We start from the raw sequence: 126,605 nt of genomic DNA on the forward strand, positions 1-126,605 counted from the left end.
CTGCCTCCTGCACACCCCCTACTGGGGATGTGCCGCAACCAAGGTACATGCCCTTGACCAGAATCAAACCTGGGACCCTTCAGTCCGCAGGCCGACGCTCTATCCACTGAGCCAAACCTATTAGGGCTCTGCGGCCTTTCTTAGACCCAGGACTGGCCAGGCTCCCAAGGTCTCCCAGTCCACTTACAGATGGCCTCACTATATCCCCACAGGGTGGGAGGGGGAGTTGGGGCATGGGAAGAGCTGCATTCCCATTTACCATATACATCCTGGCTCCACTTTAAATGGGGTTTCTTTAAAAATATATATATATATTATTGATTGATTTCAGAGAGGAAGGAAGAGGAAGGGAGAGAGAGATAGAAACATCAATGAGGAGAGAGAATCATTGATCTGCTGCCTCCTGCACACCCCACACTGGGGATGGAGCCCACAACCTGGGTATGTGCCCTGACTGGGAATCGAACCATGACCTCCAGGTTCATAGGTCAACGCTCAACCACGGAGCCACGCCGGCAGGACTTAAATGGGATTTCTTTGTTCAGTTTCACACTTATGTTACTAAACTTTGCTTCTTTGAATATAACTCTTTGTTGAGTCTAGGCCACAGAGGCCCTGGGCACGTGGGTTAGGATAAGGGTGGCGGGGGAAGGGGCATCTCACTGAGCATGGTGGGTCAGGTATGGATTTCTCTAGGAGAAGCCTCAGTCGAGTCTTAGAGAGTCAGGAGGAGGAGGCAAAGGTTGCAAGAGAGAGTCTTCAGGGTGAGCTGTGTAAGTAGCCACAGCTTTGAATCTCAGGCAACTGGGTCCCAGATGTAAGTGTCCAGGCGATAGGGATAATCCACAACCAGACAACGGTGGTGGAGTCAGTATTGACGTTTTCTCTGCGGTCCATGAGGCCTTGTGGGAGAGGGAAGTCCCCAGAGAACCCTGGTTCTCATCAAGCGAACTCTTGGGTCCTCCGTGTGTCTTGAACCAGGGTTTCCAGCAGGGGGCGCGCGGACGCTGGAGGCGCTGAGACCCGCGAGCCGCCACTCTAGCCCGACCCGGGTCATAGAGTCTCGCCGCTTCCGGCCCCCGGGCTGGAAGGAGCCGGAAGTCTGGCGGGCTGTGGGCATCGAGATGGAGGAGGGCGAGTACGAGTCGGTTCTGTGTGTCAAGCCGGAGGTCCATGTCTACCGCATCCCGCCGAGGGCCACCAACCGTGGCTACAGGTGACCGCCGCCGCCGGGCCAGGCTAACCCCGACTTACCCCCTTCCCTCCGCCCGACACGCCCACTGTGGGAGCGGAGGATGGCCCCGGCCGGTTGAGGGGCGAGGGGGGATGTTTAGGTGATGCTGCGGCGGCCCCCGGTCGGTGGGCACAGCAGGGATGCACCGGCTCCCCGTGGGGGGGAGGGCGTTAAAGCCTCGGCTCGCGCTTGGGGACCCGATGGCTTCCAGGTATCTTAAAAGTGGTCGGCGGTGGTGGTGTCACCGACCTTCCTCTTCCAAAGCTGACAGATGGCCTTGAAGGGATCCTTGACCAGCCTTCAGGGGGGAGGGGCCCTCTCACCGGCGGAAATCCCGGAGGGGAAGGAAGGGAGCCCGGAACCGGCCTCAAGGACCGCTCCGGGGAGCTAAGCTGATGGCGGAAGCCAGGGACCCCCTCCCTGCCCAGCTCCCTTCGCCTGAACTTCTTGCCTTCCCACAGCCTCGGCAGTTGGGAGGAATCCATCTGCACTTCTCTGACGAAATGTTCCCGAGACGAGTAAACACACATGTACTAGTACATGTAGGGTGTCTGGAAGGAACTGCCCCACGGGAGCGGGACGGAGGGGGGGGGGGTGGCAGGTTGAAGGGACTGCCTTGCACTGTGTACCTTTTTGTCCTCTTGGCGTCGTGTTACCATGTGTGTGTATTAGCTATCAAAAGAAGACGAACCCTATTAAAAGAAAAAAGGAGGTACCTGGTACGGACAGCCTAGCCTATGGCTATTTTGTGCCACTGGGCGGGTGGGGTGGTGGGGTGGGTGGCTCTTGAAAGGCAGTGTTTGTTCAAGTTATTTGGAAATACAGAAATCGGGATTGGCTCGCACCACAAGAATGATGGGGTGTCGACAGATCTGGCTGTTTGTTCATTTCCGATTGTGTTAACACAGGCTCATAGCCCATGATTTTATAGTGAACAGATGTTTTATTGAACACCGACTACATCCATGATGTAATTTTAAAATAGTATGAAAGCAACAGTAGTAGCACCAAAAACCCATTTGCTTTCTATAATCAAGCTGGACCTGGGCCGCCAAACCAGGGATGGTCGTCGACCCCTGTCCCCTTCAGTAAAATGGGTTTGGCCCTTCTTGACCCCGGAAAGCGAGGAGACCAACTGTCAGGGCTGGCTGGTTTGACAGAGGAAACTGTCGGGCCTTGCACTTCAACTTCAGAGCTCTGCTTAGCCTGAATCTAAGGCCTTTTGCCCCACTAAGAGGAACTGAAACGGAGGCCGCTGACTTGTGCATTGAGAGTCTGCATTTGTGTGGCCTTCCAGACAACCCGTGGCCACAGCTATGGTGTCTCTGGCATTACACTTAGGGACTTCCGCGGAAAGCGTCGTGAAAACACCCAAGGCTCTTGCTATTTGGGGGTGTTACGGAGTGGTTTCTTACTGCTTTAAAAGAGCCAAAAGAGGCCATTGCGATAGGTCCTGGGTTTCTTTCTTTTTTAATTATTTTATTTATTTCAGAGATAGGAAGGGAAAGGGAGAGATGGAAACATCAATGGTGAGAGAGAATCATTAATCAGCTGCCTCCTGCACGCCCCCTACTGGGGTAGGAGCTGGCAACCCTGGCATGTGCCCTGAGCGGGGATGGAACCGAGACCTCCTGGCTCATGGTTCGATACTCAACCACTGAGCCGCACCCTGGGTTTCTTTCTGTCTAGGATGCCTTTGAGAATGTTTCTTCAACATCCATTCACTTTTCTCATGTGTATATTCTCTTGCTCTCCTTTTCTCTGCTAATGATTGCTCCCCTCTCTACTTTTCTTCCAAGTTGGTCTCAGTGATCCCAAATGGTCACTCTGACCACCACTGCCTAGCAATGTCCTAAACCCGTGGTCGGCAAACTGCGGCTCGCGAGCCACATGCAGCTCTTTGGCCCCTTGAGTGTGGCTCTTTCACAAAATACCACGGCCTGGGCGAGTCTATTTTGAAGAAGTGGCATTAGAAGAAGTTTAAGTTTAAAAAATTTGGCTCTCAAAAGATTTCAGTCGTTGTACTGTTGATATCTGGCTCTGTTGACTAATGAGTTTGCCGACCCCTGTCCTAAACAAACAGGTCCCAGGAGCTACTTCCTCTACAGAAAGAAAACTGGAAGTCCTGCCTCAGAGAAGGTCTTTCTAATCTAGAACCAGGGTCAGCGAGCTGAGACCCACTGTTTTTGTATGGCTCACAAGCTAAGAATGGTTTTTCCACTTTTAAATGGTGGGGGGAGTTTTTAAAGAAGACTATTTCATGATGTGAACATTATAAATTATATGAACTTCAGATTTCAATGTTAACAAAATTTCCCTGAAATACAGCCACACTCGGGCCATTTGGTTACTACCCTTAGAGCACCAATACGCTCATCATGTACTGGGTACAACTGCTGTCCTTGTTAAATGGCAGAGTAGTTGTGACAGAGATTGTGTGGCGCTTTTTAGAGCAAGTTCGCCAACCCCTGGTCTAGAGCAAGCAGCCCACATGCCCTTCCCATCCCCACCCCTGGCATTGGAGTGATGGAGCGGGAGCCTCTGGCAGAGGCTCAATGGTTTTTGTCCCCTTAGGGCTGCGGAGTGGCAGCTGGACCAGCCGTCATGGAGTGGCCGGCTGCGGATCACTGCAAAAGGGCAGGTGGCCTTCATCAAGCTGGAGGACAGGACCTCAGGTAAAGGCAAGGGAGGCCTGCTCGGGGCTGAGGTGCCATGCCTCCCACTCTGCAAAGGGAGAGGCAGCCCGGGCCTGAGGAGGCCTCTCGGGGGTCATGGGAACCTGTCCTGGAAATCGAAGACCTGAGTGCACCGTTAAGCCTCCTCCATCCCCCCACCTTTAGTTGTAGCAGCCACTGTCCCCAAGTATTAAAGGGAGTATTTCTTGCCAAGCACCTGTTCTTTTGGCGGGGGGCAGGGGGGGGGGGTCCTTAAAAAAATACTAATTTTGGAGCCCAAGGAGAGGAGACCTACAGGTTGGTCCCAAGTGGGAGTGCGCAGAGGTTGCCTTGAGACACGCTGGGTGAAGACACAGCCCTCTGCCGCTGAGCTCTGCTGCTCAGGAATTCCGTTTATTGACTAAATGGTGACTCCCTAGACCAACCACGCCCATTAACTGAAAGCTGGAACTGCCTCCTTAGCTCTTTCTGTGGTGAGAGGCCGAGCCAGGGTGGCCGGTGTTGGGGTCAGCTGGTGTCACTTTGGGGAAATCTCTCTGGAAGCTCTGTGCCACCAGTGCCCCTGGGTGGGCTGTGGAGGGCAGTATGGCCTGGAATGGCCCAGCCCCCAGAGCAGGGATCGGGCACAGTGCCTGCTCAGTCAGGTGCCTCGACATTCTGTCGCCTGTTTTTCTAATATGTAGAAATTTTCCTGTGGTGGTATAAAGTGCAAAAATTCATAGGCAAATGAATTCTCCGAACTGTGTCATTTGTGTCTGAGCTGTGGGACCTTGGGCGAGTCACATGACCTCTGGTGCCTTGGCCTCCTTTTTATTGAACTAGGGATCACATTAGTTCCTACTTCACCAGGTTGTTGGAAACCCATCCAATTGCTTTGTGAACTGCAAGGTGACCCAAAGCATTGATTTGTTCTGGAGCATGGGGTTGGCTGGGTGAGTATTGTCTGCAGAAGAGTTAGAAGAGACAGCTGCCATGGCTAGGCCAGAGAACTTTGGCTGTGAGGTTTGCTGGGATGTGCCAAGTGGTGTCACAGGGAATGGCAACACCTGTTCCCTTGGAAACTCGCATTAAGGTAACCCTAATGTAATAGCCAGTCACTGCTCAGGACTGAGCCTCACCCAGGCTGCTCTTAGCTTGGAGTCGTGCCCACTGGGTCATGTTTGACTCTCGCTTTCCAATCACTCTATACCAAGGATTCTCAGCCTCAGCACTAGTGGCATTTGGGGCCAGACGAGTGTTGTGGGCTGTCAAGTCAAATGCTATCTAATAAAAGAGTAATATGCAAATTGACCATCACACCAAGACACAAGATGGCCGCCCCCATGTGGACACAAGATGGCCTGTAGGGGAGGGCAGTTGTGGGGGGACCAGGCCTGCAGGGGAGGGCAGTTGTGGGGGGACCAGGCCTGCAGTGGAGGACAGTTGGGGGGGACCCAGGCTTGCAGGGGAGGGCAGTTGGGGGGAACCAGGCCTGCAGGGGAGGGCAGTTGTGGGCGATCAGGCAAGCAGGGAGGGCAGTTAGGGGTGACCGGGCAGGCAGAGGAGGGCAGTTGGGGGAGACCAGGTCATCAGGGGAGGGCAGTTGGGGAAGGACCAGGACTGCAGGGGAGGGCAGTTAGGAGGGGGCCAGGCCTGCAGGCGAGGGCAGTTGGGGGGGTCCCAGGCCTGCAGGGGAGGGCAGTTGGGAGACAGCAGTCCAGGATTGTGAGAGAGATGTCCAACCACCCATTGGTCGGAAATTCCTCAAGGGGTCCCAGATTGGAGAGGGTGCAGGCTGGCCTGAGGGACAGCCCCCTGTGCATGAATTTCGTGCACCGGGCCTCTAGTTTAAGATATTTAGCAACATCCCTGGCCTCTACCAACTAATTGCCAGTAGTTCCCCTACCCCCCAAGTTGTGACAACCAAAAATGTCTCCAGACATTGTCAGGTGTCCCTTGGGAGAAGGGGGAGTAAAACCATCCCTGATTGAGAACCACTTCTCCAGGTTGAAGACATCTAAGTGAGTCCCGGATGCCCAGGTACCAAACGGGTGGGGCAGAGAAATTAACAAGAAGCCGCGGACTCTAGGCCCACAGATTCTGATTCAGCTCACCCTTGATTGCAGTCACCTCTAAACCACAGGTTTCAGTAGAAAATATTTGGCTAAATATTTAAAGCACCAACAAAGATCAGCACACGGGGAAATGATGCCAGTCATAAATGCTCACAGAAGTGTGTGTTGCACTGCACCCTGGAGAGCTGTAGTTGACACGGGGCTGCACTTCACAACCAGACCCTCTTGCTCTGCCTCTGAGACTAAATCGGCCTGCTTCAGCTTCTTCTATGGGTGCAAGAACTTTCTCCCTCCTTTCCACTGGGTTCTCCGGCTCCTCTACAGTCCTGCCTCAGGTAACAGGTCTTTTCCGAAGGCGTGCTATACCTGTACCAGGGCCCTCAGGGTGCAGGCAGGTAATGTAAATGTGTAAGACAGGTGGAATGGGTGGCCAGATGGAATGGTTAAATGAAAAATATTAAAACTAAGCCACATCCAACTTAAACCTTTCGTTAGTTATATTTCTGTGTCTTCCTTTCAGCCAGAATGGATTTGATTTGAATCCCAGAGTAAGGTTTGCCCATCTGCCTCACAGGAGAAAGGCCCCAGGAGGATGATGGGAACATCAGGTTGAAGTGGGCTCAGGGCTCACCCTAACTTGTGCTTGCAGGGGAGCTCTTTGCTCAGGCCCCAGTGGATCAGTTTCCTGGCACAGCCGTGGAGAGCGTGACGGATTCCAGCAGGTACTTCGTTATCCGCATCGAAGATGAAAATGGTACGTGAGGGTCGGTGCTTCCTCCTCGTGAGAAAGGTTTCTCTGCCTCCACGTGGGACTGATCATGTGTTGTCCTCTAGGACGACGGGCGTTCATTGGACTTGGCTTTGGGGACCGAGGTGATGCCTTTGACTTCAACGTTGCATTGCAGGACCATTTCAAGTGAGTGGTTCGGGACTCAGGTGCTCATGCCTCCTCCCTTCTCTCCCTGGACAGAAGGATTTCCCAGGTTAGGATACCCAGGTTAGGATTCCCAGGTGGGGCGTGTGATTAGTCTTCCAGCAGAGCCTCAGGACAACTCACTTCTCTTCCGGTCAGGCTGGCTTCTCTGCATCCTTCCAGGCCTCCTCTCCGCTTTAAAGTCATGTCCTTTTCCTCAGGCCCATCTCTGCCACCTCATTCCACTGCCCAGACTTTGAGGGGTCACCTTTCTTCCCTTATAAGCCCCTGAGCAGCCAGAGTCCTTGTCAGGTTCCTGTGGCTTTTCTGGGCCTGTTGCTCTGATATAAGAAGTGATGCTTGGATTCCCAGGCCACCCAACAGGTGCCTGGTGGTCCTTTCTGAAGCTCAAAGGCAGGGCAGGGAAGACTGCTTCCTGCCATCCGCAGGCCTCCGCCTCTGGCTTCCAGCCAGTGCGGAATGTGTGGCTGCTCACAAGGAGGCCTCTCTGGCTCTTCCCTGTGCTGGGGCCCTTGCCCCAGGTGGCTGTGGATGGCTGTTTTATGGAAGACCTTTGTGTTGCTCTCCTTCCCAGCATCTGTCGTGTCTCACCATCTGCTTTATGAGCCCTGGGGTGGAGGGTAGGGGTGGAGTCCTTCTCTAGTTCTCATGCCAAGTGCTGGGGGTAGAGGGCCAAGTTCTCAGGTTGACTGAAGACCAGCATTAGGATGCTGTGCATAAGTGATCTCATTGAATTCTTGTAACGGGCTTTAAGACATAGACTGTTCAACCCATTTTGCTGATGTGGAAACTGATATCATGCAGCTACTTAACGTGTCACAGGCGGGATTTGAATTCAGGCCTCACTCCCCAGCCTGCGTTCCTCTACCTGCTGCAATAACAGCCTCGTCCTGGACAGCTGGCAGGTGGCAGTGAAGTGAGTGTGGATGCAGGGCAGCTGGTCCTTTCCTCACCTGTGTCTTCTCCCCCAGGTGGGTGAAGCAGCAATTTGAATTTGCAAAACAAGCCCAGAACCCAGACCAAGGCCCCAAATTGGACCTAGGCTTCAAGGAAGGCCAGACCATCAAGCTCAACATTGCGGTGAGTCCCACCCTTGCTTGGCTGTATTGGCCACGATCAGATGATACGTGTGGCTACCACACTGCGCCCAGTCCAGAGCCCATCACTCTTTCTCACAATTCAGCTCTATCAGTCCAGCAGATGCTCATTGAGCAGCTACCTTGTGCCAGTTACTACATGGGGGTGAATGAGAGGGCTCTGCTGTCCTCTCGAGTTGAGTTGAGATGGGCAAGTCAAGATGTGATTACAACATGGCTGGAGGGGTTCTGTGACCTAGGGATGTCCTCAGTGCCATGAGTTCCTAGAGGAAAGGTGTATGTAGCCCAGAGTTATGTGAGTCATGGAAGGCTTCCTGGAAGAAGTGACCTGTAAAGAAGGGAGGAAGGGTCAAAGGGTGCCTCCAGAGGAGGGAACAGCATGTGCAAAGCCTTTGAGTTGAGAAGGAACATCCGTCACTCGTTGCCAGGGCTGGGGATTTTGTCCTGGCTGTTACACTGGGGGTCACTGTGCCCATTTCAAGCTGCGTCTTGGCCTTACACCTTGAGTAAGGAAGCTTTGGGGGTGCTGTGGGCAGGAAGACATCAAGATGGGCACAGGGAGTCGTGGGCACCTTCTGCTGGTGGTGTGGTCCTGGCTCCCTGTGTCTTTGCCCTGAGCTGCCCTGCTTCTGGCTTTTCCCTGTTAGTTGCTAATGGACTGGCTAGGTTGCCCAGACCTGGCCTTGATCGACTACGGGGGTGGAGTTGAAATAATTTGGGGGAACCAAGGACCAAATGGATTTGATTTTGAAGAAACTTTGTAACCCTAAAATAATGCTCTTCCTCTTGACTTACTATCTCTTTCTCCTCTCTTCTGCTTCATGCTAGTGATGATTTGGGACCCTGGAGTTATCTGGCCCTTAAGAGAAAATGCAGTGGACTGGTTGGGATGTGATTCTTTCTCTTGCTGGGAGGAAACTAACATTTACTGAGCAGCTGTGTGCCAGGTAGTGTTTTCAGGCACTTTCTCATATGAATTAAATATTCTCTCCTTTTACAGGCGAGGAAATGGAGGCTTGGAGAGGTTACAGGACTTGCCCAGGTTGCTAGAGCTAGAAACGCCAGCCTAGCTGGACTCACACTGAGCTCTGAGGGCTTTTGACTTGGGGCTGTGGTCGTAGCATTTGATTAAACTGCTGCTTTCCTTACAAGTCGGGATCCAGGTCGTCTTCATCTTTGTAACCTCTCCAGATTTTTGGCTCACTCTTGGTGCTCAGGTTTTTGCTTTTTGTTTTTTTTTTAATGTTTTATTGAAGTATGATACTCATACAGAAAAGTGCAGAGCTCAGTGAATTTTTAAAAACAGAATTTACCCATACAGACCCGCCTCCAGATCAAGAAGCAGGTTATCAGCGCCCTGTAAACCCCTCTCCTGCTCTTCCTAGTAACTACCTACCTCGAGTAACCACTACCTGACCGAATACCCTGAATTTTGTTTTCAACTTTTATTAATTGAATCATACACTCTGTACTCTATTGTGTACAACTTCTTTCTTTTACTGATGTGGTATTTGCGAGGCCTCCACACTGTTGCAGGAATCATTCTCATTGTGGTGGCATAGCCCATTGTGAGAATGTATCCATTGACTTACCCATTTAACTGATGGCGGACATTTGGGTAGCTTCCAGTTTGGGGCTATTACAAGTAGGGCTGCTAAGAATGTTCCAGTGCATGTCTTTCGGTGCACAGATGTGGGCATTTCTGTTGGGTCTTTGCAGGGACATCACTTCAGATGCCCAGCTTTCTACAGTTTTTCAAAGGCATTTACCCACCTGACACTCGCACCAGCAGTGTATGAGTGCTCTTTTTTTATTTTTTAATACTTTTATTGATTTTTAGAAAGAGAGGGAAAGAGAGAGAAACATCGATCAGCTGCCTCCTGCATGCCCCCTACCTGAGATCAAGCCTGCAATGCGGGCATGTGCCCTGACCGGGAATCGAACCAGCAATCAACTGAGCCACACCAGCCAGGGCAGTGTACTAGTATGAGTCTTCTGGTTGCTCCATACCCTTGTCAGCAGTTATGTTCTATGTTTTAGCCATTCTGGTGGGTACATAACGGTGTATCATGGTAGGTTTGATTTTGCCTTTCCCGATGATTAATAATTTCAGGTGTTAAAATTAAATGTGTTTGTGATAACTTTAGAATTTGAGGCATTGAGTAGGTCTTGTAACAATGGAAGTGCTGGACGGGTCTTGACCATCTGTCTGTTGGTTTTACACGTTAGGGGACTGGGGTCACCTTGGCCCTCCTTGTGGGGTTTTCTGATAGCAGTGGGGCTCCGGCAGAACTGACTGGTTCACATTCCTCTCCTCTCTTTAGAACATGAAGAAGAAGGAAGGAGCAGCTGGGACTCCCCGAGCACGGCCTGCCAGCACAGGAGGACTGAGCCTGCTGCCCCCTCCCCCAGGGGCGAAGCCCTCCCCCCTCATTCCTCCCCCTGGGGAGCAGTTGTCTGGAGAGGGGTCCCTCGCCCAGCCAGCAGTTACTCCCGGTTCAGGTCAGTGCTTGGGGGTGATTGTACTTGCTGCTAAGTCTGTGCCTGTGGGTTCCTCTCCCTGCTGGCAGCTGATTTTCCTTCCTTCACTCATTGATCTGTCATTTAGCTGTATGTGACCAACAGGAAGGTGAGCACAGCACAGTGATCCTGCCCACACTGGGTATAGGGTTCCTCTGTTCCCCTGATTCCCACCACTTACTCTTAGGGCCTCTTGTCTGTCCTTCCCTGATTGGCAGGGACTTCAACTCATTTGTGAAGGCATCACATGGTCCCTGGTTCTCAGAGGCTGGTCAGTGGGTATTGAGTGAGTGGGTGATGGAGACACAGTCTGTGCTCATAGGGCACTGAGAGCTAGTAGGAGACACGAGTCACAGGCCAGAGACTGGAGACCAGACTCACTGCCAGCCATCAAGATGGGGGGCGGCTTCACGAAAGAGGTCACATTGAGCCGGGCCCTGCAGGAAGGAGATTGGGGCAGGGGACTCCATTCAGAGAGAAGAGCTGAAAAGGCTCAGACTTTTAAACACCTGGTGTATTGAGGGAGGTGGATGCAGCACAGGAAGGCCAAGGTGAGTGGTGAGAAATAAAATTGGACATTTCGTTTGGAGCAAGGCCATCAGGGTGCTGAGAAGCTGAGAGGCAGTTCCCCCAGCAAGCTGTGTGGTGCTTGTTCCAGGATGTAAGGAATGCCTTCTAGAGACCCCGGAATTCCAGAAGTTCGTACCTAGTGCTGGCCTCCCCACCCTGCCTCCCAGCCCAGCCTGATGCCCTGGCCGGCCCCAGGCTGGGTGACTGTTACCAGCCCACTTTCTGCACACACTGCTCACCAGCTGGGGGCAAGGTGCAGGCAGGAAGCCTGCTTTCTTTCCATCTCAGGCTCGTGGACATTGGCTCCCCTATCTGGGGGTCAGGCTTCAGACTTCAGCCCTGTGGGGACACCCCAGCCCAGGGAAGTGGTGGGAGCAGCAGGCAGCGAGCCCCTGCCCCGCCCCAGGAATTACTCTTTCAGCATTGGGTCTCAGTGAGGTCACAGGACCACCTGCCTGGGCATCGCTGGGGGCAGGGCCAGGAATCGGTGTTCCTAATGTTATTTGTATGAGCACTAAGGTCTGAGAGCCACTGTCTTAGGCTTTCCCTCGGTTGCTGGTACACTTGTAGCAGATAATATGAAGAACCTGCGATGTGCCAGGTAGCATGTTAGGCCCTGGGGATACTGTGAGTATAACACCAAGTCCCTTCTCTCCAGGGTTTATGTGCTGATGTGAACGAAAGGCAATTAGTGTCTACAAACTAAATGGTGTTGGAGGGTAAGAGTCATGACTAGCTGATATTTATTGAGCATTTACTGTATGCTCCAAAACCAGACTGGCTGAGTTCAAATTCTAGCTTATCAGTAGTGTGATATTCAGAAAACTGCCACTTCTCTGTGCCTCAGCCTTCTCATCTGTAGGATGGGGTAGTAATGATACCTACAATATAGGTCTCTTGTAGGGATCAAATGTGAAGTCCACAGATAGCTCTTATGAACATGGTAAGTGCTCACATTTGTTAGCCCCATTTTACTAATGTTATTATTGTCACTGTGCTGGGCCTTTCCTCAGCATTCCATATAAATTATTTAATCTTTGACAGTCCTGTTCTGTCTCCATTTCAGACATAAGGAACTGAGAGTTAGTGGTCTGCGTAAAGTCACACAGCTGGTCCTGGCGTGACTTCCCCAGGCACTGTGGTGAGGTTCCCAGGAGATAAGGGATGTTAAGCACGTGGTGAACTATAAAACTAAACCGTTGAGGGCCTGAGTTTTATCTGGTCTCGGCCCAGAGCAGATTAGAAATAACAAATCGGTGGGAAGGCAGAGGATGGCAGGCGCAGGGACAGTTGGCAGCACTGTCCGGGGAAGTGCCTGAAACGCACAAAAGCAGGCACTGAGGCCCCATTGTGCCCCCCACCTCGGCAAAGAGGTGCACAGACAGCAGCTTCTGTGGTGCCTTTTCTGGATGCTCTCCCGACCCCTAATCAGTTTAGCTCTCAGGACTTGGCACATGTCTGACACACAGTTGTCTCAGCTGGATGATCCCGACACTGGACTGAGGGCTTTATGTGAAGATGATCTTGCAGTTTGAGTGGGCATTTTCCATTTAAGAAGCCGGGGCAGAAGATGGTACTTTTTTTTTTTTTTATTTTTTAATACTCACCTGAGGAGTGAGGATATTTTTTCCATTGATTTCTAAAGAGTGGAAGGGGAGGGGGAGAGAGAAACATCGATGTGAGAGACACACATCAATTGATTCACTCTCACATGCACCCATGGGGATCGAACCTGCAACCAGGTACGTGCTAACTGGGAATTGAACCCATGACCCTCCAGTACACAGGCCGATACTTCAACCACTGAACCATGCCTGCCAGGGTGAAAGGGTAAATTTTAAACAGATTTTCAATATGAACTGTTAAAAAATAGGGTCAACTTCAGGTATGTGTGACAGATGGTGTGTGACCCGTCCTCACTGGCACCCTCCCTGCCACCTTGTATGTGGCTTTCTGCTTTTTCTCCAGGAGCCCTCAAGGGCTCATGAGAAGATGGTAGAAATGTGGCAACTTGATGTTTAGTTGCCCAAAAGCCTGTCTCTGTGTGTGTCTTTCTCAGCCACTTGGAATTATGAGACTGATTTCAGGATCACTGAGACAACCAAAAAGATCTCTGACTCCTGTCTCCTTCTCTTCTCTTCCTACCCATCGGACTTGGGGACATCAATAGGAGGTGCCACTGTGTCCTGGCCGCAGCCCACGCCTGCCACTACTGCCACTGCCGACATCTGGGGAGACTTCGCAAAATCCACAGGGTGAGGACAGTCACATTCTCTGGGGTGGGGCAGAGCCCCAGAGCACCCGCGTGGGTGGCACATTTCTCTCCAGGAAGGCTTTTTGTTGCTCTCCTCTGCTAGGTGGCCTGGAGCCGCCTCGTGCAGTTCTTTCTGGTCTTTACGCTCCCTCATCAAGTGCTCCCTCATCAAGTCCCAGCACCTCCTTCCTCCCTCCTGGCCCAGCCCACCCAGAGCTCTGCACTGAGAATTTGCCTGGCTTCTAGCCGAGGCCTCTCCTTCTGGGACCCCTGAGGCCCATCCTTATGCCTCTCTGACCCTGTAACATTTCAAGCCTTTACCTGGGGTCGGGGTGAAAAGATGCTAAAACCCTACTGCACCAGGCTCTAGGACAGGAGTCAGCACACATTTTCTATGAAGGACCAGATAGCAAATAGTTTAGACTTTGAAGGCCATATTGTCTTTGTTCCTACTACTCAGTTCTGCTTTTCTGGCTCAAAGGCAGCCACAGACAATATGTACTAGTAAATGAATGGCTATGTACCAATAAAACTTTATTTATAAAGTAAGGGGGTTAGATTTGGTCCCTGAGCTACAGTTTACTGACCTCTGCTCTAGAATATTCAGAGCTGACTTCTTGAGAAGATGGCAGAAATGTGGCAACTTATAGATGGAGCTTTCTTGGTCCAGAGAGAAGCCACCTTTTATCTGCTTTGTAGTTTCAAACAGCTAAACCCTCTCACCCCTCCTTGTCTTCCCTTCACAGGGCAACTTCCAGCCAGACTCAGCCAGGCACAGACTGGGTCCAGTTCTGATCTGAGTACAACTCTTCCTAATCCTCACACAACTTGTGGGACGGAGCTGCCTCATCTGGGCCAACGGAAGGAAGACGAAGCACTCCCTGGCAGCCTCTGTTTGGAGCACGACTCGCTCCTCTTCCTTGCCTGCCTCTCTTGACAGACTGGGCATGTTAGGCAGTAAATTGTCTCCATGTCACACTGTTTCCTGGGACTTAATTGTGCAGCCAGAACACGAGAAGACAAGCTCCAGGATCCCTATCCCTGTCTGCCCTCTGACATGAGAGAGACTCTGAGACTACTGCTTCCACCACAGTGACCTGTAATAAACACAAGCCCCCAAAAGCAAAAGAAGGGGTTCAGTGTGCTGCCTGGATGCAGATGAGCCCTTCCCGAGGATGACCGGTGCCTCGGGATCCCTGTGCGCAGGGGAGCTTTCTGCACTCCCGCTGGCTGCAGCCACTTCCGGCCAGGCTCCTTCCGGGGCGGGCTTCCTCTGGCTTCCGGCAGGTTACAGGCTGCAGCTTGAACAGACAATCAGAAGGAAAATTGGGAGTATTAACCAGCTTTCTAAAATTTTTAATATTTGCTTTGCTCATGGCCTGATCTGCACTAACTTGTTACCTTTGCAAAAGGAACTGTGTCTGCAATGTGCCCCGGAAGGGCCTCTGAACGCATTCCTCACTGTGGGCCGCAGGTGCCGCTCTGAGCTGCAGGCAGTGGCATTCATCTCAGCCGTGTGGCCTGGTTTCCAGTCTGCCAGGCCAGGTAGGCGGTGCAGGGCCGAGGTGGGCACTGGAAGCCAGGTGGAACAGTGTTTGGGCAGGAAAGTGGAAGCTGCTCTCTTGGAGGTGGGGGTTCGCAGGCTCACGGTGCCGTTCCTGGTGGACTGGAGTTTTCTTGGTTTCTTAAGGGCCTTGTTTGCCGACAGCCTCTTATTTTCTTTTCTCCTTCATGGACTGTACATGACAGCTCAGACTGAACTTTAGGGTTGCCTGTATTGCTGGTTTATACAAAATAATTTTATCTGAGCACACCTCTAAAATTGCTTTTATCAACATACTTTACCTCTTAATGAAAAGATTTCTCTTTTGAAGGGTCAAGGTGAACTGAAAAAAGTATTGGCCATTTTCTGGGGCCAGTTTTCTAAGATAAAAAAATAAATATTTTTACTTCTGTCAATGTATGTCAAAGACAAACCTGTTTTGGGGGGCATGGCCCCTAACCGGTCCAGGATGCTACGACTAGCTCACAACCACCGCTCCCCATTGATCACGTGTACAGATTTAAAGTCTGGGCCAGGGTCTCAGGTGGGCCAAAGTGAGAGAATTGGACTCTGTTGCCCTAAGGCCGTGGTCGGCAAACTCATTAGTCAGCAGAGCCAAATATCAACAGTACAACGATTGAAATTTCTTTTGAGAGCCAAATTTTTTAAACTTAAACTTCTTCTAACACCACTTCTTCAAAATAGACTCGCCCAGGCTGTGGTATTTTGTGGAAGAGCCACACTCAAGGGGCCAAAGAGCTGCATGTGGCTCGCGAGCCACAGTTTGCCGACCACGGCCCTAAGGCAACCAGTCACTTCTTTCCCATGCATCTATAAGAGTATAACCTTTTTGCCGTTCTGGGACATTCTGGTCTCCTTGCCTTCCAACAGGGGAGGGGGCCCTGCCCACCATGATCTCCCTATGGAAGCATCTCCCTAAATACTAAGGGCGTACAGGCATATGGAGGTCAAAAAATAAAATTCAAAAAGGCCAAGGCACTCTTCCCTGGGGGTTCTGTAAAAACGATGTAGTTCTTATTATGGAAATAATCACTCAGTATAGGGAGAACAAAGAAAAGTAGAATTGAGGATCCTCGTGCCCAATGAACAAGGATAAGGAAATTGCATCAGTGGGTTCTCGGGAGGAGAAAGCTTTGTCTATTTCCCATCACTTCCCATCTTTCTAAATGCTTGGAAGCTGAGAATGAGGAAGTTTAGACCTTGGGGGATCCCTTCTTCATTAGCAGTACAGACCATCACAGGTAAGCACTTGGGTTCTGGAGACAGATCTGGGCTTTGGGTCTAGGCTGCCTCCTGGTTAGATGTGTGGCCACAGACTCCTTCCTTAACCAAAGTGTCACTTAGATGAGGCATATAAAGTGCCAGCAGGTGCCCATCCTATAGTTTGACCTTAATCACCTTTATGTTTATATAATGTTTACTTTGTGCTAGACCCTGTTCTGTGCACTCAACATAAAACTCATTTCATCATCCCAGTTTTACAAATGATGAGACTGAGGGAGGGTTAGATTATGGAATTGGCCCAGTCACATAGTTGCTAGGTGGCAGAGGCGGGATTGGAACCCAGGCAGTCTGGCTCCAGCATCCGTGCTTCTAATCAAGTTGATATACTTGAGTGGTGCTGCCCACAGGGCTGGCACCTAAGTCCTGCTTAATACGTGGAAGTTTCCATTCCCTCCACATGGATTAAGAAAGCAATAATATGGCAGGTATTAAATGACAGGCCAAGGGGGGGGGGGGGCGGCGGTATCTGTTCCATGGGTCCGTGATTTTCAACCTTTTTCATCTCATGGCACACAAACGAATTACTAAAATTCTCTGGTACACTGCCCAGCTGGTAGCTCAGTGGGTTAGAGCATCATGCCTATATGCCAGGATTGTGGGTTTGATCTCCAGTCAGGGCACATACAAGAATCAACCAATGAATGCAAAAATAAGTGGAGCAACAAATCAATGTCTCTCTCTCTCTTTCTCTCACTCTCACTCTCTTCCCTCTTCCTCTATCTCTAAAATAAAAGAAGATATCCATCAAATCCAGTTAACCGGAACACCTGAACTCTAAGCCTCCTGGTTAATGTGGTTTTGCTGATGGTGGGCAGAGTCCAACCCAGCTTAGCACCTGGATTAGGCAGGCTCTTGGCCCTAGCAACCTGGGGGAGTAACTCACTTGTTTCCCAGTTACCTGAATTGCAGATTTAGAATCCTCTGCGGTGAGCAGGTGAGCACCTATCACACCTCTCTTCTGGTAGTTGGTCCGGGGGGTCGCTGGACTGGGCACCACCTGGTTATGGGGCTGGGTGAGGCGGGCAGCGGCCCTGGGGATTCAAATGACCATAAGGCAGGCTGAGCTGAAGCACTGAGTCAGCACAACAGGGACCCAGCCGCCAGCATCGCCATTGAAAAGGGAGCCAGAGGCCTCCCGAGGAGGAGGCTGGTGAAAGTACCTGCCTCCCAGCAGGAGCCTCCTTGGGCTCTGGAGGTAGGAGGGTCAAGGGGAAAGGAGCTGTGTCTGCTGCCCTCCAAAAATCTCATGTGATTATAGGAAAGATATGGCTTGGAAGCCCCTGAAACTCCTGCTGTGTGTCCCTGGGCAAGTGACTGCACCTCTCTGAGTCTCGGTCTCCTCACCTGTAAAATGGAAATAATCCTAGAACCCGCTTTGCCTGGCTATGTAGTTTCAGTAGTGTAGTTCCCGATTTGCAGAAATGTTCAGAGAGACTGAGGACAGAGGGAGAAAATATAAGAGGAAGCAGCACGGTGTGGTACCAGCCAGTATAGGCTGCCTGTGAGGTGCAGGGACTATTCACCAAGGGAGGCCTGACAGAGGGCCCCGTAGGCCCAGGCATCAGGCAGGTATTCTGGAGGGAGGGGCAAGGATGGGTTCCTGGTGCGATGAGGAACACTCTGGAATGAGGGCCCTGCAGGGACAGGCAGGATCAGAAGTGGACTGGTGAGGTCATGAGCCCGTTAGGGCCTGGGTAGGGACGCAGCAGGTCAGGGGAACCAGACAGGGTGACACAGACCTGGGCTAGGCTGGAGCACCTGGGGGCTGGTGGGGCTTACTGGCAGAGGCCAGTCAGCCCTCCCTAGGCTGAGACACAGACACCTCAGGGAAATTGTGCCCTTCTCCTCCTAACCTCGCCCCACTCCATACTCCAAGTCCCAGGGGTTGAACCACATCTCCCTGACGAATAGCTCTCTCTGCCCTGGCCCACGCCACAGCCTTACCTGCGCCATCCCTAGGTCACAGAGCCCCAAGGGCACATTGGCAGCTCCTAGCGCCGTTTCTCAGATGTAAAAAGCAGGCTCCTCTTTGACAAAGATAAACTTCTGGTCGCCCCCCAACGGGGAAAAACAGAACCATCAGCCACAGGTCTGCTGCTGTTCTTTCTGGGTATTTACTGTTTTCCAAATACAAAATCATAAAATTCAACTTCCGTTTTCAAACAAAGCACAGCCCTCCCTCAGCCCGGGAGTTGCAGACCAGCCTACACGTCTGAAATGGATGATTTGCCTTCAAGAACAGAGGTAGGCAGGTAGTGCCTAATGTATTGTTACAAATAGAAACGACATCACTGTTCAGTCCTCTAAAGCAAGGTTTCCGCTTGGTTTTATCCCATTCCAGTTGGCACATGAGTTTGTGAGAAGGAAGGGGCAGCAGAGGGGGTTCCACCATTTCACAGATAAACAAACTGAGGCCGGAGGACCTCATCCAAGGTTGCTGGACAATCAGGAAAGCAAAGCCATTCTCCCTGCAGGTCAAGTTATTGAAGCCTCAGTATTGCTACACTGGGATCCGAGGGGGGGCGGGCGGGAATGCTCCCTCAGGCTGCTTGGGCGGTTGGTTGAAGCCAGAGCTTAGTTTAAGGCCTTTGAGGCCCGGAAGCAGGAGCCGAGGCCAAGGCCGCAGCGGGACTATGCAGCTGGCCGTGGGTTCCGATTCTGCTCTGCCACCTTGCAGCTGCGGGACACTGCTCCACTTGCTTAATCTTCAGTTTCCCTTTTATGCAAAAGAGCTAATAATCCCAGTTTGCTGGGTTGTGGGAAGCAGTAAATGCGACCGATGAAGAGCCCTCAACAAGTGCCTGTCCCGAGTGAACGCTCCATAGACAGACCCCGGGGCCAGCCGGCCGCGCCCCCGCCCCCCGCCCCGTGGCGCGCCCTCGGTCCGGGGGACTCCAGGACGCGGGGAGGCGGGCGGGTCGGGATCAGGCTCCGCCCCCCGGCCCCGCCCGGCTGGACCCGCTTGGACTCAGCGGCGGCGGCGGCGCGCGAAGGTAGGATCGGGCTGCGCGCGCTCCCGCGGGCCAGAGTCGCGGGCACGCGGGGTGCGCTGCGCGAGTGGAGGCGGCGGCGCGTGGGCGGGGCCGCGGGGCTGAGGCTGCGGCGCGCGGAGGGCGGGAAGGCGGGCGCGCGCACCCCGGCTTCTCTGGAGCCGCGTCCCGGGCCTGGGGCGCTCAGGGCGCGCTCGCTGCACCCGCCGCCGCCAGCCCGGCGGCCCGAGCGCGCGCCGCGGGCCCTGCGGACATCCTGCCGCGTCCTGTTCCGATCCGGCCCGGGGTCTCGCGGACCGGGCTGGGCGGGAGGAGGCAGGGCCTGCTCGGGCGCAGCGGCCTGCGGGCGCCCAGCGAGCGCCCCTCCGCTCCGGGCTTCTCCTCGCTCCACGGGGCAGAGCTGCGGTAGGAGACCCTTCCCAACGGTCACCACAAACAGCAGATCCCTCCCTGCGCTTCCCGTGGGCCGGGCACGGAGTGGGATGTCATTTCACCGTCAGTGCAGCCTTACGAGTCGAACGTGGCTCCATTTTAGGGATGAGGAAACTGAGGCCTAGGGCGGTCAATTGAGTTGTCCAAGACGACACAGCCTGTGCAGGGATTTGGGCCCTCCACTCCTTGGGTTTCTCAGAATGGGGCCTGCGGGCTCCCCCCCCCCCCCCCCCCGCCAGTCTCTGTGGTTGGCATTTTGAACGGGCTCCCTCGTGATTTTTATGCAAACCCTCGAGGTCAGTGTTCTGGTGGCCCTGTGGTGGCCAGGCTCCCCAGCTCCCATGGAGCCAGTGCTTGTCTGGACGAATGGGACACTCGGGGAGGTCCCATGAGAGCACCTTCTGTCGGTTTTCATCTGAGATTTCCTCTTTCTTAGCGGAGCTCCAGCAGTTGCTTAATAAATAAACCAGGAGCAGACCAGAGGTTAAAGGTAGACTGGGCTCCTCAGTCAGGAGCCGGGTTCAGGAAGGACTTCGGGAGCCAGAACCCCTAGATCTTGGGGGTTTCTCTGACAGCTCCTCCTCTCTCAAGCCCTGGGGATGGGCACCCCTCCTGGAGACTAGGCACCCCTCCCACCCAGGATTCCTTGGGGAGGAGGGGGTTTTTGCCCTGAACTCCTGGGATGCAGCAGGTGTTAGATATGTGTTCACTGTAGGTCCTTGCCAGATCCCAGGCTGGGGGCAACATCACCTGTGACCAAGACTTGCCCAGTATGATCTTGCTAAAGCCCATGGGTATTGTTTCTTTAAAAAATATATATTTTTATTGATTTTAGAGAAAGAGATAGAAACATCAATGAGAGAGAATCATGGATAGGCTGCCTCCTGCATGTCCCCTACTGGGGATCGAGCCTGCAGCCTGGTCAGGGCACACAGAACAGTGACCTCCCGGTTCATAGGTGGATACTCAACCATTGAGCCACACCAGCCAGGCAGAGGTGACATGTTTGAGCCAAGATTTGGTTGACAAGCAGAAGTCAGCCATGAAAGGCAGGGAGAAGAGCATTCCAGGCAGTGAAGGTGGCAGTGCAAAGGCCCTGAGGTAGGAGACTGGTGTGTTTGAGCGTCCAGAAGGCCAGCAGGGCTGGGGTAGGTAGGACAAGCAGCGGGAGAGGGAAGGAGATGATATGGGAGCGGTGGGCCTGGGCCAGATGGGGCCGCCTTGTTTGCTGTGGCAGGACTCTGAGTTTTATTTTGAATGTGCTAGGAGGCAGTTGGATGGGGAGGCTGTAGGGTGGGGGTTGAATAGAAGAGGGAGTCGATCTTGATTGTGTAGGAACAGACTGAGGTAGGGGACGACACAGCAGGCAGGGAGACCTCTGAGGAGCCATCTTAGCAGTCCAAGCAAGAGGTGGGTGGTTGTTGGTTTTTAATCCTTACCCGAGGATATTTCCCATTGATTTTTAGAGAGAGGGGAAGACAGAAATATCTGTGTGAGAGGAACACATCGATTGGTTGCCTCCTGCAGGAGCCTAACCAGGGCCCGGGCCGGGGAGGAGCCTGCAACCGAGGTACATGCCCTTGACTGGAATTGAACCCAGGACTCTTCGGTCTGCAGGCTGACGCTCTATCCACTGAGCCAAACCAGCTAGGGCGAGATGGCTTTTTTAATACACACCAGAGACCTAGGGTGGTGCCCAGCACACAGTGAGCACTACACATGGTAGCCATGGTTGGCTTTTGTTTAAAACTTTGGAACCAGGCATACCTGGGTCTACCTCCCCCCGCAACCACCCCTCTGGTTAAGCTTTTTTAAAAATTTTATTTTCTTTATTGATTTATTGATTAAGGTATTACATGTGTCCTTATCCCTCCATTGCCCCCCACCTCCCCGCTCATGCCCTCACCCCCCTGTTGTCTGTGTCCATTGGTTATGCTTATATGCATGCATACAAGTCCTCTGGTTGATCTCTCCCCCTCCCCCGCCCTCCCGGCATATCTGGGTCTTACCTTGTCTGGTGGCTTTAGCCCTTCGTGGATGGGTGACTTTGAGCAAGTTACTTAACTTCCCTCACTGAGCCTTCGTGTTGTCAGCTGTAAAGTGGGTAGAACAGTGTCACATCACAGGGCTGCCAAGAATGTTAAAACAGATAAAGGACAGACGCAGAGTTTTGGGCACAGGGCCTGGCTCATGGTTGGTTCAGTATTTTTGTTATAATTTCTAGCCAGCAACCGGAGAATAAAAAAGGGATAAGTGGGCAAGAGCTACTGGTATGTCTGAAACTCAGGAGTCATCCTTGAGGGGTTTTGTGGCTAGCTCTGGCCTCTAGACCTGCAAAAAAATGGCTGAGGGTCTACCGTGTGCCAGGCACAGGGTTCTGGTTTGGGTACTGGGAAGACAGTAATACTAATGATAGTAACGATAACACAGACCATAGGTGACACTTACCCACTGTTTATTTATTTATTTATTTATTTAAAAAATATATATTTTATTGATTTTTTACAGAGAGGAAGGGAGAGGGATAGAGAGTTAGAAACATCGATGAGAGAAAACATCGATCAGCTGCCTCCTGTACACCCCCTACTGGGGATGTGCCCGCAACCAAGGTACATGCCCTTGACCAGAATCGAACCCGGGACCCTTCAGTCCGCAGGCCGACACTGTATCCACTGAGCCAAACCAGTCAGGGCCTTATCCACTATTTAACAGTGTGTAGTGATTAAGATATTACTAGCTGAGCCCAGCCAGGCCCCTGTATGAACCGAGAGGTCATGGTTTGATTCCCCATCAGGGCACATGTGGGCTCCATCCCCAGTGTGGGGCCTGCAGGAGGCAGCCCATCAATGATTCTTTCTCATCATTGATGTTTCTATTTCTCCCTCCCTCTCCCCCCTTCCTCTCGGAGAGCAATTAAAATATATATTTTTAAAAAGGTATTACTAGCTGATAGTAAAACCCAGAAATCTCTAAGGCTCAACACAACAGAAACTTATTTCTTGTCCATGAAAAGCCCTGTTGGGTATGTGGCAGGTGGCTTTCTACATGGTGACCCAGATCCCTCCCAGCTTGTGGCTCTGGCCTTGGGACCTCAACATTATTTCCTTCTAGCTGGTGGGCAAGCAAGGAGATACACAATTCCTCATGGGGGATTTAAAAAAAATATTTTTATTGATTTGAGAGAGAGAGAGAGAAATATATATTCATGTGAGAAAGAAACATCCTATCGGTTGCCTCCTGCATGCACCCGGACCGGAGATTGAACTGGCAACCTGGGTATGTGCCGTGACCAGGAATCAAACCCACTGCCTTTTGGTGAACAGGATGACACCAGACTAACTGAGGCACCCGGCCAGGGCACCTCTGTGCTTTTTGTCCTCAGAACTGAACCTAGTTTTGCCCACCCCTGTACATTCTTAAAAAACTGGGAAACGCTGGCCTTTTCTGTCTCCTGGATGCTGACTCCACTCCCTGAGCTTGGAGGGCTCTAGGACCCAGCAGTTGGGGAGTGTGTGTGTGTGTGTGTGTGTGTGTGTGTTGAGAGTCCTTTCCTCATGGTCCCTCCCCTCCCTTCCCCACCCTTCCCCCCTCTCCATTCTTTCCCTTTCCTTTCTCCCCCCACCTCTTCCCTTCTCTGCTCCCCTCCCCCTCTATATCCTAAGTCTTCCTTCTGTTCCCTCCTGCCTCCCTTCTCTCCCCTCCTCTGCTTTCCCCTCCCCTCCCCTCCCCCTCAGCCCCTCCCACCCCGTGGTCACATGGGGGCACGGATTAGAGCCTAATCTGCCCAGTGCTCAGCACTGCAGTCTGGCTGTGGGGTGGTCTGTGTGGACTGAGCTTGTCTGGGGCCTGGGAGCAGGGCCTGGAGAGGGGTGCCCGCAGCCTCCCCCCCATGAGCCTGGGGCTGGGGGGGTCCTTGGAGGCCCAGCTGGCACTGGAGACCGTTATCCAGGTGGGTCCTGAGGGCTGTGCTCACCCCATCCAGTTGCTCTGGAAGGAGCCGGTGAGGAGTGGATGCATCTTGGGGGTCCAGTGGTGGGAGAGGTGTGGTGGTGAGGTGCACAGGGGCTCCAGTTTGCAGCTCCCAGCCTGACTGGACTCAGGGTAGAGGGGTGTGCAGGGCTCAACTGCTGTGGCTCCCTTATCCCAGTGCCCTGCGGAGGATGGGGGTCCCTCCTCCCAGATTTTAGGGTCAGGGTGACTTGTGCTGGCGCGCACAGTGGGTCCTCACCTCTCTGGGTCGGAGCCGGCTGTGGGGTTTGGTTCTCTGGCCCTGGAGCCGCCTCCTTTCCTGGCAGGAGGCACACAGCGTGTCCCTCCATGGGGCGGTTTTTGCGATTCTAACTCCCAGGCTTCTATCCATTTGGGGGCTTTCCTGACGGTCTCCTGGGCACCCACATCTTGGGCGACAGGACTTTGCTCCTTCCCACTCAGGCCACAGAGCCCAGGGCCCCAGGTTCCCCTCAGACCCTCTCTTTCCCCGCAGACACTGGAGAGCAGCGTCCTGGGGCCGGGTCAGGAGGCCAGCCTGAGTGTGCAGGACCCGGCCCAGGACTGTCCGCCCGCCCACCTGCCTGCTCTCCTCAGGGAAATTGTCACCCGGAACTTCTCCAAGCCTGAGGGCCCAGGTACCTCCTGCCTCTCCCCTGCACAGCCACTGCCCACATCCTACCTCTTCTCACAGCCCTGCTCAAGTCATAACAACAGTGATTGCAGCTTCCAGGCCTCCCCGCTGGGAGGCAGGTACACCCGTTTCACAGACGAGGAAATGGAGGCTTAGAGGTGTAATTTGCCCCGATGTGTTCCCCCACGGATTGCTGCTAGAAGGCAGGGCTGAGCATTCCCTCCTTGCTGCAAAGACTTAAACCCCAAACGCCATATTCTCTCCCAGGGAGGTGTGAGCTGGCTGAACCCGAGATTATAAGCGGGGGTGGGGAGGGGAGGGGGGGTGGGGGGGTGTGTAATTCAGCTTAGCTCAGGGCTTTGCAGAAATCCAAGGGGTGGTACTGTCCCTCTCCCTTCTCCCCCTCTTCCCCCACCCAGGAAGGCTGATGGGCCCTGCTCCTTCTGGTGGGTGGAACTCACACCAAATACACGGTTTGAGCGTCTGGGAGGGGCACACTCAGTCCCAGCAGGAGGGTTGCAGCTCTCCTTGGGGGTGTTTCTGGTGTTCCTGCCATGGTCCTTGTCTAAGCTCAGCCTCCTTGGGGCCCCTGAGAGCCACAGACAGGGACTTAGAAAGCCCCCCCCCCCCGCCCCCGGGTGGAAGAGCCGAGAGGCCTATGGCACACGTCCAGGTCCATCAGGTGGAAGGGAGCCCACAGGATGGGGTTCCTTTTTCCCTCTGGCCTCTCCTTTTTTCCTCTACTTCCTCCTTCTCTTCCTTACAACCTGACCTACACTCTCGTGAGCCCTGGTCTCAGAAGTTACCTGCTCTCCTGGGTCTGGTTACTGTTCCACCCATTTTACAGATCTGAAAAACTGAGACCCAGACAATAGTAGTAGCTGCAGAAGGAAGGAGCTAGAACTTGGGGCCTAGTCTCCTGACTCCTAATGAGCCTCCTTCCTGCTCCTCCTGGGCCTGCTGGGGCCACACTTCAGCTGTACTTGTGTCCACTCCAAGTCTAGCCCGAGGCCCGTGGCTTTGCCCACCTTCCTGTTCTCTGTTTGTGTGACCTCGTGCTCCATCCACTCCTACCCAGGCTCCTCCTGGGTCCTGGCCCATCTTCCTGCCTCCACTGATGGGTAGGGCACCTGGAGGGGCAAGATGTCCTCCTGGACCCAGCTGGAAGCTAACCACGTGCCTGCTGTCCCTCTCCAGCCCTGCTGTCGGCCGCAGAGATGGCATCGATGCTGTCGCTGCAGGAGGAGAACCAGCTGCTGCAGCAGGAGTTGTCCCGCGTGGAGGACCTGCTGGCCCAGAGCCGTGCCGAGCGTGATGAGCTGGCCATCAAGTACAACGCGGTCAGCGAGAGGGTGGGTGCTGCCTGGGGGCTGAGAGCTGAGTCAGCTGCTCCCTTGCTGTGAGGTCAGGGCGATGTCCAGGGCAGGCCTGCACACTGGGCGAAAAGGTGGGCCTGTCCTCAGGCCGGCCTGGGTTCGAACTGTGGCTCAGCCAACTTGAATGGCCTTGAGCAAATCACTCTGCTCTTGGAGTCTGTTTTCTTTTCTTTTTTTAAAATTGATTTCAGAGAGGAAGGAAGAGGGAGAGAGAGATAGAAACATCGATGATGAGAGAGAATCATTGATGGGCTCCCTCCTGCATGCCCCACACTGGGGATTGAGCCCGCAACCCAGGCATGTGCCCTGACTGGGAATCGAACCTTGACCTCCTGGTTCATTGGTTGACGCTCAACCACTGAGCCCCGCCAGCCAGGCTCGGAGTCTGTTTTCTGTAGTGGGGATGGGCTTTGGGGTTCACCCAACAGAGGCTGGGCTCTGCAGCAAGACTGGGGTAGGTACAGGCAGCCACAGACCTGCCGCCACTCCCCGTGGGGGTGAGGCCCAGGCATGGGAGGAGAAGCCAGGCCTGCCTCCAAGTCCAGACGGGGTCACTTCCCCTGGGAACTGTGCCTCAGGCTTGGGGGGTCCCCGGGCCTGGGCCAGGAGGCCGGTGTGGCCAGGGCCAGAGGTGCAGGTTGTTCCCTGTACACTGTCTTCTTTGGACCTCCAGACTCCTAGGAGGTGACCCTGGTGGTGGCTGAAAGTGGAAGAGTTGCGTGAGGGAAGGAGAATGTGTGTGGATGGAAAATGCGTGCGTATTACTAACAGTCATAATAGCAGCCGCCATTTATCGAATGCCTACTTGCCAGACAGGTGCTGGGTGCTTTACATGTAATGCACCAAGGTTGGGACCATTGCGATGCTCATTTAACAGAGGAGATAATAGAGGCTCAGAGAGGGAAGGCACTGTGCTTGGGGTCACACAGCCGGTTAGTGCTAATCTCTCGACTCCCAGCCCAGGGCTCTGCATTACAGCTTTGTTTCTTGGGGGTGGGAAGAGACAGTTGGGCTGGGAGTCCCAGGGGGCAGCTGGCCCCTGGGAAGCTGGAAGGACCTCAGACATGACGTTCTGATGTTGCAAATGGGAGACTGAAGCTGCTCAGGGTCCCCTGTGTGGTACCAGGACCCCTGCGCCGACCTGCTCATGCGGGGGCTTGCATACCCCAGTGGGGAAGAGGGATAAGCAGTTCGGAGTGTGGTTGTAGGCTGTGCCTGTGTCCTGGTGTCTGCCCGCCCGGACAAGTCCCTGACTTGTTGGGACTTGCAGGGAGCAGGCCCCCAGCACTGGGGGTAGCTCAGAGCCAGTTTTCCCAAGGTTTGCAGGGGGTGTGGAGGGCCAGCTGGCTCGAGTTCCACATTGTCGGTGATGATGGGGTCCTGAGCCAACCCCCTCCCAGTTTAGGCCTCTCATCTCTTGGCCCCTGGCACACTGCCAGGCTCATGGGGGGCTGCCTCTTAAATGCCAGCTTCTGACTGACAATGAAGCCAGCACTGCCCCCCTGGCTGGCAGGAGAAGGGAAGAAGAGGGGGCAGGCGACAGGTTCCTTTTTCTGCTAGGACACAGCTGCTGGGGCTGGGGCCTCAGCACGGGAGTAGGGGGTCTGCGTTACGTCTAGAAAATTCCATCGTGTGGCCAGGGAGACCCCGAGTAACTTGTGGAATGAACCTGGTGCTTGACTGTCCTCGGGGAGATGGTGTCAGTGCCCCACCTGGAGGCAGGGGTTGCATGAGCATGACCTCCGGGCCTTTCCTGGGGCGGCGTGGGTCTGCAGAGAACATCAGATCCTGGCGATCACCTATTGCAGGTGGGAAACAGACCCAGAAATGAGTGTGAGAGGCCCAAGGTCAGTGGTGGAGCTGGGATGAGGCCCTGGTCTGGGCTCTGAGGGCCTGTGGCACTGCCTGTCCCTGCTGCCCCCTTGTCCCCATGCTGCAGGTGGCAGGCTTGCCCCTGTGGCCGTAACTGTTGCATGTGGGCCAGGTTGGCGGGCAGTCAGCGAGGTTTTCTGACTTTTTAAACCCCACAGCGTCCCTGGGGAAAGAGTGGAGGTGAGGTAGGGATTTGTGTCCTGTTGATTGCACGGAGGGAAACAGGCAAAGGGCTCCCAGCAGCCACCTCCAAGTTCAGAAGGAGGCCCTGACGCTCCCTGTGGAGCCCCTCCACCCCCACCCCATTCTTCCTGTCCCTGAGGAGCAGGTGTTGGGGGAGGCAGCTGGGATGGGAAGGAGGGGATGGCCACGCCCCCTGGATTCTACAGGATGGGCCCCCTGGGCTCCCTGTGTCCATGGCAACCTGGACAGAGTGACTCGAATAATAACGGTACTAGGGCAGGCAGTGGTTGCTAGGGGAGACTGTAAACTTCTTTCATCCCTGGCTTGGTGACACCCTTCTTTCCTTTTGAATTACGAGTAAAATTGAAAGGCTGTTTTGTGAGGGGTGAAGTTCGTGGAAAGGGGTGAGGTATGGTTGGGAGTGACCCGGGCCTGCCTCTGAGCACCGGGGAAGCAAGTGGAGTACCTGAGGACTGCCTGAACCCCTCTGAATCACAGAAGCAGATAGCACCTGGTCCAAACACTTGTGTAAAACACACACAGCACAGGCCACAGTCAGACCCACACAGACATACACAAATGCACAAAACACACCACAGCAGAATCTGTACCCACGGCCAGACACCACCCAGTCCCACCCAGGTGTGGAATGTCTCACACAGGTGCACAGTCCCAGCACCGTGATGTATCCATCCTGCGCACAACACAACACATTGTCTCACATGTTGTGGACACACGCAGCCAAAGGTAAGCACAAAGAACAGAGTCACCGACACACACCTCACAGACACTCAGAGCCCAGACACACGCTCCAACTCACCCACTTAGAGTTGTGCTCACAGACCTACAAACATGTGAACACACGGGTACACACAGACGTACCCACCTGCCCCACAATGTAGACCTGCGACCACAGACACCTCCTCTCTCAGGTCCCCCGAAGGCCTAGACACGGAGACGCTCAGGGTCCCAGGTGGAGACAAATGAAAAAATACTCCCCGCTCACCCCCGTGAGATACACCTGCATCGATGCACAACACACGGCCTTTCAGTGCCACTGCTGGCACGCTCCGATGTGGACACTGCCGGGCCCCTGACGGAGGTGGACTGCTTGCAGACACTGGTCACAGGCCTGCAGCCCAGCCTTCAGGCAGAGACCTGCATACCACCTCCTCCCACACCTTCAGACCGAGCTGTTCCCCCAACTTGAATTGAAGCCCCCACCAGCCCCTCCCTGTGGGTGGCTCCAGTGGCCACAGGCACCCTGCCCCAGTGCTGTCCTTGGGGGGAGGGGAGAGAGGGAAGGGGGGAGGCAGAGATGAAGTTGTTTCCAGCTTTCTCAGGGGCTCCTTCAGCATCTCCTGGGCGTACTGGGTCAGTGCAGGGAACAGCTGGAGGGAACCTGCACCTGCCACTAACCTGGCCTGGCCCCGTTATTAGTGAGGGGGAGAGCAGCTGTCTGCCGTTGGCGTCCCTGGGACTGGGCGTGGGTGGACGTGTGAATGCCCTGCCCAGGCTGCAGATGGTGAGTGTGGGCTGGTGCCAGAGTCCACTGGGCTGGGCTGTCTTCCTGTTGGCTCTCCCTGGGCACTCACTCCTGTTAGTCCCACTCATCCTCAGTTGCTTCCCCCACAGGTGGAGTCTGAGGGGCCCCTGGGACCCGCAGGTGCCTGAGGATAGAGGGTTCCCAGGCTGTTGGAGCAGCCAGAGCCGGCAGGCATCCTTCCTGTGCCTGCAGGGCCTGATGATGAAGCGGCTGCCAGCCGCCTGGGGGTGAAGGAAGGCCGCTGGCAGCAGCGGCTTCCCATGAGGTCAGGGAGAGGTGGGAGCCTGAGGCCCGGCCGGGCTCAGGCATTAATAGGCCACAAGGTATAGAACATTACAAATCTGAGTGCTGCGTGTGTGGGGAGTGGGGGCAGGCCGAGGAGTTCATCTGTGTCACCCTGGGGAGTTTGACACCGTCTGTGTGCCTTATGTGTGTGCATGTCGCTAAGCTCAGGATGCATGCATTGATGCCTCTGTTTGAATGTATTCACATGTGCTTACGCCATTAATTCATGATCCTAATGAACATGCCACTAACACTGCTGTAGGCCTAAGATCCAATGGGAACGACAGGCTTTCCTGGGTTTGGGGTGGGAAGACATGGGCGTGGATCTAATCATCAACCACAACGGGGTTAGTTGCTTTGGAAGAGAGGCTCACAGTGCACCCAGGGCCTCTAAGGTTTACCCCCAGGTGCGTCTTCTTTGTGTGTTACATGCACATGTTTGTGTGTCCGTGCATGCCCCATCTGTGTGTCTATGCATGGCTGCCTTAGGCCGTCATACGTGCATTGCATCCAGGCTTGCCCAAAGGTGCCTGCAAGGCATTGTGGGTCTGGGCCCAGCCTGGTGCTCCCTGCAGAGGCCTGTGTCTGCCTTCCCTGGAGACCGAGGACTCTCACCCAGGGCCCTTCCCTGCAGCTGGAGCAGGCTGTGCGGCTGGAGTCTGGGGAGCTGGAAACGCAGGAGCCCAGGGGGCTGGTACGGCAGAGCGTGGAGCTGCGGAGGCAGCTGCAGGAGGAGCAGGCCTCCTACCGGCGGAAGCTGCAGGCCTACCAGGAGGGCCAGCAGCGGCAAGCCCAGCTTGTGCAACGGCTGCAGGCCAAGGTCAGGGCCGCCCACTCCTGCTCCTGCCTACCCCTGTGCTTGCTCACTTCGCCCTGCCCCCACCCCCCGGGGCTAACCATTGCTCACCACCCATCCCCAGATTCTCCAGTACAAGAAGAAGGGCTCAGAGCTGGAGCAGCAGCTGTTGGAGAGATCCACAGAGCTGGAGCAGCAGCGGCTGCGGGTGGGTGCCAGGGCAGGGCAGGGCAGGCCCCTTCCTCCTCGTGCCCAACCTGATGCCCACTTCTCCCACCCAGGACACGGAGCACAGCAGAGACCTGGAGAGCGCCCTCATCCGCCTGGAGGAGGAGCAGCAGAGGTGGGGCACCAGCAGGAAGAGGAGATGGCGGCAGGGCGGTCCTCTCCCGCCACGAGCCCATTGGTCCCTCTTTGTCCCGCCCAGGAGCAGCAGCCTGGCCCAGGTGAACGCTATGCTCCGAGAGCAGCTGGACCAGGCGAGCTCGGCCAATCAGGCTCTGAGAGAGGACATACGCAAGGTGACCAGTGACTGGACACGCAGTCGCAAGGAGCTGGAGCAGCGGGAGGTGGCGTGGAGGCGTGAGGAGGAGGTGGGCACGGGTTCTGGGAGGCCAGTGGGGCCTGGTGGGTGCAGCCTGACCCAAGGGGAAGGGCCTTTGTATAGTGGAGAGGACTCCGGCTTCGGGAGAAGGAGCGGGAGGGTCCTGCTGGCCACGTGAGCCCTTTAGGAGAGGAAAATAGTGTCATAATCATAGTTGGCCTTGATTGCACGTTCCATGTGCTGAGTGTTCATTTCTTCCCTACGTCTCAGAATAGCTGAGCATGGTAGGTGCTATCGTCCTCACTTTAAAGAGAGGTTACGTAACCTGCCCAGCCATGCGGCTGGGGTGCAAACCTCGGTGCCAGCACTTTCTGCCCTTTCTCGCTGCCTCTTGGGACTATAGAGCCATTGAAACTCATTTTCCAGTGCCAGAGGGAGGCTTGGGAGTGAGAGGCTGACAGTTTCGACACACCCCTGTGTGCTGGCCCAGACCTGACCCACAGGAAGACCCCCCTCCCTGGGCAGCAGTGCCTCCCGGGATGGTCAGTGCTGGGGCAGAAGCGGGGGGCCCTCCCTGCAGCCCCTCACTCAACCTGTCTTCCCTCCAGTCCTTCAACGCCTACTTCAGCAACGAGCACAGCCGCCTGCTCCTCCTCTGGAGGCAGGTTGTGGGGGTCCGGCGGCTGGTCAACGAGGTGAAGATGTCTACCGAGAGGTGAGGCCCGGCTGGCGGAGGGGTGACGTGGGGAGATACTGCAGCAGCAGCTGGGGGGCACCCACTTTTTTTTAAAACATCATTTTTCTTTTCTTTTTTAAAAATATTTTTATTGCCGAAACCGGTTTGGCTCAGTGGATAGAGCGTCAGCCTGTGGACTGAAAGGTCCCAGGTTCGATTCCGGTCAAGGGCACGTACCTTGGTTGCGGGCACATCCCCAGTAGGAGGTGTGCAGGAGGCAGCTGATCGATGTTTCTCTCTCATCGATGTTTCTAACTCTCTATCCCTCTCCCTTCCTCTCTGTAAAAAATCAATAAAATATATTAAAAATATTTTTATTGATTTCAGAGAGAAAGGGAGAGGGAGAGAGAGATAGAAACATCAATGATAAGAGAGAATCATTGATCAGCTACTTTCTGCACGCCCCCCACTGGGGATCGAGCCCACAACCCGGGCATGTGCCTTTGACTGGAATCGAGCCTGGGACTCTTCAGTCCGCAGGCTGATGCTCTATCCACTGAGCCCAACCGGCTTGGGTGGGCACCCACTTTTTAAGTTGAATTCAGCTCAACTCAGTTGAACTTCAGTCCAACACAACACACCTACTGTGGGGCAGGCCCTTGGAGATGGAGAAGCAACTATAATAATGAACTCTTATCATGATCGTGGCAGTCAACATTTGCTATGTATTTCCTCTGACCTAAGCTCTTTGTACATTTCATTTCACCTCATTTCCACAGCATCTCTGTGAAGTAGGAATAGTAATAGTTCCCATTTTACAGATGAGGACATTGAGGCTCAGAGAGGTAGAATGACCTTTCCAAGGTCACACATTGGTAAGTGGCTGAGTCAGGATTGACAACTGCTTTTAATCCACTAGAATATTCAGCTTCTACTACCAAGAACCTTACCTCCTCTAGTGATAAAAAGAAATAGATCCCCCCAAATTCTAGACCAAGAAAATGAGTGGTCAGTGACATGAAAGTGGAACAGAGAGAATGTCCTCAATTCTCACAAGGATGGGAGGGTCAGAAAGACGCTTCATAGAGGAGGTAGAATTTGCCTGACCTCAGGGATGGGTGGATTTTAACTGGCAGAGCTGGGGCACTCCCGGCAGAGTGTACAGCCTGAGCAAAGGCTCGGAGGTGGGAGAAATGGCACTGGGGGGGGGGGGTGTTGGAGAGAGAGGAACGGAGGGCAGGTTGGAAAGGAGAGCCTCAAAGGCGTGTTCCCGCAGGGGGCTCGGTCCTGCTTGGGCTGAGCAGGTGACGCTGTGGGGAGAGCCCAGAGACAGGGAGACCACTTTGTTTCCTTTTTTACATTAAAATTTTATTTAATGATCGTTCGTTAAAATATCAAATATTCAATGTGTCCAGATTCCCAATGGACTCATCAATGTCACAGATGGTTTGCTTCACTTTTCGTCCTTATACTGTGTTGGAATCAGGACCCGTAGGTGTTCACAAAATGTGATGGGCTGATTTGTCCTTTAATCTCTTTTATTTGTTCAGGAAACTGGGACAGTTGTCCGAAGTTTCCCACAGTCTGGATTCTGTGGTGTCACTTAACACCTTTGTCCCCTGTAGTTCTTGTAAATTGGATGTTGGATTTAAGACTTGATCAGATTCAGGTTCAGGGTTTTTTTTTTGTTTCTTTGGGGTTTTTTACAAGACGCCTTCATAAGTGCTGTGTGCTCTTTCATCAGGAGGCCCAGAATGCCTGGTGTCTCTGTGTGCACCGGCAGCCTCAGATGCTCAATGCCAAGGCCCAGACATTCATCAGGGTTGCAAGATTGTGATCATCTCCCGTCACTCCTTCATGTCTCAATTGGGATTCTTCCTTAATGCGGCACCTCCTCGCCTTGCATTAGATACCCAGTGGTACAGTTCATTCAGGAAAGGAGAGGATTTAACATATTTGATGTATTTTTAATATGATCTATTTTTAATTAGCGTTTAAAATTTTACTTTTTAAAAATTTGATTTTAGAGAGAGGAAGGGAAAGAGGGAGAGAGGGAGAGAAACATCAGTTGGGGTGCCTCCTTCACATACCCTAATCGGGGATTGAACCCGCAACCTGGGCATGTGCCCTAACTGGGAATCAAACCTGCCAACTTTTGGTGTATGGGATGACGCTCCAACCAATATTTTACTTTTGAGTAATTCATATATTCACAAATTCCAATTTCAAAAGGGTGTATGGTGAAAAGGCCCCCTCCCCTCTGGCCTCAGGCACTCCCCTCCCCTCCCTCCTGGAGGCAAGCAATATGCCCCATCACTTTCCTAAATGACCTTCCAGGCTTATTTTATACAAATACAGCAGATCTCTCTCTCTCTCTCTCACACACACACACACTCTTTTATATATTCTTTTTTTTTTTTTAAATATATTTTATTGATTTTTTACAGAGAGGAAGAGAGAGGGATAGAGAGTTAGAAACATCGATGAGAGAGAAACATCTATCAGCTGCCTCTTGCACACCCCCTACTGGGGATGTGCCCGCAACCAAGGTACATGCCCTTGACTGGAATCGAACCTGGGACCCTTGAGTCCGCAGACCGGCGCTCTATCCACTGAGCCAAACTGGTTTCGGCTCTTTTATATATTCTTGGTAGCATTTCATCTTTGCGGTTTTTAAAGATTTTTTTTTAAATTTATTTTAGAGAGAGAGACATCGATTTGCTGTTCCACCCATTTATGTATTCATTGGTTGATTCTTGTATGTGCCCTGACGGGGGATTGAATCCGAAATCTTGGTGCATTGGGGAGACACTCCACTCAACCAGGATACCAGCCAGGGCGTGAAGATGCTTTCTTCACCGCATAGTTATAGCTGAGTTATAAGTGGGAGTGGTTCCATTTCCGGCTCTGAAGAGCCTCCCCATTCATTTCTCTCGGCTGCAGATATCCCACAGAGTGGATGTGTTATGATGTATTTAAGAGCAGTCCCCTTTGATGGCCATTTAGGTTGCCACCCGCATTTTTTACCTGAGCATGCTGCAGGGGATCACTTTATGTACAGGCCATTTTCCATGTGTTGGGCATCTCTGTAGGATAAATTCTTAGAAGTGGAGTTGGTGGGTCAAAGAGCCGATCAGTTAGTCGTTTTCAGAGCTCTTTCAGAGCTGTGGTTGCCCTCCCAGCAGTGTGGGGGAGGGTCTCTTTTCCCATAGCCTCACCTACACCGTGCATTATGTGACTTTCCCCCCCATTCTAATTGTGACAAATGGCATCCCAGTGTAGTTTTAATTGACACTTGGGACCCCACCCCCATTCCATCCCTGCTGTGTGTTCTCTCCACTAGAGATCTGCTGCAGCTGGGAGGGGAGCTGGCCCGGACCTCACGAGCCGTCCAGGAAGCGGGCCAGGGGCTGAGTGTGGGCCTGCAGCTGGCCGAGAGCCGGGCCGAGGCAGCCCTGGAGAAGCAGGCACTGCTGCAGGCCCAGCTGGAGGAGCAGCTGCGGGACAAGGTGCTGCAGGAGGAGGGCCTGGCCCAGCTGCAGATGCAAAGCAACCTGGACAAGGCCGACTTCAATGCCAGGTGGGTGCCCGGTAGGTACCACATGAGGCAGGGGACGGGCTTGAGCTCAGCCAGTCTTCCCAGACGCCCCGTTGGCAGAGTGGGAAACTGAGGTCCAGAGGGCTCTTGGCCAGGGCACATCACAAGCAGTTCAACCTCTGATACCAAATTTGCTCCCAGCTCCTGCAACCTAGACAAGCCCCAGAGTGCTTCCCCAGGAGACCAAGTGGGTGGCAACCTCATTCTCATTTACAGACAGAAGTGACTTGCTCAGGGTCATGCAACTAGGGAAGTGAATCCTCGGGTTCCTGCCTCCGGTTTGGGGAAGCGTGCAGGACACAGAGCTGGAGGGTTTAAGGACAAGCTGGGGTGGGTCTCCCATTCACCTCTGTTGCTCCCCCACCTCCAGAGTGACAGAGCTGGCCCTGACCGTGGAGCGCCTTCAGGACCAGAACCTGGAGAAGGACCGGGTCAACAAGGCCCTCACTGAGAAGCTTGAGGCCCTGGTGAGATGCAGCTGCCCTGGAGGTGTGGCAGGGCGGGATGGGGCACTGACCAGATCCATGGACACAGGCTGAGGGCCGGGCTGTTGGGCCACCCTGGAGCATCCCACCGGACTATCACCCCTCATTAATTGAGCATCTAGTGTGTGCTAGGCTTAGTGTGAGCACACTTACCTCTTTTATCCCATTTTATCCTCTCAGCAGCCCTATAACGGGATCTCCATTATACAGATGAGAAACCCAAGGCCCAAGGGGAAATACTTTTCCAGAGACTCAGACTGGGGAGTCCGGACTTGAGCTCATGCCTGTAATCTGCTAGTCCAGGGCTCTTTCTCTTGGAACTCAGCTGCCTCCTCACCCGAGGGACACCCCTCCAGGGTGCTGCCTGGGTTGGGCACCCTTCTGTGTGGGGCCAGGCCTGGTTCTAGGTCCAGCTCTTCCCCAGTAGGCTGTGCGACCTGAGGTGGGACACTGCACTTCTCTGGGCCTAGTCTGTTCAGGGCACTTAGGGCTGCTGTGAGGTTACCGAGCGGCCAGACCATGGTCATGGCCTTCGAGGCTACCTGATGGGTGGGGGCCCAGGGAGGGAAATGAGTAGGTTTCGGATTAGGGCACAGACCCTGACCACCCTCCCCGCGTCTCTTCACCACCACTCCAGGAATCCCTGCAGCTCCAGGAGCAGCCCGCCCTGGACACAGAGGAGGGCGAGGGGCTGCAGCAGACCCTGAGGGACCTGGCACAGGTGTGAGGTGGGAGGGAGCCCGGAGAGGCCAGAGGGTGGGAGCCCTGGGCAGGGCCAGGCCAGGCTGTCTAGGGCCGCCACCTCCTCTGGTGGCCTTGACCAGAACTGCAAGTGGTTGGGGAACCTGGGGGCCCTGCCTGCCAGAGGTTCAGGCCCATCTGTGAGAAAAGCTGTGATGTCTTCGCAATACTTGGGAGGCCTTACCTGGCGGGCTGAGGGCTGTGAGCTAGTGGAAGTGGAATCAGGAAGACTTGTTGGAAGGGAGCTTAGGCTGTGTTGCAGATTTTGGGATGAAGCTAGTCACGTGACCCCTGCGACCCCCTCTGCCCCTACCGGGCGTCTTTGCCCAATAACCTCCCTCCTGCCCCGCTCCTTCTGCCTCCCTACCCCACCCCTCAGGCCGTTCTGTCGGACATGGAGAGCGGTGTCCAGCTGAGTGGCTCGGAGCACACCGCTGATGCGTCCGACGGCAGTCTGCGGGGGCTCTCGGGTCCCCGGACCCCATCCCCGTCGCGGCGCTCCTCGCCCGGCCGCGGTCGCTCCCCGCGCCGAGGCCCATCCCCAGCCTGTTCGGACTCCTCTGTGCTCGCCCTTATCCACTCTGCCCTGCACAAACGCCAGCTACAGGTCCAGGTAGGAAGGGGCCCGAGCGTCCTGGGGGAGAGGTTTGGGCAGCCCAGGGGCGGAGCGTGAGCATCCCAGGGTGGAGCCAGAGCCCTGAGAAAGGAGTCAGGATTCCTGGAGGTGGCTGAGAGCTCAGGGGTAGACTGAGCCCAGAGTGGGAGGGGCTTGGGCAGCTGGGGGCGGAGCCTGTGGAGGGAGGAGCCTGGTATAAAAAAGCAGATGAGGTTCCCTAACAGGACAGAGCTAGGACCTGGGAAAAGGCCTGGGAGGAGGCACCACCCAGGATGAGAGGAACCTGGGGGTAAAGTCTGAACCAGGATGCAAAGGGCAGGAGCCCTGGAGAGGGAATGTGCTAGTGGTTTGGCATCCTGGGGGCTGAGGTTGGGTTTGCTGGGGACCTCGGGGAGATGGAGGCTCAGAGTCCAGGGGGAGGGCTCAGCATAGGGAATGGAGACCTAGCCACTCTCCTGCCTCAGGCCTAGGCCACAGGGTAGGCTGCTGTACATCCCTGGAACTAGCATAGAAGCGGGGGGGGGGGGGGGGGGCTCTGAGGGCTCAGTGGCTCCCCCAGACTCAGTGGTTCCCATGCCACAGGACATGCGTGGGCGCTACGAGGCCAGCCAGGACCTCCTGGGCACGCTGCGGAAGCAGCTTAGTGACAGCGAGGGTGAGCGCCGTGGCCTAGAGGAACAGCTGCAGCGTCTGCGGGACAAGAGCGATGGGGCCACCCAGGCCCAGGAGGATGCCCAGCGCGAGGCCCAGCGTCTGCGCAGTGCCATCGATCTCCTGAACAGGTGCCTGGGAGGTCGGAAGTGGGGGCCTTGGAGAATGAATCAGTGTCTGGGCCCAACACCAGCCCAGACCTGTAAGCGTGCAGATTTGCACCAATATGGTTGTAACTAGCCATGTGTGTATGTTTTCCGGCAGTGAGGTAGCAAACGTTTCCTGTACACCTACTGTGTGCCAGGCTCGTTGCCAGGCATTTTATGTGTACGGTATCATCTGCCATTAGTCTTCCTGCCAAAGCTTGAGAGGCTTGTCCAAGCTCACAGGATGTGGCCGGGATAGGAATTGGAACTGACGGCAAAACCAATGCTTCCCATGCCTTGGGAGGAGAAGGCTTTTGTACCTTGTGCACGATGAACACCTCACCTGGCATTCTGCTATTTTTACTTACTATCATGTTGTATGTTTTCCCACCTACTGCCAGCTTTCATGCCTTGTATGCTTAAGGGCTGCTACTTCAAGCAATGAGGTGGGACAGTGAGAGATATGACCACCCTCAGCCCTCAGCCTGAGCTGGAAACCCCAGCTGGCTCAGAAGGAGGCGCCCTCCCCATTGCTTGTGACTGCTGGAGTTGGGAGAATGGCCACACTCTGCAAATTGTCAGAGTTCCCAGTTGCTGCCTCCCCCTGTCCTGCTCTGGCTACCATGTGCTGCTGGCCTGTGCAGCAGGAAGCGCTGAGATCTGGACAGACCCAGCTCCACTGGGCCTCCCAGAATTGAGGGACGGGGGCTGGGGGGTTACAGAGGCGTTTACTGGTCATATGGACTAGCAAGCTGGCAGCACAATTGCCCACATATCCCAGGAGCCTAACCTCTTCAACCTGGTGGAGGTAGTGCCACTGCCTCCGTCTGTTCCACTGAGCCCCCAAGTGGGCAGTTTGGGGGAGAAGGAAAGCCGGGTTCCCTCTGCTAGGATGTCAGCTTCAGGGAGATGCCGATGAAATGGGTTGGCCGTGGGCGTGGTCAGGGAAGGCTCCCTGGAGGCACGTGCCTTAGAGGACGGAGGATGTGGCTCCCACGTAGGACAGCAGCACGGCTGTTCGCCCCGATGGGAGCAGCCCCAACATCCCCTTCGGCTCCTCTACCCCTGGTCCTGCAGGGAGAAGGACAGCCTGTCCCACAGCCTGCAGGCGGCCCAGCAGCAGGCTGAGGAGCTGCGGCAGGAGCGGGAAAAACTACAGGTGACACAGGAGGAGCTGCGGCGCCAGCGGGACCAGCTGGAGGAAGAGAAGGAGGACACGGTGCAGGACGGTGCGCGGGCACGCAGGGAGCTCGAGCGGAGGTGCGGAGCTTCTGGCTTCCTACCGAGGCCACTTGGATGGGCTTTGGGGCTCCTGACGGTGTCCCTGGGGTTAGAGAGCACCTGCTGTGTCCTGGCCTCCTACCGTCTTGAGAAGTCCTCCGATGTAGGGTCTTCTGATCAGTCCTGTTTCGGTAAACAGGCTCAGGGAGGTGTAGTCACTCCCTGGGATCCGAGAACTGGAGGGAGGAAGAGTGGGGATAGTAATAACAATAATTAAAATACCAGCAGTAATGTTAACATTATTTTTTAAAATTAAAGTTACAGTAATATTAGTACTAATATCATTTTAAGCAATTAGATCATCTTATTTAACCCTCAGGATAACTCTATGATATAGGAGCTATTCTTAGCCCCATTTTATGAATGGTGAAACTGAGGCACAGAGAAGTCATATAATTTCCTTAAGGTCACAGCTAGTTAGTAAAAGAGCCGGGATTTGAACCCAAGCATTCTGCCCATCACTCTGAAGAGTTAACCTCTTAACCACTGCACTGTTTACTTCTCTGAGACATAAGTCATAATGATATCCAGTACATTATTCTTGTTTCTGAAGGCCCTGGTAGAGCTATATCAGGCACTATCTTACATATTTCATGTATCCTTAAGTAAGTCATGCATCCTTATACCAACTTTGTGAGGCCCATCTTGCAGATGTGAAAACTGAGGCCCAGAGTCACAGAGCCAAAAGGCGGTGACCCTGGCTGTCCTTCTGGTAAGGTTCTTGCCACCAGGGCTCCTGCCTCAGCCCTGACCCCCAGCCTGTTCCAGATTGCCTGGCTGCGGGAGACGCAGGGCAGGGAAGTGACATGGGCACCCCCCGCCTTCTGTCCCACAGCATTAGACAACTAGAGCAGCTGGAAGTGAAGCGCTCAGGGCTGGCGAAGGAGCTGGTGGAGGTGAGGGAGGCGCTGAGCTGTGCCACGCTGCAGCGGGACATGTTGCAGGCTGAGAAGGCCGAGGTGGCCGAGGCGCTGGCCAAGGTGTGTCCCTGTTTGCCCCACAACCACAAACCTACCTCTGCCCTAGGCCCCAGACCTTCTCACTCTGGCCACAGACTGACCCCTATTTCAGGCTGACCTCTGACCCTGATCACAGACAGAACCCTTCCTTTTGGACTCAGGCTAACCTTTGACCCAGACCACATACTACCTCTGACCTCAGACATACGTGAACTCATCTCTGTTAGTGGCTGTATCCCCGCTTTTCCAGATGCTCCTGGGCAGTGCCTGTAATTGAGGTCATCCAGGCCCATCTCTGAACACGGGCCTAGGGTCTGTGAGAATTGGGGCACAGTCCTAAGCGAGTGCCTGCCCCACTCTCTGTAGTCTGGCGCCTGAGCAGTGCCACCCCGAGACCTCCTCTGGGGAACCCTCTGCCCTGCTCTGCGGGGTGCAGCTGCTTTTCAGTAGCTTCCTAGACAGCAGGCTGCTGCAGTGATTTTCTCATCTTGTGTCTCCCTTGTCCCTCTACCCCGTCTCTGTGTCTCGTGTTTCTCCCCACCCTCTTGCCTCTCCCCACCTCTCCGTATCTCTGCACATCTTTTCCCATCGCTCCCGTCTCTGTCCCTCTCTCGCCATCTCTCCCCACCTGATCGTCCCTGGCCGCCCCGTTCTGGTCCCTGCAGGCTGAGGCTGGCCGCATGGACCTCGAGCTCTCAATGACCAAGCTGAGGGCGGAGGAGGCCTCTCTGCGGGACTCCTTGTCCAAGCTGAGCGCCCTCAACGAGAGCCTCGCACAGGACAAGCTGGGTCTGAACCACCTCGTCGCCCAGGTATGCCGTGTGCCAGCGTGTCCACCTGCCTTGCCCACCTGTGCCCCCCACTCAGAGACCCCACTAGGCGTCTCAGGCCCAGCCTTGGCCCACATCCTCTGTCCCCATACCTCTCTGTCTCGCTCCCTGCCTTTCTGTCTCTGTCCTTCTGTCTCTGACTCTGTCTGTCTGTCTATCCTCTCTTTCACGGTCTGAGAGGAAAGTTCTGTGGGCCCTTCTCCCTTCCTCCCTCTCCTCAGTGTTCACTGCCCCTTCCCCCTTCCCACCTCTGTGTTAGGTGGGCGGGTGGCCCTTGGTCCTGGGTGGGACCCCTTCCCCCAGGTGGAGGGGCTGGGCTGATCTGCTCACTCACTTCCACCCGCACTGGCCACTCAGCTGGAGGAGGAAAAGGCAGCCCTGCTGGGCCAGCAGCGGCGAGTGGAGCAGGAGGCCACCCTGGCGAGGGAGGAACAGGAGCGGCTGGAACAGCTGCGGCTGGAGCAGGAGGTGGATCGGCAGGGCCTGGAGGGCTCCTTGCGGGTGGCAGAGCAGGCCCGGGAGGCCCTGGAGCACCAGGTCCCCACACTGCGCCAGGAGCGCTGCCGGCTGCAGGAGCAGCTGGCCCAGGTGGGTGACGTGGAGGCTGGGGAGCAGGCGGGGCAAGGGTTCTAGGCTCCCAGCCTCCGACACCTGTCCTGACACCTGTCCTGGGTAACTCGCAGGCTCAGGAGCCTGAATATGGTTTTAGGTTCAGCCCCACCTCTGCTAACTGGGCCCTTGGGCAAACTACTCAACCTCCCCATGCTTCAGTCACCCCATCTGTAACACGGGGCTAATCATTATTTTTTTAAATAATATTTTTATTGATTTCATAGAGGAAAAGAGAGACAGACACACCAATGATGAGAGAGAATCATTGATCGGCTGCCTCCTGCACATCCCCAGGGTACGAGCCCACAACCCGGGCATATGCCCTTGACCAGAATTGAACCTGGGACCCTTCAGTCCGCAGGCTGATGCTCTATCCACTGAGCCAAACCGGCCAGGGCTTAGTTGTTCTTATCACAAAGGGTGGTTCTGAAGAGGACACCTGTGGAAGCACTTGGCAGCCGATTCACTCTCAGTAACAATTCCCCGTGTGATAGTAGGTAGAGAATTTTAGAACTGGGATGAGAGACTTGTTGGGACAACATAGCCGGAAGGGACCTTAGGGTTTTAGGGATCCAGCGACCTTTATATGGCGTGCCGGGCTCCTGGGAGGGGCCTCTAGGGTATGGGCTGCGGCTGCGGGGAGCGGGGCTCCATGTTCCCATTCTGAGGCCTGCAAAGCAGCGCTCCTTTGGGCTGTTTCATATACTCAGCTTCTCTGGAAGGTCAGGGGTGTGGGAAGGGTTCTGTTATGACCCAGGCTGAGTGAGGACCCTCATGTGTGTGTGTATTGCGGGTTCAGAGAAGTCTGTGATTTGTCCAAGTACACACAGCACATCAGGGTGGAGACTGGGCTTGAACCCTGCTCTCCTGCCTGTTAGGCCAGGGCTGGGCCCGGCCCAGGGTCGGGGTCCTGCATGATGGGGAGGCTGGGAGATTCTGGGGGGCGGTGCTCACAGTGACTGGGTGGGTGCCAGCTCTCCCGGCAGCTGAGCGGGCGGGAGCATGAGCTGGAGCAGGCACGGCGGGAGACACAACGGCAGGTAGAGGCACTGGAGCGGGCGACCCGGGAGAAGGAGGCGCTGGCCAAGGAGCGGGCCGGTCTGGCTGTGCAGCTGGCGGCAGCTGAGCGTGAAGGCCGAACCCTGTTGGAAGAAGCCACACGCCTGCGGTAAGGCTTTGGGCTCTGCCGAGCCCTCTGGGGGGGTGGGGGGGGGGGGTCTGCCCGGGGCCACCAGCCACACCCTGGCATTGGCCCACAGGCAGTTGCTGAGGAGCAGGGCTTGCCAATGCGTCCTAGCGATGGCTCAGGCTTCCCCAGGGAGCGTGGGACCGGCTGGGCAGGTGGGCTGGCACCTGGCCCATGGCTGGCCACGCCCTGGGATCCACAGTTTCCTGGGGCCCAGGAGGCTGAGGCCCGAGGCTGAGGGGTTGTGTGCTGCAGCGTGGAGAAGGACGCCCTGGAGAGCAGCCTGTTTGAGGTGCAGCGGCAGCTGGCCCAGCTCGAGGCCCGTCGGGAGCAGCTGGAAGCGGACGGGCAGGCCCTGCTTCTGGCCAAGGAGGCCCTGACTGGTATGGGGGGATCGGGGTGGGGGGGTGGGGGGGTGAGGAATACCTGGCTCCAGCCCAGACTAACCTGTCAAGGTCTGGGGTCTCACAGAAGTTGGGAGCACTGGCTTTGGAGTCTGGCTGACCCGGGTTCCAGTCCTGCCACTGCCACTTAGATCTGAGCTTTCTCGAGCAAGCCCCTTCCCCCCGGGCCACAGGCTCCTCACCTGACAGAGGTGATGCTGCCGGCCTTCTAAGGCTGTTGCCAGGAAGGGGTGAGGCAAGCATTTGAGGCCTGTCACAGTGCCTGGCTCAGCCAGTGGTGCCTGCTGCTTATTGTCATCAGGGCGCTGAGCGAGTTCTGAGTTCTCTGTGGAGCCATCACTGCTTTTCTGAACGACTCTCTCGGCCCTACAGTCCCAGCCCCGCTTCTCTCCACAGGCCCCACCCGGTTTCCTGGACCATGAAAAGTAATGTTCCCGTCCTCGTCCACCCGAGCCAGGCAGAACTAGAAAGGGAAATGCTGAAAGATGGTGGGGGTGGCTTTTAGATTGTCCACAGTGGGTGTGCCCTCCCCGTGGTCCCTCCATTAGTGCTGACAGCCCACCAAGTTTGTCCGTGGCAGTTAGTCATTAAAGGAGACGCCTCACGGAAAGCTGTGCAGCTTTGGGAAGTTGCCTGCTCCTCTGAGCCTCCATAGCCTCATCCGTAAATGACCCGGAGTAAGCAAGCAATCACGGGGGTTGCTATCCTCCCCATCAGACATTTCCTCCCTTTGATGCCATTCCAGGGAGGGAGGGAGTGGGGCAGGGCCCGTGGGCTCAGGCAGCAGATGGGAAAACTGAAGCCAGAGGGTGAGGAGCTTCTCCAAGGGAACCCAGCCTGGGTACCTGGGGGCCCTCTCTCCTCTGGGATTTTGCCTACATGGCTCACCTGGCTTGAGTCTGCCGGTCCACAGGGAGGTTCCGACCCAAGTCTGTCCCCTCCCACCGTCCCTCCTGTGCAGGAGAACTGGCAGGCCTCCGGCAGCAGATGACAACGGCAGAGGAGAAGGCGGCTCTGGACAAGGAGCTGATGGCCCAGAAGCTGGTGCAGGCTGAACGGGAGGCCCAGGCCTCTCTGCGGGAGCAGCGGGCAGCCCACGAGGAGGACTTGCAGCGACTCCAGCGAGAGAAGGTTCGGGTAGCTGGGTCAGGGTGGGCGGGGCTCTGATCTATCTCCTCTGTGATCTCAGGCGAGTCATTCCTCTCCCTCTGCCTCGGTTTCCACCTCTGTGAAATAGAACTTTATTTCTGTTCCGGAGGCCCTGCGAGCAGCTGGGAGGAAACACTGGGGACTCCTTATCAAACATACAGGTTCCCAGGCCCCGAATTTGGTCTAGCCCTGGTGGTCCTGATTCAGGAAGGCACTTTCATTTGTAAGAAGTGCTGTTTGCATATGCAGGACCACTCTAGGACCTGAACACATAGTGCAGAAGGTGAGGGGCCAGGTCACTACAAGACAGAATAGAGCTGTCCAAGAACACTGGCTCTGGAGTCATATTGCCTGGGTTTGGATCTGATCTAGGCCACATATTGGTTATGTAACCTATGGTCTCTGTGCCTTCATTTTCCCATCTGTAACAATGGGGATAAGGATAATATAGGGCAGGGGTCCTCAAACTTTTTAAACAGGGGGCCAGTCCACTGCCCCTCAGACCGTTGGAGGGCCGGACTATAGTTTAAAAAAAACTATGAACAAATTCCTATGCACACTGCACATATCTTATTTTGAAGTAAAAAAACAAAACGGCAAAAACACCCGCATGTGGCCCGCGGGCCGTAGTTTGAGGACGCCTGCTATAGGGTATTGTGAGGATGAGGTGAGATAATCCATATAAAGGGCTTAATATAGTGACTGGCACTTTGTAAATGCTGCATAAATGCTGGTTGCTATTTTTACGGTGGGAGGAGAGGACTCGGGTGGACAGGGCTGCCTGTGTCAGAGGTTCAGGCTGTCCTGCAGGACTCCAGGGGGCGCCATTCACTGTGTAGTCTTGGCCTTGTAGTATCACACTCGTCCAGCAGGTGGCAGTGAAGCATTGGAAGTTTCACAAAGGTGCCAGCCACTGCCCTCACCCTAGGTGGGGTGTTCTTTTCCTGTGGGTTCCACCCACCCAGTCCCCAAGGAGCAAACTCCTGTGCAGTCTTTACTCTCCCTGCCCCGCCTGACTTGGCCTCTTCAAGTCACCAAATCTGTACTCTTTCCTGCTACTCTGCCACCCGCAACCCTAAACCCCTTTTATTCCTCACAGCCAACCCAACTCCCCTCAACCCCTACCTGCAATCCAGGTTCTTTTTTCTCAGTTCCTGAACAACCCTAGTCCAAAATTTAGATTGCTCCTCCTCACTCTTGCTTCAGCTTCTCTGTTGCCCCGACTGTCCTCAGAGTCAGGCCCACCTTCCCTGGTTGCTGCCCTTGGCTCTGGCCCCATTGCTCACCATGTTCCCCTCGTCGTCCAAACTCCAGTGACCCTTACACATTATGATGTCCCTGTATGCCGTGCTTTCTCCGCCCTCCAGGCCATCTCTGGGGCTGTACTCTGGGCCTGAGGGTCTTTTCTCCCCTCCTTTCCTGGCTGACTGCTACTCGTCTCTCCTCCGGGAAACATTCTCCGACCCCCAGACCAGGGCTGCTGCTCCTCGGGGCTCATGCAACCCTGGCACGTCCCAGCCACAGCCCTTACCATCCACCCCACCTTGTAGTTTCCTGATCCCATCTCTCAGGGTCTGGGGTACAGGTGGCCTTGCAGCCTCATGGGTCATATGTGCTTGGGCCTGGCCCCCAGGAGGCAGCATGGCGGGAGCTGGAGGCCGAACGGGCCCAACTGCAGAGTCAGCTGCAGCGGGAGCGGGAGGAGCTGCTGGCCCGGCTGGAGGCCGAGAAGGAGGAGCTGAGCGAGGAGATCGCCGCCCTGCAGCAGGAGCGTGACGAGGGCCTCCTCCTGGCGGAGAGTGAGAAGCAGCAGGTTCGTGAGCCCTGGTGCGGCCCCCGCTGCTGCCCGAGGGGCCCGGGCTCTGGGGCTGGTTCCCGCTGCTGCCCGAGGGGCCCGGGCTCTGGGGCTGGTTCCCGCTTGGCCACCCAGCAGCTAGGAGCTAGGAGCCCACAGCCAGGCCTGCTACACCGTCGGAGCCTACTGAGTGGCAGCCACGGTCGTGACACCGTGAGCACTGGTTCCAGAAAAGCTGCCCCACGTTCTCCCATCTCCCCTCCCACCCCAGGCTGGGCAGGGCGTCCCCATGGCTGCTTTCTGAGCAGTCTCCACGATGCCCACATGCATCAGCTGACCTGCCTCAAAAGGAACGAACTCCTGACTTTCCGTAATGTCATGAGGACAGGGCAGACTGCATCTTTCTCTTCTCTCCACCAGCTCTGTCACCCTGGGCGAGTCACTGTACCTCTTTGAGCCTCTGTTTCCCCATCTGTAAAGTGGGATAATGGAGGGCCCTGCTTCAGGGTTGTTGTAGCATGTTAGTGAGATAGAGTTGTGTCCATGTCCAGTTACTGTTACTCTTGTATCCTTTTCTGGGGCTTTAGGAGGGGTGAGCCTGTACCTCTGTCCTGGGTCCACCTGTGGTGGCCCAGTCATGCCCCCAAGTCCGCAGTGGGCACATTTCCCAGGGCAGGGTCAGGGAAAGGCCCGAGCATGCCCCCAAGACCAACTAACCCCCCAGGCCCTTCGCTCTCTGCCTCTGCCAGGCCCTGTCGCTAAAGGAGTCTGAGAAGACGGCGCTGTCGGAGAAATTGATGGGTACACAGCACAGCCTGACCGCCATCTCCCTGGAGATGGAGCGACAGAAGCGAGATGCTCAGAGCCGGCAGGAGCAGGACCGGGTAGGCGGGCCTCCGTCTGAGCCAGGAGACACAGCCCTGCCTGGAGGAGCCCCTGTCCGAGGGGGAGGCACGGCTCTGCCCTGGGGAAGCCTCCAGACTGTGTGGGAAGTGTCAGCCCTTCCCGGGGAGTCCCCATCTGAGGGAGGCAGCACGGCTCTGCCCTGGGGAACACCTAGTCTGAAAGAGACGAGTTATGTAGACAGCACTCTCTAGGCATCAAGGGATCGCAGAGGGTCTGGCAAGCCAGCGGGAGGGGCCATGCTTGGAGCTGAAAGTGGGGTGCTGGGGAAGGGGGCACAGCACCCTCTGAGGAGCCCCTCTGTCCCAGAGCACCATGAACACCCTGACCTCCGAGCTGCGGGACCTGCGGGCCCAGCTTGAAGAGGCCGCCGCGGCCCACGCTCAGGAGGCGAAGAGGCTGCAGGAGCAGGCCCGGGACCTGGGCAGGCAGCGGGAATCCTGCGTGCGCGAGGTGAGCCCTCCGCCCACTCCCTTCCAGGCAGCACCCCCTAAATGCTGCTGGGGGCCTGGTTCGGTGGGGGTCCAGGAAAATGTAAGGCTCTTTCCTGCATTCAAGGGCAAATGAACAGCCAACTGAGAGAGGAGGCAGCAAGCGAGTATTAAGTCCTTGTTGTGTACGTGTGGGACTGGGGCACTCAGGTGGTCCCTGCCCTTTTGGCCTCGTCCATAGGATGACCCCGATTATTTCAGACCCAAACACTGTGACTCCAGCTTGCTTCGCCCGAATCATAACTCTCGCCTGTGGGCTGAGTCTGTGCAGAGCGATGGGGCAGGTGCCCCATGGCCAGGGGCCTGGGGATGGGCTGGTTTCCACCAAGGCCCAGCTTGAGTGGGGCCCGGCCCCGGTCCAGTGACCACCAGGGTCCTCACAGGCAGAGGAGCTTCGGACTCAGCTGCGCCTGCTGGAGGATGCCCGTGACGGGCTGCGGCGGGAGCTGCTGGAGGCCCAGCGCAAGGTACGGGAGAGCCAGGACGGCCGCGAGGCGCAGCGGCAGGAGGCGGCCGAGCTGCGGCGCAGCCTGAGTGAGGGTGCCAAGGAGCGCGAGGCCCTGCGGCGGTCCAACGAGGAGCTGCGGGCTGCCGTGAAGAAGGCTGAGAGCGAGCGGATCAGGTGGGGAGACAGGAGGGACCAGCCCGGAGTCCTTCACTGAGCCCTGACCTTCACACTGAATTGTGTCCCTGGAAGCTAACTTCACCCCCAGGGATCAGGGGACACGGCCCAGGTGGGGAGTTTTTGCCCTTGAACCAAGCCAGGCACTGATGGGAGGGGAAAGGTGGCAGCAGGCAGGGTTGGGTCCAGAGTCTGACCCCACCTGGTGGCTTCTCCCTGGAGACTTAGTGCGCGCCCCCTACCCCAGTCACTGGTCCGTCTCTCCCAGCTGAGGGTCTGGGCCCAGCCCTGGAGGGGTCAGCTCCGGACAGGGCCACATGGACAGGCCAAGAGCCAGTCGGACCCGTCCCAGGAATAACGGGGAGGGGCTTTTGTGTAGACTAGGCTGCCTCTGACCCCTGCCCCTTTCAGCCTGAAGCTTGCCAATGAGGACAAGGAGCAGAAACTGGCGCTCCTCGAAGAGGCCCGGGTGGCCATGGGCAAGGAGGCCGGGGACCTGCGGGCCGGGCTGCAGGAGGTGGAGCGCTCTCGGCTGGAGGCCCGGCGGGAGCTGCAGGAGCTCCGGCGGCAGGTACCCTCCGCAGCGCGGCACCCTCCCTGGGCACTTGCTGTATGCCCCTGGGCCAGGAGCGCCCCCGTTCTGGAGCCGAGGGCCCTCCATATGTAGAACCAGGGGCTTAAACTAGAATATTGGGAGCTTCGAGCTCTCACCATCACCCAGGGCCAGGTGGGGCTGTGGTGCTGAGACTGGGCCTCGGTCCGACCTGCGTCCACTCTCTCACAGATGAAGATGCTGGACAGTGAGAACGCCAGGCTGGGCAGGGAGCTGGTGGAGCTGCAGGGCCGCCTGGCACTCGGCGAGCGGGCAGAGAAGGAGGGCCGAAGGGAAGCCCTGGGCCTCCGACAGAAGCTGCTGAAGGGCGAGGCCAGCCTGGAGGCCTTGCGACAGGAGGTAACTAAGGGGGTGGCAGGCTGCCTGGGGGGAGAGGGTCCTAGAGGCAGTCAGGCTGCTCGGTGCCTCTCTCCTCCCTCCCTCTGGGAGGAGCAGGCGGGGACTCTAGCGCTGGAGTCATTCTGAGACCACTACCCGGCCTTGCCCTGACCCGATTCCTTGAGAATCTTCCCCAGATGTAATAGTAACAACAACTGCAGGAACTGTGTAGCAGGAGTGGGGTGGGAGGCGGGGGGGATTCTGTAGATATAACCTGGTTGGATTCTCCCAGCAGCCTCACGAGATAGGTACAGTGATCCCCATTTTACAGAGAGAACTGAACACGGAGGCTCAGAGAGATAAGGGATCTACCCAAGTCACACACATGTGGGTCTGTCTGAATCCAGTCTCTGTCTTTCCTGGCTGTTTCACTGCATTGAATCTACTGGGTGACCTTGACTAAGTCACTTAACCTCTCTGTGCTTCAGAGCACTCAGCAGACAGGGGCTCGCACAGCAGGGGAGCTATACACAGAGATCCTGGCATCCAGGTGGTGCTCAGAGCAGTGAAACTGATGACGGGGAGGAGTTGACTCATTCTCTGTACCAGAGAGCTGAGAGAGAGAGAGAGAGAGAGAGAGAGAGAGAGAGAGAGAGAGAGAGAGGGATCACGAACTCCATCAGTGAACCGTTTTCAGTACATGCCCCCACTGTGTGGCCTGTTGATAGACGATGTGCACTGAAAGGCAGTGTGGTCTCGTGGTGCAGAGAACAGCCCTTGGAGCCAGAGTGCCTGGCCTTGAATCCTAGCTCTCAGCTTACTAGCTGTTGGCCTTGGCCAAGTTCCCTAACTGCTCTGAGCCTCGGTTTCCTCATTTGTAGAATAGAGATGATTCATACTGGCAGAGCTGATAGTTTTTGGAAAGTGCTTAGTGCCTGCCATGGATAAGTCCTATCTATGCAAGTGTTAGCTGTTAGTTTACTAGTAATAAACTAGTGGGTATGTACACAGAAGGAAGAGATAAATTCTCATAGTTCCCTCCCACACCTGGATGGACCTCACGTGCTTGGATGGAGACCACTAAAGGAATAGGTGTTGTGCTCCCCACTTTTGGGCCGGGGGACGGGGGCGGCATAAAAGGGGCGCGCTCTAGGCTAGGCCTGGAGCCTCAGGGCCTAGGGTTGGGAGACGGCCTTGCTGGCTCTCACCCTCTCACCTCCGGCTTCGCCCCTGCCCCAGCTCCAGGGAGCCCAGCGGAAGCTGCAGGAGCAAGAAGGCGAGTTCCGAGCCCGCGAGCGAGGCCTGGTAGGCAACCTGGAGGAGGCGCGCAGCGCGGAGAAGCAGCAGCTGGACCACACACGCAGCCTGGAGCTGAAGCTGGAGGCGGCTCGGGCCGAGGCTGCAGAGCTGGGGCTGCGGCTGAGCGCGGCCGAGGGCCGGGGGCAAGGCCTGGAGGCCGAGCTGGCCCGCGTGGAGGCCCAGCGTCGCGCGGCGGAGGCCCAGCTGGGTGGCCTGCGATCTGCCCTGCGCCGGGGTCTGGGTCTGGGCCGCGCGCCCAGTCCCGCCCCCAGTCCGGCCACGCGGCAGGCGCTCGGCTCCCCAGCCCGCAGCCCACCCACCCGAGGTGAGCTGAGCGCCGCAGCCGGGTGGGAGGGGAGAGCGGGAGGCGGGCCTCGAGGAGTCCCCGCCCCCCACGATTAGGTCTGTTCTGCCGAAGACCCTGCCCTAGGCTGGGCCCAATCCGCCTTTGATTACCAGTCTCAAAACCTGCCCCTCGGCTAGTCCCGGGCTCCTGTCGGAGAACCACCCATCTGCTCCACCCCCCTTCCACCCACAGTGGGTAAATGTGGGTCCTTTGGGTGCTGACAGAGTTGTGGGGCAATTTGGGTGTCACATGGCAGAGGCCGGAGGATGCTAACAGGCTGAAGCCCATCCTGCAGTTCCGATGTTGACCTCTAGGTGCCGTCCTGTCCCTGTTCATTCTGCCCCTCCCGGTTCTGCTGCCCATCCTCTTCCCTGTTTTGAGACCAAGCAAATCAGTTAACAGCTTTGAGCCCACCCAGCCTGTGAAGGGGGGACTTGGTCCTTACCTCTCAGGGGATTACTGAGGATGAAAGGAGGGGCCGCAGGGAAAGCATCGGCCCAGTGCCCGCACTCAGTACAGGGAGATGTCGAGGTGATGGAGTGTCCACACTTGGGCTGGGCCCTGGGGACACAGCCATCAGGGCGTCGTGGTCTGGGTGGGAGCAGGCACTGGAGCCCCACGAGGGTGGGATGAATTCACCCCAACACAGTCGTGGGGAGAGAAGGGAACAGCATGTACGAAGGCCCTAGTGCTGGAAAAGGGAATATTCTGGAACATGGAGCTGAGGGTGATGGAGAGTGGCCAGCTTGTAAAGGGTGAGGGGCTCATACTGGGGGTGAGCAGCAGGGCCCCGAAGTGATGGCATGGAAGTTGGGCTTAACTGAGGGCTGGTGAAGGGTGACACAGGAGGGCGAGGGGACCCGGTTTGTGCTGCGGGCTCATGTGGGCTGCTGGGCGTAGCAGGGTTGGGGGAGATGTGTCGAGAGCCTGCAGGCACCATCCCAGCAGGAGAGGCCATGGCTCCTGCATCCCTGAGCAGGTCTCCTCCTCCAGGAAGTGGGGAAGGGCCCAGCAGCCCCAGCCCCTTGGAACGTAGCTCTGGATCTGAGCCACCGTCCCCAGGACCTGCTAACTCCCCGACGTCTCCAGACCTGGACCCAGAGGCCGTGCGGGGGGCCCTCCGGGATTTCCTGCAGGAGCTTCGGAGCACCCAGAGAGAACGGGTGAGGCTGGTGTGGGGGCCTGGGTAGGGAATCGGGCGGCTGAGGCCCTGTGAGGGGCTGCAGGTTGTCAGAGCAGGGGTCTTCCCCTTCCCCTGACCGTGGGACTGCAGGATGAGTTTCGGGCCCAGACCAGTGCCCTGAGTCGCCAGCTGGTGGAGATGGAGGCCGAGAGGGACAGCGCAACCTCGAGGGCAAGGCAGCTGCAGAAGGCTGTGGCCCAGAGTGAGGAAGGTGGGTCTGACCCAGGCCCTGGCTTTGCTCTCGTGTGCTCTTAGCAGCGGAGGTGGAAGGCTGTGGGATTGCCCTGAGCGGCTCCTGCATCCCTGCTCTGGCCACTGTGACCAGGAGCATCATACCCTAAAGGACAGTGGGGGCTGTCATTTCTGGGGGACCCTCCTTGATCAGGCCCACCCCATGTCCAGACTTACAGACCTTCAAGCACTCGGAGAGGCAGGTCCCATGGTGGGTGGAGGGCAGGCCGGGTATTTTGGGGCCTGGTTCAGGCATCTGGCTGTGCCTGGCCAGGCCTCACCGCTGGGGTGGGGGCCACAGCTCGGCGCAGCGTGGATGGGCGGCTGAGCGGGGCCCAGGCGGAGCTGGCGCTGCAGGAGGACAGTGTGCGACGCAGCGAGCGGGAGCGCCGGGCTGCCCTCGACCAGGTGGCCGCCCTGGAGAGGAGCCTGCAGGCCACCGAGAGTGAGCTCCGGGCCAGCCAGGTAGGCAGGGCTGAGGGCCAGGGGGATGAGGGGAGGATCTGCTGTCTGAATAGGTGTTTGTAAGTCCTACTGTGTGCATGCATCTCTGTTTCTGCCTGGTCTCAGCACCCGTTGAAGTGACAGTACTCGGGACCTCTGTTCCCTTCGTCTCTGTAGAGCCACACGAGTGGAGTTCTGAGGGTTTTATGTGTTTGGTGGGCATCTGTGTGTGGGGGGGTGGGGGGGGCAGGGGGGCAGGGTGCACAGGCCCTGGTGGTGACAGTCCAAGCTGCCCAAGAACTGAGACCTTCACACAGCTGTGGATCCGGATCCCCTCTTTTTCTCCCTCCGCCCTTTCCTCCCCGGCCCTCCGTTACTGCCCCCGCAGCCCACCCTCTGCCTCTGGCTCTAGGCCCAGCTTGAGCTGGGTTGTTGTGTCTGCGGCTCCAGCGCTGGCCTTGGGCCCAGCCACAGGGGCCGCGGGAGGAGGCCAGGAACAAAGCTGGGCAGGAGCCAGCGTGGGGCTGCCGGGTGCAGACCTGGCAGGGTTGGGGCTCTGAGCAGGGCGGGAGAGGGGCCAGGCCTGGGGGGTGGTTGTAAGAACACCCCCTTGACCTGCCCCTGTCTCCAGGATGGAAGGACTCAGTCTGTCTTCCTGGCCTGTCCCCGCTCCCCAAGTCTCCTTCACGGTCTGAACTCTTTTGGGGGGAGGAGCATCATACCCTAAAACCTGCGGGGGCCCAGGGCTCCTGCCCAACTCAGGTCACACGTGCAGCTTCTGGGCTGCTCCCCACTCTCTCCAGAGGGTCCTGAGGGATGTGGCAGGGGTGGGGTGGGCTGGACAGCTGGGGCCTGAGCCCTCCCCCACCCACAGGAGAAGATCAGCAAGATGAAGGCCAATGAGGTGAAGCTGGAGAGTGACAAGCGGCGCCTGAAGGAGGTGCTGGACGCCTCTGAGAGCCGCACCATCAAGCTTGAGCTGCAGCGGCGCTCGCTCGAGGGGGAACTGCAGCGCAGCCGCCTGGGCCTGAGCGACCGGGAGGCCCAGGCCCAGGTCCTCCAGGAGCGGGTGGACTCCCTGCAGAGACAGGTGGGTCCCCCGCCCCCCCACTTGCAGGCCCAGTGCCAAGTGCTTCACAGGGACTATGTAATCCTCCCGTGACTGTGAGATATTATCATCCCTATTTCATGGATGGACGAATGGAGGCTCAGGAGGTGATGTCATCGCCCAAGAGCATGTAGCTAGTAAGAGGCAGAGCCAACGTTAGAAGTTAGGGCTGGTTGATGACAGAACCTGCACTCATAGGAAGCATGCTGGAGAAGTTGGAGAAGTAGATTTCACACATTTCCTATTTTGCCCTGGCTGCCAGGAAGCTCATCTCTAACCGGACTGTTCAGTAATTCTGCTAGCCCTGCACCATCACCCACCAAAGTCAAGAACACAGAAATTCCAGGGTTGTGGTAGATCCTCTTCCTCCTCGGTGGCAGGGAGGAGAGGGGAGTGAGAACAGGGAGGAGACCATGGGGTCTGAGACAATCAGGCTGATGGTGCTGTGGGCGGGGGTAGTTGACCAGCAGTGGGACGGGCCTAGGTGGGAGGAGGCTGAGCCAGTAGGAGCGCATGGGAACAATGAGCATCAGTGAGGAAGGCCTAGAGAGAGGGGAAGGGTTTGGCTTGGGTTGGACCTTTCTTGTGGAGGCCACAGTGAGAACAGCCATTTCACCACCCTGTCGCTCCTGCCAGGTGGCAGACAGTGAGGTGAAGGCAGGGACTCTGCAGCTGACAGTGGAGCGGCTGAACGGGGCCCTGGCCAAGGTGGAGGAGAGCGAGGGGGCCCTGCGTGACAAGGTGAAGGGCCTGACGGAGGTCCTGGCCCAGAACAGCGCCAGCCTCACCAGCACCCAGGACAAGAACCTGCAACTGCAGAAGGCCCTGACGGCCTGTGAACATGACCGCCAAGTGCTCCAGGTACTGACGGATTCCAGGGTCTGGCCGGATGGGCCCGGTAAGAGAGTTAGTTAGCCAATAGACAGGCTTGCAGGGGTCTGGTAGAGAGCCAGCCAATGAGGCAGGCAGTTGGGAACCTTAAGGAGCCAATCAATGAGAGGGAGGGGTGGGCTTAATAAGAGCTTCAGTCAGTAAGAGGAGGCTCTGCTTGGGGGGTGGGGGAGCAATAAGAGAACAGCCTACTAGTACCAGCTTTGAGGGACCGCAGTGCAGGGTTAGTGGGGGAGAGAGAGGGTTTCTGAGGGGGCCTGGTCTTCTATAGCTCAGTATTGGCTGTGGGCCAGTCCTGCTGTCCGGCTCACCCTCCAGTGAGATGACACCTCTGTTATGGGCTGTGAAACTGGCCTGAGATACAGTGTAGAGGGTGTGCCCAGCCTGGCATCATCGGCCCCTGTCCCCCAGGAACGGCTGGAGGCTGCTCGGCAGGCGCTCTCCGAGGCCCGGAAGCAGAGCAGCGCCCTGGCCGAGCAGGTGCAGACGATGCGGGGCGAGATGGCGGACCTGGAGCTGCAGCGGGCCGAGGCTGAGGGCCAGCTGCAGCAGCTGCAGGAGGTAAGGGCCCGGGGGGCGGGGGGCACCCCTCCTGTCGCCAGGATGCTGAGGCCTCAGGATGAGGTGGGGACCTCCCCACCTACCTTACCCTCCTCCCAAACCCAGGCCCAGTCTCCTGGGACGAGGAACCCCCACAACCCACAAGCCCAGGGATGAAGCATGGTGCCCCCATGATAGAGATGGGAAACTGAGGCCCAGGGAGGAGAGCTGTCTGGCCTCAGGAGACAGTTTCCTGGTGCGGGCCTCACAGCTGCCCTGCCGAGTTAGTGGGCACGGCAGGCTGGCATTGCCCTCCCCGAGCTTCAGACGCACACACACACTGAGGCCCAGAGGAGTGAGGGGCCCGCTGCTCCTGGTGCAGGTGCTGCGGCAGCGGCAGGAGGCTGAGGCTGCGGCCCTGCACACGGTCCAGAAGCTGCAGGACGAGCGGCGGCGGCTGCAGGAGCGCCTGGGCGGCCTGCAGCGCGCTCTGGCTCAGCTGGAGGCTGAGAAGCGGGAGGTGGAGCGGTCAGCCCTGCGGCTGGAGAAGGACCGGGTGGCCCTCAAGAAGACACTGGACAAGGTGGGCTGCTCCCCAGGACCCTCCCCTCACTCCCTTTAGGGCATAGTTATGGTTGGTCCAGCTGCATGGCACTAGGGTCCCTGGTCCTTCTGCCTCTAACCCAGTGGTTCTCAACCTTTCTCATGTCGCGACCCACAGGTTGAGAACCGCTGCTGTAGAGCCTAAGACAATCGGAAAACACAGATATTTACATTACGGTTCATAACAGTAGCAAAATTACAGTTATGAAGTAGCAACGAAAATAATTTTATGGTTGGGGGTCACCACCACATGAGGAACTGTATTAAAGGGCCGCGGCATTAGGAAGGTTGAGAACCACTGCTCTAACCTAACACTCCCGGAGCCCCCCACTTCCCAGGCCTCCCTCCTCTCCGGCACCCTGCTCCCCTCCTGCTCTCCCCACCTAGGTAGAGCGGGAGAAGCTGCGCAGCCACGAGGACACAGTGCGGCTTAGTGCCGAGAAGGGCCGCCTGGACCGCACACTCACGGGGGCCGAGCTGGAGCTGGCCGAGGCCCAGAGGCAGATCCAGCTGCTGGAGGTCCCGCCCCTGCCCACCCAGTCCTGGAACCCCATCTCCCTAACCCCTGACCCCGCCCCACCCCAGCCTGAGAGTCAGGAGTTGCTGATAGCTCAGCCAGTTCAGAGCCCACACCCCTGAACCCGGACCCTAGGGCTCAGAGTGAGGTCCCAGAGGGAGGGTTCCCCCAAAGCAGAGAGAAAGAGATGCTGACGGCCGGTTAGCACCTGAGTCTGTGTGTTGATGTGTGTTGTGGACATGTAGAGGCATGAGTGTTCATGGGTATATTCTGGTGCTTAAATGTTGCACAGATGTGGCAAGTCTGAGTATTAATAATATGTTATGTCTGTGTGTGTCTGTACAGATGTCTTCATGTATGTAGGAGTATTAGACTTTTGCACATATGTATGCGCCCAAGTGAACATGCTTTCTTTTGTGCCTGAATATATATATGGGCCTGTGTTTGAATATGTCTGTGTGTGTGTATGTGTATGTATCTGAGTGGGAGTCACTAGGGACCCTAATCGCAGACCAGGAGGGCCGGGGGTCGGGAACAAACAAGGATCTCTCCTGCATCCCCCGCCTGCACTGGCTTTGCCCCAAGGGCTTCAGGCTCCTGCCCTGGGGGGGTGCCTGATACCTCCTTGTGCATACACCATACACACACACACACACACAAACACACACACACACACACACACACACACACCCCACACACATACCACACACACACCACACACACCCCACACACACCACACACACACACACCACACACACCACACACACCACGCACACACACACACCACACACACACACACACACACACACACACACACACCATGCACAGGCACATACACCACGCGCACACACACACCACACACACACCCACACACACACACCACACACACGCATACCACACGCACACCACACGCACACCACACACCACACACACACCACACACACGCACACCACACGCACACCACACACACACCACACACACACCACACACACGCACACACACGCACACACACACACACCCACACACACACACACACACGCACACACACACACACACACACACACACACACACACACACACACACACACACACACACACCACACACACGGGGTCAGACTCTTGACTGGCGGCCTCTCCTGCAGGCCCAGGTGGTGGTGCTGGAGCAGGACCGGAGCCCAGTCGGGCTGGAGGCTCTGGAGGCAGAGGAGCAGCAACAGCTGGAGCTGCAGCAGGAGGTCGAGCGCCTGCACAGTGCCCAGGTGCAGACGGAACGCACCCTGGAGGCGCGGGAGCGGGCCCACCGGCAGCGGGTGCGTGGGCTGGAGGAGCAGGTACTCAGGCCTGGCTGGGCCCCAGCCCTCCCTGGGGGCTGCAGAGCCAGCAGGACTCCCTGCTTGGGAAGTGGGACCAGCATGGCGTGTGATGCTGGAGAAGGAAGAGAAGGTGGAGAGGGGGAGGGCTGGGTGTGACCTCTCGGGTATACGCCACCTGTGGCATCCAAAGCGGAAGTGGTCCGGTGGTTGTCCGCCGTGGCTGGACACGAGCTTAAGTGCTGTCGTTGGAACTCAGTCCCCTGCCACGGCTCTGGCTCCATGCCGGCCCTCTCCCTGAGCGCAGGTGGCCTCTGGAGCTCCGGCTCAGGTTATTCCAAACACCCGTATCCCGGGGGTGGGGGGGGGGGCGGGGAGTGGAGCAACAGCAAAGGTCCCAGGGCTGCTTCTCATTGACCAGCTTCAATCCCAGCCCCTTACTGACCATGCCACCTGGGCACGTGTCTACCGGGCCAGGCTGGTTCGCTGAGCCAGGCCTGGGTCTCCGGCTAGTGCCAGGCCCACCTGAGTGATGAGGGGATGGGGTGGCCCCAAACAGATGCTGAGCAGTCAGAGGACCCCTGACTATACCGGGGAATCGAATGAGAAGGGAAGGAAACACCCTGGCTCCAAATGAGAGCATTTTCCCGGGGTCCCAGCTGCAATCACCCCCTTTCTCTGCCATCAGGCTGAGGACCTGGGCCGGCCGGTCAGGCTCTACCTTCTCTCTCTTCTCCAGGTGTCCACACTGAAGGGGCATTTGCAGCAGGAGCTTCGGAGGAGCTCAGCGTCCTTCTCCCCGGCCTCTGGGCCCCCAGAGAAATGAGCCCTTTCCTGCCCGGTACCTGGGGCAGAAGAGGGCCTCCTCTCCAGCACAATCCACTCAAGAGCCTGGGCCTGTCGGGGCCACCAGAGCTCAGATGGGGTGAGGATGAGCCGGGTGGCAGTTCTGGGAGGTGGGGGGCTCCAGTGCAGGCCCCACCCAGCAGTGGCTTCTCCGCATCATCAGAGCCATGTGCTGTCTATGGGCCCCCTCAGTCCAGCCCCTCCCCGGTGAGCCAATCCAAACTCTATGAGGTCCTCGCTGAGTGGCTGAGCCGAAGCCAGGGTCAGGGTGGCCGGCCCTGAAGCAGGCCCCTGGAGCGTGGGCTCATGGGAAGGAGGAGGGGTGCCCAGGCCTAGGGCAGGGGCCAGAGACCCAGGCCCTGCCCTGGCTTCCCAGGGGTCTCTCTGCCTTAGTTCAGAGTGTTTGCCAGGAAATTCCTTAGAGTTCAGAGCCCCTGTATTTTTGTACCTTTTATAATGTTAACTGTTCAGAACTGTTGGTGTTTTTTACAAGACCCTATTTTCTAAAATGGTTTTGTACCGAGTGTTTTTTTACTGTCAGTGTGCCTCGACCGCCTGGTAGATGGGAGGGGACACAGGTAGGGCCTTGGGCAAGAGGGATGGGGCTCAGGGAGGGGCTCAGGGAGGAGGGAAGCTTCAGAAAGGCCTGTGGCGCTTCCTACCCTCAGCAGGTCGGGGTGGGAGGCCTCCTGGGTGCAGTGTCGCCCGCCCCATTTAACAGGGGGATGTTGAGGCTTGGAGCAGTGGCCCAACCTGTGCGGCCCGACTCCAGGCCCAGCTTTCTCGTCCCTTCCTCGGCCCCTCCCGGGTGAGGCCCACCCTCTGGATACTGATGGGCCTTGCAGGCCGAGTGGTGAACAAATGCAGGCCTGGGGGTGGATGTGGGGTCCTGGCTCAGCTGTGTGAGCTTGGGCAAAGGTGCTTAACCTGTCAGAGCTCAGCTCACTCACCTGTGAGTGGGAACCTGCCCCACAGGCTGTTGGAGGGGGGCATACTGGCTTGCCCTGTTTCTACCCTGAACCGCTCCTCCCACAGCCCTTGATCTCAGCGCCCACCTACCTTGACCTCCTGCCTTACACCCTATCCACACCCTGATGCTTCCGTCCTGGCGCCTCCGGCCTGGGCTTGCACCCTCTGATGACGGGGACTCGGGCCCTGACAACAAGAAAGCTGTGTCCTGAACCTTCTCTCTACGCTGTCACCCGGGGGGCAGCTGCCATGCCATCTTTCTGGCCGGTCAGAGCTGACGTCGGTGGGTGGGAGGCAGGACTGGGACAGCAGAGGCAAAGCTGAGGTCGCCTGGACGGTCCCTTCTCAAGAGGCCAGGTAGCCTCTTAGCGTTTTTTTGTTTTGTTTTGTTTTTGATATACTTTTATTGATTTCAGAGAGGAAAGGAGAGGGAGAGAGAGATAGACACATCAGTGATGAGAAAGAATCATTGATTGGCTGCCTCCCGCATGCCCCCTACTGGGGATCGAGCCCACAACCATGGCTTGTGCCCTTGACCGGAATCGAACTCGGGACCCTTCAGTCTGCAGGCCGACGCTCTATTCACTGAGCCAAACCGGCGAGGGCCTCTTAGCGTTTTTTATAACAAGACCAGGGAGGCACCTGGCCACCACCCACCTTGTGTTCTCTGAAAAATGACCGAATCTTTTGTAAAAACTTGTTTTTAATTTTATATAAAACAGGTGGTCTATGCCCAGGGGCTGTAGGAAATCCAAGCAGACCAGCTGGGGGGAGGGGCACAGCCTACCTCAGGGGCTGAGAAGGCACTTCAGAGGCCCAGTCCCACTGAGGCCTGGGATGCCCCCCACCTGGGGGTAAAGACTGGGCAGTGGGGAGCCCCCATTGTGCCTCTGGGGTGGCCGCAGCCTGGGGAGGGGCCTGAGACAACCCCCTGGGCCGCAGTCCACTAACTTTTTACAGAATAAAAGGAATGTCAGGCGGGAAGGAAAGCACCAGGTCAGGCGGGGTCCGAGGGCCCCGGGTCTGAGGAGGGGCTAGGGCTTGGGGTGCCAGCTGCACCTAGCAGCCCCCGCAGCTCCTAGCACAGGCAGCTGCCACGGACTGGCACAGGCCACTGCTGGCCATCACACCACATTTGGAGAACTTGTCCCGACATAGGTCAGCTGTTGGGGGGCAGAAAGGAATTGGGGTCACGGTGGGGCTGGGTGATGGGAACTGCTCCCCACTCTGATTTCAGGATCCCCTGGAAGTGGCCCCCCGCACAAAGCACGTGTTTAATAAACATCAGGTGGTGGACAGGGGGATGGATAACAAGTGAGCGGGAGCGGGGAGAGGTCTGGGGGCGGCGGCTGCCTACCTCGGAGCAGCTCCTCGTGGGCGCAGACTGTGCGGACACAGATCTCCCTGTTGATGACGTACATTCGGCGGAGGCTGGGGGAGGAGGCCAGGGAGGTGTCAGCCCACCCAGGCCCAGTCCCCTTGGGAGAGTCTGGGCAGGGCCTGGTATAGGAACCCGGGGGTCCCGGCCCCCAGGCCAGGGCTCAATCCTCAATCAACTCCAGGATTGATTATCTTTCCCCAAATTTCCCCTGGGCTGGCTGGGACCGCCCCTTTGCCCCCTCCCCCACGCCCGGCCTGTGCTCACCTGTAGAAGCAGACCTCGTTGAGACACTGTTTGCAGGGCTTGTGTATGGAGTAGAGGCGGGTGCACGGGTACTGCTCCTCACGGCAGTCTGGGTGACAGGTGGGATCAGATTGGGGGCTGCAGCTGAGGGCCCAGAACTGGGGGGAGCCCCCAATTTTGCCCACCAGAGACTGGCTCTCATCTCAGAGTCTAGGTATGCCCTGCACCCTCTGGCCCAGACACACACACACACACACACACACACACACACACACACACACCCAACACATGCATACACAGTGGTGTTGGACCTGAGGCCGCCCAGCGTTGTATAGTGTATTTATACATATACAAATTCGCACCCACACTTAGAAGCACATATTCACACATAAATTCAAACACAAATCCACACCCACCTCACAGGAGCCACACTGAGCTCATGCGGGTCAGACGGGCTCCCTCAGTCTGCTCTCGGGCCCTTGGCTGGGCAGCACGGGGCCTGCTGAGCCAGCCTTGGCTTCCTGCCCCTCGTCACCTGGCTGCCAGAGCACTACCGCCGGCAGGCAGGGGACCGCTCCCCGCCCCGCCCCAGCGCCTGGGAGCGAGGTCCCCTCCGAGGCTGCTGCCCATTCAGCCTCCAGCCAGGCCCAGGGAGCTGGGGATTTCCCAGAGCTGCCTAGGGGGGCCCCCTAAAGCAGGCCTCCTACCCGGGCAAGAGCACAAGGCCTGGCCGTCTCTGTTCTACCAGCGCCCCACCCCACTTCACCCCGAGTCCAGGGGACAAGAGAGCTCTTACCCAGAGGCCCTGGCTCTGTGGGCTCCGTCTCCCCGTTTCCGGGCTCTGGTGTTGGGAGAGGGGCAGGCAGAGATCATTGAGAGAGGTCTATTCCGGCCCAGTGAGGTCACCGCTCCCCCCCTACACACACACACACAGACCCCCAGTCCCAGGGGTGCCGCCTACCGAAGGTGGGGGCCGGGATGACTTCCTGCTGGACTTGCTGCTGAGACTGGAACTGGAACTGCTCCTCAGAGGGCCGGGGAGTGGCCTCTGCAACAGGACACGATGAGGGGGCCTGCTCCCCCCCCAGGTGCCCACCGTCCTACCAGCCCCTCCCCTTTACCTTGATAATCATAGTAGTCTGGGTTGTCTGAAAACAGAAATGAATGGGAATTGGTGGGGGTCAGGCTATCTCCCAGCCCCAGGGCAAAGGCGGTCACCACTGAGCCAGGGACCACCCCCTCCACCCCCAACCAGATTCCCATCACTTAACCCACCAGGTCCCTGGCTGAGCCTGATGACATGGCAGGGCTGGGGAACCCCGGCGGGGAGGGCAAGGCCTTACCGATCTGGTCACCGTAATGGGTGTACTGGACGTGGTCTGGGAATGGCGGCAGTGGGTCCAGGTCATATTGCCCCTGAGCCAGCAGGCCTGCCGTGAGGAGGGGAAAGCATGAGGGGGCGCCCCATGGGGACAGCAAGGGGCCCTGAGACACTTCTGGGGAGGTCAGACAGGCATGTAAAAGAGACCCTAACATCCTACAACCAGACTCTTAGATCTACAGGATCCAAACTCCTTCCTCAATCACTATGGCCCTTACACTCCCCGGTCCTGTGTCACCTCATTGGCCTCATCCTGCTCATCTCCCCCATGCTGGCCTCATGGCTGCTCCTGGCACTCAGCACTCTCCTGCCTGCCCCAGGGCCTTTGCACCTGACTCTCCCAGGTCTGTGATCCTGGTCACCTTCTCCTTTAGGTCTTAAATAAAATTTCAGCTCTGCTGAGAGGCTCTCGCTGGCCCACCCATCCTCTCTATCTCATCCTCTTGCTTATTTCTATCAGAGCACTCAGTACAATCTGGCATTTATCTACTTGGTAATATAGCCCTCCCTTCCCTAGACTGTCAGCACCATGTGGGCAGGCACTTGTCTGCCTGGCTCATCGCTGCATCCTCAGGGCCTAGCCCAGTGCCTGGCACATAGTAGGAGCTCAACAAATACCTGTTAAATGAATGCGTGATAGATGAGGCTGGGCCTTTTCATTCCCCTTGATAACCTCTCACTTGACTAATAGGGACCCCTCTAAGGTCGAGATTGTATAGGGAGTTGAGCCCCAAACGGGTCTAGACTCCCTGCCTTGGGTACCCCCAACTCCTACACATCAGATTCTGGGAGGGTCAGTATGTAAGAGGAAAGGCATGGACTCGGGGTGCCAGGGTGTGTGCCCACTTTCTAGAATCCCCCTTGCCTGCCACTTGGACGGTTGGGGTAAGGGCCCAGGAAATGCCTCAGACTTTGGGAGAGGCTGGCCAGTCCAGTCTGAAGTCCAGGAGGCAGGAGGCCCTGGGACCCAGGGAGCTGAGTTCTGGCGACAGGGCACAGCAAAGGCTCACTGCCATCCTCCTCCCCTGCAAACCTCAAGCTCACCCACAGAAGGGGAGCCCCATCTCCAGGAGCCACTCACCAGGCAGGAACAGCAGGAAGAGGTAGGCAGCTCTCATGGCTACTCTGTGAGGCGGCGGGGCTGGTGTGAGAGGACAGCTGGAAGAGGAGGGGCAAACTGTACCCCAGGGCACTAACCCGGGGCTGCCGAACCCACCTCCGCTCCCCGCCACCCCCCCACCCCCCACCCGCATGCAGCCTGGAGAAGGCGGCACCCCGAATAGAAGCCAGGCATATGGAGGGCCGAGTCTAGAGGAGGAACTAGTTTGGAGGGATATCGAATGTTCGAGTCCCAAGGGACAAGACCTCCAACTCGGCTCCAGGGCTGATCTTGGCAAATGGACAGAACCTCCCCTGCCCTGCCCAGCAAGGGGACATCCCTAATCGCCCACCAGCCCTGATCCTGCGCTCCTCGCCACTCCCACGCCCACGCTCTGGTTCGGCACCGCCCCAGGTGTCTAAGGCACTGATCTTGCGCATCCTGACCCCGGGCCCCCTGCTGGGGATCCCAGCCCTGTCCGGCCAACATCACAGCTCACCACATGCGTGCACGGGCCCCAGGGGCCCCTACGGCAGCCAGGCCTGGGCAGGGCTCCCACCCCTAGAAGATTCCTCTCCTGCCAGGCCTCCCAAGACCTGGCTGTGCATCAGACTCATGAGACTGTGGTCTGTTTGTCTGCAGCAGCAGGAAGCACTTAGGGTGGAGCCCGAGGAGGGCTTCTCTGGCTCCTAGAAGGCAGCGCTGGAGGGGACCATGATGTCACCCAGTCCAGGGGTGCTGTACCCCGACACTGTATGACAAGTGCTGTGTGTGTGATTTTGTAGGGACAGAGCAGTAAGTCATGGCTTCCCCCAAGCTCTTGAAGTTAAGAATTCCTGGTTGAGCGCAGCCTCCAGTCCTTGGCCCCAGCGTGGACTTGGCTGAGTCTACAGGTCCCCGCGTCCGGTCCCAGCTCAGTGGAGGGCAGCCTCAGTCTGTCAGCTTCAGCTGTGAGGGCTGGGAGGGAGCCCGCAGCTCATTTATCCAGGAGTGCCCCCCCCCCCCACTCCCGCCACAACAAAGGGAGTTCGTCCAGACAGCTAACCAGAAACCTAACCTCGCCACCTTTGCCCCGGGGGTGTTACCAGGGAGAGGGGAAGAAAAGGGGCAGAAACGGGCATGGTGCCCTCCCTCTTCCCAATCCTGAGACTTCTGGGACTCCCTGTCCATCTCCTGCGTTCATCCTCTCTCCCTTCCTTAACCCTCACTTCAGTGGGATGAGGTGGGTGAGGAAACTGATGAGGGGGGTGGTGGAGGGAAAGAGATGAGACTCATGGCTCAAGTTGCCGCAGAGGCAGGGATCTGGCTCCCCACACGCCCATTCTGAAAACCCTGGCCTCCTCCTGGTAAGGGGGCTGAACAACATGTACCCCTTCCTTGCAACTCCCAACAGGGCTATACTATCCCACCCTCCCCCCAGGCTGGAGGCAGCTGTCACCACGCGGGAGGAGGCCCTGAGTTGGGGCCTAAGGGGCTCTAAGAGATGTGTGTGTGGGGGGGGGCGGGGGGGGCCAGCCTCTGTCTGTCCCCAAAGCCCCTCCTTGGGCTCTCAGCCCCCTGCAGGGAGCCTTTTCCTCCCCAGAAGGTCTGGCACCCAGGCCCAGGCTCCTTGGGGAAAGGGGCCCCCAGGGCAAGGGGTGTGGCTGCAGAGGGGAGAGTCCTGTGGGAGTAAGGCATCCTCCCAAGGGACATCTCCAAGCACTTCCAGACTCCGGGCTTTGGGGTGTGGGGGAGACCAGGACCTGCTAGGAGGCTGCCCACCCCATTCCACAGCCGCGCACCCCCTCCCCTTCGCGTCCCTTGAGGAGGGGGGTAAGCGGGCCTACCCAGAGCCTCGCCCCAGCTCACCAGGGGAGGCCCTGCCCGCGGAGGCCGGGCTGGGGTCCGGCGGGAGGAAACCAGATGTTGCAGCCGCACAGCTGGGAACAATCAGCGGCGGCCCGCTCTGCCGGCCTCCCATCTCCCTTTGTCTCCCCGCTCCCGGGGTTCCTGCGCGCACCCCCACCTCACCCGCCACATTCCAACCTCCCAGGGAGGACAAAAGCAGCCCCCGTCCCTGACGCCCCCACTTCTGGCTCCCCCCAAACTCGGGCTCCCCTCCCTTCCCAACTCGCGTCCTCCTTCAAAGCGCTCCCAGAACTTTCCAAGTGGCCTCTCAGCATCTGCTCAGATGGCCGGGGCTCCGGGACGCCAGCGGCTGCCCCCAGATCGGGGACACGCAGAGCCGGGCACCGCCCCCCACGGCCCGCGGCGCGGGACACCCGAGCGCTCCCGGCCGAGTCCCGCAGCCCGGCCCGCGCCTACCTGGCCGGGTCACTCCGCCGCCCGCTCCGAGTCCGCCGCCAGAACCGCCCCTTTGCCCGCTGCGAGCCCCCCTCCGGGCCCCCGACGGCCGGCGTCCGCCTTCCAGCCCCGGATCCGCTGGGTCCTAACGCGAGAGCCGCTGCCCAGGTCGCCGCGCCCTCGGGTCCTCCACCGGCTTCGCGGGGCGGACCTGGGGAGGGGGAGGCGCCCGCAGAGCGGTCCTCAGGTCTGTTCGACACCTAATTGTGCAGGACGCTTTCTCCTTCTCTCCCATCACATCTGGCCCGCAGTCAGTGGTACCCCATTTTACAGAGGAGGAAACCAAGGCTCATAAAGGGGATTCCCCCCAGAGCCACTCAGTCGGAAGAAAGCCTTGTGCTCCCCTCGGCTTCTCCAGCTTGGAGGACACCCGCCCTGGCCTGCTTTTGCTCCTGCCTCTCTGGCTGTGCCTCTAGGTCGTCTTAATCATCTCTGGGCTGAGTGGCTTCCATAACCAGCATTTCTTTCAGCCCACGGGCTCCAGCCTGCTAGGTCTGGCCTGCCCGTGTCCCCCAAGGCATGTCAGATTCAACAAGGACCCGAGTCCAAATTCAGGACCCCCTGGCCCTCCCCCAGACCTGGCCCTGGAAGGTGTTCTCCCTCCCGGAGTGGCCCCACCATCCTTCTATTACTCTGCTTTCTACTGACGTCAGCCCCTGCATCCAACACAGCTGCAGACACTAACTCTGCCTCCAAAATACCGTTTGAGTCTGTCCTCTGCCCCATGGCGGGTGCAAGCCACCACCATCTCTTGCCTGGCCCCTGTACCAACCTCCAAGTGGGCCCTGCCCTCCCCTGCCTGCCTCAGACCCTGGCCCCTTCTATGTAAAGCCGTCCCTCCGTTTCCATGGTACCTTCCCTGTGGCCCGCTAGGGCCCTACCCTTTATCCTGGTCTGGCCCTGCCTCCTCCTTCCCTGCTTGGTCCTCCTCCAGCCACATGACCTTTCGGGCGTCTCTCACTAAACTCCTTTCTCTGCTGCCACAGGGCCTTTGCTCTTCTTCCTCCTGAACACTGTGAGGTCCTCCTCCTCCTGGTTATAGGTGGAACCCTCCCTTCCTCAGAGGAGCCTGCCCTTTCTCCCTGTCATGCTCCAGAACCTTCTGCTTTCCTGCTCACAGCTGTCCCGTTGCCCCGTGTCTGTGGGACCATTCGATGAGCCCGTCCACCACATGAAGACAGGGACAAGTGTGTGCTCAGCTGGGGTGTTTTCTCATTAGGCACAGAGCCAGGCTCAGCAGCTCCTCAGGGAACATCTGTGGAATGAATGAATGAATGAATGAATGTCACTTGACTCTCCCGGGAGAGACTGGTTGAATGGGGGGTGCAGGTCCTCTGCCTCTGGGGCAGTCCTTGGTCCTGCCTAGTCATGGGAGCCTAGGCCTGAGGCAGGGGGCTGCAGCCCGGAGGAGGAGATTGGGGTACCCCTTGATTCAGGCTCTCACCCCATGCTCCCCACAACTGCCTATTCCTTAGACTCTGAATCTTCTTAGGACTAAGTCTGTGCTTTTGCTTTCCGCAGTTTCAGTTAGCCATGGAACATCACGGTCTGAAAATATTAAATAGAAAATTCCAGAAAGAAACAATCATAAGTTTTACATTGCACGCCATTCTGAGTAGCGTGATGAAATCTCACACTCTCTCCCTCTGTCCAGGTCCAGCTGGACATGAACCCTCCTTTCTCCGTGGTGTCCGTGCTGTCCGCCTGTTCGTCACGTAGCAGCTGTCTGTTCAGACCCAGTCACAGGAGCACAGTGCATGTTCGTCACCCTTATTTTATTTATTTATTTATTTATATAAATATATTTTTATTGATTCAGAGAGGAAGGGAGAGGGAGAGATAGAAACATCCATGATGAGAATCATTGATTGGCTGCCTCCTGCCCGCCCTCCCCACTGGGGACGGAGCCCGCAACCAGGCATGTGCCCTTGACCGAATCGAACCGTGACCTCCTGTTCACAGGTTAATGCTCAGCCACTGAGCCACGCTGGCCGGGCAGATTTGCTCCTTTCCTAATCATCTCACACGTTACACGCTGCACACTGGCAGGCTGGGTTGTGTTCACCACTGTGCCTGGCACATGACTGCCCACTAAATGCATGAACTGGCTGAGGGTGGAGGGGGCATGCACACCCAGGCCCCTCAGTGTGTCCTCTGACCTCCCCTTGAACAGCAAACGCCACTGGACAGTTGCCGGCTGATGACTCAGTGCCCACTGCCGCTGTGGATGTGCCTGATATTCCGTAACCTTTTCACACCCACCATCCCTTCTCCTGTTTGACTCAACATTTACGGAGCTCCTGCTGGGGCAGGGCTGGGGATGATGCCAGGGCTTCCAGTAATGGGGTTGGCAGGGCTTTTGGAGGGCAGGGGTCAGCCTTTGCTTCCTGTTCCCCCCTGCCCAGCCCAGATGGGCCGACCACTGAGTTCCATCCCCAGAGTAGGGCTTGGCCACTGTCCGGCCGGTGGGGTGCGGTCAGAAGCACCTACCCTTCCCTGGAGGACAGGACACAGGGTTTTGGTGGGGAGCTTTGGGCTCAGAGCCTGGAATTTCACCTGGGGGAGGAACTGGACCACAAACCCATCCCAGGAAGCGGGGGGGGGTGGGGGGGGGGAAGGGAGCTGCCCCGTTACATGCCGCCTAGCCACTGGCACTTGCCTGAGGCAAGTCCTTTGTCTTTCTGCCCCCACAGAAGGTGGGCAGGTTAAGAGTGGATCCTGGAGTCACAGCCATCTGGCCCCACCTCTGACTTGTGTGACCTCTAAGCCTGTTTCTGTGCCTGCAACATGGGGACCTGACAATGCTATAGGCCTACCAGCACCAGGCACAGCTGCACCCAGAAATATTGCTACAGACGGAGGCCCAGAGAGGGGTCTACTGTGGTCTGAAAAATCAGGGGCACCAGCAGCAGACACGTGGCAGGGGCTGCCAGCTGGGCACCTGGCTCAGGTACCAGGTAGGAAACAGCACTGCCGAGCCAATAAAATAATGACTTTATTTGCTACACTGACAGCGGCTGATGGGGCTGGAGGCTGCTGTCTCTACGGGGGGTGTTTGCAGAGGAGGACACAGTTAGCATTTCTCCAGGTGGGGGCAGGGAGGCTGGCTGGGCAGACTCGGGGCAGGAGTGTGACAACCGCCCACCTCGGGGCTGCAGTAGTGGTCGTGGTGTCTGTAGATGGGGCCGTCGGTGGCTCAGAGGCAGGGGATCAGAGTCCAGTGGGCCGGACGGGGCGCACTACCTCCCAGGCCGGGTGGGCGGCGGCCAGGGCTGCTCCGCCAGCTCCCGCTCCAGCTGCTTGAACCGCTTCTTGGAGGCCCGTTTGGGCCGCAGCCACCGTAGGCAGCCTGGGAGGCAGTGGTCCAGCGCACTCTGCAAAGAGAGAGAACAGGGACAGTGCAGGGGGTGGCCATGTGGGTCCCCGCGCCCCCCCCCCCCAGTCCCTGGGACCCCACCTCCAGCATGAAGGCCCCCACGAAGTTGAAGGCGACCAGGCCCAGCAGCAGCAGCTTGAAGCAGGTGTCGGTGATGTCCCTCAGTGCCAGTGGCCCCTGCAGGAGGCCGGGGACCAGGAGGAGGCCCACCAGGATGGAGCCCAAGAGCGCCAGGGCCACCAGGAAGGGCACTGGGGTTAGGGGAGTCTGTCAGGCCAGGGAACCCACACACACAAACCCGGGGGACCACCCCATAGGCACCAGCCCCCACAGCTCCTCCCCTCCCTGTGCCCGCCCCGCCCCGCCCGCACCGTTGGTGTACAGCGGCCGGCGAAAGGGCGCCCCCTTGGACACGGCCGCAGCCAGGATGAGGTACTGGAAGCTGGACACAGAGAAGACCACCGTGTTCTCGTAGTTGGGCAGGTTGTCTGGCGCGGGCACGGTCTTGTTCAGAGGCACAAACCTGAGGGTATGGGGACCAGGGGTCAGGGGATGAGCGTGCAGAGGACACGGAGGGTGGGATTTGGGGACGGGCTCCCTCCTTACCAGGGCTGGGCCACGGCCAGGAAGTAGCCCCCCAGCTGCACGCCGGCCACCAGGGCCACCTGCAGCAGCAGGCTGCTCAGCACGGGCACGCTGAGCAGTGCCCCCGGCGGCCGCGCCCGCCCCAGCACCAGCGCGGGCCCCGTGCGGCTCATGAGCACGGCCACCGTGGTGGTGATGACCAGGTCGATGGCCAAGAACTGCACGTCACCCAGGTTGGTGTTGATCTGTGGGGGGAGGAAGGGCAGAAGGAAAGGCAGCCGCTAGTCCCACAGGGGAGGCCCCAGCCCTGCCCTTAGGGAGCCCCTCTCCCATCTCTGCTGCCGTTGCGAGGCCTCAACTGATGGGCAGGTTCCCCTACTCACAGGGAAGCCCTGGCCTCGGGGGACTTGGGCTCTGCCTCGTGCAGCACTGGGTTAGGGGAGGGCACGGCTCCTGCCCACAGAAAGCCCCGGGCTTCAGGTGGACACGGGACGGACCCCAGACACTAAGGACCTGCTGTAGCATGGCTTCCACGGGGGCGTGGCATGTGCTCAGAGCGGGGCCGAGCCGCCCGATGGGGAAACATGAGAAAGGGCCGGGGCCTTGGCTCTGTCCCACGCCTGCCTCCACCTCCTTCCCCGGCCTGGGCTCTGCCTCAGTGTCCCTTGCGGACGGGGAGCTCCAGGAGGGCAGCACCACTCCCCAGTTTCTGAGGGCCCGCCGGCTGTGCTTTCACCCTCGCATACCAGCCCGGCCACAGGCTCAGGAGCCACACCCTCTATTGCAGAACCGGCTGGGCTCCCAACCATTCCCCCGAGTGTCCCTCTCCCGGGGCCTGGCACGGGGCCTGCTCCCAGGCACGGCTGTGGGAGGGCGCTCTGCAGATGCCCACCGTGTAGAGGATCAGCACGGAGATGAACTGGGTCAGGCTGTACAGGGCCATGTACTTGAAGACGCTGAAGGATGTGTCGAGGGAACAGCGGCCTTCCCTGGGGAGCAGGGTATGGGCATCAGGGCGCCTGGGCTGGCTGATGGGCCAGCCCTCGCCCACGGGCCCCTGCTCGCCTCACCTGATGACCATGGGCACACACTCAATGCTGGCCATGCTCGAGGTGAAGGGCGAGACCACCGAGGCTTCGGCCTGGGAGAGTGAGATGCCCACGTCTGCTGCCTTCAGGGCCCCACAGTCATTGGCGCCGTCCCCGCACATGCCCACACAGTACCTGGTACAGAGGGGTGGGCAGGCTTGGCCTGAATACACGAGCTGGCTCTGAGCCTGTGAGGTGCCTCCCGGGCTAGCTGGGAGAACACGGGGATGGCTGGGTCCCTACTGCCTGCATGGTGCCTGGTGCATAGTAGGTGCTCAGTAAATGGGTGCAATGACTACTTTGGCATGATGATAGCCTCAGGAGCCTGCATGGGTTCTCTCTGACCCCTGAGGTGGGAGGCAGGGACTCCTGGACCAGCATGTGCCCCCTTCCCGCCCCCTCCCCCTCCCCCTCCCCCATGGGCACTCACTGAAGCTTCTGCAGCTCACACACCAGCTCTGTCTTCTGCTCAGGAGCCATACGGGCAAAGATGGTGCCCTGAACCAGGACCTGGAAGCACAAGTGTGGGCGGGGGGCACGGGTAAGGCAGCCACAGGATGGGGGTGGGGGAGCCAAGAGGAAGGAGCAGAGCAGCGGGAGGTGGGGGTGGCCAGGGAGGCTGGCAGGGGGGGGGGGAGGGGGGGGAGGGAGGGAGGAGAGCCCTACCTTGGGCAGTAGCCTGGGGAAGTGCTTCTTAAGCACAGCAAAGGTGGACCCGCTGAGGGCCAGGTGGCTGGATCGGGGGTCTGGCTCCGCGGTGTAGCTTGCGACCTGCTCAGGATCCTAGGGGCCCAGGAAGCTCAGCTCAGCTCCCCCTGCCCACCCCGATTGCTGGGGCGGATCAGGTGACACGGAGTGCGATCACCAGCTGGGCATGTGGCAGGAACTCTGGGCCAACCTCACCTTGGCCCCGTTCACAGCCTCAGGGGACTCCACGGGCAGGAGCTCGAGGGAGGCAGGCTGGCCCCGCTCAGGGGCAGTGGCGTGGACGATGACCAGTCGCTCCTGGGGGCCCACCATGCCGCAGCTCTGGGCCACAGTGACTGCTGTCTGCAGGTTGTCCCCTGGAGGGCATGGGCAAGGTCAGGGTCCAGCTGCTTGCCAGGGGCCACCCTCACTCACCCTGCCACTCACGGATGGGAACACTGAGGCTGGACAGGTTATCAATGTTCGTGAACCTCGGTTTTCTCGTCTATAAAATGAGGCATCAAAGGTCTTAGAAACTGGGGCCTGGGTGCGAGTTCCACACATACTACCTAGAGCTGTGGGACCTGCTGGAAAGAGCGTGTGTGGGAGGTGAGGGGGGACAGGAGGAATCAGACCTACTGGGCTCCTCCATGCCACCTGGCTAGAATCTTGCTTTGTTCCATGAAACTGTCACAACCTTTGTAATTTCCCCCATTTCTCAGAGGTGGAAACTAGACCTTGGAGAGGCCACCCAGCAGGTGAGCCGTGGGGGTGGAGCCAGGCTGTCCCACACCACCCCTGGGCCCTCTGGAAGTCACTACTCCCTCTGAGCCTCACCTTCCTCATGTCAGATGGGGTGACAATGACCAGGTGGGAGAGATACTGTATAAAGATCCCTGACATGTGCCCCAGGAAGTGCCACTAGGTATCTTCTGTCTGCCCAGGAGGGGCATCCTCCTAACCAGGCCCCGCGGTACCTGTCACCATGACCGTGCGGATGCAGGTTCTCCGCAGAGCCTGGATGACTGATGTGGTCTGTGGCTTCAGCAGATTCCTCAGGACCAACAGCCCCAGGAGACTCAGCTCCTGCTCCACAGTGTCCCTGCAGGTGGGGGTCAGAGGTCACACAGTGAACGAGGCCCTCCCCCAGCTCTGGGCTCTGCTTGCACCAGGCCTCCCTTTGCCCACGCCTGAGGCTTGGTTTCAGGGTCCACCTGGTCAGTTGCTGAGCTGCCTCCAGGCTGGGTGGGACGGGCAGCGGCTTGCCGGCGAGGGCCACGACGCGGTAGCCAGTGGCCGTGTAGCTCTGCAGCATCTGGGCGAAGTTGTCGGGCACTGCCGGGCAGAGGCCGAAGTCACTGGGACAAGAAGGGGGATGCAGGGACAGAGGCTGGGCGCCCACCCCATTCTGTGCCAAGGCCGACCAGTGGCCCCTTCACCTGTCTTGGGGTCGCAGAGGCCTGCCACCAGCTCAGGGGAGCCCTTGACGTAGGCCTCCGGCTGAGCGGCCCCTGGCCACACCACCACCACGTTCATGCGCTGCAGGGATGACGAGAAGGGAAAGCGGCCGAGGACGCTGACGGGCACCGGGGGCTCCTCCTGCAGGGTTGGAGGGGCAGCTGAGGGGCTGGCCTGTGGAGCCCTCCCCTCCCACCCCACGGGCCACCCTCAGCTCACCATGCCCTGCATTTGGGGCTCCTGAACTGGAGGTCTCATCACTGCTAACACCTGGGACCCAAATGCCGAGTCTGCAGGCGGCCCCTCCTCCAGGACCTGGGAGGCAGGCAGAGAGGTTGGCATCAGAGGGCCTGGGGCAGCCGGTCCTTGGCCCATGGAGAGAGGCAGCAGGAGAGATTCAGTCAGACTTATGAAAGACTTCCTTAGTGTGAGACTGAACAGAACCGAAGAATGTGGGCTTTGGGGTCAGGTGGACCCAAGTTCAAACTCCGGCTTTGCCACTTAAAAGCTGCTGGGTGACCTTAGACAAGCTATTGCAAATCTCCCTCAGCCTCAGCTTCCTCCTGGTGAAGCAGGCTTTAGGCTTCCTTCCTAGGGCCACAGGGAGGAGTACGTGAACGAGATGCACAGCAGCGTGCTGGCACGTAGTAGGTGCTGAGCACGTGGCCTTGGCCAGTTACTACTGATGGTGGCACAACAGACCACCCTGGAAGTCCTAGAATGAAGACCAGGTGGGCTTACCTAGGGCCCAGCCACCCTGTTTGGCCTCCTCACCCAGCCAGTAGATTCCACCATCTTGAGGTCCAGAGGGTCGCCCACTGGGGTGTCCTGGAGCCGGCTGAGGCCGTGGCAGGTGGCCAGTGCTCGGAGCAGGGGCCCCATGGGCAGGCGGCGGGGCTCTGGGACCAGTGGCAGGAAGGCCTGCCCTTGCAGGGGCACCACACCCATCACATCCAAGCCATCCTCAGTGAGGGTGCCTGTCTGCAGGGGGCAAGGGGGCAGCCCGGTGGTGAGGCCTGGGATGAGCTGTGCCCTGATGGGTTGGGCGCCCACACCCCAGGCCAGGTGGGTCCCATGGGAGCCCAGGAGCCAGAGCTGGAGCCAGAAGAGGTCCTTTCTCGTCTCTGGGCCTTTGCACGTTTGGATCCTTATGCCGATCGGCCCTCCCCAGCCCCTGCTGTTTCATCGGCATCATTTCCTCCAGGAAGTCTTCCTTAACCCTACGGTTGGGTCAGGTGTCCTGGCTTTGGGCTCCCACCCACCGCCTCTTTGCTACCCCATCAATTGCTCACTGCAGTACTAGGGAGAAGGTCTGGTCAATGTAATTGTTGAATGAATGAATGAATGAATGAATGCCTGCATTTCCTACACTTCCAGCAGTTACCTGTCTAGCCTGGGGACTCTGAGAATCTGATCATGCACCACCCTTTCCACTCAAAACTCTCCATGGCCCCCCTGCCCCCAGAACAGCATCTCCCCACTGGTCCTTGGGCCCCAAGCACATGGCCTATTCCTCCAAGGAGCCACACTGGTTCCTTCCCAACTGCCCCTACACCCCACCCCTGTCCTGCCACACCTGTGTGGTTCACCCCTCACTGAGGTCACCCAGGGACCTGCTCTTTGACTGCCCTAAGAGAGTGACCCCCATGTGCCACCCATCATGTACCCCATTCACTTCCTTCCTAAAACCCATCACACCGGTGGCTCTCTGTGCTCCCTGGCTCACTTGCTGTGAGGGGAGCAGGCACACAGGCACACACGCACACACGCACGCACGCACACACACACACACACACACACCCATACCCATGTCCATCTCTGCGGGTCACTGATGGGTGCCCAGTAGTCCTGAGCGCACAGTAGGCCCTCGGTGGCTCTCAAACAAATGAATTAATGATTTCAGACATTTGTGCTTCCACCCCAGGACAGAGCCTGGCCTCCAGCAGGCCCTCGGCCAACGCCGCCGAGTGAAGAATGCAGGTGGGGAGGCCTGGCTGTGATGCCTATCTGTGCCCCGCCCCACGCCAGCCCCCACCTTGTCGAAGCACACCAGCCGGAGCTTGCCCCCCAGGTTGATGCGCAGTGGGTGGATGCAGAAGATGCCCTGGCTCCGCAGCCGGCTCTGGGCGTAGAGCGTGCACACAGTCATGGCGGCCGGCAGGGCGGGCGGCACCACCACCGTCACCAGGTCCAGAGCCCGGATCACAATCTCGTTCACAGGCACCTGGCAGGGAGCACCGTGAATGCCAAGGGCCCTGGACTCCTCCTGGCAGCCCCCACCCAGCCAGCCCCCCAGGCTTACCCGGTTTCGGTGGAGGATGAAGATGCTATAGATGGTGCCGAGGAGAGCTGGGGAGACAGCAAGGGAGGGACTCAGCGGGATTTAGGCTGGGGCCTTGGGGACCACGGCAGAGTGGGGCACAGGGTACACTCACCCAGGACAGACAGGGCAGCCACAAACTTCATGCTGTGTTTGTAGAACTTGAAGTTGATGGGCCGGGGATGTAAGATGGAGCTCACCAGCCCCCCTTTAGCCGTGCAGAACCCTGTGAGAAGATGAGGAAACTGAGGCAGGGGATGCTGAAGGCCAAGATGGGTTTCCTCAATCCCTACCCATCCCACCCGCAGCGCTGGTGTTGTAAGACATAATGCTCCAGGGTTAAAAGTTACCCAGTTTGAGGTCACACAGGACAGCCCACAGGCCTTGTCCAGCCCTTGTGGAGTTTATAAAAACTCAATTGGTAAGTCTGACCCGGTGACACTGGGTCTCGTTCCCAGGTGGCAAGAACCTGCTGAAATTGTTGTAGTCCCCCCTTATCTGAAAGGGATGTATTCCAAGACCCCCAGTGGGTGCCTGAAACCGTGGATGGTAACGCACCCTATTATACTGTTTCCTCCTGTAGGTACTCACCTTTTCACGCGCTTCACGCTTCTCTCTGTCATGTCTGAATTACCAGCATCACTACTCTTGTACTTTGGGGTCATTACTAAGAAAATAAGGGTTTCCTGAACACAAGCACTGTGACACCTCGACACCTGATCTGACAACCGAGTCGGCGAAGTGACTACTGGCGGGCAGAGTACAAGGCATGAATATGCTGGGCAAAGGGAAGCTTACGGCCCCGGTGGGACAGAGTGGGATTGCGTGAGATTTTATCATGCTACTCAACAGCGTGCAATTTAAAACCAAACAATTGTTCATTTCTGGAACTTTCCACTTAGTATTTTCAGGCCATGGCTGACTGCAGGTAACGGAAACCATGGGTGGGGGCTCCTGCACAGCACTGCTCCCTTCCTAGGAGGCGGGCTCTTTCCTGCTCGCCACATCCCTCCCACTCCAGCCAACCCAAGCAGGGCAGCGGCAGAGATGGGGCCCTCCCTGCCCCCTGTCCCCTGAATGAAGAGGGTGGCGCACGGACAGGCCTCTCTTCAGGTGCTGGGCCCAGCACCCTCCCTGCTTCCCTGACTCCTACCTGTTCGGGTCACCACGGCCAGGACGTGGGGTCCTACGAAGGCCCGGGCCTGCAGGACGAGGGTCCCGCAGAAGAGGGTGTGTCGCCGGTGGGTCTCCGGGCCATAGGGCACTGGCCCCTCGGGCAGGGCCGTCTTCAGCACTGGAACGCTCTCCCCTGCAGGGATGTGGTGTGAGGCCCATGACGGCCTCTGTGCACCCCCCCACCCCCGCCCACAAGACCCAGAGTTATGTGGGGAATTGTTTCATCAGCCCCAGGCCTCATGTAACTCTCATAACCACGTGTGAAAAGCCACTGCCCCCATTTTACAGAGAGGGACACTGAGGGCAGAAGGGCAACGACATGAAGACACAGCGAGACAGTCCCGGAAGGGTGAGTGCAAACAGTCAGTTACCAGGAACCCTCTCTCGGGGGAGTCAGGAGTGTGCGTGTAGCAGGGGCAGAGGCTGGGGGAGATCGCCTCCTTCCGTTGGAATTCTTTTATAACAAGCTGTACTATATATATTTTTTTAAATATATTTTATTGATTTTTTTACAGAGAGGAAGGGAGAGGGATAGAGAGTTAGAAACATCGATGGGAGAGAAACATCGATCAGTTGCCTCCTGCACGCCCCCCACAACAAAGGTACATGCCCTTGACCAGAATCGAACCTGGGACCCCTCAGTCCTCAGGCCGACGCTCTAGGCACTGAGTCAAACCGGTCAGAGCCAAGCTGTACTATTTTTATCATTCAAACCAATGAAGGTATTGACACGAGGGGGCTTAACCACTGCAGGGCCCCGAGCCTGCCGCCTGGCAGAGTAGAGATCTCTTACTGAGGGCCCGAGGGGTGCGGAATGAGCAATGCTGAAGCCAGGTTGTTGGCTGAGAGCAAGAGGAAAAGAAAATCAAACCAGAAGTCCTGCTGCAAGGCTGAGGGGCGGGTGAGGGAGGGAAATGCAGGAGCCGGCGGGCCAGCGGGTGGCTGACCTGTCAGAGAGCTCTCGTTGGCCACGCACTCGCCGGCCACCAGCGCAGCGTCACAGGGCATCAGCCCACCCTCCTCCGGCAGCACCAGGCAGTCTCCGGGCACCAGCTGGCTGGAGTCAACCCATTCCTCCTCTGCAGGCAAGCAGAAGCCTCAGCATGACCCGGAGCAGGGAAGGGGAGGCCCAGCCACCTCCCCCCCCTCCCTCCCTTCCCCACTCTCACCTCCCCCAGGCCGGCACACGCACACTCGCACGGACAGTTTGACCATGTCCCTCAGGGTCTGGCTTTGCTGTAATCAGGGGGACAAGCAGGGAGTGGATGGGTGGAGCCCCCCTTGGGGACCCACCTCTCCCGCCCCGCCCCACCCACCTCACATCGCCCACCTTTCTGGTTTTGTACAGCGAGAGGCAGATGGAGACGGAGGAGATGAGGAAGATGCACAGGGCGTACCAGTAGTAGTGGTCGGCCAGCCACAGCCCGATGCTGAAGGCCTGGAACCCATAGTAGGGGTTCAGTGCCTGGGGGGGCAGGAGGCAGTGTCAGGCCCTCGGTTCCCAGGGCAGCCCAGCCACCGGGAGTAGAGTGCCCTGCAGCAGTCACAGGACCACAGCCAAGCCCTGGTCAGTCCCATCAGGCGTCCCTCCAGCCCCAGCTTCTTCCTCGCTCTGCACAGGACGTGGGCATTCGCATGCCGGGCCCGAGAAGCACTTCGTCTAAGGGTCACACGTGTGATGACAATTCTGCCGGGCAGATGCTGCCATCAGCTCTGCTTTACAGCTGAGGAAACCGAGGCAGAGGAGGCCTAAATCACTTGCCCACAGAGTTCCCAAGTGGCTGACTAGGGTTCACATCAGACCAGACTCCATGAACCTCTGCCCTGCACAGGCGTCTGTCCCTGGCTCAGAGCGCTGGGAGGGTAACAGCACTCCGAAGCATTAGGGTCACTGGCTTCCCTTGTCCCTGTGTGCCCTTGGCCCTGCCACATCCCCGCGCTGAAGCTCGTGTTCCTTATATGTGAGCAGTGTCCCCACTCCTAGTCCCTGCTCACGGGGCTGTGGGAGAATGAGGGTGGTGCACGGACAGGCTCCCGCTGTGTGGGTTCACCTTGGCTTCCAGTCCCCAGTCTGGGCCAGAACCTCCCATGCCTCACCCTGAGCTGACTCTACGGTGGAGAAGGGGACAGCTCAACTGGTCTGGCCCAGAGAAGGCAAAACCCCGGCCAAGGTGACACAGCCAGTCCAGGCTAGGGTGGGACACAGCCCTGGGACAGCCTACCTCGTCCACCAGCAGCTGCAGATAGGACTTGACTGGTACACTGATCACATTGGGGCCGTAGATGGCCTTCCTGTAAGAGAAGGGGCAAAGCCATCAGACGAAAGGGGCTGTGGCAGCTGGACCCTCTTGGAGTTGGGGTGAGAGCTCCCCATTTTACAGCTGGGGAGTCAGAGAAGGCAGGTGACTGGAAGAAGGCAACAGGCAGGGTGGGGCGAGGCGCCCCAGCTCTCAGGGCACTGGCACTCTGGTCCAGGGCAGCACACACCTCGCGGTTTGGTCCTGGAGGCCGAGGCCGGAGCGGGCGTGGTGGATGTCGTCACAGGTGCGGCCGTGGTCCAGCAGGCTGGGAACGGGGGAGGGGCATTGCGTAGGTGACGGGGCCTGCGCTCTGCACCCCTGGCCTCTTTGGCCCACTTCTGCCACACTAAGCTCCCAGGGAAAGCAGGTCCCTCACTAACCCTGGGCTTAACCCTCTCCTTTGGTTCCTCTGATTGGCCCCAAACCCTCTCAGCCAGGAAAAAGAACAATGAGAGATGACAGTGTTCAATAGTGACAAGAGCAACGATGCCTTAGGAAAGTCACTTAACCTCTCTGTGCCTCAGTTTCCTCATCTGCAACATGGGAACGGTGACAGCACCAACCTCAGAGGGCTGCGGGCGGGTTACATGAGGTAAGCCTGCCAAGTGCTTGGACAGTGCCTGGCACTTAACTAAGCGACAAACCTATTGGCGATCTTTGCTGCTCTTCGTATGTAGCAGAGGCTGTTGGTGCCACCCCCACATGCCCTTGGCGTTTACCTCTGCGCGATGCAGAAGCTTAGTGCAGACACCTAAGGGCTCTCCCAGCCTCAGGGGCTCGCTCTGCCCGCAACCAACAGTGGTAGGGAGGTGATGGGCAGGTACCCCAGCCGCCTCACTCTGTGGTGAGGACACCCCGGGTGTGTGCTCTACATGGGCTCAGAGATCCCCGAGTGGACTGGGCTCCAGGTGCCACGATAACCATTCCCCTGGCAGCCTGCCCATGCCACCTCACTTCCCAGTGTTTCTTCGGATCACCATCCAGGCAAACTCTGCACTTGAATCCCGAACTCAGGGTCTGCTTCTTGGGGCTCGACTCTGATGTATTGTAAGCTCACATTTATAAAGCGCTTAGTAGGGACCAGACCCCAAACAGATGGTGTGAGTCCAGAGGCTGGGCCGAGCTTTATACGACACTTATGAGCTTCACCCTCGAAATAGCCCGGGAGGCGGGATTCTCTTCATGCCCTGTTTACAGAGACCCCACAGGCCCAGGGACGTGCCCATGATTTCAGGAGGCCAAGGCACAGAGCTGGGAGGGACCCAGGCCAGGCCTCTTCCTTGGCCCAATGCAGCACCCTGTGGGAGGCGGTGGGAGCCACGGCCCTACCTGACTTGGCAGAAGGCCTGCTGGGTCTCCATCCAGACGTAGCGCTGGCCCCGGAAGAGGTAGTACCGCAGCAGCCGCTGCTGGGGGAGAGAGGAGGCTGGGCTTCAGGCAGCCCCGGAGCAGCGCTCAAGTGGGTGGGGGCAGGGACCAGTGTCACAGCAGAGCGACAAGAGAGGAGTGTAAGGTGGTCAGTCAGCATCCCGGACGTTTGGGACAACAAAACCAAAGGTGCCTGGAGAACATGGAGTGTACCCGCGCGCACAGAGACACACACACACACACACACACACACACACACACACACACACACGCACGCACAATACAGAGTCTGAGAGTAAAGCCGGGAGCGGGGCAAGGACTTGTCCGGAACCCACCTGTCCGCTCACTGCCTCTTCACTCCCGTGGAGCCGGGCAGTGTCCTTCCATGCTTCCTCCGGTACCGCCCCCACAGCAGCCTGGCTCCGCCCATCCTCCGCCTGGGTCTGTGGGGGCAGCTCCAGGCTGGGGAGGGTGTGGGGGGTACTGTAGAGCTCTGTGGGCTAACCCACCACCTCCCCATCCCCCCAGAGCCACCCTCTGTCCCTGGGATGAGAGGGTGCCAGAGCCTTTGTGGGTGGGGGGCCAGGGAACAGGGGCTTCTGGGAAGGGGGGATGGGATGCCTTACCTGCCCTCGCTGATGGGCTCAGTCTGCACCTGGACAGTGCAGAGCTGCCACGAACTATCCTGGAACACAGAGGAGTGGACTCAGTCCTGGAAGAGACCCCCTCCCTCTAGGTTCCCCGCCACAGCCAGGCAGCCCCTGCTGGAGGAGGCAGGGATCAAGAATACAGATGACCTCCTCAGGAACCACCCAACCTGCCCCTTCTGCCCACTGCTCAGATGGGAAAGCTGAGGTCCAGAGGGAACAGTCTGCGCACGGTCCCATGGAAAATTAGTGGCCAGGCTGGGATGAACCTGATGCAACACCACCTTCCTCCAGCTCTAGCTGCCCTGCTTGGCCTCTCACCTCTTTGTCTCTTATTTCGATGACGAGTGTTTCGGCGCGGGCCAGGTTGCACGGCTGGCATCGCAGCCACACCCCCCATGCCGGCTTCCACCGGAAGAGCAGCAAAGGGATCCCTGCCATCATCCAGACCACGACGTGATAGCCTATAACCCTCCATGGACTCCCGCAGTAGCCGCTGAGCCTCTGTGGGCGCAGGGGAGAGAAGGCCAGTGGGGGCGGGGTGAGGGTTGGAGGAGGGAGCCAGGGGTCTGGGCGGCCCGGTGCTAGTCCCACCTCTAGTCCCACCTGCCCCCTCTGGCCCACATACCACGGATGAAGCTGAGGAGCTGAGGGGATCGAGAGATGGCTCTATCGTCAGGGTCCCATAACTGGCGGCCGTGCTGCCTACCAGAAGGCTGCTGTCTGTGGACAGAAAGACAAGGGTCATTTGGGGGAGGGGCTCCTCTTCCTCTTATTTCTTTAAACAGAACAAGCAGCGTCGTTTTATAAGCTGGTGCGATAGGGACAATAGCTCGTCTTCCTGGGCCTGTCATCCGGCCGCTCTGTTGGTTCTCAGGCACAGAGTCTTGTTTACTGTGTGTCCGGTGACTTCTGACTGGGGTTGGGCCCAGCATTGGGGGACGCGGCCCGGGGAGCACCCTGAGCTTCCACAGCGCTCATACACGCTGCTGTCAGCCTCCGGGGAGCGCTGTGTCCCACTTTCCCATCTGGCCCCCACCCTGAAGGCAGGATCGGTTGCTTATCCTTGTTCAAGCGCAGCTCAGGCCTGGCAGCGAGGAGATGCCGAGAAGTCCCGTTTGGACTGATAAAATGTCAGCCCGCCTTTGAGGGCAGCCTCACCCCAAAAGTGGAATGGGAGTGGGGAGGAGGGACCCAGCCACTGGGGTGGGCCGGAGGAGGGGTGAGCTGAGCAAGCCCCCAGGACCAGTGTCCCAGGCACCTGCCACTGTCACAATATCACAGCCTCTCAGCTGCTGTCCCCAAACCTGGGCTTCCACAGCCACCCTACCAGTCCCCTTCCCTGGCCCTGTGTGCCAGCTCTCTCCTGGCTCCTTTTACAGTTAACGCAATAACCCTGCCGTGTAAGCGCAATGACTGTCCCCTTTTACAGAAGAAAATGGGGCTCAGAGAGGCTGGGTAACTTGCCCGAGATCACACAAGCCCAGGTAGGCAGACCCCAGGGTGGGTTTTAATCCCTCTGCTTTACCGCCTGGGAACACCCTGAGGGTTGGGGCCACGTGTCCCATCAGACCAGGCCGTCTGTCTCCTATCCCAGCCCCCCACATCTCCTTGCTCTGTGTTGGGGATAATAATTACTACGGTAATAACCATAATAAGAGCAGCCAACACCCATCAAGCACTTCCCAGGTGACAAGAGCTGCTCTAAGCCTCTACTCAAATTAACTCATTTAACCCAGCAACACGATGAGGGGACTCCTTTTCCCCATTATGCAAATGAGGACGCTGAGGCTCAGAGACCCCTCCCCTCTCCTGCCCCCCCAAATGGTGGAGCCAGGAACTCAAGGGTCCAGATCCTGTGCTTTTGGGGTCTATGTGGGCACTTTCAGAGAACAGGCATATGACCTGCACCTCCTGAAGCGGCTCTCACAGAGATGACTCAGAAACCAAATTAGCCCAAGCCCCACCTTCCGCCAATCACTCCTCTGTCCACTCAAGTGACTCAGAAGACAGATGGAAGCCACCAGCTCCAGGAAGATCACACACACACACACACGCCTATAGCCCTCCACCATCCGGAAAATCACACACACACACACACACACACACACACACACACACACACGCCTGTAGCCCTCCACCATCCGGAAGATCACACTCACACACACACACACACACATATGCCTATAGCCCTCCACCATCTGGAAGATCACACACACACACACACACACACACACACACACGCACACACACACACACGCCTGTAGCCCTCCACCATCCGGAAGATCACACTCACACACACACATGCCTATAGCCCTCCACCATCTGGAAGATCACACACACACACACACACACACACACACACACACACGCCTATAGCCCTCCACCATCCGGAAGATCACACACACACACACACACACACACACACACACACACGCCTGTAGCCCTCCACCATCAGGGCTCTGGCCAGGAGTCTATTCAAGGCTAGAGGGGCCGGAGGCCAGGGACTCTTCTTCCCTGGGGCTCACAGAGACCCCCGCTGGGTCTCCTCAATCTCTAGGCCTGGCCAGGTCCAGCTTGTGAGTGAGGCTCCTTGAGGCTTCATTTCCCTCCTTCCCCGGCCCTCAGACAAACAGCTGCGGCCCTCTGCTCTCCGGTGTAGCCCGGGGGAAACTCAGGCTGGCTCCTGGGTGGGGGGCCGAGGCTCGGACCTGCAGGACAATGACACCGTCTGTCTGGCAACGCTGGGTTCTCAGGTGCTTGCCACCAACAAGCCACAGCCCTCTGCCTGCCCCACTGCAAAAGGCCGCAGTCCCAGTGGCTCCTGGAGGCCTTTCTGTCTTTTGTGCTCGTCCCCCCAGCCCTGGAGGCCAGCTCTCCGAGGGGGAGGGTGGGTAGCTTCTCCTGCCTTTCAGCTGTTCTCTGGGGGATTCTGTGCTGTAAGGGGAAGGGCACCCCATGTTTAAGGGGCTGACACAGCCCAGGCCCTGCTCCAAGGGCTTTACATCTGTAATTTACTTATTCCCACGAAGCAGGTACTCACTTTATCCCTATTTTACAAAGTAGGAAACTGAGGCCCAGAGAGGTGTAGTATGTGGCCCAAAGGCTACACAGCCTGGGAGTGGTGGGGTTCGGATCTAGGGTCCATGCTCTTGAGCAGGGCCTCTCCATCACCGTCACCCTCTCCACAGTAATTGTGCTCCTGGCTCTCTTACGAGCAAGCCGTGTTTTTTTTTGCAAGACAAGTGCCTCAGCCTCTCGGGGCTTCCACTCCCCAAGTCTAGGATCCTAACCCCGAAGCAGCTGGCACAGGAGGAAGTGGGAGCCACCCAGGGTTTCTGGGGTTCCGGAAGCCTGGGCTTGCACATGCCAGGTCAGTGGCTGCTGGCTCCCCTCCAGGGAGGTGTGGCTCTGCTCTGACCCATTTCCCAGGCTTTCCTCCACTCTCCTGTCACCCGGCCTGAGCACTCACAGCTGTGCCACTGTTCCCACACGCACCCAACAGCTGCTCCCGGTGCCTTAAGACCCTGGAGGGACAGCTCACGGACTCGTCTCACAGCTGGAAAGGGCCTCTCTGCCCACTTCACCCGGATCCACCAACGGCGTCAGGCTTGCCCGGGTGTCATCGGCCATCCTGCCCCGAGTGCCTGCACGCGGCTGGGGCTCAGGAGGCACTCAGTGGAGGACGGAATAAATGCCTGCACATCTCACTGCACGGGCATGGACGTGACGGTGCTAGGTGACACTATGGCCACCTCCTGCCTCAGGTCAGTCCGCTGTGAGGTGCAGAGGTGTGAGCCCCTTCGTGTGTGTGTGTGTGTGTGTGTGTGTGTAAATATATCTTTATTGATTTCAGAGAGGAAGGGAGAGGGAGAGAGAGAAACATCACTGATGAGAATAACTGATCGGCGGCCAGTGAGCCCCCCTTGAAGGTCCTGCCAGTGACGGTCTTGTGCCACCCTCACGTGCTCACTCCCCCCGGATGCACCACACACCCGGCATTGTCTTCTCCCGTGGATGCTCTTCCAGTCAACCGAGGGAAGAAGAAAGGCAGAGGAGCTGGAAGGAGGAAGTTACATCTGTGGAGATCCAGTCTCCTGCCAAGGTCAAGCCCAGGGCACTCTCTCCAATAGGACACACACGCTCTGAGGTGCCTATTTACCTACTCAACCTCTCAGTCTCCCCCGGGATGTCACAGGAAGGGCAGGGAAGGGTCTGATCTCTCCGTCCCACCAGCTCAGAGCAGTCACATGCAGGCTGTGTGGGACAAGAATACTTTCCTGAGGACTGTATTGCTCTTCTGAATAAAAGCAATTGACCTTCATGCATACCCTCTGAGGGAGAGACAATTATCCCCATTTTACAGCTGAAGAAACTGAGGAACAAAGCTTCGAAGTTCCTTGTTCAGGGTCATACAGCTTGGAAGGGGAGACGCTGGAAACGAATGGGTCTAAATAAGCACATTCGTCACAGCCACCCCGTGGTGAAAAGCATGGATTAGGATCCCCATTTAAAATGAGGCACAAACAGGTTGATTAACATGTCCAAAGCCACACAGCTGGGCGTGGCCTGCCTCCACAGCTCCGGGGCAATGCTAGGGGCAGAACAGAGGGGCTGGAGTCAAAGCTAACTGGGCAACTGGTTTCCTCCGGAAGCCCGGCTTCCTGCTGGGGATCTCGCAGCAGCCCAGGGCCAGCGCTGCATCCTCCTCTGTGTGGTTCCCCTGTGGCCAGCGACTCCTCTCCTCGGCCAGACTAGGGGGGTGAGGGACAACCTGCCAGTAGCACCCCAATCCCTGGACCGGGAGTCCAGGGGCCATCTTTCCTCAGCCTCTCCCCTCCCTCACCCTGGGTGCATTCTAGACTTTGGGGGTGGGCACTGCGGGGACAGCTGGGGAAGAAGAGACCTGGAGGAGGGGCCTGCAGCTGCAGAGAGGATGCTCAAGCCCTGGTGGGCCCTTTGCTGACGTCTGGGGTCTGAGTGATTCACATGGCGGAAAGAACCTCCTGGATATGAAAGGTCGATTGGCCCCCATTCTCAACAGGTGGGATTTAAATTAGACTCTAGAAACGATGGGCCTGGGAAGCCTGTGATGGTAACGTGGAAGGTGTGGTCCCTGGACCTGGATGTTGATAAGCTTCCTCCGGGGGCCGAGGCAGGGGATGGGAGTGGCCTTTTGTGCCTCAGGACACCCCATTATTGCAGCCATGAGGAAAACTGCTCAGAGGCCCCGGATGCTGCGGCCTCCATGCCTCTCCCCGCACCTGGAGAGCCGTCGCACTCGCGGGAGCGAGGCCAGTGGGAGCGGGGGCACTTCCCTGCGCCCCGCCACGGCCCCCACCGCCACCGGGAGCTTCCTGTCCCGGGGCTGCAGGAAGGCGGGAGGGGACGACTCAGCGCGGCGCCATCCCCAGGCTCCTGGCCTCCCTGGGAAGGGCCCCAGGGCTGACTATCCGCGACGGGGGAGGGGATGGGCGGGAGGACGCCCCGGAGATCGCACCCCTGGTTAGCGACGCCATGGTGGGATGTCGCCCCCTGACAACTGTGACGACGGGCAGCCCGGGGACAGCGCCCGGTTCCTGGGTGGCCTGTGCCGCGCACTCACCTGCGCTCATGCTGGTTCCTCGCGCTCATCGCCGGCCCCGGCGCTGTGGCCCGTGGCCTGGGCCTGGGCGTCGCGATGCCCCGCGGCGGGGGCGCGAGGCGGAGGGTGGGAGTGCTGCGGGCGGCCCGGGCGCTAGCAGCTGTCGGCGCCAGGGAAGGTGCCGCAGTCCGGTTCTGAGCGTCGCCAAGCCCCGCCCCACCCACTGCGGTCGAACGTCGTCCGTCGCGCCGCAGGGGCTGCTGGGACTTGTAGTCTGAGCCGCCTCCAACGCAGGCGCAGAGATAGAGACGCCTCAGCCCTCAGACACATGCTCACAGAGAGGGGACTCGCAGGGAATCAGATAGGAAAACCCTGAGACACACGAACATACAGACACACAAACACAAGTACACGACAACCCTCACACCAATTCACAAACAGAAGAGATTTGACATTTAAGAGATAAAGACACAATAACCCTTAGACACACACATAGACTCCTAAGACACATACACACAACACAGATTCACACAGGTGACACTGACATCCACATTTCTCAGTGTCACATCCACAGTGGTGTGACACTAAGAAATCCTATATAATAAAAGGCTAATATGCAAATATACCGAACAGTGGAACAACCGGTTGCTATGATGTGCACTGACCACCAGGGGGCGTGTGCAGAACATGGTGGGCGTTGGCCACAGTATGATGGTGGAGCAGGTGAGTGGGGGCGCCAGACCAAGGCGGGGCGCTGGTTGCTGTCATCTGTCATCGGGGCGAGCCCCTGGTGATTACTGAAAATCCTTTGCTCCCACACACCATGGTCCTGCATGGTGCTCACACCTGTTGCCAGCACCGGCCCCGCTCGTACCCACTGCCAGTGCTGGCCCTGCTTGCACCCGCAGCCAGCACCGGAGCCACTGCTTGCATCTGCTGCCGTTGCCCAGAGCTGGTCCCGATTACTCGGTGCCATCAGTGGGTGCAAAGCGGCAGCTGCTGGCCCTGATTGCCCCCGAAGGCTTCTCCACCTCCCCCTGCTCCTGAGGGGCGATCAGGGCAGCAGCTCCCACTCACACTGCTGCTGGTGCTGACCCCAATTGCTCCATGCTGTCAGCGGATGCGAGCAGCAGCAGCAGGAGCGGAGCGGGGCTGCCGGCAGACGGGATGGGGGAGTCGTGGAGGGGTCAGGTGGGGGTGCAAAGGATGGGGGGGTGAGACCCGCCCCTGTGCCTACTGCAGCCTTGTGGCCCACCATTCCTTTCAAGGTGCACAAATTCATGCACTGGGCCCCTAGTACAGATATATTACCCTCCACCCACTCACCATGCACTGCACACTTGGAGTCAGCCCCAGCTGCATCAGTAGTTAAGGACTATGCATGCTGGTTCAAGGTGGCCTCGATCTCTTCTAGGCTGTGTGACCTTGGACAAGTCAGTTAACCTCTCTGGGCTTCATTTCTTTTTCTTTTTTTTTTTGGGGGGGGCTCATTTCTTAACCTATATAGGGTGTCGATGACATTAGCAATGCCTACTTCATAGAGTTATGAGGATCACATGAGAAAAAGCATGTAAAGCACACAGGACAGTGCCTGGCACTGCTTCGTATGTGGCAAAGAAGGAAGATACACCTTCCCAGAGCAAAATGGTCAGAAATGCCTCACAGAGATATGTGTGGACACAGGGACACTCTGTGAGGATGCACAGGAGGCCTCTAAAATGCCAGAGAAATATCCAAGGCATAATCCAGACCACAGAAGCCTCATGACATGACCCCCAGACACACCTGCACAGGTGGGATGCATGAAGGCCCCTGAAAGGAACAAGAGATGTCATACTTATTCATCTCGTTGCCCCATACTGACAGGCACAGACATGGTGTTCTAACCCCGGGGTCAGAGGCCTCTGGACTAAAGACCTCAAAAGGTGAAGGTCAGAGACCCCAGGCTCTGGGGCAAAGGAGGGAAGGATCAGGTTAGGGCCAAGGATAGGAGTGGGCCTAGCTATCGTCATTCATCCAGTATGAATTTCTGGAGTGCTGGGCACTGTTCTCAGAGCTGGAATGTGAGGATGAATAAAACACATAGGAGCAGCCACAGGTAAGCCTGGGAAAACTCCCACAATAACCTGTTGCAGAAAGAGCTGGAAGGAAACAGAGCTGTGATGGAGAGTAATGGTGGGGGACAGACTGCAGAAAGAGCAGCAGGGAAGTCCTTGACTGTACCTGATACATACCGAGGACTCAGTAAATACATTTGGTTTATTTTATTTTATTTTTATTTTACTACTAGTGGCCCGGTGCATGGATTAGTGCACATTGAAAGGAAATTAATTAGAAGAAATATTTTAATATCGCTATTTGCCCTTTCTCTATAATAGAAGTGTAAACCAAATTCATGATCGACAATGAAAGATCAAAACACATGTGTGCGATTGGTACCAATGAGAGCTTTATATGTATTGCACATGTGTGAGTCAACTTAGCCTTTTATAGATATAGAATATACTTGCTTAATTAGACCTGATTTCTGATTTAGTTAAACTTTTTCCAGCCCAGTGAAGCACCCCAACTTCTCTTTCAGGTAATTGTCAGCAACACAGCAGTAAATATCAACACGAAGCAGATTATTATTGTAGATCACGCAGGGAGAACAAAGTGTAAAATATTTAACTGCAGCAGTGTTTGACTATATTCTGCACAGTGACAAAACCTGAAGTCATTTTCAAGGTCCACCATTTCTTCCTTTTCAGTCGGGTCAAGTTTCTAAGCTTTCTAAATCTTCATTTTCCAGCTAATGAAAAGAAAACAGGATTCCACTGAGTCTCCTATCTACCTACTCCAGGATTTCTGTGAGGATCAAATGAGATGAAGCACGGGAAAACGCTTCACAGACATTTGGTTAAAGTGTAAAATGTTTCCACCTGGCTATAAAGCAAATTGTGTTCCTGGGATGAAGAAACTCCAAGGAGGCTAGTTGCTAGGAAAAGGAAGCCAGGCGTTGCTATGTGACATCATTACCTGGTGCCCACAGCCACCCTTTCTGGGCTGAGCTGGGCTGTGGGCTGGATTTTGCACCAGGGGGTCTTGGCAGTGTTGGCTGTGATTTGGTGGGCTGTCGCTCCAGGGTGGTGGCGGGGCCTGTGTCCCACTTGGGGGAAGCCGAGTGTTGGTTTGTTGGTGCCAGGTCTGTGGTGCCATTTCTTTGTAAATGGCGAGTGCGCATCATAGCAACTCCTGAGTGTCTGCCCCCTGGTGGTCAGTGTGCATCATACTAACCAGTCAGATAGACACTTAGCATGTTAGCCTTTTATATATAGAGACTAGAGGCCAGGTGCATGAAATTCGTACATGGGTAGGGAACCTAGGCCTGGCCAGCGATCAGGGGTGATCGGGGCCTTCTGGCTACCAGCCGGGGCCTCCTTTCCCTAGCTGCTGGCTGCCGGGTGGGGCCTTTCTTTGTTCTATGCTGCCCCCTGGTGGTCAGTGCACGTCATAGTGAGTGATCAAACTCTCGGTCTCCTGGTGGAACTCCCATGGGGACACTGCATATTAGCCTTTTATATATATAGATAATTATTATTTAAAAATATTTTTATTGATTTCAGAGAGGAAGGGAGAGGGAGAGAGAGATAGAAACATCAATAATGAGAGAGAATCATTGATCGGCTGCCTCCTGCACGCCCCTCAAGTCCGCAACCTGGGCATGTGCCCTGACTGGGAATCGAACTGTGACCTCCCACACCAGCTGGGTGACCTCCCACACCTCCCACAATCAAACTGTGACCTCCCACACCAGTAAATACATTTGGTAAAGGAGTAAATGCTGGCAGCACTTGCTGATGGACGGGGTGTGGAGGTACAGGAATGTGTGGAATCAAAGATGCCCCCCAGGGTGTTGGCCTGAGTAGCCTGCGGACAGTGGAGCCATTTACTGAGCTGGCGCAGGCTGCTGGTGGAGCAGGTTGACCACCAGGGGAATGGTCTAAACTGGCCTCACTCAGTGCAGGTGAGAAGACCTGTTTCATTTGCAGGTGACATTTCCCGTGGGGGCAGACGACTTACCTTCTCAGGGTCCCCACTTTCTACCCCAGGGCTTAGCCCAATCCCTGGCAGCCCACTTACTTAACCAGGGGAACCCAGACCTCCATGGCAGGCAGGATGGCTGGGTTTAGAAACAGGCTTGCTCAGATGGCCTTGCCAAGAGACAGTGTGGTACTGTGGCCAGGGGCTGGGCTCTGGCACCAGAGAGACCTGGGTCTGGATGTGCATCAGTTGCTTCCTAGCTGTGTGAGCTTGAAAAAGTCACTTTCCCTCTCTGAGCCTCTCTCCTCATTGGTAAAATGAAAGCTGTTGAGAGAACGAAATGAGGTGGCAGGTGCTTGATAGAGCCAGTGACTTTAGATCCTGGCACTGGGCTAGAAGCTTCATAAGAGAGGGGGTTTGGGGAATGCACTGCAAGACTGGTCCCCTCACTCTTCGTGTTGGCATTGAAGAGGCTCCATCCTCTGAGCCATCTGGGAAGGACCTGCCCCTTTGCCCATCACTCTGACGGGGCAAGAGGCCAGAGGAAGCGTCCTTCCAAGCCACAGAGGATGTGGGAGGCCCTGCTTTCGATCCAAGTTTACCTCTGGGGAAGCGGCTCACACTGTGGTCACTGGACCGTCTGCGGGCTGGGCTCCTGTCACCTGGGGTCAGGATGCTGGAGATGGAGGAGGTTTCTTCCCGGGGCTGCGGCTCTCTTGGGGTTTCACAGGAAGGACATAGTATGCCTGGCAAAAGGCTTGAAAAGTCGCTAATTTGGACTGGTTTATTCTAGAGCATTGCCTCACTTCTCTGTTTTTCGAGATTTCACTAAATTTTTGCAACAAAAGGGATTTTCTTATCTAGTGACAAACCCCATGACAAGATGCTGGCTGTCTAGACAAAGGGGAGTTTCAGCAGTTCGGCTAGGAGTTTCCTGGGCAAAGGGGGGAAGGGGCCAAAGAGGATCAAGGGTCAGTTGGCGGCACTTCCTCCTTGCACTGAGCAGCCCGGCGACGTGAGAGCTGGAAAACGAGCAGCATTGGCCTTGCACAGAAAAACCATCCTTTGGACAGGACATCGCTAACTCTGGCCAGAAATCCACCAGACTGTCGAGTCCAGAGGGCTGGGAATGGATCATCTTGTAGTCCCTGCAGCCTCCAGCAGGTGGCCTTTCACCCGGTAGGTATTAGAGGCAAATCCCTCAACTGAGTTTATGGGGCATTTGCTCTACTGCAAGTTAGATGCTTTTCACATTTTTGGGGGAAAGTGAACATATGTTAAGTATTTATTTACTTAAACATATTTCCAGCTTTATTGAGGTATAACTGACAAAACTGTAAGCTGTTTAAAGTGTATGACATGTTTTGATAGACCCACACACGGTGAAAGGACTCCCCCAATCGAGTTAACACGTGCAACACCTCACATATTTACTTTTGTTTTGTGAGAATTTACATTTATTCTTAAAACAATTAAAAAATTAATTTCAGAGAGAGGAAGGGAGAGAGAGAAACACTGCTTTTTTTGTTCCACTTATTTATACAGTCTTGGTTGACTCTTGAATGTGCGCTGACTGGGGATTGAACGCACAACCTTGGTGTATCAGGAGGATGCTCTAACTAACTGAGCAACCCGGCCAAGGCCACGTTTATTCTTATTTAGATGACAACCACAGTTCTGAGAGGTGAATGCTACTCATTCCCATTTTATGGGAAAAGAGGCACAGAAATGCAATAACTCCCAAAAGCTGGTGAAGAAGACATGTCTGGCTTTGGTCTGAGAGAAACTCGAGCACCCCACAATATTATTTTGAGTGGAGGTCGATTGTCTGCACACAGTCAGGACACGGAAGTAGCATCAAGCATGCAACACTGTCCTTGGCCAGGCCCGCAGTTCTTTAGGAAAGTCTTGTGACTGCTGAACTAGAACATCTGCCTGCTGTCTGCTACCCAGTGAACGGTTAACTAAGCAGTAAATTAAACTCTCCGTGGATAACACAGCCCAATCTAGCTGGAGTTTAAGTAGAGCGAGAGTGAACTACACTGGCAAACTTGACGCCCGATGAAGCTGATTTGAAGTGGCAGCTCCCTATGACACCCTGCCTCTTACCAGTCGCTGGGGTTGCAGAACTCCTCTGTACAAGCCATTATGTTATTCATGAGAAAAACCCATCTTTCCCCAGAGACCTAGAGATTAGGAGCAAAGTCACATTTTCCATAAGTCCAAGGAGCATGACCTCCCGAGGCTGACAGAAATCAGGAAGGTGCAGCTTTTGTCCTCCTGCCCTCCACGCACGTGGCCTGGGGGTCTGCCTGAGTGTTTTTCAGTTCTCTTCTGAATTCTGAGCTTAAACACCAGAGGATGGTGTACTGTGCGTTCTTACTGAGGTGGTCAAGGATTCTGAGATGCTACACTTAAGGGCAAAGACCCTGTTCTCTAAAATTCCAATTCAATGCTTGTTCCTTTTTTCTTAGTGACCTTGGCTCCTACGCGGCAGGGAGCAAGTCTTGTCCATCTTTGCCCCAGCATTTCACTCTGGGGATATTGGAGAGCAGTGCTTTTGAATCTTCCCTTGAAAAAGCCAGAAATGCAACCACAAAGCTTGTTAGGCATACCACGCTGAAGGCGCCTGGTCTGCAAAGCTAAAAGCCAGAGTGCTCATTAGGTTCATTCTCAGCGAGTCAGACATTCTTCCCGCCTGCCTCACCACACAAGCAGCCTTGGTTTCCTCATTGCTACAATGTCAAAAGTAGCCTCGGGATTTTCCTAAGAGTGAAAACAGGGTCTATCGGATATGAAACAGCAGGGAAGATGGTTAAATAAGTGTGGTGCATCTATACCACAGAGCACTTCACTGATGGTTAAAGGGCTAAGGTAGAAAATACATTCTATACACACACACATCCATCACTGCATACACAAAATGTGACACATACACACAATGGAATCTTATTCAGCCTTAACAAGGGAAGTGTCCATGTAAGCATGTCCAAACTTGTAGAGAATTAAAAAAATTTTTTTGAGTCAAACAGAAGAAACACCTGGAAGAAAGATAGCAGACAGATAAATGTTTCGGAAATAACTTTGCAGTTTCTTCTCTGCATTTGATTAAGGAGCAACGTGAGATTACTCAAAGGTGGGAAAGAGCAAGACGGACATCAACTGCATAAGAGTTCAGACTGTGCTCTTCAGAGGGTGGCCACCCTTTTGAAGAAGCGGGTGGAAAGGGGGCATTTCAAAGGTGTATTCACAGGATGCCCAGGAACAATGGTCAGGGATCGCTTCAGGCAGTTACATGTCCGGTCAGCCCTGTTAGGAATGAATGATCAGATCACCCTGCGAGGTTACTCTCAACCTTTTGTCCAGAGGGAATTCTGACACAAGCTACAACATGAATGAACCTTGAGACCTTTATGCTAACTGAAAATGTGTCACAAAAAAGCAATTACTGTATGATTGCAGTTATGTGAGGCAAGTCAGGCACAGAAAGTAGAAGGTGGTTGCCAGGAGCTGAGGGTTGGGAATGGGGAGTTATTGTTTAACCTTTTGCACTCGGATGTCGAGTGTGACTCGACACGGTTAGCATTAGAATAAAGGAATCGAGAAAAAAGCAAGCAAGTGCAAAGGGTTAATAGGGAAAATTTCAGTTTTGCAAGATGAAGAGTTCTGGAGATGGGCGGTGGTGATGGTTGCACAATAATGTAAATGTATTTCACACCACGGAACCATACACTTAAAATGGCTAAGATGGTAAATTTTGTTTTACAATAAAAAAATGAAAAATAGAAAGCTGCTCACAGATTATATTGTATTGTTTTTGACAAGAAGTTTGTATATGCCACACGTGTAATGACATAAAGATCTGGAAGGAAATTAATAGATTAACTGTCAACAGGGGATGTGGGACTTGGGCAGTTTGGGGGGGCCCTTCCACTTTTTACTTGACCTACTGTGCACTGTTTTCAGTGAGTGTTACTCCTCTTGCAGTGTCAGAACCCCGGCAGCAACTGTGGGAATGCATGTTTGTGGTGCGAGGTCCCTTGAGGGCATTTGTGGGACTAACACAGCTGATCTGGGTCACTGCTCCATGCCAGAGGAATCTCAAACCTTGCCTTAATGAGATAAAAAAGACTTACCAAGCCCAGCCAGTGTTGCTCAGTGGTTGAGCATCAGCCCATAAACCAGGAGGTCATCGGTTCAATTCCCGGTCAGGGCACATGCCCGGGTTGCGGGCTCCATCCCCAGTGGTGGTGGGGCGGGGGGAGGCAGTAGATAGATGTTTCTCAGCTATCCCTCTCTCTTCCTCTCTCTCAAATCAATAAAAACATATTTTAAAAAAATTACCAAGATTTGGTTTTAAATAATTCTAATAGTGAAAGTAGAAATTGGGACACTGTATCATCATGCTACTATTTACTGAGCACTCAGTAAGTGCCAGGAGGGTGAGGTAGACACAATTCTGACTCCCATTTTACAGATGGGTACATGGAGGAGCAAAGAGAAGGAACTTGCCCAAGGCTGTCCAGCTGGTGAATGGCAAAGCTGGGAGGAGCCCCAGGTCCTGCATGACATCAGCTTCCTGCTTGGACCCACTGTACCCGCCCCTCCACCCCCAGAGGCTCCTCTTTCTGGCACCTTCACATTCCTCTGCCGTGAGTAAAAGGAATAGGCTTGCTTTTCGTTAATAAAGTAGAATAACATTTATTCTTTTCTTAAAACTTTATTTTACATTCTGTAATCATGGAAACTCAAATTAGATATAAATTATGTCCAGCTGAGCTGGTTACAGGTCACGGTTAGCATGAGAACAGTTAAGCGGAAGCTTTCTTTTCCTTGTAGGTTGCCATCATTTTCTTGATTTCAGCAATAGCTTTCCCTGGATTCAGCCCCTTGAAAAAAGAGAAGAGAATCAATACCAAATGGTGGCGAAACTGAATGGAAGAAGTGACGACCTTGGGCGGAACCCCTCCCCCGCTGGTGCAGTGTCCAAGCAAAGTGAAAGCAAACCAGGCCCTCTAAAACCCAGAGGCTGGGCTAGAACTCTCCCTGGTCTCTCCTCTCAGATGGTACGAAGGTTAGCCAGCTCTCTCTCTGGCACGGGCCCCGTCTTGTTGTATTCCTGGTGTGCCTCACTGTAGCAGGCAAAGGAGCCAGGGCAGACCACGTTCTGAATGCTCAGAGCTCTCTCAGAAAGAACCTCTCTTCTATGACTACAGCGGGTGGCACAATGAGCCAGACATCTCTAAAGGTTTTACACGTTCCCACGACCTGTAACTCATCTTCAGAAACCAGCACACACAGCTCCCAAAGCTGTGGAAGAGGCTCTGTTCCCTCCTGCTCCAATGACCCAGTGTGCACTCTGCCAACGCCTCTGGAGCAGAGGCCATCTGTCATTGCAGCTCTGAGGGCCGCCAGCCCGCCTACCTTGGGACAGGTCCTTGTGCAGTTCATGATGGTGTGGCAGCGGTAGAGAGAGAAGGGGTCCTGCAGCTTGGCCAGGCGCTCCTCCGTGAACTCGTCTCTGGAGTCGATCATCCAGCGATAGGCCTGGGAACCGGGGGCTGATTAGCTGAGCTGTCTACCTACCGGGCCAGAGCAGCCTCCGGCTCACCTCACAGCTCCAGGAGCGCAGGACGGGGACTCTCTCGGCTTTGCCGCCCTGTCTGCACACTCTTTAATTCTCGCCATCTTTCAGTGAAAGGCTCCCAACTCTTTCTGAACTCCTCTTGATTAGTGATCCCCACAAACCTGTGAACCACAGTGCACCTGGTACCCTGGGGCTTAAGTGTATGCGATCAGGCATCGTCTTCTAATTACTACGTTGCTCATCAGCTTCCTACCCAGACTATGAATTAGTGAAGGCAGGGACTGAGTCAAATGACTCTTTATCTGTCTTCATAGCACCTACTTCCTGCCTTTGAGTAAACTGATGACTTCACAGCCCTGTCTAGAGATCATCTTTGCTTCAATTACTGATTCTTTTAATTGGAGTATGTCTCCCAGAAGCCTGAGACCAGCCAGCTGAAAACTGACTAACCTCCCACTCACTGGACCTGCTCTGCAGTGTTACTGGAGGACTTTTATGTTCCCAGCAACTCAGGTCACCGGCTCAAGGGCCAACTATGAATGCACCTCGCTGTCAATCTCTGGCATGGCTGGGAATCAACACTGCCACATGGTCACACAACCACATAACTTCTCTTTTTGTGGGAAAATGAGAAATGATAAGTTGTTTTGTGAGCTGCTTTAAGTCTGTGGAAAGCACGGACCATAAATCTAACGCATAAGATTTCTGGGAACAAAGACAGTGACTTTCTTTGCAGTGAACTAGTCATATCGTGAAAGGCAATACCACTTTCTCTTCTGAGCAACCCCTACAGCCAGTCCTCCAGGCTTCCGTTAGCCTGGAGACCATTTCCAACCTGAGAGCTGACAGTCCCCCTCAACGGCACTCCGCTCTCCCCTGCTCGCGTGTTAAAATCCCTGTGAGAGGGAGGTGGGAGCCATGACAGATGTAGTCTGGGGAAAGCAGGGAAATGGGCAGGCAAGAGCCAGCTGCACAGGAAACACGTTTTAAATATCGGCCAGGCATGGTGTGCCCACCAGCATGCCACCGCCCAGGCCGGGCCCCTCGCCACACCAGAACAAAGGCGTTTTGCAGATGAAGCCCTAGGTTTACTGAAAGCGAAGTGAAGACAAAGCAATCTAGGATCTTGTTTGGAATGGATGCCAAAAAGGAAGCCATCGCCCCTCAGAATGTCTGGTTGCCAACAACATATTGTGCACTTGGATTTCTGGCTGCTTTTTGCAGCTTTTTTTAAAGCAATTACAGAGCACCTTACCTGCATCAGAACGGCAGGTCCCAAGTATTTGTCTCCATTCCACCAGTAGCTGGGGCAGCTGGTGCTGCAGCAGGCACAGAGGATGCACTCGTACAGGCCATCCTGTGCGGGAGAGGAGGAAGCGGAGTCAGGAGCCCGGGACTGAAGAGCCCGTGCCCTTAGTTGACTACATGTGGTATTTGGGGTTAGAACAAGAACAAAGCCTCCGCTCGTATGTGCGTTTTCTTGGGAAAACCCCAGGAGTGGTTTGCAGAGATTTACCAGAGCCAAACAAAAGAGCTTGGAACTGAAATGTAATCATTTGCTGGATTACAGCCCAGAGTTTAAGTCCAAGTACACTGTACTTATCCTTGAACCAGGAATCCTTCTCTTATCTAAAGGAGAAACATGAAAAAACAAAAGCACCCCATGAAAACAACAAACAAACAACAAACAACAAAACTACACAGCTCTGGCCGTTGCTCAGTGGATAGGGCATTGGACCACAGATGAAAGGGTCACAGGTTTGATTCCTGGTCAAGGGCACATACCTGGGCTGCAGGTTCAATCCCTGGCCCTGGCTGGGGCACGTGTGAGAGGCAACCAATTGATGTGTCTCTCTCACCTTGATGTTTCTCCCTCTCTCTCCCCCACCTCCTTTCTACTCTCTCTCAAAAAAAATATTTTTTTCCCCAATGGGAAAAATATCCTCAGGTGAGGATTAACAAACAAACAAAAATAAAAGAAAGACACTAACCCCCCAACAAACAAACAGACAGACAGACAAAATGCATTACCTAGAATGCAGTCTAGGAGAAACAGAGGGCCTGGTGCGGAGGCCTCTAGCACTCTATACCAGCCTCTGCCCGCTCAGCACAGGAGACATCAGGTTTTCAATGGGAACCAACATCATCCTAAATAATAGCCAACTTGCACTGAGTACCTCATGCTCTACCGACTTTACCTTCTTTGATGATCACAATAATCCTATGAGATTCCCATTTTACAGGTAAGGAACTGAGGCTCAGAGAGGTCAGGTCACTTGCCTAGGGTCACAGAGCTGCAAGTAGCAGAGCTGGGATGGGACCCAGGCAGCCTGACTCTGGAAGCCCTGCTCCTTAACACCTGTCACACTGACTCATCTGCCCAACCAGTTGTACACACTGGACTTGCGGATTCTGGGGACAGAAATGGATTAAAGGCAGCCAAAGAGAAGGGCACGCCGCCGTCTGAAGTGACAGCTGATGACAGATGACAAAGAGCTGTTGGTCCTGATTGAAACCTTATGAGTCTTCAACAAAATCTATGCTCTGTTTGGGCAGCAGGTAAGAGTATAACTTGGCCCCTTTGGTCTAGAAAACATAAGGTAACAGGATTAAGGACCTTAATTATAGTCATATTCTTTAATCTACTTTAGAAAAATCTAACAAGAAATTAAAATTTCTTGGATAGAACTTGAAGGATAAAGATGTTTATCACACCTTCTTTGTAATAACAATGCTAAGAAGTACTCTCATTGTTCAACAACAGTGGGAGTGGTTAAAGAATACACGATGTGCACACCTGAAGCAGTAGAAAGTCAAGTGTAAGCTCAAGCTTCATGCTTATGAAGAACTTCTAAGAATGTGGGAAGATGCTCAAATAACATAAAGGAAAAACACGAGCACAAAAGCATGTTTACGTTTTGACTCCAGCTACGTAAAATCACGAAAGAAGTTATGTTTAGCATATTAATTTAAGGCAGTGAAAAATGCTAAGTAAATAAATGTTTGGTATTTAAATGAGTAAATTTTGATTATCCAGAAAACGTGCTTCATTCCCTAATAACCCCACATCAAGGAGATGTTTACTAGCTGCAAGCTACCCGAGCATGAGAGACTGGTTGGGCCAGAGTGGCCAGTTCCAACCTGGACCCGGGATGTGTCCGACTCCTTGGGAGTCAGAAGTGGGGGCTGTTCGGACTCACATCACTGTGCTGCCCTCGTCGTCTCCACGTCAGAGCTGGGCAGTCTTAGGACTCTCCTTTTTAAATGTTTCATGGGGAAGAGGAGAGGGGCTAAATATTCCCCACGACCGAAAAGATAGAATTCATTCACACAACTAATATGTCTTGGTAAAATAACGCACCAGGGTCTTGGATCCAGAAGGAGTGAGACACCGTCCCTACGAGGGCTCCGTCTGAGGACAGGAATGTGAACGACTCTTAGGATCAGCGCTGCACTGGGGGGGCACACGAAGTGGTGACCGTCGGAAGCACACGTCCTTGGCCCCAAACAGGCCCGTGGTTGGGACCCACCTCCATCTGGTCCCCTCCCCACCTCTTCCTCTCCACAGGACACAGTGTGCAGGGGGTGAGCGTGCAAAGCAGACACTTCCGAGAGGAGGGGGAAGTAGTACCGGAGAAGGAGTGAAAACCTGGCAATAACTCCTTCACTTCCAGACTCCCTAGCTTCACACAGAACAGCCACTCCAAGAGAGTGCGAAGGTAGGAGAGAACACAGGGGTTCCAGGCCCAGTTTACCCATTCTCACCCTTACCTATTTCAGTCCCACCTATAAGACAGTGTTCAAGTGCAACTCTGACTTAGCTGTCACTTCTACAGAAGGGGCAGTTCCCACACCGGTTTCTGTATAAGACAAGCATCTGCACCATGGTAACAATCTGCTCCTAGCCAGGGCAGGCCCTCCAGCTCCTGGGTCTGCTCTGCCCTGCGTGGGTTCACACTTCCCACCAGCCTGAGAGGAGAGGTGTCCAACGCTTGGGCAGATGCTTTTGAAGTTCCTTCCAGAACACACTGAAAGGTCTGCATTACCTCATGCACTTCCCCGCCCCGACCACTCCCACCCCCTCAAGACACACTTCCTGGAAAACATCTTTGCAATGAAATTCCGCAAATCAAGATAATAAACGGGGGAAATTACCAGTTTATCGCGATCTTCTATGGACTGCAGATACTGCTGTTTGCCTTCCTGGGACTCATCCTTCTTCTTCAAATAAGGCTCAATGGATTTGTACTGAGCATAGAAGTTGCTCAAATCCTGAGGGGAAGAGGGGGAAGGGTCAGGTTCTACACCCCCTAGCTTTCTCTTCACCCACTTCTCGGCCTACTTTCCTGCCCTCTGATAGACTGAAGGCAGACCTTCCCGTGGCAGGGTCCGAGCAGAGATTCAGAAGGGAGGAATGGTCACAATGTTGAGTGCTGTTAGCAAATCTCCTCTTCACCCCGGAACCTCATCCTACCCACCCTGAAAATACCCTCAGCGAAGGTGGTCAAGTACAGGGCGGTAGAAACGAAAGCAAAATGTGTATCAACTGTTGCTGAATTCTTTGAAGTTATGGCCAAATTCTTCGTTTCTGGGACTGTTGCAATTTTGTGCCCTGTTATTCCCCAAAAATCTTCACCAAATGAGCTGCTGGAAGATCTTCCAGGCCTGTTTATCTTCCAACAGTCAAATTGCTTAGTTAAGCTCAGATAGGAAAGAACTGCCCGAAAGAACTAATAGCATAACCTGAACATACCTCTCCCCGCACCCTTGCAAAAAATATGGGGGGGGGGGGGGATGGCGGGGAGGGATGCAGAAACTCACAGGAACCAGATCCTTTATCACATACATATGTGGAAGAGGGTAGATTTTTGAGACTTTGTTGAGGTTGGTGTCAATCCTCCGGGTGCAAGCTAGAGTGTTGCCTCCATTGATGTTCATTGCACAGGAGCCACAGATACCTGAGAGACAAAATACAGCCAACACGTCCTCACCCAGCTTCCGGTTCAGTCACCCAGCTTCAAGTTCTTTCCTCTGGACTGCCGCCAGTTACAGTAACAGCGGGAGCAGTACTGGCAGGCAGCACAGCTCTGGCAGAGGTGCCTGCGGCCTTTTCTCCCCTCCTTCTTATCGAGAATGCAGATCTACGGGCTGTAGTTCCAATTCCAAAAACATTTTGTGACCATGAGGCAACCCTGAGGGTGGACGGCACCAGGACAGAAGGAGCCTGGGATCCAGCTGGCACCACGGAGTTCCCAGCACCAGTCCTAGCTTCGTGCTTCATGTATTTTGAGAGAAAACCAGCCTGTATTTTTAAAAGCCATCGTCTCTGGCCACATGCCCCATCTTTGATCTCGGAAGCCAGTGTTATTTGAGCGCGAACTCTTAAGAGCTTACAATACCCCCAAACGAATCAACACCGTCTTGGCCATCATAAGGCCGAGGCCTGGCCACAGATTACCCAGAGGCAGCTCTTCCTCTCTTGTCTCCACAAGACAAGCAGCCGGAGGCTATGAGACCCACAAAAGCTGCCCGAGCACTAACTTCCCAAGGAGAAGAATAAACTAATGTCAAAGCAACCAAAGCAAAGCAAGCAGAAATGAGGTGCTGACCAAGGGACCCTGAAATGAGAATTTCCTTAGCCTGGACTCACTTCCTGTGCATGGAAGTTTCCGAGGTATGGCCGAGTTTAAAACTGGCTATGCAAGTTAAACCCCTGGAGCTGCTTCTCTGGAGCTGTATTTTGAGCTTCAGGCCAGAGAAATGGGATTACTCATGAAACTTGCACTGGGTTGCCACTTTTTTATTTTAATTTTTTTATCGATTAAGTTATTACATATGTGTCCTTATCCCCCGATTACCTCCCCATCCCCTCCACTCGTGCCCTCACCCCACTGTTGTCTGTGTGCATTGGTTATGCTTATATGCATGCATACAAGTCCTCTGGTTGATCTCTCCCCGTCCCCTCCCCTCCCCTCCCTTCCCTCTGAGGTTTGACGGTCTGATCGATGCTTCTCTGTCTCTGGATCTGTTTTTGTTCATCAGTTTATGTTGTTCATTATATTCCATTAATGAGTGAGATCATGTGATATTTATCTTTCTCTGACTGGCTTATTTCACTTAACATAATGCTCTCCATTCCATCCATGCTGTTGCAAATGGTAAGAACTCCTCCTTTTTTACTGCAGCGTGGTATTCCATTGTGTAGATGTACCAGTTTTTTAATCCACTATCTGCTGATGGGCACTTAGGCTGTTTCCAAATCTTAGCTGTGGTGAATTGTGCTGCTATGAGGGTTACCACTTTTATAAGACTCTCCCCTCTCCTTCTCCATAAGAGAACACATAGATCTCTTCTACTTCTAAAGTTTTAGGCAAATACTCCTCAAGAGATTGAATATTATCGATATACTGATGTACACCTGGCACTCAACTGTGTTTCTATTTAAACACATAGCACTGTGTTTAAAAGAAATGGTACATAATTTAAAAAATAAATCCAATTAATCTTCTCTTAAAAAGGCTCCCCTGGAAATTCTCTTAACAAGTAATAAGGGAGTAAAAAGGAGCGGCAATTAATTTCATTCTGCCTCGGGTATTTCAGTTGAGGGGCCACACCGATGTTCTTGGCTGAGTCTGGGGGGAGGGGGGAAGAGAAGGTTACTGAAAAGCATCTCTATTTCCTGTGTTGCCAGGATTTATGTGGGGAAAGTTGGTGTTTAATTACAGCAGAATGTTCCCTGAACAGCAGGACTCAGCCCAACTATCAAAATATCTGTCAGCATTTGCTACATTAAACCCAATCCTGTAAGATTAGCTAAATCAAAACAGATGTCTTAGAAATAGGTCTTGAAATGCACAGCAGAACAAACATAAAAAGTGATGGGTCAATATTTATAGTGACTTTTCCTTTCTGGAAGGTTATTTTAGGAAGTGAGTTCAATCCCAGCCCTCGGTCTTGGCCCAAGCTACGCTTTTCGGCTTTTTCCTGGGTTTTCCAAGCCCGGCCAGACTGTATTGCCTGAAATGCAGTTCTGGAATCGGACCACTCAGGCTGACTCCTGGCTTCCCAGCTCACTAGCTGTGTGTCCTTTTGGAAGGCCCTCCCCTCCCTGGGCTCAGTTTCTTCATCCGCACATCGAATGTAAATATAACAGCACTAATCTATCTCACATAGAATGCACAGAACGGAGCCTGGCACACACGCTGCGCTCCACAGCCATCAGGCCAGCCGGGCTTCATGGCACCCCCGTGTGATTTTTGCCACATCTGAGAACCACCTGAACGATTATATAGGGGTTTTCTTTAAATCAAATCATTTTTACTTAAATTCATATTAAAATACCATTCTTGTATCACTGCTACGCTGTCAGCAGTAATTATGTTTTTCTAATATGTAAATAAATGCATAGCTATTAAGGTAAAAAAGGCTAGCCTGCACACTGCCGGAAATCAGCTCAGGTGGCACCAGCAGCACACTATGGGACACGCTGTTCCCATCCAGAACATTCCTAGTGAGCACCAGCTCTGTGCACATGTAATGCTGGGAGCAGGAGGGACGCACATGCCTCCCTGTTGGACAAATGTTACGTGCACATAAGCACCAGTTACTCTCTCTCTACTGCCCCCTAATACACGAGCCCAGCAGAGCCGAGGCAGCCGGCTAGCGTACTGAGCTAGTCCTCGAAGGCAGCAGCAGCTCTCAGGCACCGCCAGATGCAGCACCCACGCGACAGAAAGCTCTTGAAGGGAAGCAAACTCAGAAACCAGAACTTGTACCAGCTAAAATTTCCCCAAGAAAAGGAAGTGCAATGCACAGCAGGTCAGCTGGCAGAGCCCTGCGGCTGTTCTTAGGTATTTCTGTCAGCTCTGGCCAGGCCTTTTGGGAACCAGAACATACGTATGCGGGGCCCAACAGGGAAGGAAGTGCTTACCTTCTCTGCAAGATCTTCGGAAGGTCAAGGTAGAATCCATTTCATTCTTAATCTTGATTAAAGCATCCAACACCATAGGGCCACATCTGACCAAACCCAAAACAAGAACAAAAGAACCCAGTTATACTTAAGCGAAGTTCACTCTCCCCACACTTTTATCATAATAAGATGAGACATCTGCCTAATCAGCTGCTTTTATTATCCGCTTGGCCTTCGCGGGGCACCTACAGAATTTCCCCATTTTATTTTTGCACATTCTTACACATTCAGAGTACTGCAGAGTTCTATTTTGGTGATCACATTGAATATACACTTCTAGGAAATAGAAAGCTAAAGTAGAAAAATATTTAGGTAAGAAAACAACTTCCACATACTGGCAGTTTTTCTTTTTTCTTTTTCTTTTTTCTTCTAAAGTTCCCTGCAAAGCTTTCCCAAATAATTTATTTCAAATTTAAAAATTTCAGAATCCAAACAATAAGTAGCTTTAAGTGGTTCATTAATAACAATAATAATGCACAACCATAAGAAAAACATGGTAGAGAATGAAAGATCCATCACCCACAGTCCCCTAATCTCAAGCACTGAGTGCTCCATGGGCATGGGTACAGTGAAAGGCCTAAGGGCTGGTGTGGCTCAGTGGTTGAGCATCGATCTATGAACCAGGAGGTCACGGTTCGATTCGCAGTCAGGGCACATGCCCAGGTTGTGGGCTCCAGGAGGCAGCTAATCAATGATACCCTCTCATCATTGATGTTTCTATTTCTCTCTTTCTTACTCTCTGAAATCAATAAAAAGATTAAAAAAAAAAAAAAAAAAAAAGGGCAGCGACCCTGGCCTTGGGATCCAGAGTGCAGGCCTGGCATTTGAGAGCCTGGTCTGAATCCTGCCTTGGACACTTACTAGGTTACAGGCAAATCAATCAGCTTCCTGTCTATAAAGCCCAGAGAGCAACAGCTCCATCTCACAGGACTGCTGCTGTGAATGAATACACGAGGAAAGAAACAAAGAGAGCACTGCCTGCCACATACACTTAGTTTAACAATTATCCTCACGCAGAATCTGTGATTCTATGCAAATGGCTTCCTGTCTGAGCCTCAGTTTATCTGTAAAACGGAATCAATATTGTATCACAAGACTGTAACGAAGATTAAATAAAAACATGCAATTTTTATGTGGAGTACACAGAAATGCTCAACAAATTTTATTTCCTGGTTGCCACCTGATTCCTTTCAGTATTTCTCTATGCATGGGATTTAAAAAATATGCCCTCTCCCCAAATATCCTTTAGCATCACCTGTATTTCTTTTTCTCCAGCTTTATGGAGATGAAATAAAACATAACACTGTGTGAATTTAGGGTGTATGATGTGACAATTTGATATATGTATATATTGTGAAATGATTAGCACAATAAGGTTAGTTAACACATTTGCATTATCCGTATTTCTATCAGCAACATGCAAACACCCTTTTCACTGGACTTTTGCCAACATTGGGAAATGTTACCTTTAAAAACCTCTGCTATTCTCAGTGTTTGAGATCTTTGAATACTAACTACAATTGTTGAGTATTTGTCATAAATACATTAATTTTTCTTCACTCACCAATTATTCATTGCAAGTCTTCTGTGTGCCAGGTTCCGTTCTAGGTGCTGGAGATACACCAGAGAACAAAACAGATGAAACTTCCTGCCCATGGAGGGTTCACTCTGCTGGACTAATTCTAGTGGACTCAGTCTGTGCATGTTCTTTGACTCTGTCTACTGAGGTCCTGGGAAATTGTTTTTAAAGATCTGAGCTTTCATCTTATAAAGGGAAAACTCTTTTATATTTTTCTCTACTATTACTCGCTTCAATACTTCATTTCTCATCACCAACCACGTGGGTGTTTTCCCCATACTAAGCAATTCTGCAACATCAGTTGGATGTCCCACAGTTTAACTCAATCCCACCATTCCAGCCAGGTTTATGGTGTTTATCATTATTATATAACACAGGTCCAGATACATAAAATCAACACGAAAACATTCAGAATTCTAAAATTGATAATGTGTTAAATGACTTAAAGCACTATGCATAAAGCCGACTCTACCATGATTCCTAGAAATTGGTCATGCTTTGATTTGGGGGAAGAAAAAGAATCTTACAAAGTTATTCAGGCACCCACATCATTCTTGTTGTATTTGTTTTTTGTTCCTTTTCTTCTTCTCCTTTAAAAAAATTATTATTTATATTTCCTTTCATTCTTGTTTTAAAGAGATAACTTCCAGAGCTACTGGATGACCTTAGTTTTAAACCTTCCAAGGGTGTGAAAAGCACGTCCCTGAATCAGATGAAGAGCTCACCTTCACTTATCAAATACCCAACTTTCATGGAGATACTCACTTATTCAAATCAATTTCATAAGTTTGCATACGAGGTTTATCTCCAGTCTTGTCTGGATCCCATCGGTAGATGGCAAATTTCTTGATTCGGGGAGCAGTGGCAGCAGCTGTCTGGGCCCCTCGGCAGGCCTGAAATTTAAAAAGTTCACAAGAACGAAAAAACACACGTTCTTTAAAATGCAAGATAAATCCTTCCACTCAGCTCCACTATAAACTGCAATACTGAATACAAACCTGCACATTACTGACAGTCTTCTTGGGGAAGCAGTCATCCAATATCCAACAAATACTAAGCATTTCTCATATGCCAGACATGCCAATTCATACTCATTTTTAAAGCCACTATTTATTATCGCCAGGTACTGTATTAAATGCTTTATGTGAATGATTCCACTGAATCTGCATTTTAAAGATCAGGAAAAAGAGACTCAGAGATCAAGTTATGGGCCCACATTTACAGAGCTGAGTGGGGCCAGAAGTGGAATCCAGGTCTGTCTGTCTGTCTGACTCCACAACCCATGTTCCTAAACACTGTACTATCCTATTTATTTGTGAAAATTCCCTGGTCTCTTCTTGGTGCTGTCTTCTCTTTATGTCCTAAACTCCCTGAGGGCATGTGTATTAGTGTTCTCCAGAGAAACAGAACCAGCAGTGTACACATATGTGTGATACATATGCGTACATATACATACATTTATATGCACTTATATATATATATAAATAATAAGGAATTGGTTCATGTAATTATGGAGGTGACAAATCCCAAGATCCGTAGTCAGTGCACTGGGAGACACAGTTCTAGTCCAAGGCCGGCAGGCTTAAGGCCCAGGAAGACTTGATGTTTCAGTCTGAGTCCAAACCCAGGAAAAACCCCGATGTCAGTTTGACAGCAGCCAGGCAGGAGGAATTCCCTCTTATATGAAGGAATAAGAGGGAATTTGTTCTAATCGCCTTTCAACTGATTGGATAAGGTCACCCACATTAGGGCAGGCAATCTGCATCACTGTTTTTCAATGTAAATGTTAAACTCATCCCAAAACACCCTCACAGAAACACCAGGATAATTTTGACCAACTATCGGGGCACCCCAGGGCCCAGTCAAGTTGACACATAAAATGAACTGTCACAGCATGGGACAGGTTGTTTTACACCTCCCAGCATCCTTGATCCAGGCCTTTGCATATTGCAGCTCAACCCATGGTTAGGAAAGATTGAAGAAAAGAGCAAAAACTGAGTGTTATACTAATGTAAAAATGTGTTTTATTTTAAATGTACCTTAAAAGGTTGAGTAGTGCAACCTATATCAAGCCAGTAAAAATAAAAAAAACACCCCTAAGTCAACAGCTAAGCCCTCCAATCCCACAATCCTTGCAGCTCTTTTCCCTTTAGGCAGAGACCACACCAAGTCCTCTAAGCTTCTACTATGGTGACGGGGAGGGGGATCCTGTCAGTCCAAGTAGCAATTACTAGCATAAGGTAAGCCCTCAATTTTTATATAGAAAATTCAGACTATATTCCAAGCTAGCTAATTATCTTATAAATTTTTAAAGAAAGTAAAAACTCTGAAGGTTAACTGAGTAATTACAAGAAAGTAATGCTGTTTATTACTTGCTGGCAAAAAGTGCCCCAAATTAAGTGAAGCTGAAAAGAAAAAGGTCAGCTTTCAGTAGGAAAGAAAGTGTATGAAGAAAATGAAACTGAAGATGAAAACTGTATTTTACCTTATTACCAACCTGGCTAGATCATTAATAAAAGGAAAGTCGTTTTTACAAAGAACATTTTCCATGAGGGACTCCATTTTGTAAATGGACAGAAACATTTGGCTACTGCCACCTTGTGGTAGTGAAGAGGAAGTGAAAAGATTCCTGAAGATTGCTCCAGCAGCTTTTGTTTTGGTGAGATTTAAAGGGGTATAATTCATTACATATAGTCAGGCGCCACTTAATGATGGGGTACATTCTGAGAAATGCATCGTTAGGCAAAAATGCATCTTTGTGCGAACATCACAGAGGCACTTACACAAACCTGGATGGTGCAGCCCACTCCACACCTCGGCTCTAAGATGCAGCCTGCTTATCCTGGGCTACAAGCCTGCACAGCAGGTTCCTGTACTGAATTCTGTAGCCAACGTAGCAATGGTATCTGTGTGTCTAAGCATAACTAAACATGAAAAGGTACAGTAAAAATACAGTGTAAAAAATTTTAAAGCCCTAGCTGGTTTGGCTTAGTGGATAGAGCGCTGGCCTGCAGACTGAAGGGTCCCAGGTTCAAGTCCAGCCAAGGGCACATGCCTGGGTTGCAGGCTCGAGCCCCAGTAGGGGATGTGCAGGAGGCAGCCAGTCAATGATTCTCTCTCATCATTGATGTTTCTATCTCTCCTTCCCTTCCTCTCTGAAATCAATAAAAAATACATTAAAAAAAATTTTTTTTAAAAACATACACTTGTACAGGGCATTGACCGTGACTGGAGCCTGCAGGACTGGAAGATGCTCGGGGAGTCAGTGAGTTAGTGGGAAGGCTAGGGCATTACTGGACACACTGCAGACTTTATCTCACTGTCCCCCAAGTCCTCCCGGCTTCCTTCCGACAGGGTCAGAGAGAGAACACAGAGCTGTCAGCGTTGCCCCATGAACAGGGAAGTGGGCTGGGTGGAAATACCGAGGAGAAACGGGCTGGGTGGGACGCCGATCACCAGAACAGTGACTGTCAGGAGGGAGTGGACGGTGGCCTGAGGGTCAGCAGGAATGAGAAGCCAGGACGGAAGGGTAAGGAATATAGGGACTGCCAGGGCCACGTGGTTTGGCTCTTGCCTGCTGGAGCAGTGGTCAGATCCAGGAACTGTGTGGTGGTTCAGGAAAAGGGGGTGTTAACATGGAGAGAGTGTGGGACTCAGAACTCACTGTTTTGACTTTGGAAATTTGTTTTGGGTTCCACTGGCCCTATCTGGCATAAAAGGCTCTCTCTGGTATTGAACTGATGGAAGAAATAAAACTATCTATGCTTTACACCATTACAACCTGACAATGTTTCCAATGTCCAGGGACAGGCTGGCCCCACAGGGAAAGGGAAAACTTTTACGGGAGTGGCCGTGGCACTTCATATGGTTCAGGTGGCTCCTGTGGGCCTGTGTCCGTGGACAGGACCTTAGGTCCTCAACAGCGACCTACAGCCGGGTCCTCCGAAGCCCATCAGCCGGGCCTGGGGGCTGCGGCGCCCTCTGAACATGCAGCGCTGGGGGAAGGGCTCCTCTGGGAGGAAGCAGGTCAGTGGCTGAGGGACTGGGGTGCAATCTGTGCACTCAGAACTGAGGTGCTGTGAGCGAGAGGGAGTCTAATGCCAAGCTCCAGACCCTGCTCCTGTTAGATACCGCCCCCCCCCATAACCTTCATTTCTTACCAGAAATTCAGTTCCATTATAATCCCATGGGACCACTGTTGTCCATGCAGGGTGTCACTGACCTAAACATTATGTGGGCACATGACTAATTTGATGCGTTGGGTAAAGTGGAATAACCACAACTGTGATAGGACATTTCCACCCAGAAAGTCCTCCAGCTTCTTTTACAATCAGTGCTTCTCCTTTCCCCTTGCAACTGATCTGCTTTTTATCTCTACAGATTTATGTGACATTTATAGAATTTCATATAAATACAATCAGAGAGTTCATCCGTGTCTAGCTTCTTTCATTTAACATAATGCTTCTGATTCATGCATGTTGTTGGGTATATCAGTCTGTTGTTTTTCCAAAAAGTTAATGCTTTTCATTTTGAAATAATTGTAGAATCATAGGAATTTATAAGAAACACTGAGATCCCACCTACCCTTTACTCAATTTCCCCCAATAGTAACATGTACAAAACTATAGCACACTATCACAGCTAGAATATTGACATCCATACGGTCAAGACACAGAACATTTCCGTCACCACAAAGATCCCTAGTGTTGCTCTTTTACAGCCACACCCACGGCCCGCATGCCTCTCCCTTATTCCTTAACCCTAGCAATCGGAACCTGCTCCCATTTCTATAATTTGTCATTTCGAGAATGCCATAGAAATGCAATCATCTAGTATGCAACCTTCTGGGATTGGCTTTTTTCCAATCAGCATTAATCCTCTGGAGACGCAGCCTAGCTGTGCGTGCCTCAATAGTTGTTTCATTTATTACGGAGTATGGTCTATGGCAGTGGTTCTCCACCTTCCGAATGCCGCGGCCCTTTAATACGGTTCCTCATGTTGTGGTGACCTCCAACCATAAAATTGTTTTCGTTGCTACTTCATAACTGTAATTTTGCTACTGTTTATGAATCGTAATGTAAATATCTGTGTTTTCCGATGGTCTTAGGCGACCCCTGTGAAAGGGTCGTTCGACCCCCATAGGGGTCGTGACCCACAGATGGAGAACCGCTGGTCTATGGTATGACGAACCACCGTTTGTTTAGCCATCCATCCTCTGAAGGACATCTCGACAGTGTCCAGTTTTTGTCTGTCATGAATAAAGCTGTAATGAACATTTGTGAATAGGTTTCTGTGTGAGCATAAGCCTCAATCTCTCTGGAACAAATGTCCAGGAGTAATTGCTGGGCTATATGGTAGTTGCATGTTTACTTTTTTTAAGAAACTGTCAAACTGTTTCCAGTGGGTGGTCACTGTGCTAAGGTAAGTGGTAGGAGGAGAGGGACAAAATGCCTTTTAAAAAGAATAAATTAAAAAAGTTTTAACCTGGGAATTTGGGGTTGTCAGCTATGGTTCTAAAGCCTGATGTGATAGTATTATCAGTGGGCAATAGGCATCTGGCTTGATCCAGTTTGGGTTCACTCTCAGGCCTGTCAAAGATGACCATGGTTACCTGCAATGCATCCTAACTTAACACCTCTGTCCAATACTCAAACGTCCGCTGTATATTCACTCTACAAAGGTCTCGACTAGACCATGTAGATCAAGCATGTTCTAGGCCTGGGGATCAAGGACAAAACAGACATACATTTCCACTCTCCTGGAGCTTACACAATGAATGGAGGAGACACACGCATAAAATCTCTAGCACGTCAAACGGTGTTAAGTGTTATGGAGAGAAAAAAGAAGGGGGAAGGAGATCTGGCTACAATTTCTTTCTCTTTTATTGATTTCTTTTTTTTTACATCGTTTGCTTCCTTTTCACACCGACTGAGGATCAAACCCGCCACCTTTTGGTGTATGGGATAACATTCCAACCAATTGAACCACACAGGCGAGGGCAATTCTACAATTCGTTTTTTTTAAAAAAAATATTTTTATTGACTTCAGAGATGAAGGGAGGCGGTGAGGGAGGGAAGGAGAGAGAGAGAGAGAAGAGAGAGAGAGAGACAGACAGAGAGAGAGAGAGAAACATCAATGACGTGAGAGAATCACTGATTGGCTGCCTCGTATACCTGCCCCGACGGGGGCTGGGGGCCGGGGGCCGGGGATTGAGCCTGTAACTGAGGTACATGCCTCTGACTGGGAATTGAACTTGAGATCCTTCAGTGTGCAAGCCCATGTGGAGAGCTATCTTTGAACAAGTGGTGGGATGGAGAGGACGAGTGAAGGGAGTACTGCCAATTCTCCCACAGTAACAGGAAGCAAAGGCGAACACATGGGCAAAAGCAGGGAGGTTTTTCCCTTTTGTTGTCTATCAAGCAATTTACTACAAGCCCATGACAGAGGAGGGTTTTTCAAAAGCATTTCTACTTCATGACTCAGTGGTTGAGTGTAAACTTATGAACCAGGAGGTCATGGTTCAATTGCCAGTCAGGGCACGTGCCCGGGTTGCAGACTCAAGTCCCAGGAGGCAGCCGATCAGTGACTGTCTCTCATTATTGATGTCTCTCTCTCTTCCTCTCTGAAATCAATAAAAATGCATTTTTTAAAAAAGCATTTCTCCTTCAATCTACAAAACTAATGAGTACTCAAGGCTGAGTGTACCTTGGAAAAAATTAACTTCATAGTTTAAGGAAGGAAGATAACAACTGGACTGAACCAAACTGAGAAGAGTGAATTCTGATTCACGCTGAAGGCTGCTTGTCAGTCCTTTAGGAGAGATTCCTCAAGGAGCAGGCCTGGAACTAGTTAGAGCAGATTCAGATTCGGAGATAGGAGAAAGGTGGGCAAATGGAGAGGAGGAGGGCAGATGGGTGGAAACCTGAGTAAAACCTGAGCCTTGCTTCTGAGGTGAAGGGAGACGTGTGCAAAGTTTCAGAAATGTGTGGCAAGGTTCAAATCCAAGCCGTATGTTTTTTTTAAATTTTATTTATTGATTTGAGAGAGAGAGAGCGCGCGCGAGAGAGGAAACATCAACTTTCTGTTCCACCTACCCATGCAGTCACCAGTTGATCCCCGTGTCCCGCCTGGAGATCGGACCTTTAACCTTGGCGCACTGGGATGACACTCCAACCAACTGAGCTACCCAGCCAGGGCCAGAAGCTGTGTGTTCACTGGCATGTTAGTTAACCTCTCTGATTTCATCTCCTCTTTTGTGAAAGGGGAGGGATTATTAAAATCGACCTCATAAGATTAACTGGAGGGGTCAAGCTCTAATATAGTCCAGAAAATAATCTCCACTTTTCAAATGGCAACATTATCAGTTTTTGTATTATTCTGATTGGCAGGCAGGTATCGGAAGCTCTGCCAGTGCCAGGAGCAATGAGATCCACAACGGAAAGGAGGTGGTACTTGCCCTAAAGGAGTTCATAGTCTGGATGAAGAAATAAGGGAACACAGAGAACAACTGATTGCTTACAGGCATAACTGTGGTTTAGCGGGGCAGACTAGTGCATGAAAGGAATTCAGACGAGAAATCCTACTGCGTCCTAGAGTCCTAGGAACCTGCATATCCCCCACCGGTAACACCGCGTTCATGACTGAATTCTTTCGAAGTTTGTAAGGTGGGGGTGGGATGGGGGTGGTGGCTCTTCTGTTTTCCTGCCCTCAGGAGGCCCTACAATGGCCTCCCGGGGAATGACAACACTGACCTGTGAAACTAGCCCTCTCTACATTGTGTTCTTGGAAGCGGGCCGAGCTGTGGAACTCACTCCCATTGGTGGGGCTCTCTCCGAGTAACTGCTTGCTCAACGGCTATGAAAGGGACTGGTAAACAAGGTCACTACCAGTCATCAATTTAATGCTCAGAAGACACCGGCTTGAGCTCTGGTCGGCAGTCCTCTTTCCTATCTCCCCTTCTCAGACTATAAAAGGAACGGGTCCAAGTCCACCGACAGCACACTGGAAAGCGCCAGCCTTAGAAACGGGCCGTGTGCACGGGGCTCTGCAGCCGGAGCAGCTGCTTGAAATGAGAGATATTCTCATCTAAGTGCGAGAAGGGCAGAGGAAAGGAACGGGTACTCCCTGTACACTGACCATGTGCCCAGATCTGTGCCAGGAGGTCCTCACATTATCATGTTAAAAAACAAACAAACACACACCTGGATTTAGATCCTGGACCTACCAAGTCTTGGCCATGTCATTCTGAGCAAGTAACCCATTTTCTTTCTGAAGCCTCAGTTTTCCAATCTCTCAAAAGGAGGTAAGAGTCGCTGCTGGCCCACCTTAAGGGGCCTGGCTGAGGAGCCCAGAGGAGGTGACAGACTTGGAAAGGATTTGTAAATTAGTCCCTTCGGTATGCAATGGCAGTTTCCCTTCCCATTTAGAATGCAGATCAGAAGGATGTAGCTTCCTGACAAGAGAGGCCCGGGAAGCCTGTCTCTGCACACGGAATGAAACACCTAGGAGCTGTCCGATGTGCTCCAGGCCCAGCCTTTGCTAGGTCGGGACTGCTCTGTGCCCTTTACAGACGGACGCTGGGGGGACCTGCTGTGAGGAACCGAGTCCTTCCCGCAGCCCCAGCAGGAAAGGGTTCGGACCCTCCGGGGGCCTGGCTTGCCCTCCAGTCTCCTTTCCCCTGCTCTGTCCCCAGTAATCCACTTGCCCTGTCCTTACCGATCCCCGTCCAGACCCTCTTTCCGGAGCCTCCGCCTCGCGCCCCGGTTCCCACCCCTCCTCACACTCCCGCAGAGGCGACAGTTCGGTGACAGAAAAGGGCCTGGAGCCCAGATGTTTGGAATCGCGTTCTGCCTCCACCGGTCACGCACTTGCCATGTGAACCCTGGGCGGTTCTAGTCCCTTCTCTGAACTTATTTCTGAAAATCGGATTCGTCCTCAACAACTCACAGGCTGCGACAGGTGCAGCAGTTGGACAGGGATAAACCAGAGCACTGCGCAGGCGGGAGCGGCCCTCCCCTCCCCGCAGCCCGCGCGGGGCTCCCTCGCCCTCCCCCGCGGCCCCAGGCCGCCTCCGAGCCCTTCGTGCCCGCCCTCTCCCTGCGACCCGGGAGCTCACCTGCAGGCAGGCTCCGCCGAGGGCCGCGGCCGGGAACCGGCGCCTCAAGGACACTCTGGCCACCGCCGCCATCTTGGCTTCTAACGGCGAGCCCCACCCCTTACCCCGAGGTCGCTCTCCGCCCGCGTTCCGCCGAGCACCGCGGCGCCGAGCCAAGGTCCACCCTGGATCCGCTAGCCTCGTCCCAGCCGCAGAGAGGGAGGCGGCTTCCGGTCTCCCGGGTGGGGGGGAGGGGGGGGGGGAAGCCGAGAAGGCCGAGGCGAGCGTGCGCAGTAGCGGAGTACCCGGCGCATGCCCAGTTGGCCTCCCGCGTTTTTTAAGGTGACCTTCCCAGAAGGGGGCGGAGTCAGAGAGGGCTGGCGGTTGAAGGGGCGGGACTACGGCCATGAGTGGGCGGAGCCATCTGATCGAATTCTGTCGGATTTTAAGCCCTTTCTTTCTGAAAATTTCTCAGTTCTACCATTCATCTCTATCGCTTAGTGGGTTTAGTCAGACATTGTCACACACAGGGCGGTTTGCCCGAGACTGTCCAGGTTTCAGCACTGAGTCCCGAGTCCCGTGCCCAGAGAAATTGGGAGGGTTGCTGAATGAACCCAGGGGATTTCAAAGATGGCGGACAAAGGTGTTATCCATTCATTAAAAAATATGTATGACCGAAACCGGTTTGGCTCAGTGGATAGAGCGTCGGTCTGCGGACTGAAGGGTCTCAGGTTCGATTCCGGTCAAGGGCATGTACATTGGTTGCGGGCACATCCCCGGTAGGGGGTGTGCAGGAGGCAGCTGGTCAATGTTTCTCTCTCATTGATGTTTCTAGCTCTCTGTCCCTCTCCCTTCCTCTCTGTAAAAAATCAATAAAATATATTTAAAAAAAAGAAAAAAAATATGTATGGAGGCCCGGTGTGCTCAGTGGTTGAGTGTCTACCATTGGACCAAAAGGCCACTGGTTGCATTCCTGGTCAGAGGGCACATGCCTGGGATGTGGGCTCCATCCCCAGTAGGGGGCGTGCTGGTTGATGTAGATGTTTCTCTCATTGATGTTTCTATCTCTCTGTCCTTTTCCCTTCCTCTCTCTCTCAAATCAACGAAAAAACAACAACACATTAATAATGTATGGAATATTGCTATGTGCCAGGTGCTGGGATGCTACAGTTACTGCCCTCACTGGATTTACTAATAGGCAAGTAACTGGACAATTACAATACACTCCTTCTGTAAAGCAGGGTGAGAGGGAACCCAGCCCTGGTGGCTTAGTTAGCCACTTAGCAGCAGACACCATTTCTCCAACCATTACTGTATGTAAACATTACGATCCATCTTACTTAACCCCACAACAATCTTGTGAGAGAGTTGTGTTTTGTCTCCATTGTAGTCACCTCAGTGGCTTTTTTCAGACTCTTCTATGGGTCATCGTGGAGGCTGGCTCACTCCTTGGGTTTGATTGCCTTGGGCAGGGTGTGGCCTCAGTCCTCCAAGTCAGTTGGTCTCTTCAGTCTCCTCAGGCATGGATGTAGGTAATTAGCTTTGCAGGTACCTGTGTTTTTCAAGAAGGATGTTTTTCCTTCTCTGCTCACTTGTTTTTGACATATGTTATATGTCACATAGTATATTCTTTGGTTTTTCACACTCATAACTCACTTAGATGCTACTGGAGAAATTTAGACGGTCAGACAAATAGGTTGGGTGGGGCTAAGTTTTTGAGGTCTTGGGCTAGAACCCAGCTACATTGCCATGTGGCTTCATGAAGATGTGTAAGGAGGCCATGAGAAATAGCCTGGTGCCCTGGGTCTGACCTTGAACCTTCTCCCCAAGGCTGGCGACCTTGGACAAGTTCCTCCCCATCTCTGGCCTATACTATACTTGCCTTGCCTGTATCATCAGGCGGTGGGGTCAGCTGATTTAAGATTCTGTGATTCACATGGCTGCCTTGGGGGGCTGCCGTGGGGGTGTGACTGGTGATAGGGCTGAGGTCACCTTGACTTTTCCCTGGGGCTGCCCCAGCTCTGGAACAGGGCTCCCCTGAGTCTGCCCCAAGGGGCCTCTTGGGTCAGCCAAGTTGGCTGAAATCACCCAAAATCACGGGAACACTGTCACTCTCCTTCTCATTTCTGGCTGAATTACCTTCTGAGGTGAAGGAAGAGTGTTTCTTTCTCCAAGGGACACATTTCTAGAGAATTGGTTCTCTTGGCATTTTCAAGGTTCTTTCATCTCAGAGCCAGGTGCCACTCCTAGATAAGTGGCTGCCCTTTCACGTTGCTTAGGTCACCTTGGAAAAAGCAGCCGGGGGCCAGCAGAAGGGAGATCTTGATTTATGAAGAGGCTCTCGGTGCCAATGGGCCCACACACCCTCCAGTCATATCATTCCTGGGCTTCACGGGGATTTGGGGAGCTCAACGTTATGGAGGAATAAATTCCTGGGCGGCTGTACCTCCGCCCTGAACTTTGGGATTTCAGAAAGGCACAGCTGCAGAAGGACTTAGAGGTTTGCATGGCCCGCTCCTGACACATCTTCCCAAGGTGTCCCCGTGACCAGGCCCAAGGTTTTGTTTGTTTGTTACTGCTTATCTAGCCAGTGAAGTATTGCTTTTCGCCAGTCTGCTAGATGCTTTGAGTTTATGCTGAACCTCATCATTTGCAAATGTGACCATATAAAGTCTCCTCAGTTCTCTTAACAACTCTTTTAGGTTGGAATAACCTCCCATGTTACAGACTTCCTTATGAGAAATGAGAATGAAAGCTGAGCAGTCTTTTTAAAAAATGTTTTTATTGATTTTTAGAGAGAGGGGAAGGGAGAGGGAGAGGGGAGAGATAGAAACATCAATGATGATCTATGGGCTGCCTCTGGGAGCCTGAAATCCAAGCATGTGCCCTGACCAGGAAGCAGACCTTGTGGTGCATGGGTTGATGCTCAATCACTGCGCCACACAGGCTGGGTGGGAAAGCTGAGCAGTCTTGGGTGGGAATCTTGCTTCAGGAGCTCTTTCTTCCCTGAGAAGGCTGGGAATCAAGTCCAGAATTAAAAATTAAAACCAAAAAGCATTGCTGTTTATACAATCAACTACATACCCAGTGTCTTGTGATTTAGGGCAACCTGGCTGGATTCCTTGCAGCCAGAGGGCTAAGGAGGGTTGGGTTTAGGGGGGATAATATCAGATGATTTGATTGCCTGGGTGATTTAGTTGCCTCTGAGAAAAACCCATCTCACCCCAATTAATCCCTCTGATGGGATTCAGGGGTCTTTTCATCCAAAATTCAGGATTTCATTTGCCTTCGACCAATGCGCTGCTGCTCTGCTCCATCTCTCCAGTTGACCCTTTCCCGTTGGCCAGCTGTCTCCTGAGCATCTCCATCTGGGTGTCCCAATGGCCTCTGAAACGCCACCTGCCCCCAACTGTACATATCACCGGGAGTGCATAGCTCTCCTCTTATTGGCTCCACCATCTATCTGGTCTCCAAGCCAGAAACCCAGTGTGGTCCGTGACTCTCCCCCTGCCACATCCGATCAACCACCAACTCTCAGTTTAGCCTCCAAGATTTCCAGGGCTGGCCCACCCTCGCCCTTCCAGTCTCATCTTTCCTCGTGATAAACCCGTTCTGTTTCCCTCCATGTTTCTCACCTCCACACCTTGGCTCATTTCTAGGCCTTGGATCTGGAGTGCCCTTTCCTCCTTTTCCACGTGGCCAGTTCTTCACCATTCAGGATTCAGCTCCAACTTTCCCTTCCCTTAAGAAAGCACCCCTTTGCCACTCTCATCAATACAGCTTCTGTATCTGCCACCAACGCACACACACCTGGTTTAACAATGACCCATTTACATGTCTGTCTTCCCAGGCTGTGGCGTTTTGAGGACATGGCCCATTCACTTTATTTTCTTCACAGAACTTATTGCTATCTGCAAGTTTAATTTTAGTTCCTTATGAATATACTAGAGGCCCGATGCATGAAATCATGTAAGAGTAGGCCTTCCTTCCCCCTGGCTGCCGGCACCGGCTTCCCTCTGGCACCCGGGACCTGGGCTTCTCTCGCAGCCCCAGCTTCATCTGGAAGGACGTCCAGTCTAATTAGCATATTACACTTTTATTATTACAGATTTTTTTTTTTTGTCTGAACCTCCCACTCCAGTGGTCAAGAACTATGTCTGTCTTGTTCATTGACAAGAGCCTGGCACACAGCAGGTGACCAATAAATGCTCAACGAATGAACAGATTTGTGTTTGTTTCTACAGATGGCTTGGGACTTAGCACACAGCAGCTATGCTTAGATGTTGGTTGGTTGAAGGAAGGAATAAATAAAAACAGAGGATGAGCTGTCCCTGTTCCTTGTAGAAGGTGAAAGGAGAGACATGAGGTGGAGTGGGTGGTTAGGGGAGCAGGGAGCCCAGTGAAAATCCAGGCAACTTTAATATCTGGGTCAGGACTAAGGCAAGGTGAGTGCACAAAAGTTAAGAGGGTCAAAAAACTCGGTCATGCCCAGCTGGCGTGGCTCAGTGGTTGAGCATTGACCTATGAACCAGGAGATCCTGGTTCGATTCCCAGTCAGGACATGTGACCAGATTGCAGGCTTGATTCCAGTGTGGGGCGTGCAGGAGACAGCCAATCAATGATTCTCTCTCTCTCTTTCCCTTCCTCTCTGAAATCAATAAAAATATATTAAAAAATATATATATTATTAAAATATATATTAAAAATATATATAGTCATTAATATAAAAATATAAAAAATATATAGTAATTAAGATAAATAATCTTTAAAAAAGTAGAAATGCAAAAATCCATGATGAATAAAATGTCAAAATTTTGAGTAGAGACTGTTCTCAGAGAAAACCCAGAGGACCGAGCCAGTCAAGGGAGCGGGGAGCAGTCGCTCTGGTTCCTTTCTGTCCTGGTAAAGGCACCTGGTGGTCATCTTTGCTGTTATTGTTCAAGATGCCGGCGACCGTGATGGCAGGGCTGCCGTTGTTGCTGCTGCTCGTAGCTGCCATCTTTGGAGGACTCAGTGCCTACAAATGTACTTTGAGTACATTTTCTCTCTCCAATGATCACAACCTTCTTGAAGTAGGGATTTTTGTCCTCCTTTGCAGTTGAGGCAATTGAGACTCAGGAGAGTCAACAACTCCCCCTAAGAAGTCACACAGCTGGGAGGCGGGCATCTTCAGGTAGGCCTGTGGTTCTCAACCTTTCCAATGCCGCGACCCTTTAATACAGTTCCTCATGTCGTGGTGACCCCCAACCGATGGTCTTAGGCGACCCTGCTAGTGGTTCTCAACCTGTGGGTCGCGACCCACAACTGTAGAGCCTAAGACCATCGGAAAACACAGATATTTACGTTACGATTCATTAACAGTAGCAAAATTACAGTTATGAAGTAGCAACGAAAATAATTTTATGGTTGGGGGTCACCACCACATGAGGAACTGTATTAAAGGGTCGTGGCATTAGGAAGGTTGAGAACCACTGAGTTAGGCAGACCACTGTGCTGCGGGCACGTGGCCAAGGTCAATGGGAACGCAGTGGTTGCAACCACTCGGCTCCACCTGCAGAGGGCGCCTTCACCCCACGGAACTGCCAGGGCTCCCCAACCTGCCCTTAGAACCCTCTTCCCTCTAAACCGCACCATATAATTAGACTTCTCAAAATATTCTCTCTGAGTGGGATGGGGACAAGCATATGCTACAGTCGTCTCCAATTTCATGAGCAGACTCTGGAACTCCCGGAGCAAAAGTCACGAGCCACCCCCCTCCAGATGGGGCTGCGTTTCACACCGCTGAAGTCAGCTCAGCTGCTGGGACTTAGCAGTGGCCCAACGCCTTCTGGGGACTGTCACGTTGCCGGACCCTATAGCAACACACACACACACACACACACACACACGCACGCACACACGAGCTCACTCACCCTGCTAACCTCTGTGTCACTCCCATCTGCTTGCCACATCACCAGCATACTCTCACATTAGCGGTTAATTTGATCCTCTGGGTGTGTGTGGGTGTGCGCTTTGTGAACACAGTCCATGAGAAAACTCCCTTTCCCGCTGATCTGAATTTTGAGCACCCTTTTCTATCAGAGACAGAACCATGTAATGAAATGCAGAAAAGCCATAGGGGTAACTATTCATCTGCAGTGGTGACATATCCACTCATAGGCAACAGAACCAGTCAGAGGGATGCAGAACGTTAAAAGCAAGTCAAGCCTGGCCGGTGTGGCTCAGGGGTTGAGCATGGACTATGAACCAGGAGGCCATGGTTTGATTCCTGGTCCGGGCACATGTCCCGGTTGTGGGCTCAATCCCCAGTAGGGGGCGTGCAGGAGGCAGCCAATGAATGATTCTCTCTCATCATTGATGTTTCCATCTCTCTCTCCCCTTCTCCCTTCCTCTCTCTGAAATCAATAAAAACACATTTTTTTTTTTTAAAAGAGGGATCTTTATTACAAAAAAGGAAGTCGACCTTCTAGAGAGGCAGGGAGGTGGAGTGGCTAAGTATGCAGGCCTTTGGGAATTCAAATCCTATTATACCAGCCATTTACTGTGTGACCTTAAACCAGTTACTTAACCTCTCTGTGCATTAGTTTCCTGTTGTGTAAAGTGGGGAAGAGAATCGTAATCATCTCACATGGAGGAGGAGCAAATGAATTAATACCCGTGAGGAGCTATCACTCTTAAACTGGTGGTGGGAAGCCCAGTTAGGGGAAAACAGGAGGTTAAGAGAACTGTGACTTATTAGGGGAAAGAGATTATGCTAATAAGGAGGGGGAGACTTCAGCATAAATAAGATGCCAAGGGTTTCAGGCAGCTTTAAACTATTATTTAAAAATACATAAGTAATTAAGTTCTCACTATGTAAACATTTCAAGCAACATAAAGTTTAAATCCCCTCAGTCACACTTCCTTTCCCAGAAGTGATTGCTATTGTTGGTTTCAAGGGATTGCTTCCATATCTTTTTCTTTGCATGTATCAGCATATGTATGTTGCTACAGAAATCCATGGCTTTGCTAGATTAAAAAAAAAAAAAAGCCAACATCAAGGGCTCTGTCTTGAAATTCTTCCCTTGTCCGTACACACAGATCTATTTCATGTTATGTGGTGCAAAATAGTTAAGCGTGGGGATGTACCATAGTTTGATCATTCCTCGGGCAGTTTTTAAAAAATGTTTTTCCTATTGGCTTAATAGCAATACAGAAATACAGGTTACTGTCCTCTTTCTAAAATACAAGATTGGTCATGTGGCTCCAGCTACTCCATACATTTAGGGGGTCCCATTGCTCAAACCCTAGTGTTTCCCGCATGACTTCAGTCTCTATCTTAGCCACTCTATGACCACCATTTCCCAAACCCATCACACGCGCCCCTTTGTATCTCTACTCAGCTTGGCGGCTCTTTCTCCCTTCTCTCCCCAGTCATTCATCCCTATCTTCATTCACTCCACAGTCACTCATCCTAGCCCAAACGAACACCCTCTCCCAGCTGGAAATAATTGTGGTGTGTGTGTGTGTGTGTGTGTGTGTGTGTGTGTGTGTATGTGAATCCTCAGCCTTTTTGCCTCATTTACTTCTCCATTTGGCAAATAGTTATCAAGTGACTGCTCCATCAGTCTGCCTCTTTGCTCTCTTCTGTCTGTCTCCCTGACCCAGCTGTCAGTCAGTCTCTTGGGGGCTGAGATCATGTCTCATTCCAGGGAGAACAGACATCCTGGTTTGCCCAGCCTGATTCTGGGTTTCACCTGCTGTCCTGTGGAATTATTTTTATTATTTTTTTAATATATATTTTTATTGATTTTTTACAGAGAGGAAGGGAGAGGGAATAGAGAGCTAGAAACATCGATGAGAGAGAAACATCGACCAGCTGCCTCCTGCACACCCCCCACCAGGGATGTGCCCGCAACCAATGTTCATGCCCTTGACTGGAATCGAACCTGGGACCTTTCAGTCCGAAGACCAACGCTCTATCCACTGAGCCAAACCGGCTTCGGCCTGTGGAATTATTTGTAGTGCCTTCTTTCACTGTGGTTTAGATGAAAACTTACATAATCTTTCTAGTTTTCCCGACAATAGATGCTTACAGTGAACGTCAATGGAAAAAAAAAAAGAATGAATGGGTAAATGAATGAATATTATTTAGTTTTCATAATTTAGCGATGCCATCTTACTCTGAGCTCAAGCCTGGAGAGCACATACTGTGCTATGTAGAGGTCATTTCTCTCTGGGCTGTATTGCCTTTGAGGGGTTTATAGGAACCCTATAATCTCTAGACATCTTGCTTACAGGTAACAGGGTTTTCTAAATGTAAGATTCTAATAGGACCATCTAGTATGTTAAAAAAAATGACTGGTGCAAAGGCAACATTTATGAATAAAAGAATGATGACATTGAACTTGGGTTAGGAAGTTATTTCCAAGGTGAGGTCATCAAGAGCAGGGGTTTAGCAGGTGGAGCCATCCCATACTTCCTACTGTGTAACCTTCAGCAAGTCACTTTCTCTCTGAGCCTCAGTTTCCTTATCTGTAAAGTGGGGATAATAACCTCATATCTTTGTTGTGAGAATTAGATGAGACGATGAATGTAAAATATTAGGCTGAACCACTCTAGGTGACCATTTTGACCTTCAAAATGGCATTTCATATACTTCAACCTGGCAGGTGTCTGGCATGTAGTCAGTGTTAAAAAAAATAGCGGCTGTGATTACTTCACATCTGGTCGGGTTGCTATTTCTGCTTCTGTTGCTTGGCTGAACAGACGTTTCATGCTTTCATCCAAAACATATTTGCTGAGCACCGACGATGTGCGAATAATTGCCGTCAGGAAGGAAACAAGACATTTGTCTTAAGGGTTGAAAGTATCTCTTCAACACATTCAGTAGCACAGTCGCCTGTGAATAGGGCCTGGCATGCTGGTCAGGGACTTCTTAGAGCAGGCGTCCTCAAACTACGGCCCGTGGGCCACATGCGGGTGTATTTGCCGTTTTGTTTTTTTACTTCAAAATAAGATATGTGCAGTGTGCATAGGAATTTGTTCATAGTTTTTTTAAAACTATAGTCCGGCCCTCCAACGATCTGAGGGACAGTGAACTGGCCCCCTGTTTAAAAAGGTTGAGGGCCCCTGTCTTAGAGAGTCAGCTGGGGGTAGGCCCATGACAGTGAGAAAGCGGGCCTCAGCTTGCAGAGCACGAGGGGCTGAGGCAAAGCAGGCTTGCCCTGAACCTGGCAGTTTGCTTCGTGCCCAGCTAGCGAAGACCAGCCCTGTGCTTTCTTAGAGAACAGGGCTGAGAAGGAGACCAGCTGGCCAGGGGCTGGCTGCTCCCTTCAGCCAGGAGGGGACAAGGCTGCCCAGCTGAGCTTTCTGCCTGAGCATGTCCTTTTCTGCTTGTTCATCTGGAGAAGAGAGTCCACTGGCCATCCTTCCGTGTCACTTACTATATTTAGTTACAAATAACATTGCCAGCAGCCCCTGGGACCTAATGCCACTTGGGTGAGGATCCTGAATAAGTCCCACTGGAAGGCAGGATTCATCCCTGGTTGCTCTTTTGTTGGGGGGGGGGCGTAGGGGAGAACCCCACTTCCACAGGCTGTGCCATAGTATGGCTCAGAGCTGGAATGAAGGGGCTGGGGTAATGAGGACTCAACTTCCTTCACCTGCGACCCCATGACAACATCTTACATTAAAATGCAGAATCAAGTTGCGTCCCAGGGAATGGTGAAGGGAAAGAGGCTAGAGGTGAGGGAGTTATGCTTTCCTTTCCATGGGGCTGGTAGGGTTCCCATGTTGACCTGGCCAAGGTCACTCCCCTTGCTGAAAAGCAAGCCAGACCTGGTTACAAAGCGGCAGCCATGGTTCAGGCACGAGGACCCTCTTGGGGGGCGGGGGGGGGGGACGGGGTGAGGCTCTGCACAGCAGGGCAGAGAGGACCCGTGCTTGTGTTAGACTTCTCTTTTTGGTATTACAATGCCAAACTTTTGTCAGGCATGTCAGCCAGACTCGCTGGACTCTGGGGATTTAAGAAATGTGTCTATTTCTACAGCCTGGCAGAGAGACTTCCAGAACTACGCCTTCCAATATGATAGCCACTTGTGGCTATTGAGCACTCGAAATCTGACTCGTCTGAATAGAGATGAAAGTGTAAAGTATACATCAACTTTCAAAGACTTTCTACCCAAAAAGAATGTAAACTATTTCATTACTATTTATAAAGTTTTATAACATGTTGAAATGACAATAATCTGGAAATGATGGGTTAAGTAAAACATATTATTAAAATGAATAGCACCAGTTTTTTTTTTTTTGTTTGTTTTTACTTTGAACACCGTGGCTACTAGGAAATGTAAAATGACCTATGTGGCTTGCATTGTATTTCTATTGGGAAGTACTATTCTAGAAGACTGTGGGTGGCTTTTCACCTATCCTGAGGCGAGTGAGTGGCCAAATGTGAAAACACCACCAGGATGGATTTAGCACACCAGCATCCCTTGGGGAGACTCAGAAACAGGTGGGTCAGGAAAACCCATTGAAGATTGGCCTTGCTGTGGCTTGGGCCACATGAGTTGGGTATAAAAGAGAAGAGTGACCTCAGAGGGCTGGACCTATGAGTTAAGTCTGAGAGTAAGAGAACTAGTGATTTTTGTTTTGCAGTGGCCCCTTAAAATGGCTGCACCAAAGCATCAATCCAGAAGCCCAACATGGGACTAAGGGGTCAGAAGCCCCCAGGTGCACCCTAAGGAGTTTGGAAGTGGCTTCTAGGCTCAACAAGCAACTTTAGGGCCTCAAAGACCCTGTTAGACCAAGGCTACGTTGTATGGATTTTTATACCATGGGTTAAATCACAAGTACCTATGTGTAACAATTCCATGTTGTGAGAACATGGTACTCCCCCGAGCAGCGGACACTGTTGGTGCCCTGCCCAGATCCTTTTCTGGTTCTGGGAGCTCATCCCCGGTTCCTGTGACTTTGCGGCTAAAAACCACAGCTACGATCCTGTTTAGATGATTGCCCATGGGTTACTAGTGCCCTCGTACCCGTTCCGAGAGCCACTAAAGACAACGATTGACTGGTGCAGGTGCACAACACTCCATCTGCAGATGCAGGAACTCGGAGACGCCACACAGACTCCAGAGCTCCCAGTGAGCAGACGGAGGCTGCACCTGCAACCACACTCTCGTTTGGCTTCTTCTCTTTTTCCGTCCTGCTCTCTTCACTCCCTTCCTGGCCTCTCCTAGAGGCACTTCCTTAATAAATCACTGGTTCTCAAATGCTCATCTCAGGGTTTTTCTGGGGAACCCCACCAGAAAAACACAGTCAGACTTTATTGTGGGTAGTGGTCTTGACCTTGGGTGGTGGCCATGTCATACACATCCACTGAGTATGTGGAGGATTCCAAACCCTTGAGATACCCTTGCTGAGAGGCCCCGACGCTGTGCCCAGAAAAGCAGGGTGCCCAGAAGAGCAGGGGCTGTAGGACCAGAAGAGGGGCCATGAGGTCTGCGTCCCTCCAGGTCGTGTCCAGGAGGCAGCAATGAACATCACACCAACAGCCACGTGACTTCCCCTCTCACCGTTGATTTTATTGCTGTTTAATCAGGCTCTTCCCCCCACATCTTTTGATCTCCATCATGGCCTCGTGTCCAGAAAGTTGAAACGGTGCCATCTTGACAACACCCCTGCCCTCTTACATAACGTATTTCAAAACAAGGATGGAAACAGGAACTCTGCTGAGTTTTGCAACACAGAAGTGTATTCTAGGCCTACAATTTATAGGAAGTGGGGGTGGGAAAGAGCAATGAGTCCAGGGGGCGGGGGGAGAGGGAGTGTCCACACCCAGGGTAGTCACACAGGCGGGCAAGCAAGATGGGAACAGGTGCCTGAGTCCTGAGGGTTCCAGAATCATCAGGAATTGCTGACTTATCGACGGGGAGAGCGTTAGAAAAACCTATAAACACACACTATCTCTACATGGGAAGCACTTACTTCCCCTTAAGATAGACTAGGAAGAAATGAAAGCGAGCCCGAAAACCCACATTAACCCAACACACACACACACACACACACACACACACACCAAACTCTAAGTCTCCAGAAAAACACCCTCCCATAGGCACTTGGCGTCTTCAGCTCTGGGGT

General features: G+C 54.4%; 5 protein-coding genes across 8 annotated transcripts; 2 read left to right on the top strand and 3 right to left on the bottom strand.

Moving 5' to 3' along the window:
* Positions 1–1,047: 1,047 nt before the first annotated feature.
* On the top strand, positions 1,048–15,297 carry NECAP2 (NECAP endocytosis associated 2). The gene is made up of 8 exons (XM_008148170.3): positions 1,048–1,216; positions 3,809–3,909; positions 6,613–6,717; positions 6,798–6,879; positions 7,869–7,977; positions 10,319–10,496; positions 13,255–13,339; positions 14,085–15,297. The coding sequence occupies exons 1-8, from the start codon at positions 1,125–1,127 to the stop codon at positions 14,131–14,133; spliced, it is 801 nt and encodes a 266-aa protein (XP_008146392.2). The 5' UTR covers positions 1,048–1,124; the 3' UTR covers positions 14,134–15,297.
* An 8,200-nt stretch (positions 15,298–23,497) lies between these two features.
* CROCC (ciliary rootlet coiled-coil, rootletin) lies at positions 23,498–58,717 on the top strand. Its single transcript, XM_008148169.3, has 37 exons — positions 23,498–23,557; positions 24,092–24,233; positions 25,427–25,581; positions 30,126–30,311; positions 30,412–30,495; positions 30,569–30,630; positions 30,715–30,880; positions 31,440–31,546; positions 34,851–35,087; positions 35,476–35,572; positions 36,228–36,311; positions 36,711–36,944; positions 37,530–37,729; positions 38,822–39,004; positions 39,861–40,005; positions 40,650–40,796; positions 41,172–41,402; positions 42,401–42,594; positions 42,868–42,995; positions 43,978–44,147; positions 45,799–45,978; positions 46,710–46,844; positions 47,173–47,316; positions 47,738–47,976; positions 48,388–48,547; positions 48,761–48,928; positions 50,147–50,531; positions 51,546–51,715; positions 51,826–51,946; positions 52,268–52,431; positions 53,285–53,500; positions 54,155–54,379; positions 54,821–54,970; positions 55,332–55,532; positions 55,940–56,071; positions 57,212–57,400; positions 58,119–58,717. The coding sequence occupies exons 1-37, from the start codon at positions 23,498–23,500 to the stop codon at positions 58,203–58,205; spliced, it is 6,078 nt and encodes a 2,025-aa protein (XP_008146391.2). The 3' UTR covers positions 58,206–58,717.
* Positions 58,718–59,896: 1,179 nt separating this feature from the next.
* MFAP2 (microfibril associated protein 2) lies at positions 59,897–63,321 on the bottom strand. The gene is made up of 8 exons (XM_008148168.3): positions 63,281–63,321; positions 62,162–62,248; positions 61,940–61,966; positions 61,780–61,866; positions 61,615–61,659; positions 60,840–60,927; positions 60,552–60,625; positions 59,897–60,357 (listed from the first exon to the last, which is right to left on the bottom strand). Exons 1-8 carry the CDS (start codon positions 63,315–63,317, stop codon positions 60,254–60,256), a joined length of 549 nt encoding a protein of 182 aa, XP_008146390.1. The 5' UTR covers positions 63,318–63,321; the 3' UTR covers positions 59,897–60,253.
* A 5,298-nt stretch (positions 63,322–68,619) lies between these two features.
* On the bottom strand, positions 68,620–86,434 carry ATP13A2 (ATPase cation transporting 13A2). 4 transcript variants are annotated; one of them, XM_054720821.1, is made up of 29 exons: positions 86,252–86,434; positions 81,275–81,369; positions 80,968–81,150; positions 80,626–80,684; positions 80,335–80,461; positions 79,961–80,040; positions 78,819–78,896; positions 78,554–78,623; positions 77,662–77,796; positions 77,501–77,567; positions 77,279–77,410; positions 76,309–76,464; positions 75,271–75,381; positions 75,138–75,184; positions 74,871–75,059; positions 73,610–73,816; positions 73,055–73,150; positions 72,817–72,976; positions 72,592–72,712; positions 72,355–72,479; positions 71,594–71,754; positions 71,357–71,473; positions 71,121–71,200; positions 70,673–70,825; positions 70,495–70,591; positions 69,624–69,847; positions 69,389–69,540; positions 69,099–69,194; positions 68,620–69,015 (listed from the first exon to the last, which is right to left on the bottom strand). In XM_054720821.1, exons 1-29 carry the CDS (start codon positions 86,259–86,261, stop codon positions 68,852–68,854), a joined length of 3,492 nt encoding a protein of 1,163 aa, XP_054576796.1. In that variant the 5' UTR covers positions 86,262–86,434; the 3' UTR covers positions 68,620–68,851. The 4 variants fall into 4 exon arrangements, with proteins under 4 accessions (XP_054576796.1, XP_028011317.2, XP_028011320.2 ...); XM_028155516.2 differs by having other exon boundaries at positions 69,099–69,268; XM_028155519.2 differs by lacking the exon at positions 73,610–73,816 and having other exon boundaries at positions 69,099–69,268.
* Positions 86,435–94,938: 8,504 nt separating this feature from the next.
* On the bottom strand, positions 94,939–114,726 carry SDHB (succinate dehydrogenase complex iron sulfur subunit B). The gene is made up of 8 exons (XM_008148166.3): positions 114,504–114,726; positions 106,154–106,281; positions 103,771–103,856; positions 100,662–100,798; positions 99,996–100,112; positions 97,096–97,197; positions 95,678–95,800; positions 94,939–95,142 (listed from the first exon to the last, which is right to left on the bottom strand). Exons 1-8 carry the CDS (start codon positions 114,573–114,575, stop codon positions 95,065–95,067), a joined length of 843 nt encoding a protein of 280 aa, XP_008146388.2. The 5' UTR covers positions 114,576–114,726; the 3' UTR covers positions 94,939–95,064.
* Positions 114,727–126,605: the final 11,879 nt, after the last annotated feature.

The sequence above is a fragment of the Eptesicus fuscus genome, chromosome 9, assembly GCF_027574615.1.
Source record: "Eptesicus fuscus isolate TK198812 chromosome 9, DD_ASM_mEF_20220401, whole genome shotgun sequence".
NCBI classification, from domain to species: Eukaryota; Metazoa; Chordata; class Mammalia; order Chiroptera; family Vespertilionidae; genus Eptesicus; species Eptesicus fuscus.

Bases quoted from the DNA above. Each gene is read 5' to 3' on its own strand.
- SDHB (XM_008148166.3), bottom strand. From the start codon at position 114,575: ATGGCGGCGGTGGCCAGAGTGTCCTTGAGGCGCCGGTTCCCGGCCGCG. The intron at 100,113-100,661 runs GTGAGTTTCTGC...TCTTCCCCTCAG, and splicing joins TGATAAAGGATCTGGTTCCT to GATTTGAGCAACTTCTATGC. The intron at 95,801-97,095 runs GTAAGGTGCTCT...CCCGGTTCCCAG, and splicing joins GACCTGCCGTTCTGATGCAG to GCCTATCGCTGGATGATCGA.
- NECAP2 (XM_008148170.3), top strand. From the start codon at position 1,125: ATGGAGGAGGGCGAGTACGAGTCGGTTCTGTGTGTCAAGCCGGAGGTC. The intron at 6,880-7,868 runs GTGAGTGGTTCG...CTTCTCCCCCAG, and splicing joins GCATTGCAGGACCATTTCAA to GTGGGTGAAGCAGCAATTTG. The intron at 7,978-10,318 runs GTGAGTCCCACC...TCCTCTCTTTAG, and splicing joins CCATCAAGCTCAACATTGCG to AACATGAAGAAGAAGGAAGG.
- MFAP2 (XM_008148168.3), bottom strand. From the start codon at position 63,317: ATGAGAGCTGCCTACCTCTTCCTGCTGTTCCTGCCTG. The intron at 62,249-63,280 runs GTGAGTGGCTCC...TCCTCACGGCAG, and splicing joins CTTCCTGCTGTTCCTGCCTG to GCCTGCTGGCTCAGGGGCAA. The intron at 60,626-60,839 runs GTGAGCACAGGC...CTCCTCCCCCAG, and splicing joins AACGAGGTCTGCTTCTACAG to CCTCCGCCGAATGTACGTCA.
- ATP13A2 (XM_028155516.2), bottom strand. The intron at 81,151-81,274 runs GTATGTGGGCCA...CTGCGCCCACAG, and splicing joins GCTCCTCAGCTTCATCCGTG to AGGCTCAGCGGCTACTGCGG. The intron at 77,797-78,553 runs GTAGGCTGTCCC...CTGCCCCCCCAG, and splicing joins TGCAGCTGCTGGTGGACGAG to GCACTGAACCCCTACTATGG.
- CROCC (XM_008148169.3), top strand. From the start codon at position 23,498: ATGAGCCTGGGGCTGGGGGGGTCCTTGGAGGCCCAGCTGGCACTGGAG. The intron at 35,088-35,475 runs GTGGGTGCCCGG...CCCCACCTCCAG, and splicing joins AAGGCCGACTTCAATGCCAG to AGTGACAGAGCTGGCCCTGA. The intron at 41,403-42,400 runs GTGGGTGACGTG...GGTGGGTGCCAG, and splicing joins TGCAGGAGCAGCTGGCCCAG to CTCTCCCGGCAGCTGAGCGG.